This window comes from Desmodus rotundus, chromosome 3 (genome assembly GCF_022682495.2).
Source record: "Desmodus rotundus isolate HL8 chromosome 3, HLdesRot8A.1, whole genome shotgun sequence".
NCBI lineage: Eukaryota > Metazoa > Chordata > Mammalia > Chiroptera > Phyllostomidae > Desmodus > Desmodus rotundus.
Window position 1 is genome coordinate 197,003,986 of NC_071389.1, and position 121,896 is coordinate 197,125,881.

Genomic DNA, 121,896 nt, shown 5'->3' on the forward strand with positions numbered 1-121,896 from the left:
AAGGGATGTGGGCGGCATCGTCCTGGCCAATGCCTGTGGTCCCTGCATTGGCCAGTGGGACAGGTGAGAGGCATGTCTTTGGTAGGACAGTCCCTTGAGTATGGAGCCCCAGATGTTGAAGGGAGACATCATTGGGGCAGAGGGAAGAGACTTGAGCTTCAGGCAGAATTGGGAAGTTGGGCTGGGAAGAGAAGCAGGAGAGCCCTGCAGCAGTACTGAGCGGGCCACCTGGCCAAAGCCTCAGCCAGTGGGAGGAAGGCGAGGATACCTCACCCTAATGGACACTACAGGGGCTCTCTCAGCCATTCGAAGGGAGCGGTGGCCCAGGTCAGCACAGTCAGGCTGTGGTCTGGGCTCTGCCTCCACCTTACATGCGGTCTCGGGGAACCTCAGTGATCTGCAGGGTTCCTGTTCTGTCTGTGGGAGTCCCACAGTGGAGGCCCGTCTCGGGGTCTTTCTGTTACCCCTTCTCTAGAGAGCTAGGCAGAATGGGCCAGGTGATGAAGCCAGACATCCCTAACCCTGTCCTCTGACCTGGCAGAAAGGACATCAAGAAGGGGGAGAAGAACACAATCGTCACCTCCTACAACAGGAACTTCACGGGTCGCAACGACGCAAACCCAGAGACCCACGCCTTTGTCACATCCCCAGAGGTGAGATGGCCTAGCCAGGCCCTAGCCTGGGACTGCCTTGGGGGACCCTGCCCCTGGCCAGTTAGGGGAGGTAGGGGCACATGGGACGTGGGGCCAGGGCACCTGACCCACAGGCCTGCTCTGGGAGTGTTGGCATTGCAGGGCAAGGGGTTATGGGAGTAGAAACCAAGAGTCACTGGCCTTGCTGGCACCAAGCATCGTGCTCCCTGCATACCCCCTGCCTGGCCCCGACACGTCCCAGCCGCCAGAGGTGCTTGTTTAGTACAGTCCTGATCACAAACAGGAGCTTTGGAATTAGCACCTGAGACACATGCCAGCCCTGCCTCTACCCAGCCACGTGGGCTTGGCCAGGTCACTCTTTTCCGTGCCCCAGGACCCTGTCAGGAGTATGTGGGCAAGCACAGAAAGCCCTGGCACTACCTCCAAGCCATGCTGATTCCTTGTTTTGATGAACCTAGAGCGAGCCCAGTGCTCCGGGTACTTTTGGGGGTTCAGTCTCCGCCATTGTCGGCATACAGCCAGTCTTTCTTGACTTGATTTTTTTAAAAAGATTTTATTTATTTTAGAGAGGAGAAGGACAGGAAGGAGAGAGAGAGAGAGACATCATTGTGGTTGTCTCTCATGCACCCCCAACTGGGGACTGGGCCCACAACCCAGGCATGTGCCCTGACTGGGAATCGAACCGATGACCCTTTGGTTCGCAGGCCAGTGCTCAATCCACTGAAACATACCAGTCAGGGCTTGACTTAATTTTTTAAATGAGTGTTTCTGAAACACTTGTTTGCTAAAAACGAGTGACGAGATGGCCTTTCATGTTTCCAGTGTGCTTCCCATGTAAGGACATTCTCATCCCAGCAGTGTTTCTGTGCCAGTACCTCTCCCAGTCCAGGGTGGCACCCCTATAGGAGAGGAGAGTGTACCCAGCTATGCCGGCCCTGCCCTGCGGGGCGCCGAGGTCCAGGCCCCAGTAGGGTGTGGGCGAGGCCCAGTTGCCCTCAGTTAATGAGTCCTCCGCAGACTAGCTCCAGCCCCTGCGGAGAACTTGGAAATTTCCTGGGCTTCACTCTGATCTAGGCTTTGGCTAGGGTTAGGGCACGGGAGTGGTGTTCGGTGCTGACCAACAAACTGGTCACCTCCATTTCAGATTGTCACAGCCCTGGCCATCGCTGGCACCCTCAAGTTTAACCCAGAGACTGACTTCCTGACAGGCAAGGACGGCAAGAAGTTCAAGCTGGAGGCTCCGGATGCAGATGAGCTCCCCCGCACGGTGAGCATCTGGGCATCTTGGCCCTGCCCGTCTTAGACAGGCTTGGGTGACACCTTTTGTGAGAGCTACTTTCGCTTCGGGCATGGGGAGCTCGTTTTCTGCACTCGAGGGGACTGAGGATTCTGCCGTACTCAGCATGTCTCTGTCTCCCGTAGGAGTTTGACCCTGGGCAGGACACCTACCAACACCCTCCCAAGGACAGCAGTGGGCAGAGAGTGGATGTGAGCCCCACCAGCCAGCGCCTGCAGCTTCTTGAGCCTTTTGACAAATGGGATGGCAAAGACCTGGAGGACCTGCAGATCCTTATCAAGGTCAGGAACATGGGGACGAGGGAGAACAGCCCCCGCCTGCCAGGGCCCTCTTCCCAGGTCACCAGAGAGGCCACGAGACCACGTGCCCTCCTCTGGGCACAGGGGAAGGAGCAGGGATGGTTGGGGGGGGGGGCAGAGAGGGAGGTTTGGCTGTAGAGGAGCCAGGGCATCTGTAGCCCAGAGTCCCCTTCTTCATGGCCCCGTGCCAATTGCTGTCTGGGGCTCTCAGCTGTCCGGCTATAACTGGTTAGTGCCACCTCTAGTTGGTGTAGGCAGTGAATGCACCACAAGAAGGGCAAGAAAGGCACATGTGACCCAGCACAGCAGGTCCCCACCCCTTGGACTTGACCAAACAGTCCCCAGAAGCCATTGATTGCTGTTCCCGTAGTTGGGCATCAGCGGTGTGGCCTGTGTTTGGGCGCTGAGCTGACACAGCCTTTGCAATGTGGCCAAACATGCAGGCCATGAATCTCTGCTGTTGACTAAGGGGTCTCCAGGCAGTGGCACCACCAGTATTAAGCCCACATGGTAGATGAAACTGATCAGTGGCTTGCCAGGACCCAGACACACCCCTTTGCTCCACTTTCTGAGTCCAGCATGAAGATTGTAACTGGCCTTCTAGCCTGGGTGTCTCTTACTGGGGGCTGAGGCCCCAAGGGTGAGTGAGCAGATGTATCTGTCCACTCAGTCTCACCACTGCCCCCTTTGAGTGTGCCCTTCCCTGGAGCTCTTACTCCCATGGCCTTTGAGAGGAGTGTGATGGCCTTGCCTGGGTCCTGGCTCTTGGCCTGCTGCCTGCCTCTGGAGGGATTCTCCCCTCAGCCCCCAGTCAAGGGCCACGGCCCAACCTCTGTCCTCTCTGCCCACCCATCCAAGGTCAAAGGGAAGTGTACCACTGACCACATCTCAGCTGCTGGCCCCTGGCTTAAGTTCCGCGGCCACCTGGACAACATCTCCAACAACCTGCTCATTGGTGCCATCAATATCGAAAACGGCAAGGCCAACTCCGTGCGCAATGCCATCACCCAGGAGTTCGGTCCTGTCCCCGACACTGCCCGCTATTACAAGGTGGGTCCCACTCAGCAGAGACAGGGGTGGGGTCCTCTGGTACCTCTTGGTGGCTGGGTGGGGCACAGTAGGTGGTCCAGGGAAGGGGTGCTCTCCACCCAGGAGCCCACATCTGAAGCTCTGCACTTGAACGATGGCCAGTGCCGTGGAGCAGTCAGCTCTACTGTATACCCGCTGCTCTGGGTTCTGTGCCCTCCCTGGGGCCCTCCACCCCAGCCAGCCTCGTGCTGAGCACCGATGGGGGCGTTGCACCTTCCCTTGCCCACGACAGACAGGGCCCATGTCTCATCACCTCTGTGTGCTCAGGGCCTTGTTTGGACCTGATTCACCTCTGCCTTCACCTGTCCTTGGGGAGCAGGTGACGAGGGGACTCTGCAGCCCCTTGTCCTATGAACCTCAGGAAGCCCAGGAGCACAGGCCCTCCTCCCTCATACCTCACCCCTCCCATGCCTGACAGAAACAAGGCATCCAGTGGGTGGTGATTGGAGATGAGAACTATGGCGAGGGCTCAAGCCGGGAGCACGCAGCACTGGAGCCCCGCCACCTCGGGGGTCGGGCCATCATTACCAAGAGCTTCGCCAGGATCCACGGTGAGCTGGAGCCCCAGCCCAGCCCCATCCGCTCTCCTCACCGGCATCCCAAGGTCACCAAGCCTGCTAGTGGCTGAGCTCGACCAGGGCCCAGGCTTTGCTGGCTGCTCCTGTCTTCCACACACACCACGCTCCACCTCTTCAGACTTGTGCTGAGTCTGACTCCCGTAGCTTCCTGTCTCTGGAAAGCACCAATCTTCCTTCCAAACTTGTGACCTAAATAGTGGAAATCCAGGGCTCACAGTCAAAGGGGTTTTTCCTGCTGGTGAACATCTATCAGGAAGGCTTCACAGAGACACGAGCACCCCCGCATGCTGGTGCGGGGCCCTAGCCCCAGGTCTGTCCTGAGTGGTAGGTCTAGGATGTGTCCAGAGCCCTAACTGAGCCTAAGAAAGGAAGCTCTCCAGCTGGTTAGGTTCTGCCAGGGAGCGAGGGCTGCCCACCGTGGCCTGATGTGCCTCTGCCTTCCAGAAACCAACCTGAAGAAGCAGGGCCTGCTGCCCCTCACCTTCGCCGACCCAGCTGACTACAACAAGATTCACCCCGTGGACAAGCTGACCATCCAAGGCCTGAAGGACTTTGCCCCTGGCAAGGTCAGGGGGCCAGGGAAGGAGGGCAGGCTGGCCATGCCATCTCCCCAAGGGCCCTCCTGATGGGGGAGTACAGGGGACAGCCACCTTGCTTCCCCTTCTACACCCCACCTCACCTGCACCTCTTCCCATGAGCCTTTGTTTCAGCTGGAAGGGCCCTTAAAATTCTCCATGCAGCCCCCCAGAGAGGGAGGAAGGTGCCTTCCCAGAGGGTGGAGCCAGCTCAGGCCCTCCTACTGTGCACTCATTAGCCCAGGCTTGGCACTGAGAGGCCAAGAGCTCATGCTCAGCAGGACGCACTTGGCCTCAGGAGTTATATTGTTCAGGTCTTACCGCTGCCACTTGGGCCCAGATCTGGCCTAGAACTTGGTTCATCTGCTGGCCCCCAAGGCCCCAGATGTGGTGCCCTGCCTTCCTGACCCTCGAGCAGAACCCAGGGCCATGTTGCTAAGGGCCACTCCACCCACACCTGCCTCCTCTCTTGCAGCCCCTGAAATGTATCATCAAGCACCCCAACGGGACCCAGGAGACCATCCTCCTGAACCACACCTTCAACGAGACCCAGATCGAGTGGTTCCGCGCCGGCAGTGCGCTCAACAGAATGAAGGAGCTGCAGCAGCAGTAAGGTCCCACCGGGCCACCATGGCCTGCCCACCACAGTCCACCCTGCTCCTCGGACTCAGCTCTGGTGGCACAAGTGCAGTTCGGCATGTCATCAGAACCACACCTGATCCGACCCGGCCGTGGCTCCCTGCACTGAGATGGTGTGGCCAGGTGTCCTGTCCTCCCCGCCCTCAGCCCACAGAGTGACCTGTGGTTGCAGGGTTGTTAATCTGCCTTCCTGTTCTCAATTGGTTCAGATCTTGAACCAACTCTATTTATTTTTGATGACAAGACTCCCATCTAAAGTTTTTCCCCTGTCTGATCATTTCACTGGTGGCCGAAGGATTTTAAAGAACCTTTTGGTCTTGCAAGGAAAAATAAGAATCCACATTCAGCAGCTGCTCCTGTGTGAGTGGTGGTGGCATTGTCACCTCCAGGGTTCACAGGGGTCTTTTCACAGGAGTCAGTGGAGGCCCTTGATGACCACAGTGCAGCAGGACCCAACGCTGCAGTAGAGATGTGTGCTGGCAGGCTCCCCACTTTGCAGCCCCTCTCCCTGCCCTAGCCCACTTCTGCCTGCAGGGCAGCCTCCCCTCCCTCCATCCCATCGTGCGCCTGGGGCTGGGCCCAGGTGGAGCACCTCAGGGGAGGTCCTTCCCCTCCTGTGCAGCTAAAGCTAGGCCCTGATGCTGCTTTGCCGGAACTGCTGTACCGCTGCTTCCCTTTCCCCCAGCATCCGGTCTTCCAAACTCAAGTAGGCACAGCTGCCATCTTCCACACAGGCCACCCTGTCCAAGGTCACAGCTAGTCCACGATGCTCACTGCCTCCTGGCATTACCCACACCTCCATGCTCCCATGCCAAGTGTGTGCCAAAAAGGCCAGGACAGGGGGCCCCTTCACCAAGACAAGACTTAACTATAAAACCAGTGTCCTGGTCCTGGCAGAACTGAGCAAAAGGGCCAGAGGAGCCTGGCAGAGCCATTCTGGTGAACAAACAATGGGGTGCTTGTCCTCCTATCAGGCTCTGGGGGTCCGTGGCAGACGCACAGGGTGCTCCTGATGTGGCCGTGATCTGAGAGTGACAGCTGTCCTCAGGCTTCCTACTCTGAGAGAGAGACAGCTGGTCATTTGCCCTTACCATGGGCCAGCAGAGCCCACAGCGTCCCCTTTCCATATGCTGGTGGGAAGGAAGGTGGTCCTTTACCCTCAGGCTCTTCCATGGCTCCAGGCAGCCACCCTAGGCCAGCCTCTCGCTCCCTGTATCACCTCAGGGAGCCATCAAGCTCAACCAGCCCAAACCCTGGCCTGAGGCAGCCTTGATCTCCCAGCCCCCAAGTTCTGCTACATGTAGGGGACCATCTGCACAAGTGATTTGAAGAGAGGAAGGACATGCTGTCCCAGCTGTGGCAACTCAATGACCTTAGGTCAGGGCGACAGCCAGGGAGACTGGTGGCTCCTCAATGGATGTTGCCATGGTTTATTAAATGTCTTTGCTGTCACTGAGAGCAGGACTTCCAGGAAGAGGAATTAAGGCCTGGGTGGCAGGGGAGGGGACAAGCTGGCAGGGCACTCCTGGCCCCGCCCTGCATCTCCACACTGCACAGACTCAGTTCTTTGGCATCTGTAAGGCTGCCGTGTTGTTCAGGTCCCTTAGACAGGGCTGGAGTGGGGTCATCAGATGTGGGCTGGTCCACTGTCAAGCCCCAGGGCTAGCTGCTAGTCCACCAGGAGAGGAGGCCCAGGCCCGGCTCGCTAATGGATCCCTGCCAGGAGGAGAGAGAACAGGCGATTTCATCTACCTTCAGGGCTTGAGCCAACTGGGACAGGAGGCAGAAGGGGCCCTTTGTTGGGGTACCTGGCAGGCCCAATGCTCACAGCTGGCACAGGTGAGCACACAGACTCCCCTCTCCTGCCCCAGCTTCTCCTGAGGCCTCTAAGGAAAATGCTGGTTTATTAAGGACAAGGCCCCTGGACTCAAGGCCTCGGGGTCAGGTCCCCTTCCTTGTCCCCATGCCTGTCCAAACCTGGGCACCTACAGGCCAGTCATGAGCATGCCCTCCTGAGCCCCCTGTGGTCTTCCAGAAAAGCCCAGCCGCCAAATACATGGGGAGGGGATGCCCTGGGCCACCTGGATTCCCAGCAAAGACAGCTTTCCCAAAACATAACCCAGGGTCCACATTTCACCAGAAACCTTACTAGGAGGCCCCCAAAACCCCACTTTTGCCATGTGTCACTGTCTCAGTTTGTGAAAATAAAAGGCAAACCGAACCCAAGTCAGATCTGGCTGGGGAGCAGCCCTGAGGGTCACCCTCCCTGCAGCCTCATCCTTCTTGGGGCTTTGCCTCCTGTCCGCTGAACCACCTCACCTCGAGGATTGCTGCCCAGGGCGCGGTGACTGCCTAAGCCCACACACGCACTTGTACCCTGACCTGCTGGGAGAGGGGGTTCTAGGACCAGGACCCAAGTCACCACACCAGGAAGCAGCTCCCCCACCACCCCCGCAGCGGGGTTCCGCCACCACATGGTCCCCGGGGTCTCAGCAGCACGTCAGGATGTCTCACCACAAGCGTGTATGGGGCCTCCTTCTTTGGCAGCTCCTCACTGGTGGAGGCGGCCTCGGCGGAGCTGGGCCCGCTGGGGGACGTGTCCACAAAGCTCTCATCCACCACCCGGAAGCGGACCTCCTCCCCGATGTCCATGTACAGGTCGTGGGCGCCTTCCTCCGTCTCGTACTCCCACACCCACATCTGCTCTGCCTCATCGCTGGGTGGGGCCCAGGTCAAGGCAACTACAACTATCAAACCATGGGGGAGCTCCTGAGGGTTGGGGTTTCCTCCCCCAGCACCTACCCTCCCTTTGGCTGGGAAGTCACAGGGAAAGCAGGCCCACGTGCCAGGTCCAGGCCCCCCAGAAAGAAGCAAGAGCTGCTGGGGGCCGGGACATGGGCTGGGAACACGGGCCCCTGCCAAGCACCCACAGGCTTCCTCAGGTCATAAAAACAGAAAGGAGGCTCAAGAGTGGAGCTCAAGTTCGCTTGTCAAGATGGAAATGACCACGGCCTGTTGCTGCCTGGGGTCCCCTCCCTGCCCGGTCTGACTCTGCCTGAGGGTCCTCTCAGAGGCCAACTGCCAAGTGCAGAACCAGCTCTACCATCTGCCAGCTGTGACCTGGGGTCAGGCCCAACCTCTCAGTGGCTCAGGGTCCCTCTATATAAAACAGTGACTGTGGCAAGGCCCACCCTCGCCAGGGTGTGGCGAGGAGGAAAAACACAGAAAGTGCTTCCAGTCGGTCCTCCCACGTTCGCTAAAGCTAGCCTGCTTCTGTGCACCATGCAATTCCACATCCCTTTCCATCCGCACCTCGTGACACTGACTGGCAGTGCAAGGACTTCCCAGAGTTCAAGGGGTTGGTGGGGGGATGGAAGGTGACGTGCCTGAGGGCCCACGGCTGGCAAGAGGACCAGCAGAGGTGGGGTCAGGTTTTCTGACAAATTCTGGACTCACACAGACCTTGGCCCTGGTGCTGCACAGGCCCAGCCAGGGCTGTGTGTGGGACAAGCAAGGTAGCCCCTGGTCACCCTACAGAGCCCACACTGAGAAGCCACGCTGCCCTCCGGTGGCAGCCCGGGGTCCTGCCTCTCCTGTGCCCGGTCCTGCAGTGGGCACCCGTGGGTACAGTCATGACAGGATGGGGTCCCTCCCAGTGAGCAGTCTCAGTGAGGATGCGCAGAGACAGACAACTTAAGTGTAGCATGCGAAGGGCTGGGACAAGGACAATGGGGAAGACGAATAGAGGGCACCAACCCCACCCAGGACCCTTACAGCCAAGCCCTCAAATGCTTGATCCTACTTCCATTTGCAGTTCAGGGAGGAGGGAAGGGGAGCCAGCTGGGCAAAGCTCTTGAGGGAAGTCACCTTTGAGATGATTCCTGCAGGGACAACCAAAGCAAAGGGGACAGGAAGTGAACAGCACCCTGCCTACAGTGTACAACCTACACACCACCGGGCCACACCGCCCAGACAGAGGACAGGCGCGTGGACACCATGGGCAGTGTGGGAAACCCAGGCAGGGCGTACACAGAGGCCAGCAGCATCAGATCACAGGACCCAAGGCCACCCCCCGGGGGGGAGGACCAGCCTTCAGAGTGGCCCGAGCCCCCCTGCAACCGACTCTAACCTTGGGAGGATACAACTTGGCGGGCTGCTGCAGCGATTCTGGGGGGATGAGAATGTCATCGAAAAACCCTAGGGAGACTGGAAGAAAGTGGCAGCATGGGACCAGGGCTCACAGTGGACAGTTCAACATCGAGGGGTCTGGATACTCAAGAGGCAAGCCCCTTACCACATGCTGCCCAGGGGGCAGATGTCACCACGGAAACCTGGGTCTCACCCCACCCTCAGAGTCCCACATGGGCCTCTGCCTGCGCCACTCACACACCCTGAGCAGCCACCCAAAACCAGAGGTGGACACCACACACAGCATGGACTAGTGGGTGCTCAGGTCCCTGAGTCACCTTGACCAGTTCCAGGGTCCACCCTGACGTTTGGCCTCATGGTGAAGCCTCACAGCCTGCCGAGGTCCTTACTGTTACAGGAACGCAAGAGGGGGCTGTGTGTTCTCGCTGACAAGCTTTTCTGACACCACGGGGACATTCTGCTTCTGTATCTGACTGCTCCCCTGACCACGTGGTCCAGCACAGAAGCTAAAGGGAGGCCGGCTGGCCTGGCCACAGCCCCAGCCACAGGCCCCACTGTGCTCCCAGGTTTGGTCTGAGGAGTCAGGGCCATTACCGTGCACGCCCTCGGGGCTGCATCCTTTGATCTTCCCAATCAGAATCTCGTCCAGGAACGGATGGAACACCACATAGCGAAAATGGACTGGAAACAAAGAAAGCACGCCAGTGATGAGCAAGCACGCGAGGAACGGCTGCTTCCACCAGGGCAGTGCTCACTTGCCAGCACACTGACCCAGAGGGCCTGTTGCTGCTCCAGGAGCCTGCCCGGCAGTCTCCATGGAGCCCCTCTGTGGGCCCAGACACGGCAGTGGAGCCAGAGGGGACTTCACGCCGTTCCCTGCAAGGCCGCAGCTTGGCCCTCATGAGATGCCAGCAGCAAGGCCCCAGAACTGGGCTGGCTCCCAAATCCATCACATAAGTCACAACCGAGCCCAAATTCTGGGCAATCAATGACCCCAAAGTCACTTCCAATCTTCCTCCAGGCTCTCTCCTTTAAATTCTAGAAAGGGCAGCAGCACCTGGCAAAGGCTCCCACTGACCAGTGCAGTTTGCCCCAGGCATAGCTCTGACCTGGAAAGCAATGCTAAAAATGCCCTGACATTAAGGGGGACAGAGTTGCTCACCTAGCAAAAATGTTTCTGCAGCCCTGGCTGGTGTGGCTCAGTGGATTGAGTGCCAACCTGCAAACCAAAGGGTTGCTGGTTCGATTCCCAGTCAGGGCACATGCCTGGCTTTTGGACCAGGTCAGGCCCCCAGTAGGGAGCACATGAGAGGCAACCACACATTGATGTTTTTCTCCCTATCTCCTTTCCTTCCCCTCTCTCTAAAAATAAATGATAAAAATATTTTTAAAAAAATGCTTCTGTGGGCTCTCGGGCCCTGCCCTAGGTGGCCCCCACTTGCTGGACTCCATGGAAAATATCAGGGGAGGTCTCTGCCCACATCACAGACTCCGACCCCAGGGCCTGGTAGAAGTCATCACCTTGTCACTCCTGCCCGTTGCTTAAAGCGCTGCGGTGGGGAGGGAGGTCCACCACTTGCCTGGGAACCACCAGGGCTAGAGTGACGCTGCCCCCTGCTGGTCATTGAGTGACTATCTCGGTGTAACCATGTCAGCTGTCATGCCACTACCGCAGAGAGAGACTGGATCACCTGCTCACAGTCACCCTGTGTGCTGTTCAGCCCTGTTTGGCCACAAGGAGATGCGGAGTCTTCCTGGACCACCAGACAGGGCCGTGGGGCTGAATCTGCCTTCCTCAGACAGGCTTACTCCCCACACAGGCTTCTGACACCGGCACCCTCAGCCGCCTGGTCCGCCAAGGGACAGCAGGCCCACGTGGCCCCCAGCACCCTGCCAGGCTGCCGCCTCGTGACTCCGCCGGGCAGGGAGCTAAGGGGAGAGGAGAGCCATCTCAGCCATCCTGAAGATGGCAGGTCCTCATCTGACCTCATGGAGAGCAAGCAGACAAGGGCAGCCAAGGGTCACCCACCCAAGGGACGGAAAGTCCCTGTCCCCCACATGACACAACTTCAGCTCAGTGTAACAAACCCCCACAGAGCCTCTACCAAGTCTGTGCCAGGCCGGCTTCGGCACTGGACTCCCGAGGAGGGGGCAGGACGATAGGGCCCTGTGCCCGGGTGCACCTGTCCGGAGCACCCACGGCACATCCAGAAGCACACGGCGAGCCACCCAGGGCACGATAGGAGGCTGGTGAACACAATGGTCTCTCCGTGCGACGCGATGGTGCTCCACCTCAGAGGAAGAAGTGCTGGCATGCGCTCCAACTCGGAGGACATCGCGCTACGTGATGGAAACCACTTACTATGGCCACTGAGTGTGTGACTCTCCCTCTGTGACATGTCCAGGATAGGCAGACCCAGAACAGAAGTAGATTAGTGACTGCTAGGGGCTGAGCGAACTAAATGGATACAGTGTTTCTTTGGGGTGATGAGAATGTTCTGGAATTAGCGGGGACAGTTGCAGAGCTCTGTGAATACAGTAAAAGGGTAAACGTTAAAAGTTTGCTTTAAAAGGGTGAACTTTGTGGTACGTGAATTGTATGTCAGTTAAAAAACAAAAAGGAGGCCACAGACCAGCTAGAGGGCCAGCGAGGACGGGGCTGTGTGGGGCTGTGTGGGGTTCTGGGGTGCTCAGCGTGCAGAGGGGAAGTGTGGAAAGTTGAGAAGGACCGCTAAGAGTAGGAAGACCTGTTCTCAGTTGTGGGCTTGGGTAACATTTGTTCGGGAGAGGAGGGCTGCCTCAGGACGACCAAGTTTCTACAAAGGACAAATGCCACAGGAGTCCGCTTCCGTGAGGTTCCCAGGAGCCAAATGCATGGATAGAAAGTTGGGTGGAGGCTGCTGGGGCCGGGGAGTGGGGGTCAAGGAGTTGTGTAGTGGGCAGTTTCTGTTCGCAATGACAAAGAAGCTCTGGAGCTGGGTGATGATACTGCACTTAACATCACCGAACTGCACACTTAAAACTGGTTAAAGTGGTAAGTTTCATGTTATATATGTTTTATCCCAACTTCAAATAAAAAAGGACAAAGCAAACGGCAGGCACGAAGACAACAGGCTGCTGGGGAGCCCCGAACAGGCCCCAGTCCAGCCTGGGTAGGGTGTCGGAGCAGGTCAAGAGGGCTTCCCGGGGCGTCCACGTGTTCCCAGGGACGTGGGGCTGGTGCCAAGCAAAACCCTAAGTGACAAGACAGAAGGCTGGCCAATCGGCCACTGCCACAAATCACAACGGCGGACATCTTGTGAGTGCTTCCTCTGTGCCAAAGGCCACGCGGGTTTTCCCATCTACTCTTCGCACTCATTTTAGGAGATGGGTAGCATTACTACTATTATTATTATATTAGTTTTCTGGACGTGGAACCCCAGTCTCAGAGCGGTAAAGCGATCTGGCCTGGGCAGAAGCAGAAGGAACAGAAACTGGCAAATGAACCTTCAAAGCAAAGGCAGAGCCGCGGCGCTGAGCCCTCCGTCGGCACATTCTCAGCCACCGCCCTGGGACAGGGTGGGACATGAGGGACGGTGGCCAACCAGGGATTCAGCACAGAAGCAGGGCAATTAATCCCCACCAAAAATCAACAACCCACCCTGCACGGTACTCAACGGGCCACGAGGAGCCTTATAGCTGCCAGTGTTAACCCCATTTCACTGATGAGGAAACCGAGGCTGAGAGAGGTAGTTACTTGCCCAAGGTCTCCACTCAGGGGGCCAGAGCCAGAATTCAAATCCAGGCCTATGAGGGGCCCAGCCCAGTGCTCTACTCCTCACACCTCACCCCCAACAAAACGTGGGACCAAGTGACTGGAGGGATGATGAGGAAAACCAAGTAAAAACTCATACCCGGTGGCAGTGGCAGAAACGACTGAATGAGTGGAGAGGATTTTTTCAAATTTAACTTTTTTCCCCCAGTTTTTCCTGAAGTTCTGGTGCCTCTTATTACTTGTCCCCTGGACAACCAAGGCCCCACCCAAATGCAGAAACCGGGCTCATCTGGACAGCACCCTTCTCTGTAGACAGAGGCTCCGTTGTGTTCTCCTGCTATTGAAACTGCTCCGACTCCCTTCAAACAGCGGAGCACAGGGGCATCTTAAGAGCTAATGAAGCCTCTACATCCCCGGACACGGACGCCAGGCAGCCTCTGGCACGTTCTGACATGTTTCACATCTCTGCGCCTGAGCCAGGGGGCTGAGCAGCATGGACGAGGGCAGGGCTCCTCAAAGGTGGCCCCGTGTGAGAACCACCTGGTCCCTGGTGAGAACAGTCTGCGGGCTTCACCACCAGACACTGTGATTCTGCAGGCCTGGGGCAGACATGGCAGGTCTCTCGCGCAGACTCCCACTATCCCCGAACCACCTAAATGGCCCCCTTGCCCTCTGCTTCTGATTTGGCTGGGTCCAGGCAGGAGAGTGAAGAATGGCGCACTCCCTCAGGGAGAGCTCTTCTCAAGGGGACGCTTCCTCTGCATCTCCCTCCTTCCCCCCCAGGTCTGGTGGCCATCCCTCCCACCCCTAGTGCATACCCCTTGGCAATGGGACAGCATGGAGAGGTGGAGCCTACTTCTCCATCCCCAGAAGCTTCCTTCAGCCATGTGACTTGCTTTGGCCAATGGGATAATAAGCAGGGTCTCTCAGCAAAGTCTAGCCTACTGAAAGGTGAGACCACATAGATCAGAGATATCAATGTTTCTCTGTAACGTCGGTGTTTCTCTTCCTCTCTTTCTCCCTCCTTTCCCTTCTAAGAATAAATAAACAAAATCTTAACCCACAGATTTGGGGGAGAAAAGTTCGCTATGTACCCCGGTCATGTCCTAAGAGCATTCCACGCATTAACACAGTCATCCTCGCAACAGCCCTGTAACAGCAAAACTATTGTCAACTGCCTTTTACGGGGCGGGGCGGGGGGGGGCGGGCCACCAGGCACGGAGACTCACAGTGAAGAAGTGGCAGAGCTGGGGTTTGAACCCAGAGGCCACACTGTCAGCTATTGCGTTCTAGTACCCCTCGAAATCCCTCATCCCCAACCAGCCTTCCCCTGGAGGGGCAGCTGCGCTCCCCCTGCTCTCCACACTTTTGACCTCTCCAAGGGTCGGTCTTAAGCTGTCCATCCTGCTCCCTCCCTCTGCCCTGCCACCACCCCAGACTGACCAGCCTGAGGGCCAGGCACAGAGCGGGGCTCAGGAGTAGGTGAGACCAAGGGGGCACAGACACAGAGCCGCAATCTCAGGGCTGGAGAGGGCCTGTCCACCTCCCATTTCTTTCTTTCTAAAAAATTTTTATTTAATGACTTTAGAGAGTGAGGAAGGAGGGAAAGAGAGATAGAAACTGATTGGCTGTCCCACTTACTTATGCATTCACTGGTTGATTCTTATATGTGCCCTGACCAGGGAGTGAACCTGCAACCTTGGCGTCTTGGGATCACGCTCTAACCAACGGAGCTACCAGGCCAGGGCCCCCTCCCATCTCATATAGGTGAGGAAACTGAGGCCCAGGAAGAAGATTCTGCCCTTCGTCACCCGGTCAGTTCCTGGCAGAGTTGGGACTGGGCCCCAGGTTCCCCAACGCCCTGACCAGGACTCTCACCACTGAAAACTATGCCTCAAAAGTCCGATGCCCCAGGAGGAGAGGGCACCCACCTTTGGTGTGCGACGCGCCATCCCCAGGAAACACGTAGGAGTCCTCCAGCTTGGTGATGTCGAACAGACAGATGCAGAGTCCCACGTTGTACACGACCTATGTGCGACAGCGTACACACACACGGTGACCCCGAGGCCCAGCTCCCAGGCAGTCTCACTTGAGACCTACCACCTCAGGGCAGGTCGGATCACCCCACTTCATGGCGGGAAATGAGTTGGGGGCACTGCCTAAAGGAACCACAGGTGAAGAACCTCGGAAGAGGCAGAGCTCTGGAAGGAACAGGGCCTTTGATGACAAGGCAAATCCAGGTTACAATGCCAGCTCTGCTACTCACTGTGTGACCTCCAAGGTCACCTCTCTGAGCCTCAGCTTCCCCATCTGCAAAAATGGACATACCAGGCCACAGGGTTGTTAAATAGAGAGAGAATGGATGGATGGGAAGCTGCTATCCCAGTACCTGGCTCACATACTAGAAAAAAAAAAAAAAAAAACAGGGAAAGAGCATGATTATTACCAGTAAGGATCAGTGGTAGGGGAACCCCTGGTTAAACCTACACTTTCCAAGGACCCCAGGTCCATCCTAGAGCTCACAGCTCAGTGAACATCAGAACCATAAGTAATCTCCCTTCTGCTCACAGTCTCAGACACACAGACGTGGTCACAGGGACTGAGGCTGGCAGGGTGACACATGGCCAAAGTCCCAACACTGGGCAGAGAACCCCATGGTGCTCCAAAAAATTGGCCGCTTGCTGGGTGTCTGCTAATCTGCCACTAGTGTCATCACCGCCCAATTAGAGACCTTGTAGGACTGTTCAAGGATCAGCAAGAAACTCAGAGATCTCGGAGTCCTGGCCGGACCTCACGGTGGTGAGGCAAAGTCCAGCACAAGCTCTGTGCCCTTTGCTGGACGCTGGACCTCTCTGTGTGGTCTCCTCTCAAATGACTCAGTGATTCAAACACAGAAAGACTTGTCTCAACAGGTCACTGAAGGACCCATGCCACAAAGGGACTACATTCCTTTCTGGGACTTTGTACATCTTCTCCCTCCATGAGGTCACACTTCATCCCCCTGCAGACTCCCTGGCTCTCTACAGCACAGAGTAACCAGAGCCCCTCTACCAAGGCTCCATGAGTGCTCTCCACCGCCACCGACTACCCAGATCTGCACACCCCCTTCTGCAAGGTCGGCCTCTATGGACGGGATTTGCCTCCTGTCAAAAGCCAGCCAATCTTCCCCTTGCTGGCTCCTCCCCACCTATCACCTCCTGCTGTTGCAAGGATGCAGACTAATACCCCATGAAGTCCTGCAGGCCCTGGGTGGCCTGGCCCCTGCCACCTTATCGGCCTGCCAGGCCATACCAGCCTCCTCCAGGCCATAAAGGTGCAATATTCTCTCCAAAGGCCACAGGACCTTTGCTAATGCTGTGTCCTCTGCCTGCACAGCCCAGCCCCTCCCACTATGAAAAACTAATACCCCAACTAGCTCCCCCTGGCCCTCACAAAGCAGCTTGTGTCCTTCATTGTAGGTGAAATTCCTTTCTTCCACAGGCTTGTGAACACCTGTCCTTCAAAGCCTTTACCTCAACTTGTCATCACACTCAACTGTGGGGGCCTCTCATTCATATCTGCTTTTCCCAGCACGCTACTCAGGAAACCTTCTGTGTCCTTCATTCAATCCACAGACCATTATGGGACATCTACTCTGTGCCTGGGCAAGGGTCCTGCCCTCATGGAGAGGGAAAGAGAAAAACAGTAACCCGGGAAACCAGTAAGAAAATAGAGAATGGCAAGTGAAGTGCTGAGAGGGAAAGAGTGATATGACACAGAATGACTGAGGAGGGAGGGTCACTACAGAAAAGGCGGTGGAAGACCTCTGGCGGTCTGGCACCAGGCACAAAGGCCTGGCACACAGACGGCACACATGCATTTTTCCTGCAGGAATGAATGGATAGGCCTCCTGCCCTTCTGTCTTCACAGAAACAATGCCTGGTGGGACAGCAATGATTGTTTCTACTTTACAAATGGGAACTGCGGCTCAGCGTCGGTAAATGCTCACCTAAGACTGCAAAGCAATTTGGAAGTGTGGAATCTAGCCCTGCGCAGTTACAAGGGCTCTTCTCAAACCCTGAGTCCCTTTTGATTCCCTCCAGCATCCTTGTGGGATACAGGTTACCACATTCAGGTGAGGAAACCAAGTTCTGAGATAATCTACTTGCCCAAGGCCAAGGCTTAGCATGGCCATGGCCAGGCCTGCACCATGCGGGTGGGCAGTGCTGGGCCCTGCGTGCCAAGGCTTCCCGCCACCCCCTGGGCCCATGGGGTACCTTGTTGGCCAACTTCTTATTCAGCTCCTCGGCAATGGAGTCGTTGAGCTTCCGCTCAAACTGCCACGGAGGTATCCGCACAGTGTCCACCATCTCCACCAAGACGAACATCCTGGCCTGCGCTGGGGGCTCTGGGAATGGGAGGGTCAGTCACGCACCGGGGACTGAAGCTGTAAGGATCCCCGGGCTCCCCTCGTCCCCTCCCAATAGCTGAGACAACCCTCTGGCCGTCAGTGGGGCTGCGCGGTGAGGCCTACGTACCCCGTGAGGGGCAGGTTCCGCTAGTGCAAAGGGAGGAAACTGAGGCTCAGAGCGAGAATATCTCAGTCCGGTGTGAAGTGAGCACGCCCGCGCCTCGTGAACCAGCCCGCCGCCCCCAAGCCACACGCAGCCGCCACGCACCACGCACCCACACACAGCCGAAGGTCTCAAGACGTGGGTGTGGGCGAGATTCCGAATCCTATCGCTTCCGGAGAACCGACCAATGAGAAGACTCTGCCCGCCCCACTTCGTAGGAAGCTGCCTACTGGTTCCTTTGCGAACAGGGTGAGGCGGGGCCTGCATGGGGCGGGGCGGGGCCTGGATGGCCTTCCCCCTGGCGGAGTTGTCAACCCTCAGAAGACGCTTTCTAGTTGCTAGGCAACCTGGCCTCTGACATGCTGTCCTTGCTGCTTTCAGGCTGCCCTCTGCGCCCGCCTCAGCCAGAGTGATCCCTTCAAAACGCAAACACAGTATAGTACTTAGACCCTTCAGTATTCTGGACACGGGAGAACTGACTGGAAATGGACAGGCAGGACCTTTATGGGGTGATAGAAATGTCACAGATGTATACAATTCTCAAAATTCATGGAACTCAACACTTAGGATCTTTGCATTTATAGTAGGCAGAGTACATCTCAGTTAGAAAGTGGTAATAAGTTGTGACAAATAAACCACTTCAGTAGCTTCCCACCAGACTAATAAAGTCCAAAACTTTTTAAAAAGATTTAATTTATTCGTTATTTAAGAGAGGGGAAGGGAGGGAGAAAGAGAGGGAGAGAATCATCAATGTGTGGTTGTCTCTCACGTGCCCCCTATTGGGGACCTGGCCTGCAACCCAGGCATGTGCCCTGACTGGGAATAGAACTGGTGACCTCCCGGTTTGCAGGCTGGCACTCAATTCACTGAGCTGCACCAGCCAGGGCATAAAGTCCAAAACCTTTCTGATAGCTCACAAGGCCCTGCAGGATCTTGCCCCATACCCACACTTCCACATTCTCTGCCCTCCCTCACCCCCACCAGTCTCATTCATCTTGATATGATAGCTACTGTGGGCTTGGGCTAAGAGAATTTGGTAACTTGTCCAAGACCAGGGGCCACTAAGTCTAAGTCTACACTGCCTCTAAAAGCTGGTGGGGTGTGAAAATATACTGAAGTGGGTTTTAACAATAATTTGGGAACTTAAAAAGAGCCTTGGGGTAGGTGACAGAGGACTCAAAAATGGATGATGCTTTAATTTGCTGATTTTACACATAGATCCTTCTATGAGACTGGCTGCAGTGGTACTGAATTTGACTTTCCCTGCATCCATATTTTTATTTATAGATCTGTCTGCCTTTCCTAGGATTTGAGTTACTGGAAGACAGGGGAAAATGCTACTTCTGCTTTTTATTCCCTTAATCCCCTAACATCTTTCCTAGAGGCATTCAGTAAAAGTGCTCAGGAAATTATATTCTTTCTCTCAAATTTTCCTTCTTCATTCTATTCCCACAGCTACTGTCCTGGCTCAGACCTCTGCACTGTTCCCCTGGAGCTTAGCCATTTATCCAGCTCCAGGCCTCAGTCTCTCCTGCAAGCAACTGCCTCTGCCACAAAAGCCTTTCCTCCCTCATGAATACCCATTGCCCACACAGAAAAGTCTGGATTGAACTCAGCCTTCCTCTCCAACCTCATCTCCCTTCTGTTCTACAGGCCCTGGGAGCCTCCAGCCCTGAGGGTGGAACAAGCCCTTTCATAGCCCTGCCTCCACCCCTTCTTTACCTGGAAAACGCCTATTCATATCCATTAGAACGCAATGCAATGCCCTTCTCATTCATTCATTCTTTTCAGCATGCTGTGTGTCTGGCTGTTGGAGATATGGTGCAATAGAACTAGGCCCCTGGATTCAACTCAGAGGGGTTGGAGAGAGGACAGAGTGAGAGAGAAGTTGATGCTTTCAGAAAACCAAAAGTGTTTCAGCTGTTATGTAGAGGAGATGGGAACTGGTGGGACTATAGACCTAAACGTGATCCAGAGCACAGGGCTTATAGTTATAATACTCATGACCTTTTTTGATTTTGAGAGTATGTTTATTAAAGCTGGGGACAGTGAAACAAGGAAGGGCTTAGGATAGAAGGAGCAACAAGAGAACCTCGGTGGGGCTTCTTTGGCTCTCTAGACATGTTATAGGAAAGAAATGAGCTTAGGCGGGCTGCTTTGGCTCACTGGAAAGTCAGAGAAAAGGGGGCCTTGGAGTTGGGTTCATGGGGTTAGCCCAGAACAAGTTCCTTCCACCTGTTGCTCCCCTGGTTGCAAGTCTCCTGGGGACCCTCAGGGTTTACGGTTTGCACACCTGGGAGGGGAGTGGGCCTCATTAACTTAATCCTCGAAGCAGCTATAACAGGTAGGGGCAATTATTATTATTATCCAATGTATCTCATTATCATTTATCATTCTTGTTTGTCATTAAAGTATCTTCAGTTTTGCCTCATCAGAGAGGTTTAGCGGGTCCCTCAAGGTCTCACAACTGATAAGTTGCAGAGCTGGGATTTAGGCCCCAGAGCCCACTGTCCTAAGCACTGGGCTATTTCTCCAGGACATTAGTCTTAGGACAGCAAAGGGAAGCCTTAGAAGGTTAGAACAAGGAAATGACACAGTGACACATCAGCTGGATGGACAGTGGATGGGAAGGGGCTGGCGTGGAGACAAGACCAGGGAGGAAGTTACTGGGTGACTCCTTTAAGAGAAGGCCCCTGGCAGGGGTTGGTAGCCCCACAGAGTGAAGTTGGGCAGAGTCCAGAGATCTTCAGGGGGTGGTGTCAGGATAGGGTGGATGACCTGAGATCGGAAGTGGGAGGGGCCAATCCCTGAAGGCTTTAGTCACTAGCTGGGTGGTGGGCCTTTCACAGAGATGGGAAAGTGGAGGAGGGCCAGGTGGTGGTGGGGAGTTGGGGGGGAGTTGGGGAATGGGGCCAGCATTGCAGAGTTCAGTGTTTTGGGTTCCCAGGCTTCTTTTATGGTGTTCAGCTCACAGGATTGTCACAGTCATTCGTTGGCACGTTTGGTTTCCTCATTAGCGAAAACCAGGGACTAGGCTTCTTTATTCTCTGTGTCATTCATGGAAGACTGGAGGTGGCTTACAAAACACACAAAGACTTGGTCTGCAAGCTCCTGGGTGGCAGAGGACTTCTCTGTCATGTCCTTCACATCCTTTGGGCCTCGGCCTGTGCCTGGCACATGGTCAAGGCTTGTAAATATGCGGTATTTGCATGAACAAAAGGGTGGCAAAATAGTCGCTGAGAGTGTAGGAGTTAGGGAGAAATAAGGGTTGGAGACTAATCCAGGAGGCAGAGGAGAGCCAAGTGCAGGGTTGAGGGCGTGGAGTTCCCACTGCAGCAAGCTGGCTGAGCTGTCACGGGGAAGCCGATGAACCTGCCAGCACCTCGGTTGCTTCTCTATAAAGTAGAGATAATAATAGACCCGACCTCAAATGACTGTCCACCACTGAGGGGCTGGGTAACAACACATACAGTATTCCCTGGAATGGAATAATACGAAGCCACAAACAAGGATGAGAATGGCCCTGACTGGTGTAGCTCAGTGGGTTGGGCATCATCCTGCAAACCAAAAGGGTGCCAGGGCCCTGGGTAGGGATGTGTGAGAGACAACCAATCAATGTTTCACTCACACCCCTCTCTCTAAAAATAAATAAAATCTTCTTTTAAAAAAGGATGAGCCGTGGCTGGTGTGGCTCAGTTGGATGAAGCACTGGCCTGGGCCGGTTCGGTTCCTAGTCCAGGCCCATGCCTGGGTTGCGGGCCAGGTCCCCAGTAGGGGGCTTGCGATAGGCAACCACACATTGATGTTTCTCTCCCTCTCTTTCTCCCTCCCTTCCCCTCTCTCTAAAAAATAAATAAAATCTTAAAAAAAACATGAAAACAAAACAAAAAGAAAAACCCTCTCGGCCCCTGTTCCCTCCACCTACCACCCTATTTTCGGCTCCCTTTGCCAGCAAGACTGCTTTGAAGGAGACGTCAGTGCTTGCTGGTCCCAAATCTTCTCTTCCCGTCCTCTCTTCAGCCTGCCCCAGTCAGGTGAGGGCCATGCCTCTCAACCCAAACTGCTCTCTCAGGCTCACTAATGGCCTCCACGTTGCCATAGCCTGTGGTAATTCTCAGTTCTCATTGGCAGCATTGGTCCCAGCTGATCACTCCCTCCTCTTTCACACACTCTTTCCACCTGGCTTCCAGGACTCCAGGCCCCCCCACCGCATACACTCTTCTCCGCACCTGGGAACATGGGCAGGCAGCCTCAGGCCTGCTTTTTGGGGGTCTGTACTCCTGCCTGATGAGCCCTTGGGGCTGGGCCACTTTCAGCAGCATCCACCGACAGCTGGCTCCTGTGTCCATCTCTGGCCCACCCTCTCCCTGAGCACCAGATTCAAACATCCTGCGTGCTCCAAATCCCCCTTTCTCAACTCAAGCTTAACCTGGGCCAGAACGGAACTGCTGGTCGCCCCCACCCCAAACCTGCTTCCATCACAGTCTTCCCACCCTGGACAGCGACTGCTCTGGCTGCTCGGGCCAAACCTGGGAGTCGTCCTTGACTCCTCTGGGTCTCTCACACCCTGTGAACCTTGAGGAAATCCTCTTGTTTCTACCTCCAAGACGCATCCAGATTCCAAGCCCTCCCTAACACTTCCATGGCTACTCGTGGGTCCCAACCACCCTTCCCCCTCCCCCCTCCCCTGGGCCTTTGTAGCAGCCTCCCCTGGTGTCCTATCCTCCTCTCCCTGTCCCTCACAGTCTACGCTCAACACAGATGCCAGAGACACACTGTCATAATAATGCTCAGAAATGCTCTGTCCTCCCCTCCGGAACCTGAAAGGCTCCGTCTCACTCGGGGATGAGCCTTTACAGCCCTGGGGTCCTGCACCTCATTACCCCTCTGCCCGATGGCTCTTCTGCCTCCGCACTCAGGGCATCTGTCTGGTGCTGTTCCCTCCCCCCAGAACATCCTTCCTCTCACCGCCCTCTCGTCTTCATCCCTCACCTCCTCCAAGTCCTTGCTTTAATGTCACCTCGCTGTCGTTTTCCCTGACACATATACCCCCTTTTTAAATTGCAAACCAGCCCGCTCTCCCTTCCCTGCTTGCCTACTTAATAGTTTTCTGTAGCGTTTATTGCCTCTGCCATATGGCATAGGTGCTTCTTAGGTTGTTTTATTGCCTCTCCCTCTTGCCTGTGAGTGCCCTGAACACAGGGGTTTTGTCTGTTTCGTTCACTGCTGATCCCCCAGTGCCAGGTACACAGTAAGCCCAGGACAAATATTTCTTGGATGATTAAACGAAAGGATGACAAGAAAAGATTAGCCTTGAGAGAGTCATGGTCCCGTAAACTTGCTGGCAGGAGAAGAATCTGGCTCTGGACTTTCTAGCAATCAAAGCAAAGAGAAAAACATTTCAATTACAAGTGGAAACTAACCAGGTGTCCTTGATTCTGGACCCTGGGAGAACTCTCTCCAGGCTCGCGAGGAGTGCGGGCTCTGGGGGGCGTAAGGATGCCCTGGGTGGTGTCTGGACAGGCACAAGAACCATTCTCATTCAAGCACTTTTAAAATGACCCCTCCATGGGGGGCAAAGACACAGCTGAAGTGCCATTGGGAACGGTGATTCTGGAAGGGACCTACACAAGGTGTCCCAGTAAGTTGCTCTCTGTGAGCCAAAACAAAAGGCAGAAAGTCAACAGGCATTTGTTGGGGCTGCTGTGCCTGAGGCTGCCCCCTGCTCTGGGGGAGCGGGGACGGGGGCAATAGAAAACGGGGAACAAACAGATGCAGGAGGTCATTTCAGGCATTGCTATCAAGAAAGGTCACACAGATAATGTGATAGCGTGTGACCGGGGACTGACACTTTAGTCAGGGAGGTTCAGAGACAGCCTCGCTCAGAAGGTGAGGATGGAGGTGAGCCCTAGGTGTTGAGAAGGTGGAGGCGCACAGCCCGGGGTGTTCAGGAATGTGTGTGTGTGTGTGTGTACATTTATGTCTGATGGAGCCCTGGCTCATAGCCCATCCCAGCCCTGCATCAGCGGGGGGTCAGCCTGGCTGCTCCAGCCCCAGGTCCTCAGGGCAGAATGCAGGAGGGGCCCAGGCCGGGGACCCCTCCGTGCTCCCTCATTTTTCTGCCCACATGGATCATTACCCTAGACAGGGCTGCCAGGCTGCCAGCGTCACTAGAGACAGAAGCATGTCATTTCTCCCTATCTCATTTCAGATGAGGAGCCTGCCTCTCACTAGGTCCCTCGAACCCTGCACAGAATGGTCCCTGCTCTTCTCTCCTTCCTGCTGTAGCCACATCAGTGACTTTAAGTTCCTTGAATACGCAGAGTTCTTTCCTGCCTCTGAGGGGAGTTCACCCATGCTGTTCCCTCCTTAGGAAACACTTTTCCCTGCTTTTTACAAGGCTGGATCCTTGTCATTTTGGGGGTTTAGCTTATAGGATCCCTTGTCAGAGTGCTTGTCTCTATTTCAGCAGCTAGATTTGGCCCTACTACTCTCCTTGGTATCAAATTCATTGTCCTCAAATTTGTGATTATACATTTGTTTGCTGGTTGTACTTGGTGCTGTCCCTTCCTAGATGAGACAGTTTTGTAAACTCAGGGAAGGTGTTTGCCTTATTCACTGCGGTATTTGAGCCTAGACCATCTGTCTAGGTACATAGTAGGTAGTCAAAAAATATTTGTCACGTGTATAAACAAAATGGACGGATCATGTGATCAGAGCTGCAGAAAAAGATCTCTAGCAAAAGGGCAGTAGTGAGGTCGGAGAAAGGGACTGGAGGACAGTGAGGGAAGAAGGAAGGACCAGTCTGATTTACTAGACAGGGTGGAGGAGATGGGCATCCAAGGACCTCAGAAGGCATTTCAAAGACAGTGTGGTGTAGCAAAGAATAATAGTGCAATTATTCTTTAAATGGAAGCCAGAATTCCTGAGTTTCAATCCCAACTCCATTACCAGCTGTGTGACACTAGGCAAGTTTCTTAACCTCTCTGTGCCTGAGTTGCTACATTTGTCAAGTGGCACCCATTAGGGATATATATACTTTAAATGGTTATGGGGATCAAGGTCGTGGTTGTTCAGGACTGGCCCCCGTTGGTGGGCTGACAGTCAGTAATGGAGTGGGAATTATAATTCAGGTGGAGGGAATAGGATTCAAGGCCTGCTCAGCTCTGACCCACATCTTTAGCTTCTCCAAGATGAGGGAGGCTTTCAAGGAGACGAGCTTTTGAATTCTCAGCTTTTCACAAAAATAGCCTCTAAGGCAGAGCCCCTGGTTTGAAGCAGACAATTTCTTTGTTACTCACTGCATGTGGGTGGGTGGGTTGTGCCACGGGCTGCTCATTTCCTGAATGAACAGCTGTGCCCTCTCCTCGCTGTCGAGAATATCACAACACTACTTCAAACCTCGGCCCAGCCTCCTCCATTCACTGTTCCGGCTGCCTGGCAGCCCTGCACATGTTCACCAGCTGGCGGGGAGGAGCCTTGGAGAAAAAAAGCTGGACAGGGAGGGAGGGTCGGGCCAGGCCCTTGCCCAGCCCTTGGCCTCATTCACAGCGCACCAGGCCTCTGGGCCACACCAGCCTCCTTCTTCTTCCTCTGGCACACACGGAAGCTCGTGCCCATCTGAGGGCCCTTCTGACCCACCACCCCCTTCCCATGATGTCTTCTCTCTGGATTCTGACAAAGCTGGCTCCTCTGGCCAGCTGGGGCTCAGCTTAAACATCATTATCTTGGAGAAGTCCTCCCTGACCACACCTCTCTGCCGGCCCCTCATTTGTAATCCACCCACAGCCCAAGGCCAATGCTGCACCGACTCAGGAGCCATGCTGAGAGGAACCAGCCACATGGAGATTCCAGCCCAGGTCCTGAGGGGTTCTCACTGGCCAAGCCTGGGCCAGGGGTCCTGTGGACCAAGAGAGTGGAGAGGGGAGTCCCCAGGCAAACACAGAGAGGCAGTTCCCAGAAGGGACAGTGGGTGGTGGGCAGCGAGAATCACAGGGGTCCTCCGTGGCCAGGACGGCCCAGTCTGGAGCCTGGGGCTCAGGCTGCTGCTCTGCCATAGTCCCTTCTGAGCTCTGTGACTCCAGGGAGCTCCATTATCCCTCCCAGCCTGTTTCCTCATCCAGGTAAACCTCACAGACTTATTATAAGAAGCAGATGAGATGATGAAAACTATTATTATCTTTGGAAGAGAGGAAGGAAAAGAAGGAAAAAAATTAAAAGGGGAAGATTCTTCTGGGCAGGTTCTCTGAGGGGTGACATGGAGGAGTCAGAGCTGTGGGCCTCGGGCAACTGCCAGTGGCGAGCATCCTGCCTCTCTCTTTCTCTCTCTCTTTCTCTCTCTCTCTCTCTCTCTCTCTCTCTCTCTCTCTCTCTCTCTCTCTCTCTCGTAGCATCAGGAACCCAGACTGTGTGAGCTGGATCTGGGAGGTTCTGGAACCACAGGGTATGCGGGAGCGTTGGATGTCCTGGGATCAAACACCACTCTAACTGGGTAGTGAATGCAGGCAAATCCCGCCTCCCATCTGAGCCTGTTTCCGCACCAGTAGACAGGGGCCACAGTAATAAAGTGCTGGGCTGTGTGAGCTTGAAACGAGGGCAAACCAGGTGGCCTGACAAGTGGGACGCCCTTGGTGCACCTTACTAGCTATTTTTATTCACCTTTGGTATTTCTCATGGCTGTTTCCCTGTTAAATCCCCCCCTTTTAATTTTAATAAGACTTCTTTTGACAGTACCAGGCTGCCTCAGTAGTAGTAAGGGTATACGAGGGAAAGGCTTCCTTCTTTCCCCTCTGAGGCTAAGGAGAAGGGGCGGGACGATGGAGGAGAAACTCCTTTGTAGATGCTTCCTCCACATGGTCCCAGGCTTATATTGGGCTTTTGTGCTTATTGCACTTGAACTCCAACAGCCCTCTCTTCCCTACTCTACAGATGAGGTTGTGGAGGGTCAGAGTCATAAGAGAATTGCCCAAGGTCACACAGCTTAAAGTGCTGGGCTGAGATTCACACCCGGGGCTTGTCTGCTGCGGAAACCCAGCACTCTCCAGGAGGGGCGGAGAGAGACTCCCAGGCTGTGTGTGTAGCAAGCCTATCACTCCATTAGGGTCCTCTTCACTTCAAGACAAATATCTCAAGGGCCTCCCGAGAAAGAGGTGAGTTCTTACGGCTTGCCAACGTTCATTCACTCACAAGGATCTCAGAGCCAAGCGAGGGGAAGACGTGAGCACAGTGTCGGTGCTAATGGAAAGCAGGGGACGCTCTGAAGGTCCAGAGGGTAGAGGGAAGTATGAGAGTCCTTGGGGACCCGGCCCCACCCTCCCCACCCCCACCCTCGTCTGGAGCACCCTCTGGGGGGCGCTTTCTGCTGTGGCCTCCACCCTCCCAAACTCAGCCCCACCCCGCAGCCCCCCAGCATGCACACTCACAGGTATACTCATGCTCGCTCGCCACCCCATTTGCTCTCTAATTGGCAGGAATGCAAGCTGCCCCCAGCTCTTCCTCCCCAGCATTCCTCAGCAGTTACTCCCACCTGGCAGGGCAAATTATACCCTGGCCTGGCAATAAAAGCCACCTTCCAAAAAAAGAAGCTTTAGGGCCCTGAGAGACGCAGCTAACTCTCCCCCCACAGCCTGCTCCTGACTCGGGAGGTGGTGTCTGGGCCTCGTGTGCCTTTAAGCAGGGAGTACAAATTCCCACCCCAGCCCCTCCCTCCTGCTCTGTCTGACGTCAGGAGGAAGGCGTGTGTGAGTGAGTGAGGGGCTGAGGTGCCGCATGCTCACACACACACACACACACACACACAGAGGCACGCGCTCATACACACAACACATCTTTCAGACTCATCCCCTGTGCCGGCTCCAAGCACCCGGGAGCGGTGGAGTGCTGAAGCCGGCTCCCTGACTTCAGCCGCCAGAGAGAGGTAAGGGGCTGGAGGGGGGCTGAGGCCACACTAGCTCTAGAAACTGGTTTGGCAGGGGCAAAGGAGGGAGGTACAAAATGGGGGTGGGTGCTGGGAAGGTGGGTACCTCCCCCGGGGCTGGACCAGTCCCATCCAGTTTACAGAGGGGGTGTGGGAGAGTATGTAGAGGAGCCCACCCTGCCTGTACCCCTCCCTCCCTCTCCCTGGTCCCCAAGGGAAGCTGAGGCTGTGTGGCTCCCTGTGAGACAGCGTGTGTCTGCGTGTATGTGTCTGGGACTCGTGTCTGGCTCAAGAAGCAGAGCGAACAGGCACCTGCCAAGCCGCAGCCTCCTGTGTGGGAACAAGGCGGAGAGAAATGGCTGGAGAAACAATCTGAGTAATCCTGTTCCTACCAGATGTTGAAAGTAAAGTGCAGGAGGGGACATAATGGGCCTTGTGTCCCCAGGAATTTGGGGCTGTGGCGGTGGGGGGGTGGGGGGAGGGGATGGGCAGTCTGGAGCCGACAGTTGGATTGGGAGCAGCTGTCCTATCCTGGCTCTGTGTTTTCCCTATGTGATGGGGTTAATTATGATGATTGGCTTGGAGAAGGAGCTCTATGCTATTATTTTCACCTTGGAGCCACCCCACCTGTCCCTTTTGCCTCTCCTGAGGCCACCCCTCTCCCCTGCTCTGACTGGGGAGAGCAGAGCAGAGCTGAGTGCTCAGTGTGGAGACTCTGGCTGGGGTGCAGCCCCTGGAAGGCAGGGGTGATAAGCCAGAGGCTTCTAGGCCCCCAGTGGTAGGATGCAGGGATTGGGGCGCCTCAGCTGGCGCCAAGTCCCTGAGTAGCCTGACCCTGGCACAAGGAGTCCAGGCAGAGATAAGGGGCCATGATACTGGCAGCCACAACGGAGACAGCAGGTTCTTGCCAGGCTGCCAGCCTGCAGCCTCTTCCCAAGAAGAGGGGAGGGGGATGCAGAGTGAGAACAATAATAAACACAGAGTGTGAACTGCTGCATCCGCTGCGAGGGGGGAGGGGAGGCGGAAGTGCGCCCCAGTGGGGGGTGGGCAACCTCTGGGAGCCTGTCATCGGGCCAGCCTGGCTCTGCTCCAGTATAGGCCTTTCTTTGGGAAGGGGTTGTTTCCAGCCCCCTGGGGAATGGGGAGCCAGTTCCCCAAATCAGACTCCATCCCAGAGGTCTCTGGGTCCTCCACATTCTGGAGGTTTCCTCCTCCCAGCCTCCCTTCTACCATTTCCTTCAAGTCTTTTCCTAAAACGTCTATGTTCCCATACCTGCCCCGCCCCTCTGGGTTTGTCTGGCCCACCCTCCGAAAGAAGGACGGATGGAGGCAGGAACGCACGCTGGCCTGGGAGAAGCCAGAGGGCGGGTCCAGGCCTGGAGACAGTGGGCCGTGTTCAGGGGTGGCCACTGGTCACAGAGTGCGTCTCGCTTGCGAGCACCTGGGGCCCCACACAGCTAGTGGGTAGGGAGGGGACACCTGGAGGCTAGTCTGGAGTAGATTCCCAAGAGTGGCACCAGCAGAGGGCGCTCAGGGCTCAGCTGAGCTGGTCACAACCAGGAAGGGTCCAGAGCCTGGTGGAAAGGGGGCTTGGGACAGTTGGGACCTTTGTCCATGCAAGATAGGGAGCAGCGAGATGAGGGGGTATGAAAGGCAGCATGGGGATCTTCATCTGCACCCCAAACCAGTAAAATGATGGTCACCGGGATGAGAGGCAGGATGCGCTGGAAAGGTCAAGGGCTTTGGGGTCATGCTGATGGGAGTTCAAGCCCAGCCACTTTACACGTTACTTTGACCAGTCTGTTCCTTTCTCTAAAGGGACTCTGAGTGGGAAAGTGAATTACCCAGGGTCCCATCGCCTGGCAGAGCCGAGATATGAGCGTGGCTCTCCATGTACCCATCCTGGCATCCCTGCCCCCACTGATGCCAAGAATGCCCGAAGGCCTAATCCCAGCAGCCCCCCAGGCAGCATGGGCATGAGACAAGGACCAGAAATAAAGTGTCTCAATTAAACTTAAGTATTGGCTGGGGCAGCCCCCCCCCCCCACCCTTCCCCCAACACCGTGAAGGGGGAAAGAACCAGGCTTAATTAGGTCACCTCCAGCTGCTGGAGCAGCTTTGGCCCTGAGGTATTTTAAGGAGTGTCTGGGAAGCAGGGTGGGGGAGGGGCCAGGGAAGTGCCAGCCTCTGCCTGGTGGTCCTGAGACTGTTCCCTCCCTTCCTGGGGCTCACCATGGACAGGACCTCAACGTTCAGAAAGCCCTTCCACTATCATCCTGTGTCCCTTGTCCTTCCCGTTTTTAGGCCACCATATCCTTCCTCCCCTGTCTGCTTCTCCGCGCTGGGGTCTTGGGCTGGCATGCTTTTTTGGGGGGAGCTGTTTTTAAGCAGAGTTGGCGGGTGACTCACCCAAGGTCATGATCTGACTCAGCGCAAAGCCAGGAATAGAGCCCAAGCCCTGAGTCCCCAGTTCTTCCACACCCCAGCCCTCCCTTCTCCAGGGACTTGCTGGCCCTCCCCCAGCCTTCCAGCGGGAGTTGAATCTACACCCCCGGGCCAGTTTCCGGGTTGTGGAAGCGCTGGCCCTGACTGGCTGGGTGACCCCAGCGAGCCTCTTCATCTCTCTGAGCCTCAGTTTACTCTTCTGAAGAGTGGGGGTAATCATGTGGCTGTCACACAGTGCTGCAGTGAAAACTGAGGAAATGGGGCAAAGGGCCTGGCACCCCACTTGGCACACGGTTGATAATCAGTAGTGTTGGAGTAGCCGTGACCTGTCCTGTCAGACTTCCCGCACCAGGCTCCAGTCCTGTCTGGGCGGGGCTGCCTCCTGGTGCCCGGCACTCAGCGCTCCTTCACTTATGCCCGTATGTTTGGTGACTTCAGAGGACAGTTGGACGGACCCTCATTAGTCATCTTGACCAATGGCGACTTGTGTAGCTGTGGGAGCTGGGTCAGGTGCTTGTCCCAGGTCACTGGGCACCCGGCACCCGGCACCGGGAGGTTAAGCCGGCTTGCTTCTCCGGATCTGCCCCGAAGGAGAGCTTATTCACGTGGTCAAGAGAGGACTCTGACAGCCATTTCCTGTCCTGTCCTTTTGGAGGAGCTGAGAATTGGAGGAGCCCCAGCACCAGGGCCATGGTCACCTGCTGACAGGGCTGAGTCACTGTCCCATGGTCCCATAAAGCTGGCTGGATCACAGGGGCCTCCCTCAGGTTATCTCCCAACAGCTCTGATGTTTTGTTTTTGCCTCCCTGGGAGCTTTCATCTGCAGAATCACGGCCAGCTGGGGTTAGGCCTTCACACAGGCAAATGAGGAGGGGCTTGGCTGGGAGCCAAAACACGTGTCCAGGGAGCTGCCCCCTCACAGGTGGGCCCACTCACAGCTCCCTGGCTCCGGCCACAACCAGGACAGGGTGCTCCGATTAGCCATATTTGACAAATGAGAAATCTGAGGCTCAGAAGGAGGGGTGGGGTCACTCTGCACTGTAGAGCCAGGGACAGCTGGTGCCTGAGCTGTCCCCCCCCTGCTCAGACTGCCGGTTCTGAAGGGCATTATTCCCGGCAGGACATGCCCCCAGACCCGCACACCGGGGCCTTTGGGAGCTGGATTTTGGGTCTGAGTTGAAACAAATGTTCTACAGACACATTTGTTTCTCTGCTCTCAGAGGAGTTTATTTGCCTCTTTAGTTTCTCAGGGAAAGTTCTGTTTCTCAGGGAAAGTTTTTGGGAAAACTCCGGCATCATCTTGGCTGAACTAGGAACAGAATCTGTCCCCACAGGAAGAGCACTGGGTGCCTGCAGACAAAGCTGGGCTCTCTCACTTACCCTCTCTGAGCCTCAGCTTCCTCATCTATAAAATGGAGACAATTCCAATTTTAAGCTTTCAGGGCAACGGGGAGGTTGAAAAACGAGAAATCATCTCCGAAAAGGCTCTGCAGATGTATGGCATTACGACAATAAAAGCTCGTCTTCACTCGCCCCTTTCCGCAGCAACACTGTGGAGAAAGGACCTGACCTGGAAGCTCTCTCTGCATCCCTTCTCCCTGGTGTCCTAGGCTGCTGGGCATGGTGCAGCTCTTTCAAGTCCAGGGCTCTGGCCCAGAGAGGGAAAGACTCTGTCCCAGGTCACAGAACAAGTCAGTAACAATGCAGGGCCTGAACCCAGGAACCCTGACTTCCCACTCTGGGCTGCAGAGTCAGATTGCCCAGGTTTGAGTCCTTGCTCAGACAATTGCTGTGTGACCTTGTGTGAGTGACTTAGCCTCTCTGATCCTCAGTTTTCTCTTTACAAGATGGAATAATAATAACACCAGCTTCAAAGGGCTCTTGCAGAAATTTAATAGAAGGAGAAGCTGTGACAGATGGGGCAGGGATCTAGTGGATAGGCGTGTCCCTGGGGAGGCAAGGAAGAGGAGATAAGGGTGGGCTTGGCTTAGCTCAGCTGGGTCTCTCCTTCCCCCTCCACCCTCCTTCCCTCCTTGCCCAATTTAGCAGCCTTGTCTGGGAGGAGCAACCTCTTACCCAGCACCTACTTGGTGCTTCCCACATTCCATCCCATTTCTAGGATGGTCTAGGAGCTCTCCGAGGAGGGAGTCTTGTGATCCCAGTTTCTGGGAGAGGAAAGAGATGGGCGGAGGGCCCAGAGCAGCTCCGCTGTGGAGGCTGCCTCATCTGCCCCTCCTGCCCAAAGGCAGACTCCCTGCTTTTTCCCAAGGCCACCACCCCTCACCCCCAGGGGAGAATGTGGTGGGGGAGCAGCCTCAGCCAATCCTGTGGGGGCCGGATGCTGCTGGCCCATTTTGGGGAACCCACTGATGGGAGGGGAAAGAAGAGGGCTGCTCTTCAAGGCTAACCCTGGATAATCACTGAATTTTTCCCCTTCTCACCGCCTGGGAGCCATGCTCCCTTGGCCTTGGCTTGGGAGGCCTGGCTGGCCAGTGCCTGGCCCAGCTCAGCTGCATCTCCCTGGTAACCAGTGTGAGCTGCCTCTGCCCCTCCCCCATCTCCTTCGCTCCCCTCCACCCCCCAGGACCTCCCTGCACTGGCTGTCACCACCAAGCACAGTATCAGGCCTGGAAAAACCGTGCAGTGGGCAGGGCCTCCCTGCTCCCTGCAGAGAGGAAGGCAGAGCTTCTGTCCCCACCACCTGCCACCTTCGCTCCAGTGAGGTAGGGGACACCCAGCCTGGCATCTGGTGCTTTCCTGGTTGGCATCTTATTGCTGCCCGTCTTCCTTTTTGGTAACAGCTTTGCTGAGATATAATTCACATGCCATGTAATCCACCTGCCTAATGAAGGTGGACAAGTCCGTGGTTTGGGGTACATTCACAGAGTTGTGTACATCAATTTTGGAACATTTTCATCACCCCCGAAAGAAACTCTGTGTGCATTAGAAGTCACTCCCCATTTTGCCTTCCTCCAGGCCCTAGTAAACACTAATCTGCTTGCTTTCTCTGCGGATTTGCTTATTCTCATCACTTCTCATGAATGGAATCAGGCACTCCATGGTCGCTTGTGACTGGCTTCTTCCCCTGGCATGACGGCCTCAAGGTTCCTCTGTGTCAAGCCTGTGTCAGGACTTCCTTCCGTTTTCTGGCCGGATAACATTCTGCTGCACAGCTGCAGTACGTTTCGCCTGTCCATCCACCCGCCGAGGGGCCTTTGGCTCCGTGCGCTGGCTGTACGCAAGGATACTGCCGTGAACACTCAAGTACAAGTGTTTGTGTGAAGCCTTCTTTTCCTGATGCTTCAGTTTTCTTGTCTCTAAAATGGGGACAAATATGCCAAACCTAGTCCACTCCTGCCTCCTGGAGTAGGCTCTGAGAGAAAGACTTGGCCTCAGCCTGAGGGGGTTATGGGGGCCATGAGGGACTGTGGGGGCCCATGACAATGACTATGGGGGCCATGAGGGGCAATTCTCCACCCCTCTAGCTCTGCTGGCTGGAGGAGGGGGATACCTGGGTAGGGCGGAGGCAGTCTTACCTGCATCCCCAGGGCTGGCAGAGCTGCTCATCATCTTGAAACACCCTCAGAAACACCCAATTTGCTGTGTAATCTTTACAGCGGCTGGGAATCCTGCTCCAGGGATGGGGGTGGAACAAGTGACTCCTTGCTCTTCCAGCCCTACCTTGGGGTGTCTGGGGGGCTCCTTGGGCTCTCTAGACTCCCGGGAAGCCTTAAACTCCTCTCTGGAAACTCTAGGCTTGAGGGTGGGGCAATGTGGAGGCCAGAAATAGACTTGCAGCTCAGGGATTCTCCTCTGACTCCAGAGCCTCTGGGTGAGGGGTTGGGGGAGCAAAGGAAGGGGAGTGAGAAGGTGGAGAACCCATCACCCTGACTCCTACATGACTATGGACTCTAGGAGGGTTTTTTACATCCCTAGGCTCAGCCAAGCCCCCCGATATCCTGTGAGGGGTGAAGCGGGGTTTATCAGTTCCTTTGTGCAGAGAAGCCCTGCCCTTGCTCCCCAAGGTCATAGCTAATCCACAGCCAAGCTGGAACTCTTCCGTCCAGATGTCCTGCCGGCCCCGCGTGGCAGGCTGCCGACCCAGGCTCAGTCCACAGCCTGGCTCGGTGCACTGAGTTCTTCTCCCCAGGTGCCACAGCAGCGCCTCTTGGGGTCCATGGCTCCCCAACCCCTCTGGGGAGGGAGGGTGGGGAAACTACCATATTTTGCCATGTATAATGCACACGTTTTTACTCAAATTCTTGAGGGAAAAATAGGGATGTGCATTTTACATGGGTACAAATGATTATATGCCATGGGTTTAATAATCCCGGGCATAATGCGCACAAACACCTGGGTGCACATTGCGCGGCCAAATACGGTCTGTTCGCCTCCTCAGTAGAGGAAGGAAGACACAGGATGAATTTTTTCAAGGCTATCTACACATTGAGCTGTTGACCTGGGAATTTCTGTTGGTTTGCACTGATAATAGCAATTTATTGGGTATCTACAAGATGCCAGATGCTGTCACACACACTAAGTCATTGAATCCTCAGCAACCTTGCGAGGTAAGTGTTCTCAGTCTCATTTTAGAGAGGAGGGAATGGGGCTAAGGAAAAACTACCAACTTTCCAAGAGCGCACCACGTCTTTGCCCTGTTCTAAGCATGTAGAAAGTCACTCAGCCCTCACACCAACCTCTCCGTGAAGTTAGAACCAACACTATCCCCATGTTACAGAACAGGAAACTGAGTCAAAGTTTGAGTGTTGACCATGGTCCCAGAACCCCTAGGCAGAGAAGCCACGATGCAAACCCAGGCCCTCTGGGCCCACGGTCCACACACCCACCCACCCACCACGTTGGAACAGAGGTCGCCAAGTTACGAATGACCAAGCTGAGGTTCAGACCCAGATCTGTGGATTCGAAACTGCGGACACTTGGGCCAGGCTGTGTTCCTGACTGTTGTCAGCCGCCTCACCCATCCCACCTCCCTGGCTCCCGGAGTTGGTGAATCGAACGTGAAGCAGGAAGGACTTTGAGGCCTGTCTTCCTCGGTGCAGACCGCCGTAACAAAATGCCACAGACAGGGCCTTAAACACCAGACATTCCGTCTTACAGTTCTAAGGCTAGAAGTCCGAGCTCACGGTGCCAGCATGGTGGGGCTGGCATCTGCTCATTTGCAGGTGGCCCTCTTCTCGCTGTGTCTTCACAGGCCAGGGAGAGAGGAAGCAAGCTCTCCAAGGTCTCTTCTAGGGACACTAACCCTGTCATGGGGCCTCACCCTCCTGACCTCATCTAAACCTAGCTGTCTGCCACAGACCCCATCTCTAATACTACTGCACCGGGGGTAGGACTTCCACATGCGAATTTTAGAGGAATACAGTTCCACCTATAGCAAGGCTCTGTTTTGTCTTTCTGGTGAGGACACTGAGTCAGAGAAGGGCCTTGAGTGGCCTGATGTTGCTGTGGGAGGAGTGGCAGGCAGGCCCGGCCCTCCAGGCTGGTGCTCAGTGTCCAGAAGTTGCCCATCCTGGACCACACTCACCTCTTCCTCTCTTTCCTTCTAGACGGAGCCTGCAGCTGGAGAGGCCTCCGAGCAGGGCCAGGCCGGGCCCTGCCCGCAAGGACACCCAAGCCCTTCACCGGCCCCTGTGCCCGGGAGCCCACCAGGCTCTCCCTCTGGCTCCACCATGACTTCGGAGCCCACATCGTCCCCAGTTGTGCCCCCACTCCACTCCCCAAAGTCTCCAGTCTGGCCCACCTTCCCCTTCCACCGGGAGGGCAGCAGGGTCTGGGAGAGGGGCAGTGTCTCATCTCGGGACCTGCCCAGTCCCTTGCCCACCAAACGGACCAGGACGTATTCTGCGTGAGTAGCTGCCCCTCGCTCAGGCTTCAGCCCCATCCTTCTCCGGCCCCTGTCATTCTTTCCCAAGGACAGGAGAACTGTGTGTGAACTTTTCAGTAACTGCTGGGGTTCATTCATTCCCTCGTTCCCTCATTCATTCATTCCACAAAGATTTACTGAGCTCCTGGCCAGGTGCTTCAGTGATAAATTCTACAAAGTCTCAGCCCATGAGTTGCACACAGTTCCGAGGGAATTCGTCCACCATTCACTGCCTCCAGCAGGGGTGGGAGCGAGGGCCTGGGGTGGGAGCGAGGGCCTGGCGTTAGGCATTAGAGACGGTGATGTCTCAGCTGGGTTTGGAAGATATATCAGGAGAAGCACAAAGTTGGAAGATGGAACAGCCTGGGCAAAAATGGAGGCATGGGGTTGACCTTTGGAGTGGGATGGGCCTTTGGGGACAGTCATTGGGTGGGGTCAGAAGGGGAGGGGATTGTCAGATCCACAGGGAAGTTGGCTTGGCTTGGCCGAAGGAGTTTTTTGATGGCAAGTGCTGAGTGTCACTTGTGTCCAAGCCGAGGCCAGGCACAGAGCAGGTGTCTAATAAACAATCAAAAGCACTCACCTTCCCCTCCCCTTCTCCTTCCCCCAGGCCCTTTACCTGTGCCTTTCCCTCTCAAAGCTCCCAGAGCCCTTCTTTTGCTTCTGTAACTTGTTTCCTGAGTCCACGCTGCCCAATTGGCTCACTTCTGCTACCTCTGTAACTTTCTAAATAAACTTTCTCTTATAATTTGAAACATACATACATAAATAAATGAGGGAGAATGAATGAGTGGCAGATGAGTGAATAGGGTACCACTGCTGCAGGGGAGAGTGAGGAGGGGGAGTGCTGTGCAGTGAGGGGCACTGGCTGGGAGTCAGGGGACCCACTTGCTGAGTGCCCTGGGAGAGCCAGCTCCCTGCTCCGGGCCCCAGTCTCCTGTTCTGTCAGTGCAAGGAGCCAACTGAATGCAGTTTCTGGCCTGGGGAGGGTTTCCTGAGGTGGGCTCCCCAAGCAGGACCCAGGCGGGCTGTGGGGGTCTGGGTGGAGGGTGTCCCTAGGCCACAGCTGCAATTCCCCTGCTCTATCTTTAGGACAGCCCGCGCCTCTGCCGGCCCCGTGTTCAAGGGCGTTTGCAAGCAGTTCTCCCGCTCACAAGGCCACGGCTTCATTACCCCTGAGAACGGATCCGAGGACATCTTTGTGCACGTGTCAGAGTGAGTCCTGACCCCACCCCTATCTCAGTGGTCCCTCCCATATCCTCCTCCTCCTTGGCTGCAGCGTCCTCTAGCAGGGCCTCTGAAATGCCTCCCCAGGTCTCTCCCCCTACAGCTGAGGTCTGTGCCCCCCACCCCCACCCCCGGCATCCTTCTCCTCTGCTCAGGGGCTGGGTACACAGTGGAAGGAGGAGGAGGGCTGGAGTGCACGGCAGGAGGGGGCCACCTAGCACCCCCACAGCTCTAGGAACCACTAGCAGAGCCCTGGGATCCTGTCTCAGTCTCAGGGGCTTGGGAGGACGGGGCCAGCCCTGGGCCCTTCTGCCTGGAAGGGGCCTTTAGGCAGGCAGGCTAGGAGGGGACAGGCCTGTGTCCTAACCCTAATGCTAGGCATGACCTGGGCAGGACACAGATTCTCTGCAGCTTCAGGGACCTCCCTGCGCCCTTTCTCATAATCCCCAAACAACACAGAGGAAAGGACAGTTTATGCTTCCTCTTTTACAGGGTAGAGGGCTGAGGTTCTGAGAGGGAGGCTAGGCCGCCCTTAGGCCAGGCTGCAGGGAGTGTCCACGGAGGGGGCCTGCTGTGGGGCTGATGACCCTTTCCTGCCTCCAGCATCGAGGGGGAGTACGTCCCCGTGGAGGGCGACGAGGTGACCTTCAAGATGTGCCCCATCCCACCTAAGAACCAGAAGTTCCAGGCTGTGGAGGTGGTGCTCACCCAGCTGGTCCCCCACACTCCCCACGAGACGTGGTCCGGCCAGGTCGTGGGTTCCTAGGCTGGGCGGGGAGTCCCCCAGGGTGGACAGGCGGCAGCCGGTTCCCTGCCCCACTGCACTGGCTGACTCCGTCCTCCGGGCGGCCTCGGTGTGCACGTCTGTCTGTCTGTCTGTCTGTCTGTCTATGCTTATGGCCGTGAGTGTGTGCCTCCATCCAGCCCTGTGACCTGTGACTGTTATGTGAGCTGGACCGAGGGGGCAGCCACCAGACCTGCCTTCTCTTCTTGCCCACTCTCTCTCCTTCCTCCCTTCCTCTGCATTGGCACAGCACCTCTCACCCCCTGCCCACCGTCCACATGCCCACAGGGGGCACCCCTGGGCCCTGCCTCTGCCTGAGGCCCTGGCCCAGGGGCCAGGTCTGCTTGTGCTATCCCACCTCCCCCTGGGCCGGGGTCTCCCACAGTGGACTGGACCCCACCCTCAGAAGCCAGGCCGACAAGCACTTTGGGGGCCTCCCAGCCTGTGGCAAGGAAAGAGGGTGAAAGGTGGAGGCATGCAGGCCCTCTTCGGCATCGCAGCCCGGCCTTCCTCCCACTCTCAGCACACAATGGAGGTGGGAGAGGGGGCGAAGGCATTTGGGGCCTGTCCCTTCTCCTCAGCCTGGCAATGGCTCCGTGAACCCCAAACTGAGGTCGCATCTTCTCCCCTGGGCCACGCTGAGTCGGCTGCCTCAGCTTCCCCAGGAGCATGGGTCTGCTGGGGGTGGGGACGTGTCTCCCCGAGCCTGGATTGAGGCCTCTCCTTTGTCCTGCTCACAAGCCCCACCGATGCTCAGCCCGTGCTCCACACGATGGCTGCTGAGGACCTGGCACTGGATGGACACAGGTCCCCTCAGGCAGGGCCAGGCGGGGCACCCACAAGGATGGCCCTCAGCCTGGGAGGCCACTAACCCTGCAAACCCTTGCTGGTCCCTCTTCCCAAAGCGGTGGGACGGTGGCTTCCACCGGCCCCCAACAAGCCAGTGATGAAGTCATGGTCTCTATGCTGTCCAGCCCTTCAGGTGTGTGTGGTGTGCATGTGCGCGCTCACTCTCGGGTGGGGTCGGCCTGGCCTGGGAGGCCGGGAAGGAGGGCTTCCCTCCACACCCATCCCTGTCCAGAGCACATGACCTCATTCAGATTGAAACGGGGCTTAGGGGGGGGCTGCAGGACAGTGACCCTGAGGAGGCGTAGTCTGTGTGTAATTGGGGCTCAAACGCCCAAGATGTGGGGACGACGACTGCCTAGGACCCCCAGCTCTGAAGACGCCAAGGCTGTAGGGTAGAGATCAGCTGGGATGTACATCCCCATCCTCAATCCCCACCAGGGTCTGGGAGCCCCAAGCTGCCGAGATGTGCTGGCCAGCCCCCCAAAACAGAATGGCCCAGCCTGACACCGGCTCTGAGCTGGGGCTGCGCTGGCAAGGCCCGAGGCCTCTCCCCTGAGAATAAGGACTCCCTGGCCTCCTTGGTAGGTTTACTGGTGCACACTAAGCCCTGGAAGCCCCCGGGACCCCCCTCCTGTGAGTAGACCCCCTTTTTGAGGAACTGGCAAGGAGGCAGGATGTGGGGACATCAGCCCTGGGGCCACCTTGGGTGACAGAGGAGCAGCAGTACTCCCGTCACCTCAGCCCCGCAGTGTCTAGTCACAAACCCTTCTGAGCCCCCAGGCCACCCGGACCCCCCGCCCCAACACTGGCAATAAACCCTCAACTGTGACTCAGCCTGGCCCAGAGCTGCCTGTGTGTCTGGTCCCCGGGGGAGGGGCTGGGGGCACCCCAAACCACCCTCCTTCACTGGATCAAAGACTTCCTGTGTCACCTGTGCCCGCTTCCTCATCTGCGAAGAGGTGGCTATGACGGCATCTGTGACTGGCACCACTTGTCCATTCAGATGGAACTGACGCCATACCTTGTCCTGGGAACTTTAATATTTGTGATAAAGTTCTAGTAAATACACACCCTCCCCACCGCCTTGCACCCCATCTGGGGCAGGAAGGCAGGGGGGGCTCTGTCTTGTACCAACACTCACGCACGCCTCCGTCCAGTGCAGACAGAAATGTGTTCCGTTCAGAAGTACAAGCAGCAGCTGGAGCCAGGGCTGCTGGGGTGGAGGACGGAGCCAGTCCCACCAGGAGCTGACCACTAGGGACAGTCCGCACAGACCCTGGCCCCATCAAGGTGGGCCTTGCAGCAGGCAGTGAGGCAGGCGTCCTGGGCTGGAGGAGGAGGGGCCTGGCACCCACCCAGCACCAGGGCCAGGGGTGCTCCCTCGGCCTGGGTGGAGGTCTCTGGGAGTTGCGGTCACGCCTCATGGGCTGTCTCTGGGAAGAAGATCTCACGACATCGCTGCACTGTGTCCTGAGGGGAGACCACGCTGTGGCCCACAGTCCGGGGGTCGGCATAAATCTCAAAGTCGTTCCCACCCTGCGCACAGAGAAGACAGAGAAGGTGGCGCCTGGACAAGGCTCCTGGGGTTGGGGACCAGCACCCACCCCGACACGGGGTGTCCTCCCACACTGGCTCCTGCAGAGCTGCCCCTCTGGATGTCCCTTCAGAACATTCAGAAAGCCGTCCTCTGCCCTTACCAGGTCTGCCCTGACTTGTTATGTGACATGGGGCAAGTGTCCAGCCAGCTCTGGGCCCCAGCCTTCCAATCTGTGTAATGGGCTAGTGAGTGCGGGCTGTCCTCTGGGAGTCCCCCAAGAGGTCTGTTCTGTCAGCCTGTGTCCTGGCCTTGACCTGGGGGATGACATGGAGTGGGAAGGACCTGGGCTGAGCCACACTCACGGGGCTGGTCTCGTTCCCGAAGAAATGGATGGTGTCGAAGCTGTCCTGGCCCAGGCTGTCCAGGCAGTAGCGTTTGTCCCAGCCCTCGGGGAAGACGTCAAAGCTGATCATGCCTCCTGCAGGGGCGGGGCGGACAAAGCCAGCAGAGGGATGGCTTGCAGGTGAGCCTGCGTGAGGCCCTTCGTTCTTTATTTCATTCAACCACCCTGAGTGCCTCCTGAGGCCCAGGTGCAGGGCATGGGACGGACTTGGGGTCCTTGTGACAGTTTTGATCCAGGTGAGTCAGTGGGGTGGCAGCGGGTAGTGGGGAGCTCTAGCCAACATGGTCAGGGGAGACCTTTCTGAGGAGGTGACCCTGAGCTGAGATGTAAGCCAGCACAGTGGTGGCTGGGGAACAAGTACAGTCCTCATGGGAGGTAGGGGTGTGGAGTGTGACAGGTCTGTTCTTCTGTAAGGGCCCCTCTGGCCACTGTGGGGATGGGTCGAAGGGGAGGAGGCAGTGAGAGGCCAGCCACAGCCTGGGCTGAGGCTGTTGGTAGGGGTCAGATTCCAGATGGATTCCGAACAGAGGGCTCCGGGACTTGCTAGCAGACTGGACTTGGGAAGGGGTGAGGGAGAAAACTCAAAGGAGATGCTTGTTTTTGCCTTGAGCAACTGGGTGAGGGGGTGCTGACTGGGTTTAGGTGCAGAGGAGTGGGAGGTGGTAACCCATAGGGTCCCTGGCTGTTTGGGCTGAACCTGCCCCTACTCTGCCTGGGGGAGGAGGTGGGGTTGGAGTGCAGCGAGGCTCCAGGGTGGGTGGACGTACCTCGGGAGAACCTCAGCCCTTTGCCGGCAAACTCAGTTTTCAGAGCTTCCACAAACTTCTCCCGGATCCTCTCCTTCTGCAGGAGGGAAGAAAGCAGACCAGGGCTGAGCGCCTCTGTGAGCCAGGCCTTGTGCTGGGCACACAGCTGTGAACTCACTAAGTCGCCCAGGTGGATACATGACCCCCTCTTGACCTATGGGAGACCGACTCAGAGAGGGCCTGTACGTGTTCAAGGTCACCCAGCCTCAGTGGCAGAGCCAGGGCCTGAACCCAGGTCTGTGACTGAACTCAGTGCTACATCTCACCACTGGGGACACAGGGGAGTACTCTGAAGGACACTCTAGAATAGAGGCTAAAGGAGGAAGGTTGAAGGGAAAGGGCAGTCTGAGCCCCAAGTCACAAAGCCCACCTCAGGGCGGGGCTCTGCCCAGTTCAACAAAGTGAACCATGGCTGACAGCAGAGGGGAGTGTAAGGAGCAGAGAGCACGTGAAGGCCTGTGAATAAGTGGCAGTGGGCGCTCAGAGAGAGGTCAGCAGGATGCCGGGCACGAACACAGCACCAATGTTCATTTGCTGAGCGCCCCTGGGTGCAGTGAACTGGCCTGGGCTGGGGGAGCCAGCAGTGCCCAGGAAGCCCCAGCCCCCAGCCCTGGGGCAGCACATGTACAAATGTGCAGTCAGGGGACTTGCACTCACCAGCCAGAGGTTCCCCAGCCCAGCCCTGCTGGGACCACAGAAGGGGACCGCCATGCTGAGGCTGGAGGGGCGGCTGTGCTAATGGGAGCCAGCACCACAGGAGCGGTCAGCTCCCTCAGCCCAGGCTCTCTGTGGCTGAGGGATGGAGGTGGGCTGTCCCCACGGGACCCAAGCAGCTCGGCAGGATGATCAGCCCACGGGTAGCCTGGAGGCCTGGTTTGGAGAGTTAGGACACATCCTGGGGGACCAAAAGCCACCAGGGATTTCAGAGCACAGGAGTGGAGTGCCTCATACTGTGCTTTCGGCAGTCAAAGCCTTGGGTGGCACGAAAGCAGAAAGGGAGGCAGGTGATGGCCAGCGGTTTGGAGCCTAGAAGTGGTCCAGGGAGCACATGAGCTGTAAGGCCTGCTATGACCCAGGTTCCAGGGGTAGCTACTGTGCTTCTTGACTGTGTGACCACGGGCAAGTCACCTAACGGGTATGAATGAATGTTCCCAAACGGTTCCAGGGGCTGTACCTCTGTCTCTGGAGAACCAGCCCCATGTGTCAAGTCTAGCCTCAGCAGGGACTAGCACTCTGGCCTCAGTGTGACCTCTGGCCTCAGTAACCTCGTCCAAGGGAGGGGACTACTTGTCCTTGGGGTCCGAGGTACCGAAGGAGAGCAGAGCATTTATTTGCATCGGATCTGCCCGGTGCAGGGCACGCAGGAGGCCCAGCGTCCCATGTCCTGCTGCAGCACCAGGAGCAGGTAAACAAGAGCCAGAGAGATGAGAGGAGACCCTCCTCGGGGTTGTGGGGAGAGTGAGTGTTGCCAGACCTCCATCCTGCCCAGTCCTCGTTACACCCTACAAGGAGGGAACTGTGATCACCCCCACTTTAAAGATGAGAAAACATGCCCTAGCTGGTGTTGGTTGAGCGTCAACCTGTGAACCGAAAGGTCGCTGGTCTGATTCCCGGTCAGGGCACATGCCTGGGTTTTGGGCCAGGTCCTGGGTTGGGGGCATGCAAAGCAACCGATAGATGTTTCTCTTTCTCCCTCCCATCCCCTCTCTCTGAAAAATAAAATCTTAAAAAAAAAAAAGAAAAAGATGAGAAAACAGAGGCACACAGTAGTGAAGTCACTTTTCCAGGTGACTGACTCATCAAGTAGAAAGTGGAGCTGGGACTGGAACCTGCGTGGCCGAAGAAGGGGTCATGTGTGTGGGAGGGGCTGTCTGCCAATGGTCAATCTTAACTACTCCAACAGGAAAGTCTCCCTGCCCGTGGGGCATTGTCTACCCCAAGTCTCTGGACAGAGAGTTGGGGTGGGGTTCACTGAACTGGGAGGTCTCACTGAGAGTCCCACCCACCCTCAGGGAAACTTGTCTCAAGTTCAAATCTTTGCTCTGCAACCAATTCCCTATGTGACCCTGAATAAGTCACTTGCCCTCTCTGGACCTCAGTTTCCTCATTCATAAAATGGGGATAATACCACCTATTTCATTCGTGTTTCTTGAGCCCTTGCTATGTGCCAGGCATGTGCTGGGCACAGGGGATTCGGCAGTGAACAGCACAGAAATCCTGGCCCTGAAGGAGCGTACAGCTTTGGTGGGGGCCAGACAACAGCCAAGGTTTAAAAAGCAGGTGATCCAGTGTTGAGAGGGTGGTGAGGGCTGCTTGGGAAGAAATCAAACAGAGGACTTGGAGGTGCAAGGGGACGCAATGTTAAATGTCATGCTCGGGAAAGGCCCCACTGAGCAGGTGACATCTGAGCAGACGTGAGGGACGTGAAAGGACGAGCTGTGTCTGAGGGCACAGCCCTGGAGCAGGAGACTGCCTGCTGACTTACAGTCAGCAAAGGGGGCGTGGCCAGGGTAGAGGGCAGAAGGGGGACGGCAGACTTCAGGTCAGAGAGAGGACAGGGACAGGCCAGCGTGAAAAGGCTCGGATGGATGGGCTGGCTCCATCCCTGGAAGGAAGAGGGGGTGAGGATGACAAGCAAAATGCAAGTCAAGATTTAGCGGGGGAGGCACACAAAGGACCTTGGTAAGTCCTACGCACAGGTGCAGACAGAAGGCCGAACAGGTGGGCCTGAGCCAGGCAGACCCTCAGGACACGATGGGAGGACACTGGGACATTGTCCGGTTGGTAAGGGGGGCTAGGGAGGACTGTGAACAGAGAGGAGACAGGACAAATGTGCTTTACGAGGTTCTCAATGGCACTGCTGGAGAGCAGACTCGTTTTATGGTGTGTGGGGAGCAGGGCGCCAGGGGAGACACAGGTGAGCAGATCTGAGACCAACTCCAGAGGCTGAATCAACAGGAATGCTCGCTGGACCCTGTGTGGCTGGGAAGGTGTGGAGGATGCCCGAGGTGTGAGTTTATGTAAGTAGGTGGCTGGTGGTGTGGGTCATCAGAGGAGGCAGGCCAGCAGTGTGGGAAGGACGCACATGTGCCTACAGCCAGGGCACTCGGTAGGTGTCCAAAAGGGTATCGGTTCTATCAGAACACCCCACTCCCAACCCATTTCACTGGTGAGAAAATAGAGGCTCAGAGAGGTTGAGTAACTGAGGTCCTACAGCCTAAGGCGGCACCTTGTCCAGTTCAGAGAACTCGATTCGCTCCTCCAGGGTGCAGCTCCGGCCGATGGGCGAGATGTTCAGCATGCCATTCCGAAACTCAATGAAAGTTCCACTGGTGGTGATGGGGGTGGGAGGGAGGGTGGGAATCAGAGAGAAGGAGACAAAGGCCCTGAATTCAATCCAGCCCCATCTGGACTGCACAGGGGACAAGAATCCACCCGTCAGTAAGTCAGGGCTGGAGCACCTGCAGGTCCCACCAGAAACCCGCCCTTTCCTCCTCAGGCCCAGAACTGGGGAGGTGGGGCTGGACACAGGCTGGGCAGGGTCTCACCGCTTCTTGGGCAGTCTGAGCAGGGCCATGTAGCGGAGGCAGAAGTTGATCAAGTCCTGCAGCAGTTCCTCCCCAAGGTGGTTCTGGATGGTCTGGGCAAGGAACACAGGGGCAGGATTGAGTGGGGCAGGCATGGTGCCCCTCCCCACACCCAGGTCAGAGGGCTCCATGGACTGCCTCATTCACTATGGAAAAGTGTCCTTGGGCTTAGGGCGGCACTGACCTGCTTGGAGAGCAGTCGTCCATGCTTATACTGCACTGTCCCGTTCTCGGCAAACACATAATCAAACTTCTCAATGACTTCAGGGACATGCAGAGGCCAGGGGAGAAAGAGAAAGCATGAGACCAGGTGTCCAGAGCCAAGGAGACGAGAAGGGACTGGAATGCGCAGGAGTGGGGAGGCAACAGGGAACACAGCCGGAGGCTGTTGCACGGTCCAGGTGGGAGGCGATCAGTGGTGGGGCCGTGGAGATGGACACATGGGCACATAGGGAGATATTTTTGGACTTGCTGATGAAGAAGGAGGTGGGGGAAAGGGAAACTCAAGGAGGTTTCTGGTTTGAGGAGCTGGAGTATCTGCCTGAGCTAAGATCAGGAACTTGGCTGAGAACAGGGGTTCTGGGTCCAAACACTTCCTGGGTGACTTCAGAATCCTCCTCTATAAAATGGATAATCATGTACACCCTGAAGCACAGTTGTGAGAATTAAATGAAAGGAAGTTAACACATGGTCATTTTCAAGAAATGGTAGCCATTATTGGTTATGCCCATTTTAAAGGTGAGGAAATTGAGATTCAGCAGAGAGAACTAAGAATGTAAACTACGTAAGGGCAGGGTTCTGCTTTTGTTCCCTGCTGTTTCTTCAAGAAACAATGTCTGGCTCTGGCTGGTGTGGCTTAGTGGGTTGATCCCACGACTGCAAACCAAAAGGTCACAGGTTCGATTCCCAGTCAGGACACATGCCTGGGTTGCAGGCCAGGCCCCCAGTTGGGGGCGTGCAAGAGACAACCGATCAACATCTCTCACACCAATGTTTCTCTCCCTCTCTTCCTCCCTTCTCCTCTCTCTAAGGTGCTCACTAAGTGGTTGCTGAAACAGTGAGGGAAACATCTGGCTGTTTCCTCTACTTCCTTTGCCCCACAGAAGCAGGGCTAGGTCTCTGAAGGCACATTGATCCAGGGATCTCCCCAACTCCCCACTCCCGCCCCCAATTCAACTGTGGAGCTGGCTCTGGCCAGCTCCTCCTACCTTCATCCCCCTCTCCCAGCTGCTCAGCAATCTTAGAGTAGTCAGAGCCGCCCACCACACCGATCTGTACCCTACTTCGCAGCTTCTGCAGGAAGGCAGCCACCTCAGGGTCAATCTTCTGCAGCGGGGCAGAGAAGTAAAGGATGCTGGCTGTCAGCACGTCTGGGGCCTCCACTCAGCCCTCCCTCAGTGCTCAAAATCCAGGGAGCGCATGTTCCACCTGGATCTGAGGCAGTTCAAGGTTTAGGACACAGATCATAAAAAATCAGATGCACTTGGGCCCTGGCTGGTGTGGCTCAGTGGATTGAACACTGACCTGCAAACCAAAGGATCACTGGTTTGAGTCCCAGTCAGAGCACATACCTGGGTTGCAGACCAGGTCCAGAGTAGGGGGCGTGTGAGAGGCAACCACATGTTGATGTTTCTCTCTCTCTCCCTCCCTTCCCCTCTTTCTAAAAGTAAATAAATAAAATCTTTAAATGTCCCTCAATAGCAGGATGACCTTGAGCAAATGGCTTTGCCTTTCTTTGCCTTCTTTGTCCAATCTATAAAATGGGGATCACAGTAGCAACACCTGCAGGGGGTCCCTGCTAGGAAGTGCTTAGAAATGACCAATTAACTGGTGACCGATTACATGAAAAGATTCCCCACCCAGGAAGTGTAAACTAACATGGAGTTATAATCCATGTTTTCAAACATTCAGATATTCAAAGCTGACAATATCAAGAGTGGACCACGATATGGGGGGGTGGGGGCACTCTCAAGTGCTGCTGGCGAGAGTGCAAACTGGCCGTTCTGGAGGGTAATTTGGCAAAGTCCACTAAAACTTAAAATGCACGTGTCCTGTCACCCAGCATTTCCACTCCTCGTGCCCATGTGGAGACAGAGGTTCACAGGGGTTTATAGTAGCGGAAAACTTCAAACGGCTTCCATGCTCATTAATCAGAAAACGGCACATACCCGCTCTGACATATTATACTGTGGTTACACAGAATAAGTTGGGCCTGTACTTCCAACACGGGAGAGTCCTCAGACATGCTAATTGTCAAAAACAAGTTGCAGGAAGACACACACAGTATGATGTACGATACCACTTATTTTTTTAAAAGCCTCATAAAACAATGCTTAATGTTTCCTCTGGGCAAACAGAGATCCAGATAAAAGTCTGGAAGGAAGCCACACAACAGGCAACCAGGTTACCCTGGGGAGGGGATTGGACCCTGACACAGTAAGAGGACAATTAGCCTTCTCTGTTGTTTTCATTGATTACAACAGAATGCATTTTTAATGATACAAGTATTTATAAATTATACTTGCATCATTTAAAAATTAACTTTTGCCCTGACTGGTGTGGCTCAGTGGGTTGAGCATCATCCCAAAAACCCAAGGGTTGCAGGTTTGATTCCTGGTCATAGCACATGCCTGGGTTGCGGTCCCCAGCTGTGGGCATTCAAGAGGCAACTAATTGATGTTTCTCTTGCACAGCGATGTTTCTCTCCCTCTCTTTCTCCGCCCCTTCCCCTCTTTCTAAATAAAATCTTAAAAAAATTAACTTTCAGAAAGTAGTAAGGACAGGGCCTGGCAATAACATTGGTGGGCAGCATTAACAACACTGTTCTCGTACAGGCTGTTGGGTCAGAGAAGCAGAGTCAGAGGAAAGGGGCTGTTCTTAGACCCTGCAACTCTCCGTTCACTGTCTGCTCTCTCCCATCCCAGAGGACTGGGGAGCTGCCGGAGGGCAGGAAGGCCTGATTCCTCCATGTGCCCCTAGGGCCCAATCCAGAGCACTCCCACAGGGAAGAGGATGGGGCATGCAGGACCTAAGAGTGGAGGCCAAGACCTGTGTTTCCATCAGACTCTGCCCTGTAACCCAGCCCTACTGGCTCCCCATTCTAGATCCTTCAGTTGGTCCATGTGGCCCCAGACTGGAGGCTGGAGTACACTCAGGGCAGGCAAGAAAGAGGCCTGTTTATCCAAGCATCCAGCCAGTGAGGAGGGGTCTGGTGGCTCATCCAGGGCGAATCCAAAGGGAGAAAAACAGGGTGTGCAGCAGAGGTTGGAGGATCCACGGGGTGGGATGTCTTTAGAACTGCACTCCCAGCTAACCAGTACCACAATATCCCCATTGTGACCAGGTTAGGCCTGAGAACTCTCACCTCCAGGTGGGCAGAGCCCACAGTCAACCCAAAAGGTATAGTAAGCTCTCCCTCCTTCCCTCCACGGCTGGGGTGGGAAGTGGGAGAGGGGCTTGAGGAAGTAAACCCAGGCCCAGGCTTGCAAAGGGCAGATGGGATGGTTCTGAAATCCCCTTACCCCCACCAGATGGCGACCCTGACACTTGGGTTGGCTCCAAGCCCCATCTGAAACCCAGGTTCAGACGCCAGCTTCCGGCTACCGGTGCATCCTAGGACTGAACTGCGGTGAGCCCCAGCTGGGGATACGGGGGTCTCCGGGAGGCAAACGTTGGCATAGGGAAGCCTGGCAGAGGGTTAGGGAGGGAAGCTAGGCCCTCCCTCGCAGCCTCCTCCTTCCAGAATCGACACAGCCCGGACGCTCGTGGGTTGTGACGTGTGCGCCCGGGTGTCCGTCATTCCTAGCGGCTGTCAAGGGTGTCAGGGACCGAGTACGGCTGCATCCCACACTCGGCCTCTGAGGTCGGGGTCACGCCGCTGCAGGCCCCACATTCGGCCTCCGGGTATCTGCGTGACAGTCCTGATCCGAGCTTCCGAAGGTCGGGGCCCTACCTGGCGAGCCGGCGTGAGGGTTCCGTCCACGTCAAATAGACAGAGCACTCTCTCCTTCCTGCGGGCGCCCTCAGTGGTCACAGCCATGGCTGCAGCTCCGCGCTCCCGGCAGAGTCGAGGGCTGTGGTCGCCCCGGCTGTGCCGCAGGCGGGCTAGATAGGGCGGGGCTGGGAGGGGCGGGGCCCGCAGTCAGTCGGGGTAGCGCCAAACTCGAAAGGGGCGTTCCAGGGAGTGGTCTCGGCGGGAGGTGGAGGCCCGGACGGGGGGTATGGGCGCGGCCTGAGCCAACCGGTATGGCTGATTTTGGTTGCACAAGGCAGAGATGGGACGTGAAATGGGGCGGGGCAGAGCCCGGCACAGTCGGACTGTTCCAACCCACACGGAGGCGGGGCCTGGGCCCGGAGAGGAGTGAGGGATAGAACCCGGAAGAGAGGGGTTGTGCCAGAGCGGGGCGGTAGATGGATGATTTGGATTGCTTCTGGCGGTGGAGGGGCTGGACGGGGGCGGGGCCTTGAGGCCGCAGTGCTGGGCCGCGCGGGGCGGGGCGAAGGCGGGATTGTCTCAATTCCCTGCGCCCGCCTTAAATCACTCTATGACTCCCCCCTGGCTGCTAATGCCTTTGCCCTAAAAATCTTAACATTGAAATCTGATGGCCTTTGCTCAGGCTCCGGACTTTGCCAGATGGCCTTACCCTCTCTTCTCCTGCTGTCATTCTGTCTACTCCATAAGGCTCAGCGCACGGCCCACCTCCTTCAAGAAGCCTTCCTGGATCTCTCTTTCACAACTATTTAATCATCGCGTTGACCCTGGGGTCAGTTCTAGGTTGTCTTCCCAGCTCCACTACTATGTGACTTAGAGCAAGTAATTTCACTTCTCTGAAGCTTTGTTCGTCTATCTGAAGAATGGGAAGAACACCTACATTGTAGGGTTGCTTTGCACATTTTACACAAAAGAAATATTTGTGTAAAAGAGCCCGCAGAACACCTGGCACACAGCAGGCTCACACCAAAGGAGAATTTGTATAGATGTGCTTGATACTGTTACAGATTAAACAGCCATGGCCTGTCAAAATCTAAAAAGTTTGCAAACCTTTTGCGCCAGCAGTTCAACTTCTAGAAAATAAGAAAAGGAAAAAAAGGGGGGGATTAATTCAATTAACTATGATTCATCTATAAGATGAAGTCAGAAAAATCCGTGTTGTAGAATATTTATTTTTAAGATTTTATTTATTTATTTTTAGAGAGGGGAAAGGAGGGAAAGAGGGAAACATCAATGTGTGGCTGGGTCTCGAGCTCCCCCTACCGGGGACCTGGCCCGGAATCCAGGCATGTGCCCTGGCTGGGAATCAAACCGGCGACCCTTTGCTTCACAGGCCAGTGCTCAATCCACTGAGCCACACCATCCAGGGCTGTGTTGTAGAATATTTAATATGGAAAAATTATGACCTCATTTTTGTAGTAGAAAAGTAGCAGGCTATCTCTGGGTGTTAGTATCATCATGAAATTCAAGGATATTTCCCCCCTTGGAAATGTGTTGACTGCAGCTTCCTCTTCTCCAGGGCTTTCTGTTTCTCCCTTCTCACACACTCCAGAGCCAAAGGCCTGCCTCCACATCCCTCTGTCCTCCCAGGGGTTGCCCTTCAGCTTGAGGCTGTGCCTGGGAAGGGATTTTTGCCGCACTTGCCTTCCTTGCCCTGATTCCAGTGATCAACTAAGGCAGTTTGGTCATGTAGAGACACACTCCTCCACACGCCTGTGAGTGACACCATGTGCACCATGTTTTTGATGGGCTGCTTGCTTTTCTGTTTTGGTAGCTGCCCTGAGGAGACCACTGGTGTCGGAGTCCAGGAAACTGCAGTTTGATCCCTTCTAACAATAGGGGTTGAACAGATTACCTTCCCTCACTGGGCCTGTTTCTTCCTCTGTATAATGGGGACATAATTCCCACCTGTTAGGACTATAGAAAGTGAGATAGTAAAAACTGGTATTTGTTGATCCCTGATCATGTGCCAGTCATCATACTTGACCACACATCTTCATTTACTCTCACAGCAGCTCTGGAAGGTATTATTGTCTCCACTTGATGAAGGAAAAGGAAAGGGATGTGCCCAAGGCCACACAGAGCACCTAGCAGGCTGACAGGGCTAAGACCAGGCCTCAGGAACAAAATTTAAGCAGGCACAAAAAAGCTCAGTAATCAAGATAGTGTTTTAACGTAATGTGCTTTTTTTTGTCTTTGTTTTCTTTTTAGATTTTGTTTATTTATTTTAGAGAGGGGAAGGGAGGGAAGAAGAGAAACATCAATAAGTGGTTGCCTCTCACATGCCCCCCTACTGGGGACCTGGCCCGCAACCCAGGCATGTGCCCCAGACTGGAAATTGAACCTGTGACCCTTTGGTTCGCAGGGCGGCACTTAATCCACTGAGCCACACCAGCCAGGGTTAATGTAATGTTTTGTTTTGTTTTGTTTTTAAAGATTTTTATTTATTTATTGAGAGAGGGAAAGGAGGGAGAAGGAGAGGGAAAGAAACATCCATGTGTGGTTGCCTCTCGCATGCCCCCTGCTGGGAACACCTGGCCGGCAACCCAGACATGTGCCCCGACAGGGAACAGAACCCTTGACCCTTCGGTTCGCAGGCTGGCACCCAGTCCACTGAGCCACACCAGCCAGGGAATGTAATGTTTTTGAAAAATAAAATGCAAGAAAACTGGTGATGGGCATTGACCTATGTGGCTTAGCAGGCTGAGAGTCCTGCAAAGCAAAAGTGGAACCAGAAAAGCCGCTTCCTGTCACTACCAAAACCAATAAGCAGAGACAGGGATCTAATCTTTATGGGCGATCTGAGAAGACAGCAGGTTATGTACCCTAACAGACTGTCTTACATTCCATTTTAAACCGACCCTTTTTTAAAGAAGAAGAAAAGCGTAGGTAAGAGGTTTGGAATTCAGGGAGAAATTTAATCAGATAAAAAGCTGCGTCATTCTTTCATCTATGTCCTGGGCGGTGGTCAGGAGGTGGTAGTACTTGCCTTGCAATACAATGGCTCAGATACCATCTTGACCTCTTGCAGTCCTCCTGAGGCACAAAGGTGGAACTGTTTATGGTCTCACAGAGTCAAGGCAGGTCATACCTTCAGTTTCTGGAACAATTGTTTTTTACATGCATGGATTACTAAGCTTATTGACTATTACCTAGAACTAAAATTTTCCATTCCTCGAGTTCCCCCATCAAAAGCTCGCCAGTTTCATTCCTGGTCAGAGTACATGCCCAGGTTGCAGTTTTGGTCCCTGTGAGGCACGTAGGAGAAACAACCAGTTGATCGATGTTTCTCTCTCACATCAATGTTTCTCCCTCTGTTTCTCCTTCCCCTCCCCTGTCTCTAAAAATAAATAAATAAATAAAATCTTTAAAAAAATGTGTGATATACAAAATATCAAAAAAATTTAAAAGACAGGCCCCCGCTGGTATGGCTCAGTGGATTGAGTGCCGACCTTCGAACCAAAGGATCTCTGGTTCAATTCCCAGTCAGGGCACATGCCTGGATTGTGAGCCAGGTCCCCGGTAGGGGGCACACAAGAGGCAACCACACATTAATGTTTCTCTCCCTCTTTCTCCCTTCCTTCCCCTCTCTCTAAAAATAAATAAATAAAAATTTTAAAAAATATTCTGTAACCATAAAACAAATTTAAAACACAGAATCAATAATCATGCTGAGAAGCCGTACTGAAGTCAGAGACAAAAGGAAAAATCTTTTTTTCCAGGCCCTGAAGCAAAATTCGGTTCATTGGTGAGACAAATGTATTGTGCCAGACATTGTTGTGAGTCCAGAGAACACTATAGGAAAACAAGAAGCTTTTGTTTTCTGTTGGATGCAGACAGAAAGCAGAAGCATCTCCACAGGAGAGAAGACAACTCTTTCCCTTGTACTTCCTGCTCCAGTGAGATCTTGGTCTTTAAGACTCCAGCCACTGGCAGCTCTAAAACCCCTTCCCAGGGCTCACCTGTGGGTGGAGCTATAACTGGCCAGATTAGTCTCTAACATCTCACAGCTGACACCTATTCTATTGCTTACGAATTCCTAAGGAGGTGGTTAAATGCAAATGCCTGGGCTCCACCCGGTACTGGAATCCGGAAGCTGTAGGATGGGGCCCATAGGGCAGGACAAGTGTTTGTCTCCCATGGATTGTGTCCACCTTTTCAGAGAAGAGCAACGATAAGCTCCCAATAATAGCACACCTATGCTTTAGACCTGTAGTGACCCAGTTTCTTCACAAATACCTTTCATGGTCTCTCCCTAATGTCTCACTACAACCAATTTCAGTGAGGTGGATGGACACTGAAACCGAGAGAGGGGAGTGAACTGTCCTGAGACACAGACCCAGGAAAATCAGATGGGGTGGCTCTTATGGCCACCAGTATGTCCCTTTAAGAGGGAGACTCATCCCTAGCAACCGGTGTTCAGATGTGGCCCAGGGGAGGCCCCAGGGAAAGCGAGGAGCAGGACCAAGGAAACTGGGACTGAGATGCCTGGCCAGAAGTGTGTTTCCAGAGCACCAAAGGAAGCCAGGCTTGAAGGCAGGGGGCCCAAGACCCCATCTGGGCAGGATCCTGCTCAGGAAGGAAGACTGGGCTCCTCTGGGCCAGGCAGTTGGCTAAGGTTTGAAGGTTAGTGACTTCCATGTTTGCTTTGGGTGAGTACAGAGCTCACACTTTGGGCGTTTCATTTACTTTCGCTAGAATCCTCTGAGGTGAGTACCCTTATACTTAATTTCCAGATATAGTTACTGACACCAGAGAGGTGAAGTGGCTTTCCCAGGTCACACTGAACAGTCAGGATTCACACTCAGTTCCAGTCCCCTAAGCCCATGCTTTTCCTTGGCCCCTTGGTGGAAGGCCTAGTGTCAGCTGTTACTGAATGAATATAGGGGTGTTGACCCTCTTTTCCTCTAGCTCAAGTATGACCTTCTGAAGGTGGGTCGTCCCAGCCCTATGCAGTTAGACTGATAATTCCTGGGGCTGCCCCTCCCAGCCAGATGACCTTGGGCAGGTCCCTCCCACCCTCTGAGCCTGCTCCTCATTGCTAAATGGGCCCGCCACTATGGCTTGTCTAGGCTGTTAGGAAGATGAGGGTGCAGGGGAGATGTGCTTAGACTGGTCACTAGAGGCTCTGCAGAGAGCAGGTCAGGGCTGTTGCTGGTTTTAGTTCCATCTTGGTGCTGAGCAGTGGGTGGTTGGGGAGACTGTGGGTGTTGGCTGTTTTTCCTTCATTTTCCAAAATGCCTGCAGAGCTTACATTGTTTTTACAATAAACAAGTGTGTTACATTTCAACAAGCTTCAGTGTGCCTGTTTAGAGGTGGTTTGGGGAGTGGTGGAAACTGTTGCTTGGCACAGGCCCCCTTGGGGCTCCCTTGGGGCTCCCTTGGGATTCGCTCAGCCAAAGCCAGTGGAGACAGAAATAGTCCCAGCACCGCCCCACCTGGGGGTGAAGAGCAGGAACAGCAGCCTTTTGACACCTGGGGTTAGTGATGTCTGTCTCAGACCTGAGTCTCAAGGACTGTGAGGCCTTGGGCAAGTCACTCCTCACCTCTCATACCCAGGGCAGGGAGTCCCTTTAAGAGGGACCTTAGAGACTATCTGATCCATAGTTTTCATTCTACAGAAGAATAAATTGAGGCCCAGTGAAGGGAAAGCCTTAATCAAGGTATCTGAGGTAGAGGCTCAATCCAGGCCCATCAAAATGCAGGTCCTGGATTTTTTATGACCCACCCCTCCCCCTCAATGTGGGCCTACGAGGACTGAACTGGAGGACAGATTCACTCCAAGACGGCAGCTCTGCGCCAGGTCCTGTGCTGGGTGCTCAGGGGATCACAGCCAGGCTCTGCCCCAGCTGGCGGAAGTGTTTGGGGAGGCACCGGCAGGAGGAAAGGAGCAACTGTGGGTGGGTAGAGGTCAGGAAGGCTTTGCAGAGGAAGTGCTGGTGCTGGGCCTTTACCACCAGGTAAAGGGTTGCTCTGAGGATAGGCGGTGCGGGTGGGAGTGAGGGTGGGGTGGTTTGGGAAGGGTAGGAATCCTGCTCCAGCCAATAGTAAATTGAAGCCAGATATGGAAACCACCTGCAGTGATAGGAGCCTGCTCTTAGAGCAGGGTGTGGGGATTGGACAAGTCCGGGGACAAGTTCGAGAAGGGCCTCGACAAATGTGTTGCCCCAAGGGCTCTTTGGGGGCCAGCGAAGTGTAGAAGTGTGTGGGGAGCACAGCATGCTCATGTGACCTGCAGTACCCGAGGCCCCCCGAGTTTGGGGGTGAGCTGGGCCGTGTGGGTTCCATAGCGCCATCTGGTGTTCATCTCTCTCACTGCAGCGTGATGTTGCTGGGGAAACAGTGGGTGGGAGATCTCTGCAAGGAACTTCAGGTTCCTGGTCAACCTTGTAGACCAGGGGTTCAGTCCCCTTCCAAAGCAACCAGGCTCCGTGGCCAAGGGTTCACGATCAGGAATACACCAGACCCCTACTGGGTTCTTTGCCTGCCCTCGGGCCAGAGCCCCAGTGTGAGTGAGCCTGAGGACGCAGAGGTCTCACAGTGCAACCTGCCAGCCTGGGCAGTCGCCTTCCTACTTATTACACCATCTCACCATCCTCTGCCGTCCTGCTTCCATGCACACATCTGTGATGAGCAGCCCACTCTTACCTTGCTGGAGCCTCACTACATGTTGCGAGGACAAAGCCAGGTACCACACAGCTCGTCTACTGTGTGTGACTTCAAATCCACAGGAACTTCTGTAAAGATGTTCACAAGATTCTCTCTTTCAGGATGATGGAATTTTAGGTGACTTTCCCTCTCACCTCTGTGCTGTTATTGGTTGCTTATATTTTCTAAATAAATATATAAAATCTTTATACTTATATAACCAAAAACTTACTTTCATTTTGGAAAAAACAAATTAGGAAATCTAAGCACACTCCAAATCAGAGTTGCAGTAGCCCAGCAAAAGCTCATGGAAGCAGGGCAGTGGCTGGCAGTGGCTCTGTAGTCCCTGTAGCTTTTTTTTTTTAAGATTACATATATTTTTAGAGGGAAAGGGAGAAAGAGAGCGAGAGAAACATCGATGTGCGAGAGAAACACCAATCAGTTGCCCCACACACATCCCCAACTGCGGACCTGGCCTGTAACCCAGGCATGCGCCCCTACCAGGAACCGAACCAGGGACCCTTTGGTTTGGGGGACGATGCCCAACCCACTGAGCCACACCAGTCAGGGCTCCCTGTAGCTCTTGCTTTCACATGTTTCTGTTGTCTTCTGTTCCTCCCAGGGGGCAGGAACCAAACTAATTTCCAAGGCTTCTTCACAGCTCCAGGCACATAGCAACACACAGTACACCTCACCTGCGGCCTGACAACTGCAGTACCCCCACCCTGGGGCCCCTACTGCCCCCTGCCCCAGACCGTTCTTGGTATAGCAACTGATCATGTCACTGTTTGACCTACAAGGCCCTGCACCATCTGGCTCATGCGCCTCTCCAGCCTCTCCCCCCCACTCCATTCCCCATTGCTCTGGTGTTCCAGCCACTCTGGCCTCCCTTAGTGCCTCTGATGTTCCTTCCACTTTCTGCTCCCTGTGCCTGGAATGCTCTTTCCTCAGATCTGGGCTTTGTTAGATCAGATTAGATATCACTTTGCCACACAAGGCTTCCCCAACTCCTTACATGCCCCCCCCGCCACCGAAGCTCCCCCGCTATGCTGCCACCTGGTTTTATTTCTTCCCAAGCACTATCACCACCTGAGATGACCACGTGTATACCGTTTTGTCTCCCAGCCTTCCCAGACATAATCCCTGCCCAGCAGGGCCTTGTCTGACCCCTAGCACAGGGGCCAGCGCTGCTTCGCACACGGGCTGCTCCTGGGGAAATGTTTGTGGGGTTGAGTGAACTTATTCCATACAGACTTGCCAAATCTAAGGGTAAAGTGTGTTTTCTGCCATTTCCCCCAGAAGCAGGCAGTGAATGTCTATAGTACCTTGTCTTAAAAACTGTCCTCAGGAGAGAGGATTGGCTGGGGCCTCTGTGTGGAGCTGGAACCGTCAGCAGGTGGCAGGTGAATGAACTCTCCTGGCAGTGTGACATTCACTGAGCACCTAATCTGTGCCAGGCGCTGGGCAAAGCACCTCACAGTGACTCTCTTCAAAACCGCAGGTGAGAGTCCCATTCAAATGCCCTGTCTTAGAGATGAGACAGACAGGCCCAGAAGCGGCAAAGTTAGGACTTAGGCCGAGGAAGGATCAGGGCAGACACTTTTAAGGACTCCTGTCTCTGCACGCATCAGCTCTTGGGAAGCAAGTATCAGTCAAAGCCACCTGTCCTGTATCCAATGAGGTTCTGTCTCCTCTATCTGGAGACAGAACCTCATTTTATTCTTAAACTAGCATACTGGAAAGACACAGTGCTTCAGTGGGGTGGTGGTGAGAACATGACCTTGATGCAGGGGCGCAGCCACCTGTCACCTGGATAACTCTTTCCCATCTGTGAATGGGAACAGTACCCACATCTCCAATCCATTGTGTGAAAACACCCAGCACAATCCGGGCTCACTCAAAGCGGGGTGACTGAACCTGCAGATATCTGCAGTCAAGCTGGGGTGTCTGGTTGTAGCGGGGGGCATTTGGAGAGCTGTTATTCATCCCAACACTTGTTCAGTGAGATAACAAGGTGGGGAAAAGATCCTTGGGGCTGAACTGAAACCAGAAGTGAATACTTCTTGGTGAGGTCAGACATCCCGATGGACCTCCTAGAGGTCCTCACAGATGTTGGGGCCAGCAGACCAGGCTTTTGAGTCTTAGTCAACCAGCAGCTGTGAGGTGACCTTGGGCAAGTAGTATTCTTTTCAGGGCCTGTCTCTATCTTTATAAACCAATGGTGAGTGTCAACCACTCTTTGCTGCTATCTCCACTTCTTATCTGTAAGGTTTAAGACCAAGCAGAGGCAGCATATCGAGACTCAGCAAAGTCAAGCTCAGAGGCAAACAGATCGCAAAGCCAGGGCTGCTTCGTGTTGGGCGTACACCCAGAACTTCAAGCATGACACAAAAGCAGCAGGCAGAAGTGTTTATTGCATTAGAAAAAACATCAAAGAAAACCAGCAAACACCTCCATATTAAACAGTTATTAGTTTGACTTCAAGGGCAAAAGAGAATCTCAAAGGTACAAGCTTTATTTCTGGGAGGGGGTGCTGGTCTCGTTCCTCTTCCTTCCCTGTTCCTTTAAACCACTAGACCTCTATGGAGTGTCTGCTGCGCACTACAATTAAACACACGGCTCGCTCGTCACTCTGCTTGCCCATGCACGCCCATGTGGAGCTAGATGGACACCGTGAACATGCTCCCGAGGTGCTGGGAGACAGAGAAATGCAAAGATGGGTTGGGGGCGGGGAGCGCTGAGCCTGCGTCTGTACTTCCAGAGTTAGTGCTGCTGGGCCTTGGGTGGCACAGTGGGGGAGAGCTTGCTTTCCTGCAGGGCTCTGAGTTTACTGATCCCTGTTTCCCCCCTGGGACACAGGCACTGGCACAAATGGCTGTTGGACATGAGAGGGACCTTCCATGAACCAAGTGACTCAAAGTCTCTCAGTGGAGCCAATTCTCAGTACCGCCCTGGGTCTGGAGGTGACTGTTGGGAGGGACGAACCCCACCCTCTGGCTAGAGCTCTGTGCCGAGAGGTCTGGAGCAAGAGCCTGTTAGAGAGGGAGGCCTGGGCAAGGCAAGCTGGAAAAGGCATGGACAATATACTGCTTTACTGGGACATAACCAGCCTGAAACCCATTCTCCACGGTCCATTCCACCAGTCGGTCAACGTCAAACAGGGTTCCCTGCCAGTTCCTGCTCTAATGTATCATCGCTCTAATGTAGCATTCTGGCAAATCAGTGGGTCCTGATTAGAAGTAAACTGCTCATTAGTCTGGCCTCCAATCTTAAAAGTTCCAAAACGTTACTTGACATCACAGCTGGTCATCGTGCACGTGCCCCTAGTCAGGTCACAGGCAAACAGTAAGGCAGAGGAACATCTCTTCCTCTGGCTGAGACCCTGATGATGCCAACTGCTACAGCTGACAGCGCAGACAGGAGGAGAGGCGGCCGGGGTGAGCAGCAGCTTTTGGAGAGGAAAGGCACCTGCTGCAGGCCAAACCCCAGGAAAGACAACATAATTCAAGTCTGAGAAGTGGCAGGAGGAGTGGCAAGAGGGGCCCGAGAATGCCAGAGCTGGGACGCAGGTACCTGGCAGCTCTGAGGCCTCTCCCCACCTCACTTCCCCAAAAGCTAACTTAAGGGGAGACTCAAGTGAAGAAAAGGAATCTGAAAGCTACTCTAGATAAGAAACTTCCAGATTGTTCCCTGCCTGTAAGCTCTTAACAGCAGCTTGTAAGGAAAATGCCCACGCACACCACGCCTCCTTAAAGTCAGAATGACAACGGAAACAGCACGTGTCTTCAAAGCACATTTAGGATAATGTAAAAATTCCTACCAACAACAACTCTAAATTTTCTTGCCATCTTGATTGCGCATTATTGTTCTTTCTGCATCAGGGATCTCCTCCTGGAGCAGGGAGTCATTTCCCCTTGGTGACTAGGTGCAGACTGCATGCTGGTCTGAGGGGGTGGGTCCAGTGCCTGCATATGACCTACATTATCACTTGCAGACAAAACGCGGGTCTCTGCAGCTCCAGCCCAGCCCTTCATTAATTACGACAGGTCAGCTCTGCTGAGGAAGAGCAGCCTGTGGGCAAGCAAGGCAGGTTCTCTAAAACTGATGTCAGAGGGTTGGCAATCAGTCTAGGAGGAAGGAGGAGTGGCTTTATCCTGTGTTCCACGCCTGACACTGGCTGTCACTCTCCCTCAATTTGCGGCTTCTGGCTGCTCCAGCTCTGGCCCCGTGGCCTTCCTGGGGTACAGGAGGGAAGGTGACACAGGTTGTGGCTAAAGAGTTCACTTAGGTTGGGTGAGTCATCCTCAGACGGGTTCCACGTGCACCAACTCCTTTGGTTCGTTTAGCACTAGAGAGCAACTGCTTCCAGGTCATAGCTGTTGTAATACTCACCTGGGTAGAGCATGGGTGTTCTCTGGAAAGAGGTCCTAGGTTGGGGCTCCCCCAAACTGTGATTCCACTTTCTGCGTTAACAAACCCACTCCCTTTCTCGAGCGTGGAGGACGCTTAGGAAGCAGGGTCACAAGTGAACTCACAGACAAGGCAGCCTTAATAAATTAGTATAATACTATTAGAAGGGATGGCGTTTTGTTCTGTTTCTTAGCAGCATTGTCCTACACGCAGCCTGATGATCTCCTTCCCTGGGAAATTTAAAAAGCTGTCCCCTGGTTGTTAGCTCTGATGTAAAATTATAAAATAGAAATCTGGTAGGGTTTGTTTTGTTTAAAAAGAAAAAGCCCTGGCGAGACAGGGCGGTCCGTGCAGTCCTGTTAGCTCTGGCCATTGGGTCGGCCCACGGTGCTACCCCCAGGAGGCTGGATCTGGATGGAGTCCAGGAGGGGCCGCAGGGCCTGTCCGAAGGGGCTGCGGAGGAAACAGACACAGGAGCTGTGGTGGGCTCTGGGTCACAGGCTGCCGCAGCCAGCACCATCACGCTGGGAAGGGCTCCGTTACCCCATTCCATTTTCCCACCTATTTCCCATGTAGTTTTTCATGGCTGGAGGGGTGGGGAATCTCTAAATAGCCTGCTCCACATTTTGACTCCTGAAGTCCCCTCCTCAATAGATGCTACTACTCGCTGCCTTTGCTTCTAGATCCTCGTTAGCTGTGGCTTGAACAGGCTGACTACATACAGGAACTAGAGCTTCCTGTACTTTCTGTACTTGCATCTTGAATTCTCATGGTACGAGAAGATAAAAATAAAGTGTAATGAGGAAGCTGAGTTTAATGAAAAGAAAAGGACATGAAAAAGGTGAAGTCAGGAGTGAAATTCCTCCAGGAACTGAGGTCTGCTAGGGAAACAGGGAAGAGTCGGGGAAAATGACAAACGCAGGTTGTCAGAAGGGCGCTGCTCTGTGCAGGGCTCCCTGTTTGTTCAAAGGAGCTCAGATGGAAGAAATACTGCACTGTATCTCAGAGATTCTCCAGGATTACTTCACCCTTAAAACAGGTTGCCCGCAACACATCTCGGTTACTGGGGTTTGTTTCCTTCTGTGGATACTGCCATTTTTGAAAATCATCCCCAAGCTCAAGGGAATGAAATATTCCAAAACATAAACAGGTGAAACTGAGAAAAGTAACTTTAATTCAGACAAGCTCAGGGACTCCACCCAACTAATAATAACAGCAAGAATATTCCAGCTACTAAAGTTTGCTCTGGGCCCCATATCCTAGATCCTTTAGTAAGGCGGTGGGGTTTAACACGCCCGCCAAGGCAGGCAGGTGGGGCCAGGGCTGGGAGACGGGCTTTCCTCACCAACTTGACACAACAGCCTCGCTTCCTATGAGAGTGTTTCCTGAGCGTTCCTACCTGGGGTGGAACAGCTCACCCTGCCGGGCTTGCTAAACCTGCCAGCGTCCCTGTTGGACAGGGCCCCAGCTCAGGAGAAACTGAGTCAGAGCCAGCAAACGGACATGGTCCTGGCGTGGGCAGAGGCTGCTTGAACGTGGTCAATAGCAAAGGCTGGGAGGGGTATGATGGCTTTGGGTGGGTGTGTCCTTTTATTTATGATTCCTTATTTGTTGATTTTAGAAAGAGAGGTGTGTTGGGGTAGAGAGGGAAAGAGACAGAGGGAGAGAAACATAGATTTGTTGTCCTACTTGCTTATGCACTCATGGGTCAATTCTTGTATGTGCCCTGACTACGAATCAAACCCGCAACCCTGGCAGGCCAGAGCAAAAAACCCTGTGTTTTAGGCAGGCACTCCCGGGGAGTGGCGTGCTTCGTGTGCAGCGGGAAAGACTGCACAAGTGGGTTTCCAAGTTCTGTGACTGCACTCAGGCCTGGTAGAGGGGTCAGCTCCAAGTAGGGTGAAGGTAACATAGGTGAGCATCGCTGAGTAGAGGAAGCAGTGGCCCTCCACGTTCGAAGCTGCCTTTATGACAGGGCCCACCCTGCTTGGGGTGAGTCTGCTGACACCAGGGGAGGGCAGATGTGGGCAGAGAAGTAACACTGACTAGGAAGGGGGGGCGTTGTTTCAAAGGCAGGAACAGACACAGAGGCTACTTACGTGGAGAGAACTTCAGAGGGAAGGTCAGTGATGTAAGAAGGGATCTTCCGCCCGGTCAGGAACTGGGCCACTTCGTTGCTAAAGGTGTTACAGTTGTGTTCAAAGAGGTTGTAGGCCTCGCCTCTGTACATTGTGAGAAAGGTTTGGAGAACAGTCATGAGACAGCCAGCCAGCAAGTGTAGGGAATAAGTCACACCAGGTGATGGAAGGGTGAGCCCTTGAGGGCTGTGATTTCCCTTCTCTCCAAAGGACTGCTCGACTTGCCTCTCTGGACCATTGAAAACAGATATCAAAGGGAAGGATGAAATATAAACATGAGGCTCCTCTACAATTTCAGGAGAATCTTTACATTCACAAAAGCAGAGCTCTAAGGTTTGAGTTTAGCACTTACTGACTAAAGCTTCTTTAAGAGAAAAATCTGCTCAAGTTTGTATTGTATCCCAACCCCTCTAAAAACCCTGTTTTGTTTTTAAAGATTTTATTTATTTTAGAGAGAGGTGAAGGGAGGGAGAAAGAAAGGGAGAGAAACATCAGTGTGTGGTTACCTCTCACACGGCCCCCACTGGGGACCTGGCCAGCAACCCAGGCATGTGCCCTGACTGGGAATCAAACCAGTAACCTTTTGGTTCACAGCCCGTGCTCAATCCACTGAGCTACACCAGCCAGGGCCAAACTCTGTTTTTGATTTTCATGACAAAATACTTGGCAAGTGTGGGTGGAGAGCAGTGTTTGCTAAAATAGCAGCATCTGATTTTCATCAGAAAGAATCAATAGTCCATCCTTCCCTCGAAGTTTCAGCAGTAGGTCTGCTGGGGAGGAACATCAGCCTCCAAGCAATGCTGAGCTCTTCTGTGGGACAACAACTGCCTTCTCTTCATATTTATTTAGCACGTGCTGGGCCAGAGCTTGAGCCGAGTGCCCTGGGGGCTATGACCTGGTGGCTGCCCTCTGGGGGCTGACTCGTTACCTAGTAGGGGAGACAGACACAACTTACCACCACCCGTCTCCACTCACCGGAACTGGGACTCCCCCAGGGAGGACAGGTACTCCAGAAAGATTTCTTCTGTGACTTCTGTGTTCCCCACATCAACCACAGAGTCTGGGGGCCCAAGCAATGTCCCTCCCTAAAAGAGCCAACCGAAAGTAAGTCATTAAATTACCATTTCCATAGAATTTTTTAATGTGGCTTTCCATGGAAGGCCACAAATGCTCTGTTCCAACACCTTTACCTTTCAGAGCATCCGGGGCAGATGAAGAGTGTTATTTCCTATTTGCACCAGGGCTACAGTGGCTTGCAGGGGTGCCCGACCTTTTGGTGTCTCTGCATCCCACTGGAAGAAGAGTTGTCTTGGGCCACAAATTAAATACATCGTGACATGTAGTCACAAAAAAATCTCATAATGTTTTAAGTAAATTTACGATTTTGTGTTGGGCCACATTCACAGCCATCCTGGGCCACATGCAGCCCACGGGCTGGACACCCCTGGTTAGAGCTTCCTGGAGACTTTCGCCAGTGCTAGAAGTTGGGCTTCTAGTTTCTGGTGGGCTCTGGGAAGCTGAGTCTCACGCAGGTCAGGCTCCCGATGCTGTCCACTCATTCAGTTGATAAAAAGACAGGCATCCAAAACCTGAAGTCTCCCTTTGTCCCCAGCATGCCTGATCACGAGGGTGGAATGGCATGTCTGGAAACATTCCCACTTGACAGGCAACCTTTCTGTGCCTGTATTCAGAGGGTAGGCAGTCAGTGTTCCTAATGACACACTAGACATCCTTTGAACACTGGGCAAATGTGAAGGACTGTGAGGAATCTCACAGGTTGGCCAGCATTCCACAATTCAGTTCTTCTGTGATCTGTGAGGATAATCTAACCATTGTAAGAGGGCTCCCCAGGCAAAGGGTTAATGGCCCCTGGAAGGCCTACAGAAAGCCCTCGGCCATGGGTTAACAGACTGCCCTAGCAGACCAAGGGAGAGACTGAGGCCCAGTGGTGACACCAGCCAAGGGGGAAGCAGCAGGGTCACTGGGGAGGACAGAACTGGGAATGAGCTGGGAAAAAGGGAGAGTGCTCCGGAGCAGGGCTCCCTGCAAAGACCACGAATTTATGCAATAGCTAAGGAGCACCGACTATGTCTTTGACATTGTCTCAGGCACTGGGGAAGGCATGGTGGGCAGGGCAGTCACAGTAGCCAGAGAAAAATTATCTGAGTTACAAGACTAAAAAGTCACTACTTGACACCCCCCCATTATTCACTTATATAACATATATTTATTGAGAACTTACTGTGTGCCAGGCCTTATGCTAGGCACCGGGGGTATGAGGTGGACGAGATTCTTGCCCTTGGGGAAGGCAGACAAAAATAATCCCATAAACCAATGTATGATTAAGAGTTGCAGTAAAGATCTTGCTGGAAAATTATAGGATGCTGTCAGTACACATGACAGGGGACCATCCCAGTCAGAAGGGCCAGGGAAGGCTTGCCTGAGAAAGTGACAGTGAGTTCAAATCTGAAGGATGGAGAGGCATAACAAGCTGAGGGATGAGGCAGGTGGAGTGAAGTCAGAGGGCAGGTTTGAGTGTCTGAGGTGTGTTCAAGGGGTGGGAAGAGAAACGGGCAGGCAAGGGCGTGACTGGAAAACAGGCCATCCAGAGACCAGGACCAGAGACTGAGTCCAGCTAGGGCCTTGCAGGTCATGCTGAGCTTTCTGGTTTTTATTTCAAGAGCAGCAGGGAGAATTCTGACTTAGGCAGGGGAATGCCATGATGAGATTTTCATTTTGAAATGGTCACGTTGCCTCCCGTGGGAGAAGTGACTGACAAAGGAGAGCAGACACTTTGCTGTGGTCCAGGCTAGCCACAAGCATGGCCTGGATTAAGGGGAAAGCGCTGGAGAAATGGGGAAAGGTGAGGCGAGATAGCTTGATTTAAGACACATTTACAAGGTGGCGCTGACTGGGCTTAGTGAAGGGTTCCTTATAGAAGGCGCGCGACTGGTGAGAAGAAACCAAGAATGACTTCCCCTCTGTACATATCAAGATGAACGGCTGTGTGTCCTTTGTCTGAGTGCCTCTGGTGACAATCCTTAGATAGCTCAGACGGACACATTGTGGAAAATGGCATGGGCTTTAGTCAAAGACCTGTCAGAACTAGTGCCATTTACCTGGCCGTGTGACTTTGGGCAACTCACCTTACCTCTCAGAGCCCTCATATGCAGCTTCATACTGACTGAGTGCATACTATGAGCCAGGCACTGAGCTGGTCATGGGGACAGAAAAGTGAGACACAGTCTCGGCTTATCAGGAGCTTACACACAGCTCCTTGTACGTAAGGAACAGCCCATTTCACCATAACATGCTCAGTGTGACACAGAGGGACCCAAAAGTGCCATGGGAATAGAGTTGAGTGACTGGCTGGAGGGTCTGGGAAGGGTTTTCTTGAGCTGAGTAGGTATGAGAACTATGTCACAGGCCCACATGTACTGGGCTGGAAGCCAGAACACGTACATAGAGGTCAAGTCCCTGGTCTCTTGGAACCCCCAGGAACCGGAGGCTGCAGGACAGGGCGTGGGGAAGACTCACCGGGGGACAGCTGGAGATACCACCACTGCCGAAGAAGAACTCATCCTTGTGTACAACTATGGAGGTGTGCCTGCAATGCAGAGGAGAGGCAGCATGAGCCAGAGAACGCCAAACCACCCTGAGAAAGAGCAATCACCACCCTGCAGTGAGAATCATTTCTGCCCAAGGATATGACTGTGGTCAACAGCCTTATAAAACAAACCAAGCAAAGGCAAGATCAAGAACATGGATTACAGTTTCTCAGCTTTGGGCTATTGACATTTGGGGCTGTGCTGTGTGGTACAGGATGTTTGGCAGCATCCTGGTCTCCACCCGCCAAGCCAGGAGCACCGCTACTCCCCTCCGTCGTGACAACCAAACGTGTCTCCAGACATTGTCAAATGTCTCAGAACTGTCCCTGGCTGGGAACCACTGCTGTAGATCATGTGAGCAGAGGGGAGTCCCTAGAGATTCACCCTGATTTTGACAAATCAATTTCCAAAATAAAGAGCAAGGTGAGTCCCCAGGCTTTTTAAACTAACAGGAACAGTGCATCTGGAGCAAGCTGATGCAAGAGCAATGATGCAAAAAGTGTGGACCTGGTTTCAGGTGAAGGTGTTCATATTATTTGGTTCAAGTTAAACAAAGCAAAAGGTTATTCTGGTCAATCCAATGTCAGCATGGGAGTCAAGACTGAATGCCGACCTATAGTTTCCTTATAAATGGAACTGAGAGCTCAGTCACCATCCTGTCTGACAGGGACGAGTTTGTAGTGAGAGACCAAAGTAGAAGCGTTTTAACACGGGCATGTGTGGCCCCGGGCCTTCTGCAGTTAGAAACCTTGGTTGGGGTGGGCAGCACATCCCTCTGCCTTTCTTGAGGACAGGGTTTCTCAGTCTCAGCCCCACTGCCACTGCTGGCTGAAGGAAGTCTTTGCTGCGGAGGGCTGCCTGTGCCTTGCCGGATGTTTACAGCAGCATCCCTGGCCTCCTCCCACCCACCAGAAACTTCTCTGGAACCTGACAAATGTCCTGGGGAGGGGGGGGGGCAAAATAATCCCTGGCTGAGAACCCTGCATTACAACTTGAAGATTTGTGATACAGACAGCCAGGTTTCAAGCTGGAAGCCACAAACTGGAACCTGCAATGCCTGGGTACAGCTTTGTTTCATAAACCAGTCACTGTAAGGCGTCCCACCCAACTTACCAGATGCCTTCCAGTTGTTTCCCTGTGGAGAAAAGAAGAGATTTAGCCACTGGGACCAGACTGAAGGCCTCCCAGCCTGAGTAAATTCAGAACATCACTCAAACCCAGAGGAACCCGCTGTAAATCTCTTGAGGGACTTTCTAGGAATGCATTTCTCCTCCAATAAGGTCCTGAGGTCGAGACACAGGTATGTTGTGTTCAGTAAGTTGAAAAGTGATCAGAATCCATCAGAATGCAAGATAAAAACACTGTTAGATGTACTCCAATTTTACGTCCGCTTTTCTTTCCCCTATGGGGTCAGTTCAACTTTACCTTTCTAATATGTCTCATCTATGCAGACTGTAGTAGAATAATAGTATAGAAAAGCTATTATCCACTTCTTCACTGAGCATATGTGGGATAAAATCCTTCAGAAAGGAGAGCAAAACTTTACTGATGCCATCCACTTAAATAGTCAATGCAGTTGTATTCTGTAACTCTATATGTCAGAAACGATGTCAGGTGTGAAAATGTGAATATAAAGAGATCACTGCCCTTGCCTTTAAGGAGCCCAAAGTTAAAGGGAAGGAGAGACACACAGAACTAACTAAAGCATGGTGCTGGCTTTATAATATGATAAAAAATAAGGTGCTACCTGTAACAAAGATAAAGAACGACCTTCATAAGCTGCAATTCACCTTGTGAACAAAGAGGGGCAGGATGGATGTTTCTGCCAGGGGGAGCAGCATGCAAATGCACGACCGTCTTGCAGGGTAGAGCAAAGGGTGCAGTGATGGTGACAACAGGACAAGTGGGCAGCAAGGGTGCCAGCAAAGGAGGATGAGCCTGCACTGAAGGCCGTCCCACACGGTGGGGGTGCTGAAGGTTGTTAGGCAGCAGAGTGCCTTGATCAGATCCGTGTTTTTACAAGATACGGTAACTGTGGCCATGACCGGTGTGGCTCAGTTGGCTATGTGTAGTCCCGTAAAGCAAAAGGCCACTGGTTCAGTTCCCTCTCAGGGCACGTGCCTGGGTTCTGGGTTTGGTTCTGATCGGGGCACGTACGAGAGGCAAGTGACCAATGATTTCCACATCGATGTTGTTCTCCCTCTCTTTCTCTCTCCCTTCCACACCCCTAAAAATCAGTAAACATTAAAAAGAGATAACTCTAGGTACAGAAGATGAATTGCACAGAGGAGAGTGAGGACAGCAGACTGGGGTGAGGTCTGTGCAGTAGCCCAGGGGAGCAGCACTGCACCGCAGTGCTGAGGATGAGAAGGAGGGGCAGTGAGAAACGTGAGCACCTGATCAACACATGCCCTCACCTTTGGTTATAACTTCACGTTAATTGTTTACTGATTGCTAAATGCTACTTTCAGTACTTGCCCTGTGACTTTCTAAAGGATGAAACTCCAAGCACTGTGTGGAAGGAGTGGTGACATGCTTGTGCTTCTTCTCCCTTTGCATTACACAACTATGGGATTGACCCAGGAAATAAATGGAATATATTTCTGGTCCCTTTAAGAAAACTTTTTAAATGGGATAGAAAACATGGCTCCTCAGGAGAACCTACTGATGGCTCAGCAGAGTGTCATCAGTAGCAGTTAAGAGAACAATAGGTTCATCCCTGGCTGGTGTGGCTCAGTGGATTGAGTGCTGGCCTGCGAGCCAACGGGTCGCTAGTTCGATTCCCAGTCAGGGCACATGCCTGGGCTGCGGGCTGGGTCCCTGGTGGAGGTGTGCAGGAGGCAACCACACATTGATATTTCTCTCCCTCTCTCCTTCCCTTGTCCTCTCTCTGAAAATAAATAAATAAATAAATAAAAAAGAGAGAGAACAATAGGTTCAGATCCTGGCTTCTCCTGGTACTAGTGGTGGATCTTGGGCAAGTTTACTCAACCACTCTGAGGCTCAGTTTCTTCAATATAGAGCTGTTGGGGCCAGTAATGATAACGCATAAAAGCATCCCAGCTGTGGTACAGAGTTTGGTAAATGTAGACTATTATTAGGTGTAACGCCCTCCTTGGGGAAAGGGGTTAAAACCTCCAAAAGAGAAATGAAATCTGACATCAGGATTGGTGGGTGAGATCTAACAACAGATTCATCAATGAATTCGTATGAAACGCTGTATCTATTTTACACATAAACATTTCATTCTTTGCTGTTGGTGTTGTAAGGCTAAATGAAATAACAAAGGAAAACAGATGTAGCAGAATTCTTCTGCCTCTCTTCCAGCTCCAGATCTACTGCTCTGGCCTACAAGATCACAAATGGAAAGAGGGGTTCTGGCCTGGGGTTTCTGGGGTAGCCCCCAGAAACTGGGGGATACACTCTGCCCTTATCCAAGTTGAGCTAAATTCCAGAGGTGGATGAGAAACAGCCTGGAGCGTCAGAAACAGACTCTCCAAAGGGGAGAGGCAAGCCATTTCGGACAAGCATCTTCAAATACTGGCTTACTGGGCTATAAGATAAATTGGCTTAGATTCTCATCTTTTCTAGCTGACTCTAGAAGACAGGTAAGCCTCTTCCTTCCTGTTTACTATGTGTAAAATGGGGAGATGAACATTGTGTTTTATTTTATTTTAAATATTTTATTTATTTTTAAAGAGAGGGGAAGGGAGGGAGAGAAACATCTATGTGTGGTTGGTTGTCACGTGCCCCCAACTGGGGACCTGGCCCACAACCCAGGCATGTGCCCTGACTAGGAATTGAACTTGCGACCCTTTGGTTCACAGTCCGGCACTCAATCCACTGGGCTATACCAGCCAGGGCTAACATTGTTTTAAATAGAGCTGATGGCCCTGGCCGGCGTGGCTCAGTTGGTTGGAGCATAGTCCTGTAACCGAAAGGCTGTGGCTTTGATTCTCACTCAGGGCATGCGCCTAGGTTGTGGAATTGATCCCCAGTCTGGGCATGGATGACCCCTGGTTCTGGTGCACAAGGGAGGCAACCAATCAATGCTTCTCTCTCTCCCACCCTCTCTCTCTAAAAGCGATGAAAAAATGCCCTCGGGTGAGGATAAAAAAAATAATAAATAGGGCTGATGTGCTCTTCCAGACTGCCATTTATAAAATAGCCTGTTGTCTAAATGGCAGCAATTTTGTTGTTTTATTTCCTTGAAGACATGTAATAATGCAGTGAAATTTGACAGATTAGGGATACCGCTTTCTTTTGCCTGTTCCTTCTCTCATTCACTTTGGGAGGAGCACTACACTCATAAAACATAGTGTAGTGAGTAAGAATACAGGTTCAGGTGTGGACAGGCCAGGCCCGAATCCTACCAGTCCTCTCAGTGAACTAATGTTTACTGAGTGACTACTGTATTTCAGGCACTATTCTTGGCACTAGGGGTGTATCAGTAAACAAAGGAGACAAAATCTTCATGGCACTTATAAGGTGGGGGGAGGGGACAGTTAATAAATAATAATAAACATGCTATCATAATATGTTAGCAATAATAAGTGATATAGAAAAATTAAGAACAGGATAAGGGAGATTGGGAGTTTCAGGCATGGCTAGGATGGGACTCTTTGAGAAGGTGACACTTGAGAAAAGATCTGAAGGAGAGAAGGGAAGGAGCCATGCAGATGTGAGACAGGCCAGGTGTATCCGAGGGACCTTAAGAAGGCCAGGGTGGCTAGAGTGGGTGGGTGAGGAGAAAAGTAGGACATGAGCAGAGGTAATAGAGGACCAGATCACATAGAACCGTGTAGAAGTTGAGGACTCTTCTAAGCCTGACTGTCCAATATGGCAGCCACTGACCCCATTTTAATTTACATTAAAATGTAAATTAAAAGAATAAGCTCTGCTCCTCAGCTGCACTCCATACTTCCAGTTCACAACAGCCACATGTGGCTAGTGGCTACTGATAGGGCAGTATAGATGTAGAGCATTTCCATCGCTGCGGAAAGTGCTACTGAACAATGCTGTTTAAAGGTTAGTTTCCTATTCTGTTAAAAAAACTCCCATAATAATAGTGTCCACTTCATAACATTTCCAATATTAAAAGAGATGACGCATGAAATATGACCAGCACAGTGCCTGGCATATAACACACATCTAAGAAAGGCTAGTTCATTTCCTTCAGGCTTTATTTATTTATTTATTTATTTAAAGATTTTATTTATTTAGAGAGGGGAAGGGAGGGAGAAAGAGAGGCAGAGAAACATCAATGTGCGGTTGCCTCTCATGTGCCCCTTGTTGGGGACCTGACCTGAAGCCCACCCATGTTCCCTGACTGGGAATTGAACCGCCGACCCTTTGATTTACATGTGACCCTGTGGTTTACAGGCCAGAACTCAATCCACCAAGCCACACCAGCCAGGGCTCTTTTAGGCTTTAGAATTTGAAAGTTTTATGGCTGTCCATAGTACCTTGGTATCAAAACTACCTATTTTTGTGTCTTTCTCCCCCATTGGACTACAAGTGGCTCAAAGACAAGGGCAGTTTCTTATGCATCTTAGTAATTCCAGGACCAAGCAAAGTACCTGGAACACAGATGCTGCGTGCCCATCTGCTGAGATGAAGTATTCTGTTTCATTAGCTCCGTTGGTTGACATACAGTGGTATTGAGGCCAAAGTTCTTAACCCCAATCTTAGTTGCCCTGGCCTGTTATTCATATGACTTTGCAACTTTGGCATACTGCACTCTGAGTCTGCTATTGTCCTCTTAGATGCCCATGCTCAGTGACCTAGAAAGAGAGCTGGAGATGCACCTATTCTAACCCAGCCCTACTAAACGAATGGAGTTTTGGAAAGGGGTCTCAGAGACCATCCTGTCAGTTATTTTATACCTGAAAAACAATTCAAAAGTTGCAAGATACAAATTCTGCTTTATTCTCTTGATAGTTTCTGTACTGCTCACTAAATGTGTCTGGAAGCTGAACATGATGCTTCTTCCTTACTCAATTACATCAAGGGACACTCAAGGTCTCACCCACTCAGAGAATGGTGATAGGGACTATAGAAAATAGATCCAAGCACGTGGATTGAGCGGATTCACATCTTAATTTAAAGTGCTTCAACCCTGTCTGGTGTGGCTCAGTGGATTAAGCACTGGCCTGTAAACTGAAAAGTTGCTGGTTCGATTCCCAGTCAGGGCACATGCTTAGGTTGTGGGCTAGGTCCCAGGTTGGGGTGTGTGAGAGGTAACTGAACGATCTTTCTCTTCCTCTCTTTCTCCCTCTCTTCTACTTTCGAGGTTAAGAAAAAAAAAAAGAGTGAGGGCCACGGTTTCCTGCACAGGGTGATAGGCAATGGAAAGCTGAACTAGATTGATTCTTAAATGTCTCTAGCTAGACTGGGGTGGGAGTTGGTGAGTAGGAGGTGGCAGTTTGAGCCTGAATTAGGGCACAAGGCCATTCTGAGACAATGAATTAGGCTCAGTGGGTATTAGCACATTATAGAAACAGATTATTTTCCCACTAGGATTTCCTCAGTTAGCTGGAGATCAGGTGGGTCAGATGGCTGCCTGTCTCCAAGCTTGTTAGCAAATCCAATGCACTGATTTTGAGGTCTATGAAATACGCACATGAAAACAAACAAAAGATCAGCCTTGTTTTCCATCATGAATAACAAAAAAGTGAGGTCCGCATTAGCCTTCCACTGACTGTAAGAGTAAATCGAGTATATAAAAGCCACAGAGAAAATAATCCCTCCACTTCCTCATCCATTAAGATAGTCGGAGCTCGTGCAGATAGGCACACATGCTGGTGCTAAATAAATGTCTGTGAATGAGTGTAAGGTGGATGACGGTGATGGAGCTCCCGGGGCGGGGCCTCTGTGCAGGCAGCGTTAGCTCATCTGTACAAATCAAATGTAGTCCCAGCTCACCTCACAGATTCCTCCCCCAGCGGCAAAGTGTTTTTAACTAAAAATGTTTTAATCTGAAGGTTGGCTCAGTTATTTGCCAGATTACCAGCAATGTGAAAGGGTTAATGTTAACCTAGAAAATCAGCTTAGTCTTCTCTGGGACCCCGTGGATATTGAATCTAGGTGGGGAAAAGTAAAAGGATTCGTATATCACATAAGTGGGTCACTGTGCCAATATTGTAAAAAAAAATCCTATTGGCAGGGGTCTTGCCCTTTAGGCAGAGAAAGCTTATCACAAAATCAAAATGCATTACAGTGCTGAACACTGAGAAGGTACTTTAATCCTCAAAAAAAAATGTAGATTTCAAACTGTTGTACCTAATATTCTAATTCGCTAAGATTTCTTGGAGTCAGTACAGGATCCTTTCCTAGCATAAAATAACTGATGTGTGAGTTCTTTTCCTCAGTACTGAGAGGGTTACCCCTTGATTATTGCCTGTTCTTATCAGTCAGGCCCTGTAGCAATGCTCTGAGGTAGGTGTGCTACATCCCACCATTCACTCAGCTTGTATTTACTGAATGCAAAGCATTGCTAGACTCTGGGGATGCAATCGAGAGTTCATCCCCCAATGGAGCTTCCAGTCCAGTTGGGGCAGGTGTGGACAGAGATGAGAAGACAAGAAATTATAAAATAGAATGATGAATGCTATTGAAGGAGAGCAGAAGATGTTATCAGCATGTAACAGGAATGCATGACCAAGATTGCTGGAGGGGGTTCAGGGAAAATTTCCTGGAGGAAGTGACATTTTAGTTTAGACCTGAGTAGAAGTTAGCCAGGCCAAGAGATGAGGAGAGGCAGTGTCCCTGGCAGGAGGCACAACCTTTAAAAAGCCTGGAGGTAAAGAAATTACTGGCCAGGTTCAGCCTGGTAGGGTGCACAGCAGCCCTTCTCCATTGGGGTTCTGCAAGAGAATCAAGCCCTAATGTCCCTTGGTAGCTATTGGGGGAATGAGAAAAGTCACTCAGATCATTTTCCCTAGGGCTTAATTTTCTTGAGAAAGGATCCTGTCAGTACCTGGAGACAGGTGAGGGTAGAAAGAAAAGCAGGAGCTGGATCACAAAGGGCCTTGTAAGCCACATCAGTTTTCATTTTGCCATAAAGAAATTGCATGATCACTAAATTAATTCATTAGCTGGATATAGAACAGCTCGCACAATGAACAATACACATCTAAAACAAAGCACAATAGATGGCATTAAAACATTAAAAAAACCCTCAGCTTCAAATAAATTCTACTTAATTGTCAAGTCTCAATCATTCGCACATTTATTGAGCACTAGCTCTGACTGGCTGTTGGGGATACACAGAGGAACGAGACAGAATCTCTGTCCTCCAGAAGCTCAAGGTTTTTGCCGAAGTGTTTCTGATACATTCCGCTCACTATGGTCTCTCCCTTCTTCTCCTTCTTCTTCTTAATCCTAACTCCAGGATATATTTATTGATTTTAGAGAGAGAGAGAGGAAGGAATTGAGAAATAATAATTGGTTGCATGCTTTGACTAGGGATGGAACCCACATGTACAAAAAACAATCAGCAAATATAAAGGTAGCTCTTACTACAACTTAAAGAAAATCCAAACCCCCTGCACTTATCTCTATACTTTAGCATAGAAAGAGGTCAAGAAATTTAAAGAGCAGTCGAAAGTATTAAGAGGAAGAATGGAATGGCAATTATAATAGCTAATTATCTTAGGTGAATGGTGACTATGAAAAAAAGTGGTACAACCAGGCTGTCTGCTAAATTAGAACAATAAGGTAGTTTTTGGATCATTTTCCTGGTGATCAAGGGACTGCGCACCAGGAATACCTTCATGGGAAGCATTAGGACACAGGGTAAAACAGTGGAGTCTACATTGTTTTGGAGGAGAAGAGAACTGGGCTTTATAACCAGTCCAATCATGACTTCAATAGAGGTAGGTGGGGTTTTATCATGAGGAACTGCCATAATAAGAATAAGAGGGAACTGCTGATGAGGTCACACTAATTTAGTTTGGGAAAATTAAGGCTAAGAGGGGTGATCATGAACCTATGATTGTAAATGGCACATACACATTGAGCCCAGATTTTTATCTCATCCAAACTTGAAACACTTGGCCAAGGATGCCTTTATAAGCATGAACAAGGCACCTACTTTGCATCAATTGTAAGGGAACACCTTACACAGCAGAGGTGGTATGGCAAAATGACTGAGAACATGAGTTCTGGAAGTCAGACTGTCTTTGTTCATCACCCAGCTCTACCTCGACTAAAAATTAAAGGTAACAACAGAGCCCATGTCACAAAATTGTGGTGAGCATTATAACACATGCAAAGTTCTCAGAAAAAAAAAAGTCTGGCACATGGTAAGCTCTCAATAGATGCTAGCTACTAATATGCTCATAGGAGTCATTGAAAAATCAGGAAACAAACTGATTTTTTAAAGGTTCAAATATATTTAGGAATGGGAATGATTATTAACAGAATTGGGTTAGTGAGGTCTGGATGGGATGAACCAATAAAGCAATGCCCATTTTTCTTAAGTTTTCAACTCTAGAAAGTAACAGCTATTAGGTTGATAACTCTGTCTTAATTGCTTTTGCAAAAGGCATAAAGGCAATATGGAAAAAAGGTGGAGAGAAGGGAGAATTAGATTTGGCTACTTCTTCCTCATCTTTAAATTCTCAACTTAAAAGTCACTACTCCTGGTAACCCTTATTTAAAGTAGGTCTCGTTACTTTCTTTCTCAGCAACCAGTTTGCTTCCTGTACAGCCCAGCACTTATCATGTCTTACCATTACTTTACGTGCTTATTTATTTTTAAAGATTTATTTATGATTAGAGAGAGGGGACAGGAGGGAAAAAGGAGGAGAAACATCATGTGAGACAGAAACATTGATCGGTTGCTTCCTGTAAGTTCCTGGAAAAGGACTGAACCCTCAGCCTAGGTATGTGCCCTGACCAGGGATTGAACTGGCGACCTTTCACTTTGTGGGACGATGCCCAACCAACAGAGCCACACCAGTCAGGGCTGCTTATTTATTTTTAATGTCCTGCACACTATGTAGCTCTGTGATGGCACAGAGTACCTTTGTTCATTATATCATCTTTAGTTAAGCTTAACACATGGTCGGCACATAGTAAGCACTCGATATGAATCATGAATCACAAAATAATGATCTGTAAGACCTGTTTCAGCTAAAATCAATATACCTATTAAGTAATAGAACAACAACAAAAAACACCCAGTGTAAAGGGGGAGGCTTTTATTTTTGGATCTAGGAAACATTTAATGCTTCACTGTGATAAAACCAACCAAATGGCTCCATTCCAAGAAGTTTCATTAGAACATAACTGATGAAATCTCAGTAACCAGCACCTTCCCCAAACAGTGACTTCGTAAGTTTTGCTCTCAGATTTGCCTTACTAATTTTAACAGTGCAGGCCCAACTTCTGTCCAATAACAGATCAGCTACACAGAATTTTCTGAGGAGCTTTTTAAAAATACAGATTTTTGGACCAAAATTCCAGAAAAGTCTTATTTAGTACTTATGTACTGAGGCTGTAGAATCCATATATTTAAAACTTTGCTTATTTTGAATAGATAATACATGTATGTACTATACAATTCTCCTGTCTTTTAGCTTCAAGTTCACTTTAAAAAAATATTTTATTTATTTATTTTTAGAGAGAGGAGAAGAGAGGGAGAAAGAGGAGAGAAACATCCATGTGTGAGAGAGACATCTCACACGCCCCCAACTGGGGACCTGGCCTCTAACCCAGGCATGGGCTCTGACCTTTGGATATGCAGGATGATGCCCAACCCACCAAACCACACCAGTCAAGGGCAAGTTCAGTTTTCTATAAGCTATCACTGTTACCATTTCTTTTGTATTCTTCCAGGTAATTATTTGCCTAAGCAAGTATGTACATATCCTTTGCTTTAAAGACACACTTGCGTATTTAATGAACTGTTCTAATTTTGTTTTTCCTATACCCATTTCACAATGTATGTTGAAGATGAAAGTGTCTTTGTATTTTTCACAAGCACCCTAGGTAGTTCTGAGGTAAAGCTGAATATAGAAACCACTTATTGGCCCAGGGTTAAGAGGTTAAAATGCAACTCACTATATAGCACATTAGAAACTCAAGGATATTGAAGAGATGCCCTCAAAAGTAGCCTTGCTTAGTTGACCTCTGCCCTCTTATGCACATGAATCAAAACATTCTCTAATGTCTCCACAAGCCAGGAAAAACCAGTCACTCAAATGGATGTTGCCAAAGTTGTTTGATTTTCAGCTCCTGGAATCCTTTCCTGCCCAGTATCACCTGAAATCACAAATCTGACAATCACTATGTTACTTACACAAGGCATTTGGTATCTGGATTATAATGGTGTTTGATCCTGGTGGTTAAGTAGTTTAATGGAGCACAATTTAGTAATCCTTACGGACAAACAATCCTCTCCGAGAACTGCAACAGCAACACCACATTGTCAGGCCGAACTTGGTGAATTCTCGAGTTCGGGGTCCAGGAGACCTGACTTCAACTCTATACAGGGACTAGGGCTGGGTCCCTGTGCAGTTCTAGCTTTCTCCTCCCTCCTACCCTAGCGACTGCAGAAAGAGCTTCCTTTTGGCACGGAGGGTAGGCTCTCCGAGGGCCACCCGCGAATCTTCTCCGCAGTGTCCCTTTCACCACGAGGCGCACCACGCGGCAGGCATCCTCACCTCCGCGCCGTGGAAGGAGCTAGAGGGCTCGCCAAGCGAGGTACGGAACCCCGGGCCCAGTGCCGGCTTACCCCACCTCCCAGCTGAACGGGCTCTGAAGGGATAAGGGAGGGCGCGATTCCTCTCATCTTCCCTTCCTCCAGTATTCAAATGGGAAAGTGGGGCGTAGGGGGCCCAAATCTCAGACCCCTCCCTTCTTTACCCGGGCTTTTCTCCATCCTCTGAGCCCCACGTCTCCGAGCCTCGGCCCAGGCCTCCCCACCTCCGCCGGCACTCCCGGCCCTCCTTCCTGCCCACCCCCAGACCCCTCACCCAGCATGATGGGGCTGAGCCGCCGGGCCAGGCCCTTGGACAGGTCGTACACGTAGAGCTTCACGGGATAGAGATTCGGTGGCTCCATCGGGACCGTGGCGGCAGCGGCCACAAAGTCCCTCTGGCACCCGGCAGCGGCTTGGACCTTCCCGTACCCGACCGGGATGGGGAACGAAAGGAGCGTGGGGGAACCGAGTCTAGGCCCGGCCTGAGGGGCGGTGGAGAGGCCGCCCTGAGCTGCTCGCGCCCACACGCCCGCCCGCCTGGGGCAACGACTACTGTGAGGTGACAGAGCCAGGGCCAGCAGGGTCCGAGCGGAAGACAGGCGGGGGCGGGGACGCACTTTCACGCATGTGCGCACCATCCAGGAGGGCGGCGAGGGGCGGGGTTTCGCAGGAGGGGGCGGAGCTTTCGCAGAGAGGGTGGTATTGGGCTGGTTGTGGGAGTGGGTGTGTCGGTGTGACGGGAAAAGTGCGCGTTTTGCGTGATGACGTAGGGCGTTGACTAGGAGAGAGAACTGGAACCCCCGCGTGCGAGGCATCCCACTTTCAGCCCGATTTGATCTTTTCCCTACGCGGGAGGTAGGCCGAAACCGTGTGGGGCGTGTGTGTTGCTGGCCGGTGCGGGCTGGCCTGACCCTGCTTCGCCCACTCAGTCTGGAGCGTCCCCCTAACCTCGCTGCAGGGCCCCCTCGGTCAGGAGTGTGCGGCCCAAGGGTAGAGACAGCCTCTGGTTCCCCTTTCCTCCTGGGACAGGCCACACCCGTCCTTGGTTACCACACTGGGCGGGGCCGCCTGAGGAGTTGAGGGAGATTTCGGGGCGGGATGGGGACAAATAGGTCCGCTAAAGGACGAAGTATCTGGAGCGGGAATCCCTCAAGTCCAGATGGTGCCGAAGGTGGAACGGACCTCTGTATCGATTAGACCGGCCACCCTGGGCCACCCACCACAGGTCCTGGAGCGTCTTTAAGAGACAGCTGAGGTCGGGCTGCTGGCTTGATCTCCATGCTCATTTATCTCTGGGTCTCAAATTACCGCCTCCAGGCGGCAGGATCCAGCATGCCCCTTGCTCGTGACTCACCGCCCTAAGGACAGGCCTCAAAGGAGTAGATGTTTTTAGATTCAGATTTGTTTGTTACTGATCTTAACTTTCTTTCACTTAGCGAGCAGTCACCAACATGTCAGAGTGGGAGTCTTATTACAAAAACGAGGGCGATGAAGAAGAAGAACAAGAGGAGGGCCTTGAAGCAGGTGGTCGGTGACTAACTGTACTGTTCTGTGTGTGGAAAACATTCCCTGCCTGTCTTTGCGGGTTGTCCTTGGCTGTCTAAGGGCCCACCCTTCTCTCCCCAGAGGACCTCGAATACCTTTTTCCCTTTGAACTTTACACAGTTACTGTAAGCTTTTTAATTCATGTTGTACTCTAGCCTTTGGGACATTCTAGCCTTAAACTTTTGCTAGACACTGGTAGATTGCTACCTGTGGAGTTCCAATAAATGATCCCGAACAGTGGTATCTTTTGTCACCTTAGATGGCACAGGTAAGCCTCTTCCTCACTCAGAAAAGTAGTTTTACTCATTTTAGGACCTTAGTATAAAAATACCTTCACCTACCAATAATTGCAGCCACCAAAGAGTAAACCTTAGCAACAGTCCCAAGTGTCATTCCCTCACCATAACCTCCATGTGGGGAGTATATGTTCAGCCAACACAGTAACACACAGACAAAGAGAGAGAAATAAGGGCTTAGAGGTACTCTAAATACTGGTTAATTTAAGCCCTGGGTAGAAAACTTTGAATTGTTTTTATTAAAATGGATAAACATATAGGAAATACTGAAAATAGAGGAAGCTTACAGTGATCTATATAATCTGCCACCCTAACACAATTTCATTCTGCATGTTTCCTAACTACATATATCTGTTTTTCTTTGTATCTGATTTTTTTTGTATAGTGGTAATTGTAGTATATATATGTACACTTAGAATTTTAATTTATACCAGTCTTCTAACAAAAGGAATTTTAAACACATACATAATTTTATGTTCTGCCTTTTTTCCTTATTTATCATAGATACATCTTTTTCCTATATAAGTACATAAATATAATCTTTATAACTCATTTTAAATTTATTATAATTTATTCATTCTACTTCCTGTTGGATATATTTTTAAATTTTTAATTGACTTTAGAGAAAGGGAGAAACATTGATTTGTTGTTCCACTTATTTATGCATTCATTGATTGATTCTTGTATGTACCCTGAGTGGGGATCAAACCCACAACCTTCATATCAGGACAATGCTCTAACCAACTGAGCTACCCAGCCAGAGTCATCAATATGTTATTTTCAATTTCTTACTTTATTTTATTATTATTTTTTTAGATTTATTTATTTTTGGAGAGGAGGGAAGGAGGGAGAAAAAGAGGGAGAGAGACATTGATGGGAGAGAGAAACATCAGTTGGTTGCCTCATATGCACCCCAGCTGGGAACTGATCCTGCAACCTAGACCTGTGCTCTGACTGGTATGAATGGCAGCCTTTCACTTTGCCGAACAACGCCCAACCAACTGAGCCACAGCAGTCAGGGCATCAGTTTCTTACTTTAATAAACAACATTGTGAAAAGTTTTGTATAAGGATTTTTCCATATCTTTCTTAAGATAGATTTTTTAAGCCATAGGATTCCCTGGGTCAAGATACAATTTTGTTTAAGGCTTTTGACACATATGGCTATATTGTTTTAATAAAAGGTAGGTAATTAAATTTGTTTTATTAAGCAGCAGTATCAAAAAGGGAGACAACCAGCCCTGGCTGGTGTGCCTTGGGGGATTGAGCCTTGGCCTGTGAACCAAAAGGTCACTGGTTCAATTCCCAGTCAGGGCACATGCCTGGATTGTGGGTATGTTTCTCTCCCTCTCTTTCTCCCTTCTTCCCCTCTCTCTAAAAGTAAATAAATAAAATCTTAAAAAAAATCATTATACAACAAAGGAAGACAACTGGATATGAAAAATACAATACATCACTCATGATGTAGTCATGCCAAGATAAGAAAACCTGAATCTGATGAAGCTTCTCTGGGTCCTTAGTAGGAAGAACAAAGGACTCTGTTTATCACACCAAAAGGATGCCCGCAGCAAAATCCAGAAGATGGGAAAGTGCACATGGCACAATATCCTGGTTCTTCAACAAGTAAACTTGTTTTGAAACACAAAAGATGGAGAGGGTTATCTATAGATTAAAAGACTTGAAAAACATTTAAAAAAAATCAAAACTAGTGTTGCCCTGGCTGATGTGGCTTCGTTGGAGCGTTGTCCCATAGACTGAAAGGTCACCAGTTCAATTTCCAGTCATGGCACATGCCTAGGTTTCGGGTTTGGTCCCCAGTTGGGGCAAGTGGGAGAGGCAACAGATAGATGTCTCTCACATCAGTGTTTCTCTCCTTTTTCTCCCTCTCTTCCCCTCTGTAATCAAAAAGCATGTCCTTGGGTAAGGATAAAAAACAAAGTGTTTAGTAGTGTTCACTTGGTTGAGAAAACTATTTTAAAAAAAGGAAGTGAAGTCAGGATAGTGGTTACTCTTGGGAGGAGGGTGAGCATTATAATTGGGAGAAGGTGCATGGAGGGGAATTCTGGGGTGACTGGCAAGATTTAACGTGGGTGGTGGTTGTAAGGGTGTTCACCTTATAATTCATCAGGTTATAGTTTTGCTTAATGGGCTTTTCTCTATTTTATTAAAAATAATAAACATAAATATGAACGCAAGGGCAGAGATTTTCTTCCATTTTTTTCCCATGTAGGAGAATATACATATTCAGGAAGAGATAGTTTGATATTTTTGGTTGATGCTTCTAAAGCCATGTTTATTAAATCAGAGGATGAAGATGAATCGACTCCTTTTGACATAAGCATCCAGGTAAGATTACCTTTTTATTTAACACAAGCAAACAAAAACCCCGACGTATTAATGCCACTTTAAAAAGTATGGACTCTGAAAATTTTGTTTGTGAGTGATAAATGGTGGTTAGCCTCCTGGGATGGCTGTCTTAACTTACAGCTGAAGAAGAGTAGCAGTGGTGGAGAGCAGGCCCATTTTATTCTGAGTTTGAACTCTGGACCCTAGGAATATATTGCTCCCACCCTCAGCATTTGCCTTGGTAGTGGAAGTGGGCTGCTCCTGCTATAGACATGGGAGTGCAGAGGAAGAAAGGAAGTTCCAGCAATTATTGTTTGGAAATGAATTCTCTTGTAAGTAATAGTTGGAAGTTGGGTGTTATCTGTGATTGAAAAAGGTTATTACAACCGAATGAAAAAAAAAAAAAAACAATTTAAAAATGGGCACAGGGTTTGAATATACATGTCTTTAAAGATATACAAATTGGCCAACGAGCACAGGATATTCTCAACATCTTTAGTCATCAGAGAAAAGCAAATCAAACCACAATGAGGTATCATACCCGCTAGGATGGCTATAATTTTTTTAAAAAAGGACAATAAGAAGGATGTAGAACAATTGGAAACCTCATACATTGCTGGTGGGAATGTGAAATGGATCAGCTGCTACAGAAAAAGAGTTTGGCAGTTCCTCAGAGTTCAACATAGAATTACCATCTGCATTACTCCTCCCGGGTATACACCCAGCAGAATAAAAATCAGCTACTCATAACCTGATTCTGCCACTTATAAACTGTCTGATGTTATGTCCTGGCTGGCATGGCTTAGTGGATTGAGCGCTGGACTGCGAAGCAAAGGGTCACCGGTTCGATTCCCAGTCACGGGCACATGCCTGGGTTGCAGGCCAGGTCCCCAGTAGGGGGCACATGAGAGGCAACCACACATTGAAGTTTCCCTCCCTCTCTTTCTCCCTTCCTTCCCATCTCTCTAAAAATAAATAAAATCTTAAGGAAAAAAAAACCTGTCTGATGTTAGAAGGGTAGTTCAACCTCTTGTTTTCTTACTTGTAAAATGGAGAGAAGAATTTGCCCATCAGGTTACTCTGAGGATTAAATAGTTTAGTTTTTTAAATTGAGGTGTAATTCACATAGCAAAATTAACCATTTTAAAGTGTACAGTTCAGAGGTATTTAGTCATTCACAGTGTTGTGTAAATACCACCTCTTGTCTCATTACAAAACATTTTGAATGAATAAACAATGTTTATACCTACAGTTGGAATATTACTCAGACATAAAAAGAAATGAAGTACTGATACATGCCACACAGTGAATGAACCTTGAAAGCAATATATTGAGTGAAAGAAGCCAGACAAGTGGTCACATGTGATTACATTTATATGAAATATAGAATTGATAATGCATAGAGAATGCAGGTTGGTGGTTCCTAGGGGCAAGGGAGAGAGAGGTATGGGGAGCTATTGCTTAATGGGTATGGGGTTTGCTTTTAGGATGGGGAAAATATTTTGGAACTAGATAAAAGTGGTTGTTAAATAACATTGTGTATTTATCAAATACCACTGAATTGTCTTTTTTTAAGTACATTTTATTGATTATGCTATTACAGTTGTCCCATTTTTTTTCTTGCCTTTATCCCCCTCTGCCCTGCATTCTCCTCCCTCCAACATTCCGCCTCCCTCTCATCCCTTAGTTCATGTCTGTGGGTTGTACATGTAAGTTCTTTGGCTTCTTCATTTCTTATACTATTCTTAACCTCACCCTCTCTATTTTGTACCTACCATTTATGCTTCTTATTCCCTGTACCTTTTCCTCCATTCTTCCCTCTCCCCGCTGATAACCCTCCATGGGATCTCCATTTCTGTTATTCTGTTCCCCTTCTAATTGTTTGCTTAGGTTTTTTTTGTTGTTGTTGTTTTAGGTTCAGTTGTTGATTGTTGTGAGTTTGTTGTCATTTTACTGTCCATATTTTGATTATCTTCTTTTTCTTAGATAAGTCCCTTTAACATTTCATAATAATAAGGGCTTGGTGATGATGAACTCCTTTAACTTGACCTGATCTGGGAAACACTTTATCGGCCCTTCCATTCTAAATGATAGCTTTGCTGGACAGTCATCTTGAATGTAGGTCCTTGCCTTTCATGACTTGGAATACTTCTTTCCAGCCCTTTCTTGCCTGTAAGGCTTCTTTTGAGAAATCATCTGATAGTCTAGTGGTAACTCCTTTGTAGGTAACTCTCTCCTTTTCTCTTGTTGCTTTTAAGATTCTATCCTTATCTTTAATCTTGGGTAATGTAATTATGATGTGCCTTGGTGTGTTCCTCCTTGGGTCCAGCTTCTTTGAGACTCTCTGAATTTCCTGAACTTGGAAGTCTATTTCCTTTGCCAGATTGGGGAAGTTCTCCTTCATTATTTGTTCAAATAAGTTTTCAATTTCTTACTCTTCCTCTTTTCCTTCTGGCACCCCTATGACTTGGATATTGGAACGTTTAAAGTTGTCCCAGAGGTTCCTAAGCTTCTCCTCATTTTTTTGAATCTTGTTTCTTCATTTTGTTCCGGTTGAATGTTTAGTTCTTCCTTCTGCTCCAGTTTGTTGATTTGAGTCCCATTTCCTTCCCTTCACTGTTGGTTCCCTGTATATTTTTCTTTATTTCACTTTGTATAACCTTCACTTTTTCCTTTAGTTTGTGATCATATTCAACCATTTCTGAGCATCTTGATTACCAGTGTTTTGAACTCTGCATGTGATAGGTTGGCTATCTCTTTATCACTTAGTTCTATTTTTGGAGTTTTGATCTGTCCTTTCTTGTGGGCCATATTTCTTTGTGTTGGTGCACTTGTTTCATTGTAAGAGGCGGAGCCTTAGGTATTCACCATTGCGGGGCAACCCTCTACACTGTGGCACTGTATGTGGGGGAGGGGTCTGAGAGGGAACAGTGCTGATTGCTTGGCTCTCTCCCCGATTTCAGTTACTTCCCTTGCTTCCCACAAGTGCATTGTGCCCTTTCAGGTGCTGATTCCTTGGTGGGTGGGCTTTTGTGTCATCTAGGACCCTGTGGGCCCTTCCAACGGACTCTCCTGTGAGACTGGGAGTTTATCCCACGACCGCAACCCCCATAGATTTTTATAGCCAGAGGTTTTAAGGGTTTAGTTTCCCACGCTGGAACCCTGGGTTATACTGTCTATCTCACTCCCCAGTTGTTCCTGCCAGCTTATCCTCATGTGAATGGGAATCCCGGTCCACCAGCTGCCACCTCACCTGCCCATTCCACCAGCCGCCACCTTCTTGCATGTCCTCCTGCCCTGGCTTCCCATGTCTGCCCCTCCTACTAGTCTGGATGAATGTTTTTTTCACTCCTTGGTTGTTGGACTTTCATACAGTTCAATTTTCTGGCAGTTCTGGTTGTTATGTATTTTTAAATTTGTTGTTATCCTTCTTTTGGTTGTGCGAGGAAGCAAAACATATCTACCTACACCTCCATCTTGGCTGGAACCTGAATTGTGTATTTATTTATTTTTATTATTGATTTTAGAGAGAGAGGAAGTGGGGAGAGAGAAAGTCATCGACTTTTTCTTCCACTTATTTATGCATTCAGTGGTTAACTCTTTTATGCGCTCTGACCAGGGATTAAACCCACAACCTTGGTGTATCAGGACGATGCTCTAACCAACTGAGCTAACTGGGCCAAGGCTGAATTGTTTACTTTGAAATGATTAATTTTGTGTTGTGAATTTCACCTCAATTAAGAGGATCACTATTTCTTTATACAGAAGAATTTCTAAAGATTTATTGTGTATGTCAGGTATCCTATTTTTATTATTTTAAAGATTTTATTTATTTTTAGAGAGATGGGAAGGGAGGGAGAAGGAGAGGGAGGAAGACAGGGAGAGAAACATCGATGTGTGAGAATCGTTGACCAGTTGTCTCTCCCACATCCCCAACTGGGGACCTGGCCCGCAACCCAGGTGTGTTCCCTGACTGGGAATTGACCTGGGAATTGACCCTTTGGTTCACAGGCCAGCCCTCAATCCACTGAGCCACACCAGCCAGGGCAGGTCTCTTATTTTTAGAGGTTGGAACCAAACAAGTGTCTCATGCTTTAATTTGTATATAGACAGTTCTTGTAGTTGGCAAATGAGAATATCTTGCCTCTAAAAACTGAATTAATAAGAACAGTCCTTTACCTTAAAACAGTGGTTTTCCAACTTTAACGTATAAGAGTCACCAGCAGAGACTTGGTAATACAGACTGCAGAGCTTTTCCCCAGATTCTGCAGGTCTAGAGCTGGGACCAAGAATTTGCATTTCCAGAACTTCCAGCCAACATGGAGGCATAGGTAGACACACTGTGCCTTCTCGCACAACCAAAAGGACAACAACAATTTAAAAACAAAAATAACCAGAATTGACAGAAAATGTAACTGTATGGAAGTCTGACAACCAAGGAGATAAAGAAGACACATTCATCCAGACCGGTAGGAGAGGCAGAGATGGGCAGCTGGGCAGAGAGGACTCATGGCAAGGTGGTGGCTAGAGGACTGGGGTGGGCAATACGGCAGTAGGCGGACCCAGCAAGGTGGTGGATTGTGGAGCAGGGTGGGCAAGGCAGCAGCTGGCGTACCAGCAGCCGACCCTGCAATGCAGTCTCAGGGCGGGGAAAGAAAGCCTCAAACCACTAACTGAAAACACCTGTGAGGGATGAGGCAGCAGCAGCAGAAACTCCCAGCCTCACAGGAGAGTTCACTGGAGAGACCCACAGGGTCCTAGAATGTACACAAGCCCACCCACCCGGGAATCAGCACCAGAATTTGACTGTGGACCCAATTTGATTGTGGGTAGCGGGGGGAATGACTGAAGACCGGCAGAGAGCAGAGCAAGTGCCATTGTTCCCTCTTGGATCCCTCCCCCACATACAGCATCACAGAGCAGAGTCGTGGGTTGCCCCGCCCTGGGGAATACCTAAGGCTCCGCCCCTTTATGTAACAGGCATGTGGAGACCAAAAAATGGCCCAAATGAAAACACAGATCAAAGTTCCAGAAAAAATACAACTAAGCAATAAAGAGATAGCCAGCCTATCAGATGCACAGTTCAAAACACTGGTAATCAAGATGCTCACAAAATTGGTTGGATTTGGTTGCAAATTAGATGAAAAAAGAAGGCTACGTTAAGTGAAACAAAGGAAAATCTACAGGAAACCAATAGTGATGGGAAGGAAACTGGAACTCAGATCAAAGGTGTGGACCAAAAGGAAGAAAGAAATACCCCACCAGAAAAGAATGAAGAAACAAGAATTCGAAAAAATGAGGAGAAGCTTAGGAACCTCCAGGACATCTTTAAATGTTCCAACATCTGAATTATAGGAGTACCAGACGGATAAGAGGAAGAGCAACAAATTGAAAACTTACTTGAACAAGCAATGAAGGAGAACTTCCCCAATCTGCCAAAGGAAATAGACTTCCAGGAAGTCCAGGAAGCTCAGAGAGTCCCAAGGAAGCTGGACCCAAGGAGGAACACACCAAGGCACATCATAATTACATTACCCAAGATTAAAGATAAGGAGAGAATCTTAAAAGCAGGAAGAGAAAAGGACACAGTTACCTACAAAGGGGTTCCCATAAGACTGTCAGCTGATTTCTCAAAAGAAACCTTACAGGCAAGAAGGGGCTGGAAAGAAATATTCCAAGTCATGAAAGGCAAGGACCTACATTCAAGATGACTGTCCAGCAAAGCTATCATTTAGAATGGAAGGGCCGATAAAGTGTTTCCCAGATCAGGTCAAGTTAAAGGAGTTCATCATCACCAAGCCCTTATTATTATGAAATGCTAAAGGGATTTATCTAAGAAAAAGAAGATAAAAAATATGAACAGAAAAATGACATCAACCCCGCAGTTATTAACAACCACACCTAAAACAAAACAAAAGCAAAGTAAGCAAACAGCTAGAACAGGAACAGAACCACAGAAATGGAGATCCCATGGAGGGTTATCAACAGGGGAGTGGGAGGGGAGGAGGGGGGGAAGGTACAGAGAATAAGTAGCATAGATGATAGGTAGAAAATAGACAGGGAGAGGGTAAGAATAATGTAGGAAACATAGAAGCCAAAGAACTTATATGTATGACCCATGGACATGAACTATAGGGGAGAATGTGGGTGGGAGGGGGTGTGCAGGGCGGAGGGGAGTGAAGGGGGGAAATGGGACAACTCTAATAGCATGATCAATAAAATATATTTAAAAAAAAAAGAATTTGCATTTCCTGCAAGTTCCCCAGTGATTTTGATGTTGCTGGTTTGAGATCACTCTGGAAGGAGCACTGCTTTAACCTTTTTAGGATTGTGGACCTCTCTTTACAATGTGTTGAAAGCTATCTACCCTCTCCCCAAAACAGTTGTACTTGTAGTTTCAAAGTATTCCTGGAACCCTTGATGTCTAAAGTACCCACAAGAAAATGTAGTATTATGTAGTAAATAAGTGAAACATTCACAGATGAGATAATGTATTTATTGAGAAGCCATGAAAAAGAATTTGTTTAAATTATGTTTTAGTTTTCCTTTGTGTGTGTTTTTATTCTTGGAATCTAGAAGAAGGCTTCACCAATTTCTTGTAAATATTTATAGATTGATCCAAAACCAGATTGAAAAAACATAGAATACTTGCCATGCAGATTATTGTCAATGAGTAAAATACTGTAAATTCTGCATTTAATGAGAGAATTGCTACGGGGAAAGGCTGGTTAGAGGCTCAGGCAGGACATGGAGGGGTCACCACGGTTGGTTTATTCCTCAGCTTTGCAGATTCAGAAACTGAGTTTGTCAGTGTCTCCAGTTTTGAATAGGCTGCCAAGACTGACCAACTCTTAAATGAGACATTAATTTACTGGATGCTGACATTAATTTAAATACATAGCTAACCTTTCCTGGAATACTGATGTCTTTAATTGTGTAATTAGATAAGTTTTATTTCAAAAGATGTTGTCATAGACTTATTTTCAGGTCACATATACTTATTGTTAGCTTAACCCTTTTTTAAAAATCCTCATCTGAGGATATATTTATTGACTTTAGAGAGAGAGGAAAAGAGAGAGGTTGAGAGAGAGAGAGAAACATCAATCAGTTGTCTCCCGTTGCATCCCGACCAGGGATCAAACTGCAGCCAGAACCCACAGCCTTTTGGTGTACAGATGACGCTCCAACCAACTGAGCCGCCTAGCCAGGCCGGTTTAAACCTTTTATACGCGTAATTATTTCATAGATGTAAATTCTGTTTCTTAGTATCAAGCTGCGTGAGGAAAGATCAAATGGCCTGTCCAAACCTAGCCAACTAAGTGACATCAGTGAGACTCATATTCAGGTTTTCTGATTCCATTACTGGGCTTTTCCCGTGGAGTAGAGTTTCCTCCCAGAGTACATGCATGTTTTTAATTTTCTGACTTCATAGTAAGGACTACTTATACTTCTATTATGTACTTACCACACTCTGCTTTTTGTTACAGTATAGTATATATGCCCATCACTCTCACTGATTTATGAATTTCCTGAAGGTAGAAGTCATACCTTATTCTAATGCCATGTACACATTCAACAAGTATATATCAAGCACCTATTATGTGCCAGGCACTTGGAGAGTTTAAGTTCAGTGGTAAGTAGTTAAACATTAATTGAATTCTTGTTCTTATTTTTCCAGTGTATCCAGAGTGTGTACACCAGTAAAATCATAAGCAGTGATCGAGATCTCTTGGCAGTGGTGTTCTATGGCACTGAGAAGGACAAAAACTCAGTGAATTTCAAAAATATTTATGTCTTACAAGAGTTGGATAATCCAGGTCAGTAGCATTCTAAGATTAACGTTTTTGGGGTTTTTTGAAGATCTTATTTATTTAGTTTTAGAGAGAGGGGTAGGGAGAGAGAAAGTGAGAGAGGGGTAGGGAGAGAGAAAGTGAGGGAGGGAGACATCAATGTGTAGAGAAACATTGATCAGTTGCCTCTCACACACCCCAAACTGGGGGACCTGGCCTACAACCCAGGCATGTGCCCTGACCGGGAATCGAACTGGCAACCTTTCACTTTGTAGGTCGATGCTAAAGCAACTGAGCCATGCTGGTCAGGGCTAAGATTATCTTTTCCCTTAAATGAGAATGTTATGGCTCTGAACAGAGATGAGACGGGAGCAGATGACACCTTGACTAAGAGTATGCTTCCTGCACTAGGGGGTTCTTACCAGGATGTGGACTTTGGCTGTAGGGGTTGAACAGCCCTGGGGTGAGGACAGGACCTTAGGCTCTTCTGTTGCCCTTGTAAAGGCGTCCACTGCCACTGCTCTGACTTTTCTGCCCATTTGACTCCCTGTCTCTGATCAGGTGCTAAACGAGTGTTAGAGCTTGCGCAGTTTAAGGGACGGCAGGGGCAGGAACATTTCCAAGACCGAATTGGCTGTGGATGTGACTACTCACTAAGTGAAGTACTGTGGGTCTGCGCCAACCTCTTTAGCGATGTCCAGGTCAAGATGAGCCACAAGAGGATCATGCTATTCACCAATGAAGATGACCCCCATGGCAATGACAATGCCAAAGCCAGTCGGGCCCGGACCAAAGCTGGGGATCTCCGTGACACAGGTTGGCATTTTCTCTCTTATTTTAAATTGGTACTTAATGTTATTGCTTCTTTATAGTTGATGTCAAACATTTGCTTTTCAGTATTCAGAGCAAAATGAAAGAATAAAGTGAAGCCAGAGGAGACACCTGTGTAACATTCCCAGTGAAAATGGCCAGGCCGTTAGTAGTCTGAAGGGCTGTCCTAGAGCGAGATTTTCTTGGTTTTAATGCTACTGTGAATGGTGGTTATTTGAATATGTTATCTGAAGTCATTATAGTAGCTGATTCCCCTAGCCATTTTCTCTAATTCCTGAAATGTTTCTTTTTTAATTTTGTTATTCAATTACAGTTGTATGCCTTTTCTCCCCATCCCTCCACCCCACCCCATAATTCCTGAAATGTTAATAATCAGTGTAGTTCTTCGGAAGTTTAAAGAAGCATGTTTGAGCTTAACTGAAAAAAAAATTATTGCTGAAAATTGTTTCCCCTCACTTTTATCTGTCTTCGTCCCAGGTATCTTTCTTGACTTGATGCACCTGAAGAAACTTGGGGGCTTTGACACATCCTTGTTCTACAGAGATATCATCAGCGTAGCAGAGGGTGAGGACCTACAGGTCCACTTTCAGGAATCGAGCAAGCTAGAAGACCTGCTGAGGAGGGTCCGTGCCAAGGAGACCAAGAAGCGTGCGCTTATCAGGTGGGCACCGAGCCTGGGCCAACTGCCCACAAGTCTCCTAACTGATCGGAAACAGTGTATGGCCCTGGCCAGGTAGCTGGTTGGAGCGTCGTACTGATAGGCCAGGCTTGCAGGTTCAATCCCTAGTCAGGACACATACAAGAATCAACCAATTGATGCATAAATGTATGGAGCAACACATTGATGTTTCTCTCTCTAAAACGAATACATTGGGGGGAAAAAAAAAACCCCACAACAACAACAAAAAGGAAATACAGGAAAAACCCCCACCAGTGCACGACTCTGACCGGCCTGGCTACCTGACTCTGGGCTGTGCCTCTACTTCACTGTGCTCGTCTAAAAGACTTGCTGGATTTCAGAATAGCACCAGTTATGTGCTTCTCTTCCCTGGAAAGAGCTGGTATATTTCTTCAGAATAACACAGCCCCCCACTTTCTGGGGGCAAACAGTTGTGGTCTAACAGTATCCTCAGTTGCACTCACTAGTTTATTGTCTGATTGCTTCTCTATAAATTGGGGATAACAGTAGTACCTGGTATAGAGCAAAAACTCCATGAGTGTTAGTTATTATCATTGTTGCCAAAATCGTATTATTCTGATTGCTTATAAGCCCGAGTGCGATAGGAACCAGATCGTTAGATTTATCTTCTTTAGGAGAGCTTTGGCATTGGGGTCCTAAGGGTCCTCAATGTTCCTTCCTAAAGAGCGTCAGGTTTGCATTTTAGACTATTTCCTCAGCACAGGGGGGTGTGACATCTGGTGGGTTTTGAGCAGTTTTCAAGAGACGCCTGGTACTCTGCTAGAAGACCCGTGACACTATTATTGTAAGGAAACCACGGCCCAGCTCACTGCCACGGTTGTCGTGTTGTCATTGCCTGCCTTTTCCCTTTGGAACTGTTACTCTTTCCTCAGACAGGCACCCTGTTACCTCTTCTCCCTTCCTGAAATGGTGACATGCTGTTCCTGTGACAATGTGGAAATCTACACATTTTGGTGTGGGTGGCAGGGAGCCTAAAATTGAGGCAGATTGCTTGGATTCTAGTTATGGCCTCTCTGCTGTGTGGCCTGAGGTAAGGCATGTAACTTCTCTGAGCCTCAGTAAAATGGGAGCAAAACTGATAGCTCCTTACAGGACTGCTGTGATGCTTAAATGGGATAAAGTCAGCACAGTGTTGGCACATAGTAGTTATTTATAAATGTTAGCTATTCTTACTATTCTGTGGAAGAGTCATTATAGGCTACTTGATATGAGTAATAATACAATGTACTGTTTGAGAACTAATAATGCCTTAGGCCGAAGACCTAGAAAATTATTGTAGTTATTCTTGCTATAATCAAATAATAAATTTACTTTATTGCATGGTTATTGTGTGCCAGGCACTGCCCTAAATTCTTTGTGAACATATTAACTTATTTAATCTGTAATGACAACCCTTTCAAGTAGGTTGAAACCTACCCATTAATAACATTAAAGACATTTCAAATGAAGTTAAACACATCAAGCAACTTGTTTTGCACTGTGGGCTTCTGCATCTTCCCTGGCAGGTTGCGACATACACCATGATGTTATAAACTGTGATGCTATACTGTAACTTTAGGTTGATTTAGACTTATGACATTTTTAAGGTCAAAAGTTACCTTAGTTTATAAATCTGAACATTTAAGACTGGGTAGAAGGAGTATTGGATTTGCTGTTTTGGGTTAGAAATAGAACCAAGGTCACTTGAAGCCTGAGGTCAAAGTGGACTACATTGGCCAGTGCTTTTCTCCAGGATACAGCAATTTTTTTGAATTACTTTCGAAGACTGTGCAGTTTTTAATTGGTTACATTTATTCTCAGCTCTCCTTCAGCAGCCTTTAGACAACTGAGTTTAACTGAGTCAGCCAGAACAATTTAAAATGGGAAGCCACCAGATGGTTGGTGGTGTTAGTAATGCCATCTGTTACTAGTACTCACCTGGGGACCACATCCTGCAATATCCGATTGATCTGGAGACATACTAGGTGCTTGTTCCAGGAGCCAATAGTTCTAGGTAGTGCTCTGTCTTCAAGCAGTGTTCTTTCCACTCTGTGAACCAATATACCTTTGAACAGGGTAGATAGTCTAGGAACCAGAGTGGCCCCAAGAATCTAGGTAGTAAGAACTAATGACAGTGTCTTCAGGATGCCACTGTCAGAAAGCATCCCTTTGACCATGCCCTTCCTTGGTCACTGCTTAGGACCCAGACTCCAAAGAGAATAGGTCTGATGGCTTGAGCCTGGATCAGATATGCCCACCTCTTGGCCAGGGAAGAGCATAGCACCTTCATCAGTACTCCCCAGACTGCAGCGGTAGAAGGGTGATTCCCACAAAAAAATTGGGGTTTTTGTTGTGAAAGGAAGGGGGAAGGGATACTAGGCAGGCAGAAACAACAGGTAATCAGTACAGCACTTACATGGGTATTATGATGATTAAGTGAGTGAATAGCTGTAAAAGGATTGGAATAGTGTTGGGCTCAATTTAAAAAATCATTATTTTTATTACAGTATTTTCCTTGTTATAATTTTACATAGTATATTCTGGAGCTAATTTTTGTGGTGTAGACCCTGACATACTATTACAGCAAACTCCATTATATTATTAAAATGAATTAAATGGATACTCTAAAAGCTCATTTAGGGTTGTAAGAGAGAATGAAACAAATTAAGGCTTGGGTGCCATTAAGGAATTTTAGATAGGGAAGTATAACCATTCAGGCTATGCTTTTTTATTTTTCTCTCCTCCAGGTTGAAATTTAAGCTCAGCAAAGATATAGCACTCTCTGTCAGCATTTATAATACAATCCAGAAGGCTGTCAAATCTCCTCCAATCAGGCTTTATCGGGAAACAAATGAACCAGTGAAAACCAAGACGCGGACATTTAATGTAAATACAGGAAGTTTGCTTCTGCCCAGCGACACCAAGAGGTCTCGGGTAAGCCTGCCTACTTATTGAATTTCGTCCCATTGAAGGGTTAACAGGGAGGGGAGACTTTTATCAGCCTAACCAGGTAACTTTCATATGCGCATCTTTCTAGCCAAGCTGTTCAAACTTTGGAACTATGGCATCTAGACCAGTGGCACCCTGAGAGCTGAAAAAGTAGATAGAGCCAGTGTTTCAAAGAGATGTCAGTGAAACTTCAGCCCCTGATCACTCAGCACAGGCTGCTCTGTGTCTTACAGTCTCATTGCTTGCTCAGGTACAACAGCAGAAAGTGCTTAGAGTTAACCAGACGAGGAGCTAGGGAAAGTGTGTTAGGTGTCAAGTGCAATTTTTCTTTTTAGGGAGGAAATGTTTTTGTTTGGTCAAACTAACTAGATTTTTCTTGTGATTTAAAATAATACACATATGCCTTTCTTAATCTGAAGGACCAACTTTGAATGTAGAACATTATCTTTCCCCATCCTCTCACCTTTATTCAGTCTGAGGAATGGTTTGATATCTGAAATTAAAATCAAATGAATCATTCTTCCTTTTTGTTTATGCAAAGTATGGGAGAAGATCGAAGTGTGTGAGGTGTTTTTTGGAGCACAAATTTCAAGCCACAGTGTTCTGCCCTGCTTTCTGAAAGAGAGGAGAACAGAAGTTTCCTTTTTCATTTTGGAAGTAATTAGTTTTCCATGTTGGTTTAAAATAGGAAGCTTTTCTAGTCCCTGAGTTTCTTTCTCTTTTCTTTTTTCTTTCTCTTTTTTAAAAGATTTTATTCATTTACTTTTAGAGAAAGGGGAAGGGAGGGAGAAAGAGAGGGAGAGAAACATCAATGTGTATATTGATCGGTTGCTCCCTGCACACCCCCAACTAGAGACCTGGCCCACAACCCAGGCATGTGCCCTGACTAGTCATTAAACCGGCGACCTTTCGGTTAGCAGGCTGGTGCTCAATCCACTGAGCCACATCAGCCAGGGCACTGAGTTTGTTTCTGATTCAATGTCCCTAAAGAAATCGAGGGTTCTGTTTGTCATAAAACCCCAGTTTCACTAATCGCATATCTAGGATCGCAAGGCAAACATTGAAGTTTGAACATAGTACTTCCGGTGTATGTGCATCTGCCTCCCACACTAACCTAGACCCAGCACACTCCCTGACACAGGTCCTCTCAATAAATAGGTGTGGGCTTTTCTTTCTTTTTTTCCTTCTTTTAAAAATAGATGTGGTTTGAGCATTCTTCGTGTGTCAGGGATGAGCGCTCCATACATGTAAGTGAGGGAAGGCACAAATGCTTGAAGAGCATGGTCTTTGGTACCAGACAGATCTGGGTTTACAGCCCAAATCAGTTGTATAACCTGGAACAAGTTACCAACCATTGAGCCTCAGTTCACTTATCTTAAAACAGTTTTTAACATCTACCACCAACTACTGTTACAGAAGGTACATTGGATGACAGGTGTGAAGGGCCTGCTGGGCACTCAGTAAATGTTAATTTCTGGTGGTAGGGGGACGATGGCCCTAGTGAGCCATACTCCTGCTCCTCAGAAGAAAGCAGGTTATGACTCGCTATTGTCACATGGCAGCCATTTTGCATCTCTGGCAGCCTGTCTGTGTGGCCCCTCCTTGTTCCCTGCCTTTAGATCTATGGGGGGAGTCACATCGTACTAGAGAAAGAGGAGACGGAACAGCTGAAACGGTTTGATGAGCCAGGTTTGGTTCTCATCGGTTTCAAGCCCCTGATAATGCTGAAGAAGCACCATTATGTGAGGCCTGGCCTGTTCGTGTACCCCGAGGAGTCCCTGGTGAATGGTGAGTGGCACAGACCGAGGAAAATGAATGAGCAGCACAGAAGGCAACTTGCTGAGCAGCATTTCCTGAATAGGTGCTGCTTGGAAACTATATTGGGTGTGTTACTGGGGTATATTGAGAGTGTTTCATGCTCGAATAAAGTTTAAAAAGGTGGGGCTGAACCTAGTGAAAGAGATTTCTTTAGAACCTTATAATACACTGGTATGCATTATGAATGTCCAGGAGGGGATATGGAAATTAGTATTTTAAAAACTTACTTCTATGGAATTCTTTATTTGAGGCATCAGATGGTTTGAAAACAAAACAAAACAAAAATCTTCTTCCCTAGTTGGTGATTAAAGATGATATGAGCTCAGCCATTGAGTGTTTTTGCTGTTCAGACCTACATTGTGCTAATGAACCTCCCTGATCTGACCTGATTGGTTTTCACTACAATCGAGGCTTGTGTGATTAGCCTAAAGATGGTAAAAGTGAGCTGCCATTAATAATTCACGCTCCTAAATTGAGTATTTGAGACATCCAGTCACTTACTCCTTTCCACACTTCTGTTGCCCCCACTTTCCCCTCAGCTCTGGGTCATCACCCCATTCTACTGAAGTATCGTAAGCCCTTTTAAAGAATGGAAGAAAAACTGTAGGCTTATAACGTGGGCTAAGAGGGAAGAAAGGAGAAGACACTGTAGGATGTAGTCCCCTCGGATGTTTGTTTTCCAGGGAGCTCCACCCTGTTCACTGCTCTCCTCACCAAGTGTCTGGAGAAGGAGGTCATGGCGGTGTGCAGATACACCTCCCGCCAGAACATTCCCCCTTATTTTGTGGCCTTGATGCCACAGGAAGAGGAGCTGGATGACCAGAGAATTCAGGTGACTCCCCCAGGTATGTGAAAGATATTTTCAGTGTTCCTGAACTTTGCTTAGGCTTTGGAATCACTCATGGGATTCCAACTCAGACCTGCGGTACCAGAGTCTCCAGGAATGGGGCCTGGGAAGTGTGTTGTGACGTTTCGCAGGCGAGTGTGATGCACAGTGTGCGGCCGCAGGGGAGAGAGCTGCACGAGGCGTGCGTGTTTGAGGGTTGACTGCTCAATGGACTGTTTGCAGGTTACTGATGCAAGTTCATGGGGTCTCACTGCTGATGCCTGTCTTTACTAAAAGCCATTGCTTGGCACCCTTGTCATGCTTAGTGTTCCGTTTATCTCCTGTATGCACCAGGGCACTGAGCTATAGTGGAAAGACATGGATTTTGAAGTTAGACTTTACCTTATGCTATGTATCTGGACGCTTACTTCCTTTTGTTTTAGGGCCACCTCTGCCACTCATTAGCTGGCCATTTTGGGCAAATAATTTAACCTTTTTATTTATACTCCTTATCTGCAAAGATGAGAATTCTGGAACACCTTTGTCTCAAGGTTGTTTCACATTTGAAATACACTAATAAACATACAAGTGCCTAGCACAGAGTAGCCTATGGATGATGGTCTTCCTTTTTCTCTAACCATGCTAATAAATATTAACTTTATAAGGTAACTCTTTGAACATATTTTATTTCTAAGCCTGGTCATCCCAATGCTCAGGAATAGCTTTGTATATCAGTTTTAAGCTATTACCACTCAACTCCAAATTCACCCTTCAGTGCCCTGAGGCTGAGACTCCCCAGACCCAGTTTCTCGAAGAGCAGGTGCTGGGGGAGACTGCAGGGCAGAGGAGAGCGAGGGGCCTTGCTCCTCCCTCTTGCTCTGTGCTGTCAGTATTGCCTGCAAGGGCCCTTCAAGGGCAGCAGCAGCAGCTGGTTCCAGTCTCCAGATTTTTCAGTCTTTAGAATGAGCCCACGACTGCAACAAGTTCAACTTGAGTGCTCTCACGCCTTTCAGTGTGTGGTGGAGGGTGGGAAACAAAGGGGGGCTCAGAGGAGGGCCTGATGGAGCTGGGACTTGGTCTTCCTGGGAGTAGGTGCTGTCCCGCTGGCCCTGGTGTATCAAAAAAGCTTGAGGTGGAACCAGCAGCTGCTACCAGGTGAAGAGCCAGGGCTGGAGCAGCAGTGACAGGAACAGGAAGTATATGGAGAGGAGTGTCCCTCCCTTGGGGTGGTCCTCTGGAGGGATTCTCTTAGGCAGATGCAGCATCATAGGACCTAGAAGGGTGGATTCGGGGCTGAGGGACAAAGGACAGCTCAATCACTGAAACCTTTTGTTAAGTCAAATCTCAGAAATCTTATCTCCCTTCTTCAGGCTTCCATCTTATCTTCTTGCCCTATGCTGATGATAAGCGGAAGGTGCCCTTTACTGAAAAAATCATGGCAAACCCAGAGCAGGTAGACAAGATGAAGGCTATTGTTCAGAAGCTCCGCTTCAAATACAGGTGAGTAGGGGGTCAATCACAGGCTTCCTTCTGGAACTGCCTCCTAAGTTGAAACTCTCGTTGGAAATTCAAGTTAAGCATAGACCAAGAGAATGAGATTTTACTCTTTGCAGTTAACTGATAGATTATTATTTTTTAAAAGCAATCTAGAGACTGGAAGCTCTTACTATGCAGGATGGGGCAAAAATAGATTTATAGTTGTGAGTACTATGCAAAACACAGAGTTTATTATTGTATTATTTTCCATACAAGCAACTGTAAACCTACTTTTGCCCCAGCCTGTATTGAAGACTGGAATTGTGCTGAATGCTTACAGCTGGTTGACCTGTTGTGTTGTGCTCAGAAAGCCAGGTTAGTTGAGCAAGTTCAAAAAAGCAGCATTGAGGAGAGGATTCTTAGTTGGCCTTTTCCTTAATTTATTCACACAATGAGTAAAAGTAAGTAAATCCAATGTAAATTGTCACAGGATTAAAGTATGATGATATATTTCAAGGCATTCCCTTTCATGTACATATAGACCATCTCTCAGAATCTGCATAGTGTAACGGACACCAAACATATTTTTTCCACATTTCTCCTTTGTCTTTAGACTACTTCCCTATCTCTGCCGACCTCTGGGCAAATACCTTCCCCTCCAAACGTGGTCCTTTATTGGGAAGTGGAAGCATTATTAAGATTCTATCCTGTGCCAGGCACTGTTCTAGATACAATTTTTTTTTTTAAGACTTTACTGTATTTTTCAGAGAGAAGGGAAGGGAGGGAGAAAGAGAGGGAAAGAAATATCATGGTGTAGTTGCCTCCCATGCGCCCCTCCACCGGGGGCCTGGCCTGCAACCCAGGCATGTGCCCTGACCGGGAATCAAACCAGTGACCCCTGGTTCGCAGGCCAGCACTCAGTCCACTGAGCCACACCAGCCAGGTCTAGATACAATTCTAACATTATCTCATTTATTCTGCATAAAAACCCTGAAAGATAGATTTCATGACCATCTTACAGATGAAGAAAAAGGCTTTGTAGAGTGAGGCAACTTGTGCAGACTCATCCGGATGGAAAGAGCTAGATCTTTCTGACTCTAGATTCTTTCTCTTTTTACTCCCATGCTGCAACTGAATACGGGAAGAAAGAGTCCTCAGGTCTATTACCTCCTCATCTTTGACCACCTCTCCTTTGTCTTTTCTCTGTACTTACATAGTCGTGCCTCCTCCATTTCTGTCTCTGCCCAGAGCTTCCAGTGACAGACAGGAGGGCAGCTCTTGTTTGCTTTTAAATTAGCTTTTGGACCTGTAGCACCAGACAATAAATTGAAAAATTGGAGAAAGGGAGGTTGATTCAAAAGACAAGATTCCCAGCTCTTCATTTGGGGCATTTTTCTCAGCTGATCTTGGATCTGGGCCGAGTTGGGTTTATTCAATTTTATTATTTTTTTAATGCTTATGTTTTTATTTTGAAAATTTATTTACGTTAACCATTATTATTGTTTTAACAGAAGTGACAGCTTTGAGAACCCAGTGCTGCAGCAACACTTCAGGAACCTGGAGGCCTTGGCTTTGGATTTGACAGAGCCCGAGCAAGCAGTAGACGTGACATGTAAGAAGGCTGTGCCTGAGCTGAGAAGTTCCTGTCATGGGAGCCGTTCTTACTGATCTCACTTTGGACAGTCGTGTGCATGCATTTCCTAGCACCCTCTCAACACTTACCCTCGTTGTCCAGCCCCTCTGTGTCTCAGCGGTTTTCTAGACTAGCGTAGCCTACCTGGGAACAGATTCGGCTAGTCCCACAGTGAGAGGAGGAGGGGAAAGTGCCAGGCTCTGAGGCCTGCCTCTGAGCTAGGCCGCCCGTGGTAAACTTTTAAGAAACAAAACCTACGCCATTTATTGAATAGTTTCTGCCTGAGGAAGAACGATCAACTTCCCCGAAAGTCTTTCCTGACCCGCACCCCACCCCAGCTTCCCCTGTGCGCTGTACAGTCCCTTCATTCCTGGCATTGCTCTGCTGTAGTGCATCGATGCTTTGACCACCTCCTTACCCTGACTCAACTGTAAGCCTCGCGAGGGCACACTTGTTTGCATCCCCAGAATCCAGCCCAGTTCTCCACTCTACCACTTCCCAGCTATTTGACCTCAGGCAAGTCATTATCCTGTTTTCCTTCTTTGTAAAAAGAGACAAATTTACCTACTCCAGAGGTTAACAAAGCATTTAGAAGGGTGTCTGGCTATCATATGTGCTCACTAAGTGCAGATGTTAGAAGGTACTTGGTAAATGTCAGACGGACTTTGTTGATGTTTTCACGGCCAGGTCAGCTGTCTCCTTGTGAACCCCTTTGTCTCCAACCTTCCCCAGTCCTGTTAGGTGCTTCCCAGAAGCCAGGGTTTGTGACTCACCAGGCCACTTTTCCCATGTTGTGATTTTCTAGTGCCTAAGGTTAAAGAAATGGATCAAAGACTGGGTTCCCTTGTGGATGAGTTTAAGGAGCTTGTCTACCCCCCGGATTACAGTCCTGAGAGAAAAGTTCCCAGGCAAAAAAGAGGTGAGAGCTGGGTGTGGGTATCTCTGGGCTCTTTTGAAACCTTTTCTTTATGGTCCTATCACAGAGTGTAATGCCCCTTCCAAAATTTCTATACAAGCCTACCTATTTAAATACACAAACACATATTTCAGCATAAGTGGAATCGTATGCATGTTGTGTGTAGGTCATTTTGTTACTCACCTGTGTATGTTAGAGAGTTAGTTATATCCACAGTTACATATCTACCTTATTTGTGCTAGTTTGTTCGACCAGACCTTTATTGACGGATATACTGCAGGGAACATGGGCCACCGTTGTGTACTAGTGGGAGCAGATCCATAGGATAAATTCTTTGCACTGGAGGGAATTGCTGGGTCAAGGTGTAAACATTTAAAGTTCTGATAAGAATTGCCAGTTTGCCTCTGAAAAAGTGATACAGTTTATATCCTAACTAAGAAGGGATGGGTGCATTTCTCTACACTCTCACCAATCCTGGACTTTATTTACTATTTTTAAAAAAATTTTCACAAAAAATATTAAAAGGAAAATTATATTCTGTTTTGGTTTACAATTTTCCACTTATGAGTGAAATATAGTTTTCTTGAACTTCTTTTTTTCTGTGAACTTCCAGTTTTTGGCCTTAACTTTTTTTTTTCTATTGGACTGTCCTTTTTCTTAAAGATTTTTATTTTATTTTTTATTTTTAGAGTGAGGGGAAGGGAAGGAGATAGAGAGGAAAAGAAAACATCCATGTAAGAAAGAAACACCGACCGCTTGTCCCACTAGGGGCCTGGCCTGCAACCAGGCATGTGTCCTGACTGGGAGTCGAGCTGGTGACCTTTCAGTTTGCAGGCCTGTGCTCAACCCACTGAGCCACACCAGCCAGGGCTGTCATTTTTCTTATCACTGGATCCAAAGTACTATACCATGCGTGACACACAGTTTTCTGGACAGCCCATTGTGAGTTCCTCACCACTTGGGAATAGTTCCTAGGTTGTAATCCTTTTGGTTACCTTTGTTCAGGTAAAGCCAAATTTGGGCCTTGCCTAAAAGACCAATGAGGGCAGTGGAGCTGTGTGAGGGAAGGTGTGGCTGTGGTACTTTGTCCTTTTTGCATGTGAAGTGCCTTTAGCATCCTTTGTGAACATGGCTTGTCATACTTGTGTGTGCTCTACAACTGTACTTTTTTTTTCACCTTTTAAAACTTTTTAAAACTTTTAAGCCTTTGATTTTAGAGAGAGAGAGAGAGAGAGGAAGGGTGAGAGCAAGAGAGAAACATCGATTTGTTGTTCCACTTATTTTTGCATTCATTGGTTGATTTTTGTATATGTCCTGACCAGGGATCGAACCCGCAACCTTGGTATATTAGGGTGACACTCTAACCGACTGAGCTACCTGGCCAGGACATGATGTACTTGTGTATCTCACTCAGCCTGCACGTTCTTATCACCTAGCATGGTACCTTGGCACTTACCTGGTGCTCTGTAAATGCTTTAGAAAGGCAGGAGGGAAGGAATGAATTACTTGCTCATATAGAGTACACAACAGTTTCAGGTAAACTGATAGGACTCAGACTACTCTTAACTCCCTCCTGGGTTGATAGTTTTGATTTTATGCTTAAATGAAGCTGCCTTATCAAGACACCTATCTTTCCCTGATGTTTTAAGTGGGTATCACAGCTTTATGGAAAATGGCTGACCGTAGCCCAGATCTTATGAGGGCCCTGTGCAGTGTAGCTGGGATGCTGCTCACTGGTAGCATTTCCAATCACTCCCTCCTGACCTTTCCCCCCAGATGATGGAGGTTCTGGAAGCAAAAGACCCAAGTTGGATTTGTCCGAAGAGGAACTGAAGGTCCATGTCAGCAAGGGCACGCTGGGTAAGCTCACTGTGCCCATGCTGAAGGAAGCCTGCAGGGTGTACGGACTGAAGGGTGGCACGAGGAAGCAGGAGCTGCTAGATGCACTCACCAAGCACTTCCAGAAGTACTGACCAGAGAGCAGACACCCAGCCATCCTTCCACCCGGTAGCCAGGCTGCCTGGTTTTGTTCTCATCAAGTTAAAATGTGTTCCTCCTGAGCCAGGAAGAGTCTGCCTGATAGAAGCCAGAACTTCATTAGACTTTCTGTTGCCATGGGGACATCATAGTTCTCCCACTCTGCAGTGCCTTATTCTATTGTCTGAATAAAGAGCCCTAATTTTGTACTATCTACTGTTCTTTAATGTGAAAGAAAGACGTGTCTGCCTCGAATACAAATATCACTTGCTATTGGCTATTAGCTTAATTTTCTCTCCCACTTGGAACACAAATCATCACAATGTGGTGACAAAATGGACGGGAGAATGTGATGAATAAGGACAGATAAACATACTTCAGGAGTGACAAGCCCAATCAAGATCCTGACTTCACACCTGTTTTCCTTTGTGTCATATTAAGATCCAAAGATCAGATTTCAGAAGCAGTAAGAATGTAACATTTCTAATACTGGTACCATTTGCTTATGAGTAAATAGCACCTCCTCATGTTGCATTCCTCTTAGTGTGGCATTCAAGTATATGAAGGTACATGGTTTCTATTGCCATGAGAATTTGGGTTCCAGTGTAAGTGAAATCAGTTATTTTTCACAGGAGCTGTAGCAAGTTCCAGAAGAGAGGTGCTTGTGTTAGAAGGGGAAGAGGAGGCAAGTGTCTTTCCCTCTGTGTTCCTCCCCCCATCCCTTCTCCATCCTCCCTGTCCCTCTCCTGCTCTTTCTGCTACTGCTTTTGAAAAATTCGCTTGAGATAAGGAAGGAAAACAACTGGAAGGGTTTGTGTCTTCTAAGGGTGTTTGAGATTCAGGGTTTTTAGAGATTCCGGGTCCTGTGTCTTTCAGGGCTAGAATGAGCATCTCATGAGACTGTAGGAGGGGTCAAATTACTCTTGTAAGAGATTATCAGTTTTGAGTTCTTTGCCCTGATGTTTATAAAGTGGTTCTTTTTGGCCCTGGCTGCTGTGGCTCAGTGAATTGATTGCCACCTGCGAACCAAAAGGTGGCCAGTTTGGTTCCCAGTCAGGGCACATGCCTGGGTTGTGGGCCTAGTCCCCAGTCAGGGTGTGCGAGAGGCAACCAATCGATGTTCTCTCCCATATCAGTGTTTCTCTCCCTTTGTTTCTCCCTCTCCTCTCTAAAACTAAATACAATCTTTTAAAAAATAATGAAGTTGTTTTTCACTTGGTTTAGCCTTTTATTTGGAAAGGAGACGTATATTCTTGTCTAGATTTTTTTTTTTGAAATACATTTTATTTCCTCATTTTTTTGGATTCTTGTTTCTTCATTCTTTTCTGGTTGAATGTTTCTTTCTTCCTTCTGGTCCACATCGTTGATTTGAATCCCGGTTTCCTTCCTGTTACTGTTGGTTCCTTGTATATATCCTTCATTTCACTTAGCGTAGCCTTCATTTTTTCATCTAATTTGTGACCAAATTCAACCAATTCTGTGAGCATCCTGATTACCAGTGTTTTGAATGTGCATGATAGGTTGGCTATCTCTTCATTGCTTAGTTGTATTTTTTTCTGGAGCTTTGAACTGTTCTTTCATTTGCGCCTTTTTTTTTGGTCTCAGCGTGCCTGTTATGTAGTAAGGGGTGGAGCCTCAGGTGTTGCTGCTCTGTGATGCTCTATGTGGGGGAGGGGTCTGAGAGGGAACCGTGCGCTTGCTCTGCTCTGTTCCCTTGCTCTGCTCTCTGCTGGTTTTCAGTCACTTCCCCTGCTACCCACAAGCAAATTGGACCTTTCTGATGCTGATTCCCAGGTGGGTGGTTTTGTGTACATTCTAGGACCCTGTGGGTCTCTCCAGTGAACTTTCCTATGAGGCTGGGAGTTTCTGCTGCTGCCACCGCCTCAACCCCCACAGGTGTTTTCAATCAGAGGTTTGAGGCTTTATTTCCTCGCTGGAACCCTGGGTTGCATGGTCTGTCTCGCTTCCCAGTTGTTCCTCCCAGTTTATCTGCACCCAAATGTAGAACTGCCCAGTCTGCAATCTGCCGCCTGGCAGAGTCTGCCAGCTGTCATCTTGCCTGGAGTTCTCTCTGTCTGGCTGCCCGTCTCTGCCCCTCTTACTGGTCTGGATGAATGTTTCTTAACTCCTTGGATGTCGGACTTCCATACAATTCGATTTTGTCAGTTCTGGTTGGTTTTTGTTTTTAAATCTGTTGTTGTCCTTCTTTTGGTTGTGGGAGGAGGCACAGTGTGTCTACCTACACCTCCATCTTGGCCAGAAGTCTCTCTTGTTTGGATTTCTTATATGGGGAAAGGGAAGATAATTCTCTAATTAGAAGAGATGCTGGGGGTGCTGGGTGGAGTGGGGCAAAGGGGAAAAATTGGGAAAACTGTAATAGCATAAAATATATTTTAAAATTATTTTATTGTTCAATTACAGTTGTCTACAGCACAAAACATTTTTGAAAAAGATGGTTTATTAATCCAATAAAAAGTTGAAAATACCTTTAAATTAAAAAAGATGCTGTGAGTATACAGCAGGGTAATGCAAAACCATTTAACAGAGTAAGCGCTCATTCATGTTGAGAAATGAGACCATCCCTCCTCTATGAACATGCTTGGAAACCGGGTTCTAGTTGGGGTTACTACCAGGACAGGTTAGACTCAGGCTAGTCAGAGTGGGAAGGTGAGAATGAGTACCGGCAGTGGGCCTTTGTTTTCACCCATGGATTTCCTGCTAGCCAGGGGGAGCCCCAGGCTGAGTGCCAGGTTTCTGTGCATCCCTGAGGGACCTCATGCCAGTCTAGGCCCCTCTCCTCTGCTCTGTTTACAAAATGGAGAGAATGAGAGCTCAAGGGTCAAACAACAAACACTTCTCCATAATGATAGCAGAAAATTACCACAGGAGGTCTGTGACAAACAGCAGTTGTGTGAGCTGTGGCTTGCCTTCTCTGCTGTTGAGCTGCCCACGGGAGAAACATCATGTCCAGACTTCAGCTACTGTAAGCTCGCAAGTCAGATTTAGTAAATTTGTGTCTTGACTCCGTCACGTACATACAAGTGACTGTGGGAAATGGACCTGGCATTTTCAAACTTCCGTTTCCTCATATTTATAAGGGGGTACAAGATGAAGGCAGAAGCAATGTCTTTTTAAAAAAATATATATTTTATTATGCCATTACAGTTGTCCCATTTCTCCCCCTTCACTCCCCTCCACCCTGCACACCCCCTTCCTCCCACATTCCCCGCCTTTAGTTCATGTCCATGGGTCATACATATAAGTTCTTTGGCTTCTACATTTCCTACACTATTCTTACCCTCCCCCTGTCTATTTTCTACCTATCATCTATGCTACTTATTCTCTGTACCTTCCCCCCCTCCTCCCCTCCCATTCCCCTGTTGATAACCCTCCATGTGATCTCCATTTCTGTGGTTCTGTTCCTGTTCTAGCTGTTTGCTTACTTTGCTTTTGTTTCTGTTTTAGGTGTGGTTGTTAGTAACTGAGTTTGCCGTCATTTTTACTGTTCATATTTTTTTATCTTTTTTCTTAGATAAATCCCTTCAACATTCCATAATAATAAGGGCTTCGTGATGATGAACTCCTTTAACTTGACCTGATCTGGGAAGCACTCTATCTGCCCTCCCATTCTAAATGAAAGCTTTACTGGATAGAGCAATCTTGGATGTAGGTCCTTGTCTTTCATGACTTGGAATACTTCTTTCCAGTCCCTTCTTGCCTGTAAGGTCTCCTTTGAGAAATCAGCTGACAGTCTTATGGGAACTCCTTTGTAGGTAACTGTCTCCTTTTCTCTTGCTGCTTGTAAGATTCTCTCCTTATTTTTAATCTTGGGTAATGGAATTATGATGTGCCTTGGTGTGTTCCTCCTTGGGTCCAGCTTCCTTGGGACTCTCTGAGCTTCCTGGACTTCCTGGAAGTCTATTTCCTTTGCCAGATTGGGGAAGTTCTCCTTCATTACTTGTTCAAATAAGTTTTCAATTTCTTGTTCTTCCTCTTCTCCTTCTGGCACCCCTATGATTCTGATGTTGGAACATTTAAAGCTGTCCTGGAGGTTCCTAAGCCTCTCCTCATTTTTTTGAATTCTTGTTTCTTCATTCTTTTCTGGTTGAATGTTTCTTTCTTCCTTCTGGTCCACATCGTTGATTTGAATCCCGGTTTCCTTCCTGTTACTGTTGGTTCCTTGTACATATCCTTCATTTCACTTAGCGTAGCTTTCATTTTTTCATCTAATTTGTGACCAAATTCAACCAATTCTGTGAGCATCCTGATTACCAGTGTTTTGAACTGTGCATCTGATAGGTTAGCTATCTCTTCATTGCTTAGTTGTATTTTTTTCTGGAGCTTTGATCTGTTCTTTCATTTGGGCCTTTTTTTTTTTTTTGGTCTCAGCGTGCCTGTTATGTAGTAAGGGGTGGAGCCTCAGGTGTTCACCAGGGCAGGGCAACCCATGTTGGTGCTCTGTGACGCTGTATGTGGGGGAGGGGTCTGAGAGGGAACAGTGCCGTTTGCCCCGCTCTCTGCTGGTTTTTAGTCACTTCCCCTGCTACCCACAAGCAAAGTGGGCCCTTCTGGTGCTGATTCCCAGGTGGGTGGTTTTGTGTACATTCTAGGACCCTGTGGGTCTCTCCAACAAACTCTCCTGTGAGGAGTTTCTGCTGCTGCCGCCTCAACCCCCACATGTTTTCAGTCAGTGGTTTGAGGCTTTATTTCCCCTCGCTGGAACTCTGGGTTGCTTGGTCTGTCTTGCTCCCCCTTTGTTCCTCCTGGTTTATCTGCATCGGAATGTGGGACCACCCAGTCCACAAGCCGCCACCTCTTGGAATCAGCCAGCCACTGCCTTGCTGGGAGTCCTCTCTGACCGGCTGTCCGTCTCTGCTGGTCTGGATGACTGTTTCTTTATCTCCTTGGTTTTGGACTTCCATACAGTTTGATTTTCTGTCAGTTTTGGTTGTTTTTTGTTTTTAAATTGCTGTTGTCCTTTTGGTTGCGCGAGAAGGCACAGTGTGTCTGTCTATGCGTCCATCTTGGCCAGAAGTTCCAGAAGCAACGTCTTTTTATGGAACCTTGGACATCTCACGTCATTCCTCAGTACTCTGAGTCCCACTGAGTGGCGATGGGTGGAGACTGTGCAGGCATGAACTGTACAAGGTGAGGATCATTGGGGGCCATCTGGGAGCTAGCTGCAACAGAGCATCATGGAGATTTTTTAAAATTTTTTTCCATTCCTTCAGAAAATAATTGCATTCACCTACCTCTGCCCCACTGTAACATGTATCTGCTAATGCCAGAGATACATATCTGATTTTTCAAAACGTAACTTAGCTGACACTAAAAAGAGGATACCCAGGGACATTAAATGGCTTGAACAAACCCTCCCTCCCTCCCTTAAAACATCAATTGGGGATTTAAGATAATCAAAATGCATTATTTAGTACTTAACAATAGAACAAATGAATAATCTCTCTCACGAGGTCATTATCATAAATGTAAAAGTATTCCTCAATCATAGGTCCTCCTGAAAAAATGGTTTCAGGAAACTTACTCTAAAATAGAAGGTCCTGTCACTATAGAGTGTTCCAGAAACTAAGTAGGAAACACTGAGCAAAGATAAAACATGGTGGAGAAGACACAGGACAGGCAGTGGAGACCATTAGAGCTACAGGGCTTTTGTAAGGTGATTGCAAATTGACACCCTGCACTCTGAAGGCTTGCAGTGTAGCTATGGGCACTGAGCCAACACTCCAGAGTAGGCTGGGCACCAGGAGCCCCTGCCCCACCCCATTTCTTAGGGCTCTACCCACTAGAGCCCTAACTCTAGTGTTAGTTTAGGTGGAGGTTGGACTTATTTCCCTGGGCCCCCAAATTATTTCTCTTTTAGGGTATGACTATACAGACATATACGATAAAAGTACAAGAACTATCCCAACTCTACCATCCACAAACATGAAACTGCTGGGGTGGGACTGGGGGACGGTGTATAAACAGTGGAGTGAGCTGGGGGAAAGGACCACCCTGCAGGCACAGAACGGGCCTTAGCAGGCCTGGGTGGTTCCCAGGTCCCCCAACATGCTTTTTGCTGGAGTGGGTACACAGGCCAAGCTGGCGGAGAGGAAACCCAATACAATGTGGTCTCATTAATCTGACCATTCAGGACCATTATTTGTTCTTCAAAGCTAATGTCTCAAGCTAAGGTAGCAGGCTCTCACAGTACACTTCTCAGATAAAAAATGTAGGCGAGGCTGGTGAGGTGGCAGTGGCTTCAGGCACCAATACCACTGCCCCCCACCCCCACTGGTATGTTTCAGGGGCTACTAGGAGCCCTACTTCTGCAACAATGATTCTTAACTAGGGGCGACTTTACCAGCAGGGAACATATGTCAATGTCTGGAGGGAGGGCTTAGGGCTGCCATGACATCTAGTGGGTAAAGGCCAGGGATGCTGCTCTACCTTCCACAACATTCAGGCAGCCCCTACCACATGGATTATCCAGCCCAGAAGGTCAGATAGTGCCATGGGGAGAAATCCTGCTCTGGAGTGATAGCAGCACCTCAATGATGAAGTCTGCACAAGGCATTTTGAACTGCCAGAGATCATCGCGTGGTGATGGTTTTTGCACAGCTTCTTTGTGGAAAGTTGGGAAGCTAACACCATTCTACTAATGAGCAGTTCTCCATTCAAGTAGTAGCTGGATCCCTGCCAAGAATCACACTTTTTCTTCACACTGGAATACGAATATATTTCTTTACTGGGACTCATGAGAATGACACATTAGCACTGTCCTTCTGATGTGATAAAGATACATACATCTAACCCACATCATGGCAGGAAACAGGGGTGAGGACTCTCAGAGCAGGTACCAAGTGTCCACTGAAGAACTCTCCACCAAAAAGAGGATGTTTCCTTGAATCCCATCATCTATGCTGTAGCTTCCAGGCCCCCAAGACTTGCCCAGAATCCTTCATTCCAGCACCAGTTGATGCTATTTTCTCTTGTCATTCCAGACTACTTTAAGACCCAGGTCAACCGCCCCATGTCTCACCAGCACAGGCCACTTCTGGAATTTAGCAACACACGTCTTTTTGGTATGCTGTTGTCCTGCCATGTTTAGGGGCACAGCTGGGAGTTGGGGGTGGGGGGAGACCCACATAACATCGTATTATCAAAAGCAAACAGTAGGGGTACATTAGCAGTTGACATTTGGGCTTCCTCCCCAAATGACACATGGTCCCCTGGAGCGCAGAGGAAACCCCTAGACCATTTATTAAATGCACATGGAATGACTCCATATGCCAGGCACGAGGGAAAACCAAGCGGGTGGCGTTTACTTCACCACGCCCCCGACACAGAAGCAAGTCAGTGCCTGAGAGCTGGAACCAGACCTCCATCCTGGCTCGTCCCTGCCTCTGGACTGTGTCACCACTCTGCTCCCACCTGTTCGGGGCCTTAATTCATTTTTCAAGAGAAGATGTCAGAGAGGTGAAAGGGGAGGTTTAGGGCAGGAGTGGGGTGACAACCTGTAAGACAAGAAGAGTAATACAAAAGTGTAAAAACTAGATTTACTAGAACAATATTTTATAACAATGGCAGGTAGCTGGAAATACTACGTGTGAACACAGACAATATGATACACGACCCCGGGGGGAGGAGTCAGCGGGAGAGCATGGAGGGAGCCACGGGTTTAGACTAAGAGCCTTTCAATGGACTGCTGAATGGACTGGATCTGCTGCTTCAGCTGTGAGCCTTCTTTGATGGTGACAGAACATGCGATGACAGGCCTGGAGACGCCACAGGCCCGCCCCAGCGCCTGCTTGGAGCGCACGAACACGTAGGGCACGTTCTTGTCTTCACACAGCAGCGGGAGGTGCAGGATGATCTCCAGGGGCTCGGCGTCGGCGGCCATCACGATGAACTCAGAGATGCCTCTGTTGAGGGTTTTGGTGGCTGTGGACAGAAGGACATGAGGCCAAAAGGTGATGTGGGGTTGGGGCAGGGAAGTCGTAATGACATAATGACATAATGTCAATTTCTGAGGAAAAGAAATACAGGTGAAAGAAAGCAGGCACGAGCAATTCTCTGTCTCTGTGTCCCATAGCAGCCTTGGAAAGTGATGGGGGGTTCAATCACCAACTGGCTGCCGCAATGCCTTTCTGAAACCCCCATCAAAGCCCTCAGCTCTGTCAGCACGCCCTGTATCAGACAGACCCCTTCTCTCCTCTCCCCTGTACCCCCTGTCCAGGTCACAGCCGTCTCTTGCCTGGCTGACTGGGACAGCTTGCACACAACTCCACCGGCACAAAGCAGTGCACTGTAGCACTTCTCAGGCGCTGAGACCTGCAAGGGTCTTACCATCCCAACCTGCTACAACCGACACGATGAGCACACACCACATGCCTCTCACCAAGGATACGCGGCACCACACAGCATCGTTCAAACACCCATTCCTGATTGCGTATCTCTGCGGCCCGATGCTAGCCCACGGACTGCACTCTGCGTTACTGGGGGGAACGTGCCAAGGGCACAGGCCCGAGAGCAACACTGCCCAAACTCAAATTCTGGCTTTCCTTTTCCTTAGAAGGTACATGTGACAGACAAAAGGTTAACAACTGGTGGATCTAAAAATATTCTCAGTCCATTAACCTTTAGCATCTAATGCCAAAATGCTGCTCTCGTGTCCTCCCACAGGTCTCAATTGAGTACCCAGCCCCCTTTCCATACTGTAGATCTAGACCAGGGCCTCCAGAGACAGGTGACTTTGACATCTGCCCCGAACACTCCGGCTACCTTACCCTCATTGGCTCCTTTCCGAAGTTGCTTGTAGTTACATGACTGCTGAACGAGATCCAAGAGTTTTTTGGTGAGGTGGGCATCTGCGAGAGGGTAGGCCTTCGGATTTACATCAGCCTCAGTCTGTGGGGCGGAAACAAGGCATCAGTGGAATGGAACCAGAACTTGCCCCAGACAAGTCACAACATGGTCAACAATTGAGGCACGATGGTCAGCTTCCCAGCTCCCTCACCCCCAAACACACACTTAACAAATGACACTGGCCGGCACACCCCCAACTTAGAGAAACTGAATCAGGATTTTAAAAAGGCTAGTAATTACATAATCTAATAATGCATAAAAAAATGTAGATACAATAATGTATACTTTTTAACTTGCCTCTCTTTAGCCAAATGCCAAATAAGACCATAGCAAATGGATTGAAAATGGGTTCCCATGGCTCAGCATCCATGAGTCACATGGGGGTAATCTTCAAATTTGGATTTCCAGACTCCATTCTAGGTTTACTGAATTAAAATTAAGGTATAATTTATAGAAATGCAACACAAAGTTTCCCCTCTCCATTCCTCATTCAATATTTGAATTTCCCTTGTCCTCAGTTAGAACCCTTGTTTCCAAAATAGCAAAATATTTTCTCATTTATTCAACTCTACAATAACATACAAAATGACTTCAAAATGGCTGTAACAATATTGCCTCAACCAACAACAAGCTCACCAAGGTCAAAATTGCTTTCTGTTATTAGAATATATCTGCCTAAAGCCACCCAGTCAGAGTATTACATTCAGAAGTTATTTAAATTAAAATTTTTCCGTGTTGTTATCAATTTGATATACAAGTAAGATTTCTTTGTATTCAAGCCTGTTTTTTAAAAAGCATTCTTTTAAACTTTATTTTTCAAATATACAAGACATCTGATGTTTCCAAAGTCAAAGCTGTGCTAGTGAACCAACAGTGTTCTGAGAACTGGTATTAGTAAAACATCTATCCCGCCTTTCCTGTACAGCCCGTACCACTGTGTGACCAAGCACCAGATGAGAAGTTTCTCTCATATCATTATCTCCTAATAAAGAACGATACAGTTAAACATAGCCACCTGATAGCCTATATTAATTAACCAATCCAGAAATAAATTAATTAATGGATCCAGACAGGGATTAACAGGTACTGACACTACAGAAGACAACAGGTGCTTATCACCCCCTCTCGAAGAACAAAACATCTATGATCAAGTAGTCTTAGGGGAAAAAAACAAAAAAATCTGATCTAGACTTTGATTCTAATACTAGATATTTAATATTGAGGAATTATTAAACTTTGGAGTGTTATAGTGGCATTGCGGCTGTTAAATGTTTATTTTATAGATATATACCTTAATACCTATGGATAAAATGTATGTCATTAGAATCTGCTTCAAAATAACCCATGCAGGGAACAAACTGGATAGGATCCACCCTATACTATTCCTTCCAAGTTTCGAGTTTAACAATTTTCATTAATTTCTCATTAGTTTTCCCTGTGATTCTTTTTACAAATATATTTATATCACATATATAACCCAATGCAGCCCCCATGTCACCATCGCATGCACCCTGTGGTTTGCCAGTGGCAGTGTGGTCCAACCCTGGGTTTGGGACTGGACCTCGCAGGCAGCACGTAGCACCACCAACTGTAGATAGGCAGTTGACCTGTGAGTGATGGCCAGGTGAGAACTCTCACAATTGCATCTGCTTTGGTGGTCTCTTGAGACTGAAATGACACCAAAATGACCCACCTCTGGAGAAGCAGGAAGTAACACAGGAATGATGCTGGGGGAAGTGACATCAAGGGCAGATTTCACCAAGACACCTGGTCCTTAACACATGGCACTGGGTGAATCTGTTATGACCCTGCCTGTGTGATGGGGAATTAGGTGAGGGCTAGAGGAGTTCCCTTGAGAAGTGGGTAAGAAAGTCTCCTCATTATCTGTCTGCTCTTCTCCATACACATTAGAATTAGCTTTTCAAGGTCCATAAAAAAGCCTGTTGGGACAATCTGTCTTAATTCATAGATTTGATGCAATACTAATTCTGGTAAACCACCTTTAGGATGCAGAACCTGCCAAACCATTATAATATATATACTAACACTTTAATGCTTTCAAATAAAGCTTTATTATTTCTCCAAAACACTTAATATCTTTCAGACTTACTCCTAGATAATTCAGGCTAAAAAAATTCACTGTATTTCCTAGTGTGCTAAGGATTTTTTCTTTTACAAATGAATTGGTGAAATATATCAGGGGTTTTTTTTGTATGACTCAGGTAAATAAGACTTTTCTTCTTTAATTTTTAGTTTTCTCAATGTTAAACCAATTTTGCATTCTGAAGATAACACCAACTTAAATAAGATTTTATTTTAGGACTTCCAGCCAAGATGGAGGTGTACGTAGACACACTGTGCCTCCTCGAACAACCAAAAGGACAACAACAATTTAAAAACAAAAAAACAACCAGAACTGACAGAAAATTAAACTGTATGGAAGTCCCACAACGAAGGAGATAAAGAAGACACATTCATCCCAACTGGTAGGAGAGGCAGAGACAGGCAGCCAGGTGGAGAGGACTCTCGCAAGGTGGCGGATTGTGGAGTGGACTGGACGACAGACTACACAACCCAGAGTTCCAGGGCTGGGAAATGAAGTCTCAAAACCTCTGACTGAAAACACCTGTGGGTGTTGAGGCGGCAGCAGCAGAAACTCCCAGCCTCACAGGAGAGTTTGTTGGAGAGACCCAAAGGGGCCTAGAACATACACAAACCCAACAACTCGGGAAGCAGCACCAGAAGAGCCCAATTTGATTGTGGGTAGCAGGGGGAGTGACTGAAAACCTGCAAAGAGCAGAGCAAGCACCATTGCTCCATATCGGACCCCTCCCCCACGTACAGCATCACAGCTCTGGTGAACACCTAAGTCTCCGCCCCTTTACGTAATAGGCGCACCAAGACAAAAAAAAAAAGGCCCAAATGAAAGAATACCAATAGTGGCGGGAAGGAAACCAGGATTCAGATCAATGATGTGGACCAGAAGGAAGAAAGAAACATCCAACCAGAAAAGAATGAAGAAACAAGAATTCAAAAAAATGAGGAGAGGCTTAGGAACCTCCAGGACAGCTTTAAATGTTCCAACATCAGAATCATAGGGGTGCCAGAAGGAGAAGAGGAAGAGCAAGAAATTGAAAACTTACTTGAACAAGCAATGAAGGAGAACTTCCCCAATCTGGCAAAGGAAATAGACTTCCAGGAAGTCCAGGAAGCTCAGAGTCCCAAGGAAGCTGGACCCAAGGAGGAACACACCAAGAAACATCATAATTCCATTACCCAAGATTAAAGATAAGGAGAGAATCTTACAAGCAGCAAGAGAAAAGGAGACAGTTACCTACAAAGGAGTTCCCATAAGACTGTCAGCTGATTTCTCAAAGGAGACCTTACAGGCAAGAAGGGACTGGAAAGAAGTATTCCAAGTCATGAAAGACAAGGACCTACATCCAAGATTACTGTATCCAGCAAAGCTATCATTTAGAATGGAAGGGAAGATAAAGTGCTTCTCAGATAAGGTCAAGTTAAAGGAGTTCATCATCACCAAGCCCTTATTATATGACATGTTAAAGGGATTTATCTAAGAAAAAGAATATAAAAAATATGAACAGTAAAAATGAAGGCAAACTCACAGTTACTAACAACCACACCTAAAACAAAAACAAAAACAAAGTAAGCAAACAACTAGAACAGGAACAGAACCACAGAAATGGAGATCACATGGAGGGTTATCAACAGGGGAGTGGGAGGGGAGGAGGGGGGGAAGGTACAGAGAATAAGTAGCATAAATGATAGGTAGAAAATAGACAGGGGGAGGGTAAGAATAGTATAGGAAAGGTAGAAGCCAAAGAACTTATATGTATGACCCATGGACATGAACTAAAGGGGGGGAATGTGAGAGGGAGAGGGTGTGCAGGATGGAGTGGAGTGAAGGGGGGGAATGGGACAACTGTAATAGCATAATCAATAAAATATATTAAAAATAAAAAACAACAACAAAAGATTTTATTTTATATCCATTGGCTAATGGACATAAGGTTTCTTTGGGGATAATAAAGATGCTCTAAAATTCAATACAGTGATGATCACACAACTCCATAAATGTATGAAAACCACTGAATCACATACTTTAAACAAATTAACTTTGTGGTATGTAAATTATCTCAATAAAGCTATACAATAAACGAGGTCTAGACTTCCAGGGGCTTTTGGTGTCTCTGGGCCACACATTAAATATACTGCAACATGCAATTATAAAAAAAATCTCATAATGTTTTAAGTAAATTTACAATTTTGTGTTGGGTCGCATTCATCGTCCTCCTTAGCCACATGTAGCCCGTGGGCTGGACAGCCCTGGTAGAGTTTTTTCCAGGTTAAAAAATTTTAGCTCAGTTTATTATTCAAGTTTTTAAAAATTTCTACTTGAATTGGTTTTGATAATTATATTTTTTTCAGTCATTTGTTTATGTAGTCTAAAATTCTATGTTTTGGTATAATGGGACTAAAAGGTAATGTAAAATAAGTACAATAAAGATTAAATTAAAAAGCAAATAAGATAAAAAATAAAACCGATTATAGGTATCAAATTGTGCTTAATATCCTTTCTTTCTAATGTCTGCAGATTATGTCTCCTTCATACTGTTACTCATGTATGCCTTTATGCTTATTTTCTTGACTAATTTCACTAAATGGGCTTCAAAGAATTGTCTTCTGATTTTGTCCACCCTATAATATTAGCATCTATTTTCTATTTCAGTAATTTCTGCTTCCTTTGGGGTTATTTGCCCTTTTGTGCTTTTCTTATCTGTTTAGTTCTTTTCCCCCAACACAAGCATTTTAGGTACCAAATAATACTTTAGGTACCAAAAAATACTTTAGGTACCATGGTATTCTACATGCCCTGGTATCTAGTATTTTCATTATTGTTCAGTTCTGTTTTCAAATTTCCATTCCACTTTATTTGGCCCAGAGTTATTTACATCTTCTTTCCAAACACTTTGTTACTGATTCCTAATTTATTTGCATTTGGTTGGGAGAACGTGGTCTGTATTATTAATAGTCTTTTAAAATCTGTTGAACTTGCTTTATGATCTGGTTCCTTGCTTGAGAAGTGTCTCCTATACATGCCAGGTGCAATATTTACTACACTTACTATGACCAGTTAATCAAGTTTACTCAGTGCTGTTCAAATCTCTATTTCCATACTGATGTTTTTGTCTTCATAATCTGACGATTATACACTTAAATGCTGTATGACTGCTTATTGTCTATTTCTTTTTGTAATTATGTAATTTTCATATTTGTCCTGTATTTTTGGGCCACTCTATCTTTACAGATCATTTCTTCCTGAGGTTTACATAGACTACACTACACTTGTTTAATTGGCATATCTTTTCCATTCTTTTTACTTCAAACTGTCTCAACTGGAGCATTCAGTACCTTTTTATATTTACCTAAGTACTAACCTGGTAAATTAGGTAAACATTGAGTTCAAATCTTTTTGTGCCTTATATTGGCCCCACGTTATTTCTTTTTCTTTTTTTTCTTCCTTTGGGTTATTATTTTTTCTTCACTATTTTCCCCTCTGCGAGTTTGGAGTTATGTATCTTTATCCTTTTGGTGTCTACCTGAGAAATCACATTTGTCCTTAACCTACCAAAATCTAATTCTCACTAACAATTATCACCCTCCTAACCAGTAAAGGACCCAACACTTGAATGCCAATCACTCCTCCAAGTTACTTCTTAAGAATATCAGATATTTCCACTGTGGCTTCCAACAACCCATCTCTGGAAGTAAGTATTCTCAAGTCTGAATAAACATCAAGAGCAAAAAAGGGTAGGACTTCAGGTGCCCAAACAACCATCAAAGAAGAATCTTATTGTTTTAATATCAGACTACGACAACAACAGAAGGCCGGCTCAACTTTATAACCAAACTATCTATCTTACAAATAGCAACTGAAATTCCTTACTGTATTTATCTATCTTTTAACTTTTTAAAGGATTAACTAAAGGAGTGAAGAAAATCATAACACTGGCTAACTTTACCTCTAGCTCCAACAGTTTGGTCTCCTGTATACCAGACATCCCCAAACTGCAAGGTTTTGATTGAACAAATACTGTGACCACTCATTCCATACCAAGTATTATTAGGTCTAGGTGTTTATTGTGCAATATCTCATTTAATTCAATCCGCACAACACTGAAAAGTATGCAGTGTATTTCCCGTTTGACATCATTATCCCGTTTGACAGTTGAGGGAAATTTCTCTTATGTTCAACCTGCTACCATCGATTCCAAAACTTCACCGAACTGCGTTAAGACAAGCACTGGTTTAGAAGCTTCAAGTTCTAGGATCAGCCGAGCAGTATGAGGCAGGTGGGAAGGGGTTGGGAAAGTGAGGGAGGATAAGGTACCCACCTGGATCCAAGCTCTATGGGAAGGATTAAACCTCATTATGTAAGTGGAAGTACTTTGCAAACCCTTCCGTCCTTAATAAGTGCCAACCCAAACTAGCTACCAGACTACACAATTTGATTAAAAGTTGGAGACCACCAACAGTTCGGAGGGGCCACACATGGTTCACCATACCAAGATCTCTGATTTCTGAGACTGCCACCTCGCAGGAGGAGCCTTTGCTGTACACCAGGCCCCGTCGGGCTCGAGAATCCCCCACGTTCCCCACACCTCCCAATGTCAAAGGCTCCTTTAGGTCCCCGGCACGTGTAACTCGCGGCGAGCACTGGGCGCAGATCCATGGAGATCTCCCTCTCCTCAACATCAGCAAAGGGAAGTGGGGTAGGAGAGACTGATCCTAATTCAGGGTTCCACACCATTCTCTAGAGATCCCTGTCCCCTAAATTAAAAATGTGGAGTCAAGTATTCTCATCCAACTTTCTATCCTCATCCACGTGGGTTGGTCTCTTTACCCCAGGTCGGACCATACCCGCCTAGGCTCACCAGAGGCCTTCGGCTGCATGCGCAGACTCCCGCACCCTCGCCCGGATCACAATAATTGGGACCCTAAGACTTCCGGAGCTGTAACCTCCAGCGGGGCTGTTGGGACCAAGCAGCTGCCGGAGTTCAGACGCCCGGCCCGGAGGCCGACGCTACGCAGCTGCCTGAACTATAAGTCTCAGGCTAGCGGTCAGACGGAGCGGATTTTAAGACCCTTCAGGCTAGTGAGTGAACCGAACTCCTAGTCTCCCGCTTCCCGGCCCTTGGGCCGGGGGAATGCACTCACCATAGCTGCGGTTCCGCGGTCTCACCTCACCTTAAGAAGCGCGGAAGCCGTCAGAGGAGTAGCTCCGCTCTGCCGTAAAGTCGCACGCAGGAAGTAGAAATGGCCGTGCTTGAGGCAGGAAGCGGAAGTGAAGTCACTGAGAGTGGGCGGGCCTCGCCAGCTAAGGAGCTACTGGGAGGGAGCGCGGGGAGTGGACTCAGTGCTGAGCGAGAGTTCATTTTGCTGTTATTATCTTCATTATACTATATATTATTGGCAGAAACGAGTTGAACATTTTTAAAAAACACCAAAAGAGTTTCAGTGGTGTTACTATACCATTGTCAGCGTATGTTTCAGCACATTCTTGTATTCAAAATCTTTTTGACACGTCACTAGTGAAGGAAAAGTATGGAGGTAATGACAGGTAATCCTAAATGTTTTCCTTCATATTCAGATATCGTTGTTAAGATCTCTTATGGGGAGTGGAGTCTACCAGAAATGGAATCAATTGAGTAGGGAATTCAGGAAGGAGCAGGTTTGGGGATGGGAGTTGAGTTCCTATTGTAACAGGGTGCAGCCAAGATGGGGGCCCCAAATAGGGATTTGTAATTGGGTCCAGAACTCAAGGTGTCCAGGAAATATTAGAAAAAAATATATAGGATGCCCTCACCCCCACAAGCCTGAGCTGGGGGAAGGGACACATGGAGCAGGGCCATTCAGAGCTGTTTTGTACAGCAACAGCTGTGCAGCTAACCTCTGGCATGGTCATTTAACAAATCTGTAACCTTTAACTGGTTTCGTAGATATGTTAAATTGCTGTGGCCATGCTTTGAGCCAGGGAGATGGGAGTGACTTCCACCCAAGATATAACTGGGGCTCTGGCTGGTGTGGCTCAGTGGATTGAGTGCCAGCCTATGAACCAAGATATAACTAGGAAGCAAGTCCCCCTGGTTGCAGTGCCTCGGTGAGAGCTTGGGGAAGATTGGTTCCATGCCATGGGGTCACACCTGCCCAGATTTACTATGGCAGCCCAGTAAAGCTGGAAGAATATGGGAATCTGGCAGGTGTAACTGATTGTAGGAGGAGTCAGAAATGGGGCTGTGGAGGAAGACTGGTGCTGGGATTTAAACCCAGGCGTGGCAGCTATACCAGGGAGAGGAGCATGTGGCTTTGGTGGAGAAGGGAGAGAGACTAACGCTGCTTTGGCAGAGTGGGGACCCAGTGGTGGCAACACAGCTGATGATGCTGGGGGTCTGAATCACTGACTTCTATTTCTTTTCCTGAGATATGGTACCCTAGCCTGGGCAGAGGGAGAAGGAAGGACTGTGTGCATCTGTGGGTATTCTAAAGGACTTTAGTATTTTAATGAAGACATTAAGTCATTACTCTAAGTCTGTATAACTTTTAAATAAATAATTCCTTTCCTTTTCACCAATCTCTGGCATCGAGAGACATCTTTCCTCTAGCAGCGGGCAAGGCGAACCTAGTAGGTGGGAAGGACCCCCAGAGAGAAAGGGGAGGTCCTTTTGGTAATAGTATATTGTTCATCCCCCACCCCTCCCACTGGGTCTATTCTGTAACACTATCAGGTTGAGTTTGGAGATCTCGTAGGACACCCATTTTCTTCTGGACAGCATACTGTTCTCACTATGTTTTGCCAACTCCCCATTATTTAAGGCTAAACTCATGCCTCCCCACTTTCAAGAGGATCTGTCTGATTCTCATAGCCCTTTCTCATCTCTCTCCAACATAATACCAGGCATATTTTGGGACCCATTTGGATCTAGCCAAAACTAGACCATTAAAGCCTTTGGAAGACTTCCACTTAATTCCTTTGGAAACCTAGAGGTAGAGAACTGGAAGGACCCTTAGGAATTATGCAGCCCAGCCCTTTCATTTTAAAGATACTGAGACCCAGAGAGCGGAAGCTGCTCACCCAACATCACAGAGTGAAGAAGTGGTGGAGCCAGAACTGAACCTTGGCGCTTTTGGCTATTGGCCTGGGTTATTTCCATTGAATCTGGTTGCTCCACCTGAGGTGAGTTGTGGCACTGGGCAACTGGATGGGTTTGAATTGGTTCCAGGACTTTACATTTACTACATCAAAAATATCCCCATCAAACTTCACCTCACGCAAATCATTCATTACTCTCAAAGAACAAAATCTGCCTTCAAATTAAGAAACGTCTATAGATGTCTCCTATGTAAGAGCAGAACCTGTGATTTTGACTTTGTTCCTCACCTCTCTTAGGTCCTCTTTCTTGCTGCTAAATTAATTGGACTTATCATCCACCACTGTTGGGGGAATGAAACCTTATTATTCCAATTTAGGACACAAATAGATGTGTCCTTATCATTTGCTTTTTGTTGTCTTTTATAACAATTTCTGATTGTTGTTTGGCATACCTGGCACGTTGGACAATCATATCCCAGACCTCTTCAGTAATGGCTGATAGGGACTTGATGGTTTTATGACCAAGAGTAATGAGACAGTATACTTTACCTAATTAATTATATTTCCCACCTGTATAATTACTTAATTTCCATAGTCTTTCAGAGCTGGCCCACCTTTTTGTATCTTGCTGTTTCCCTTGCTAGTAATAAACGTTGACATATGATCAGGATTAACCTGTCTCAGGAATTTGTCTTTTACCATCCTCCTGTGCTTAAAAACCTAAATCCTCGCCATGGCTTATTAGCTCCCTTTTCAGTAGTCCCTGCCTCACCTCCGCGTTACAGCCCCACCCAGCTTCTTTTTCTACCCTAAGCACACCCCAATCTCTCCAACCCCTTTCATCACCTTCTGTTGGGAATGATATGCTCCACTGTTCTGCCTGGCTAACTCCTATTCATCACCTCTTCAGTGGAACCTCCCTGATGACCCAGACCAGGTAATTGCCCTTATTAATGACCCACAAGCCCCTTGTACTTGCCCTTTGTAGCACTCGTTGACCTCATCTTTATTCAGTGCCCACCTGTTTCCAACCACAGAGTGCTGTGAGAACAGGGCTTGTAGCTGCCTTGGACACAGTGAGTACCTATCTTCTGGCACAATGCCTGGCCCAAAGGGAGTCCCTGTTTCACTTAGGGATTTTTGGAGGCACGCAACCAAAAAGGAATTCGGGAAAAGATTCTGTGGTGGAGCCCAGAGGTTCAAGGGGGGCTGATAACGACAGCAGGACCTGTCCTGCAGTCTCGCTCCACTG

The 121,896-nt window shown here is 49.5% G+C and overlaps 7 protein-coding genes across 20 annotated transcripts in view; 3 read left to right on the top strand and 4 right to left on the bottom strand.

The window, feature by feature from the left end:
• ACO2 (aconitase 2) overlaps positions 1–5,392 on the top strand; it is a 42,964-nt gene extending 37,572 nt beyond the window's left edge. The window contains exons 11-18 of the mRNA XM_024579064.3: positions 1–63; positions 542–653; positions 1,798–1,920; positions 2,076–2,231; positions 3,108–3,299; positions 3,757–3,889; positions 4,361–4,482; positions 4,967–5,392. The exon at positions 1–63 is cut by the window's left edge and continues 11 nt beyond it. Of these exons, the coding sequence (XP_024434832.1) occupies positions 1–63; positions 542–653; positions 1,798–1,920; positions 2,076–2,231; positions 3,108–3,299; positions 3,757–3,889; positions 4,361–4,482; positions 4,967–5,104 (1,039 nt within the window). The 3' untranslated portion in view covers positions 5,105–5,392. The remainder of the gene's footprint in view (positions 64–541; positions 654–1,797; positions 1,921–2,075; positions 2,232–3,107; positions 3,300–3,756; positions 3,890–4,360; positions 4,483–4,966) is intronic.
• A 1,152-nt stretch (positions 5,393–6,544) lies between these two features.
• Positions 6,545–17,778, bottom strand: POLR3H (RNA polymerase III subunit H). Of its 2 annotated transcripts, none has more exons than XM_024579066.3 (7): positions 17,699–17,778; positions 17,290–17,420; positions 14,965–15,061; positions 9,874–9,960; positions 9,273–9,336; positions 7,645–7,846; positions 6,545–6,846 (listed from the first exon to the last, which is right to left on the bottom strand). In XM_024579066.3, the coding sequence occupies exons 2-7, from the start codon at positions 17,398–17,400 to the stop codon at positions 6,793–6,795; spliced, it is 615 nt and encodes a 204-aa protein (XP_024434834.1). In that variant the 5' UTR covers positions 17,401–17,420; positions 17,699–17,778; the 3' UTR covers positions 6,545–6,792. The 2 variants fall into 2 exon arrangements, with proteins under 2 accessions (XP_024434834.1, XP_045042962.1); XM_045187027.2 differs by having other exon boundaries at positions 17,692–17,729.
• A 9,539-nt stretch (positions 17,779–27,317) lies between these two features.
• CSDC2 (cold shock domain containing C2) lies at positions 27,318–39,520 on the top strand. Of its 2 annotated transcripts, XM_045187029.2 has the most exons (5): positions 27,341–27,502; positions 32,532–32,670; positions 35,515–35,813; positions 36,924–37,046; positions 37,662–39,520. In XM_045187029.2, the coding sequence occupies exons 3-5, from the start codon at positions 35,638–35,640 to the stop codon at positions 37,822–37,824; spliced, it is 462 nt and encodes a 153-aa protein (XP_045042964.2). In that variant the 5' UTR covers positions 27,341–27,502; positions 32,532–32,670; positions 35,515–35,637; the 3' UTR covers positions 37,825–39,520. The 2 variants fall into 2 exon arrangements, with proteins under 2 accessions (XP_024435141.2, XP_045042964.2); XM_024579373.4 differs by lacking the exon at positions 32,532–32,670 and having other exon boundaries at positions 27,318–27,502.
• Positions 39,521–39,711: 191 nt separating this feature from the next.
• PMM1 (phosphomannomutase 1) lies at positions 39,712–49,162 on the bottom strand. Of its 3 annotated transcripts, none has more exons than XM_053919629.2 (8): positions 48,977–49,162; positions 46,233–46,350; positions 45,209–45,285; positions 44,986–45,077; positions 44,667–44,844; positions 41,399–41,474; positions 40,591–40,706; positions 39,712–40,161 (listed from the first exon to the last, which is right to left on the bottom strand). In XM_053919629.2, exons 1-8 carry the CDS (start codon positions 49,061–49,063, stop codon positions 40,105–40,107), a joined length of 801 nt encoding a protein of 266 aa, XP_053775604.1. In that variant the 5' UTR covers positions 49,064–49,162; the 3' UTR covers positions 39,712–40,104. The 3 variants fall into 3 exon arrangements, with proteins under 3 accessions (XP_053775604.1, XP_053775605.1, XP_053775603.1); XM_053919630.2 differs by having other exon boundaries at positions 39,712–40,227; positions 44,667–44,766; positions 48,977–49,150; XM_053919628.2 differs by having other exon boundaries at positions 39,712–40,227; positions 48,977–49,145.
• Positions 49,163–53,484: 4,322 nt separating this feature from the next.
• XRCC6 (X-ray repair cross complementing 6) lies at positions 53,485–114,907 on the top strand. 10 transcript variants are annotated; one of them, XM_045186795.2, is made up of 16 exons: positions 53,559–53,641; positions 69,147–69,427; positions 76,447–76,605; positions 77,372–77,528; positions 78,963–79,053; positions 81,597–81,712; positions 89,391–89,529; positions 90,064–90,318; positions 90,811–90,994; positions 93,760–93,946; positions 95,581–95,749; positions 96,463–96,624; positions 97,976–98,105; positions 99,593–99,693; positions 100,520–100,633; positions 102,407–102,819. In XM_045186795.2, the coding sequence occupies exons 3-16, from the start codon at positions 76,544–76,546 to the stop codon at positions 102,601–102,603; spliced, it is 2,064 nt and encodes a 687-aa protein (XP_045042730.2). In that variant the 5' UTR covers positions 53,559–53,641; positions 69,147–69,427; positions 76,447–76,543; the 3' UTR covers positions 102,604–102,819. The 10 variants fall into 10 exon arrangements, with proteins under 10 accessions (XP_053775601.1, XP_045042730.2, XP_045042733.2 ...); XM_053919625.2 differs by lacking the exon at positions 69,147–69,427 and having other exon boundaries at positions 53,584–53,641; XM_053919624.2 differs by lacking the exons at positions 53,559–53,641; positions 69,147–69,427; positions 102,407–102,819 and adding an exon at positions 113,793–114,907.
• Positions 58,059–78,133, bottom strand: DESI1 (desumoylating isopeptidase 1). The gene is made up of 6 exons (XM_024579486.4): positions 77,801–78,133; positions 66,933–66,954; positions 65,749–65,818; positions 63,187–63,296; positions 62,173–62,295; positions 58,059–60,526 (listed from the first exon to the last, which is right to left on the bottom strand). The coding sequence occupies exons 1-6, from the start codon at positions 77,886–77,888 to the stop codon at positions 60,433–60,435; spliced, it is 507 nt and encodes a 168-aa protein (XP_024435254.1). The 5' UTR covers positions 77,889–78,133; the 3' UTR covers positions 58,059–60,432.
• Positions 110,150–118,827, bottom strand: SNU13 (small nuclear ribonucleoprotein 13). The gene is made up of 3 exons (XM_024579244.3): positions 118,712–118,827; positions 111,394–111,514; positions 110,150–110,548 (listed from the first exon to the last, which is right to left on the bottom strand). Exons 1-3 carry the CDS (start codon positions 118,712–118,714, stop codon positions 110,286–110,288), a joined length of 387 nt encoding a protein of 128 aa, XP_024435012.1. The 5' UTR covers positions 118,715–118,827; the 3' UTR covers positions 110,150–110,285.
• Positions 118,828–121,896: the final 3,069 nt, after the last annotated feature.

Coding starts and splice junctions, on each gene's coding strand:
- POLR3H (XM_024579066.3), bottom strand. CDS start 17,400: ATGTTCGTCTTGGTGGAGATGGTGGACACTGTGCGGATACCTCCGTGG. Junction 9,961..14,964: donor TGGCGCGTCGCACACCAAAG/GTGGGTGCCCTC, acceptor CTTTGTTTCCAG/TCCATTTTCGCTATGTGGTG. Junction 9,337..9,873: donor CAGCCCCGAGGGCGTGCACG/GTAATGGCCCTG, acceptor ACTTTCTTCCAG/TCTCCCTAGGGTTTTTCGAT.
- CSDC2 (XM_024579373.4), top strand. CDS start 35,638: ATGACTTCGGAGCCCACATCGTCCCCAGTTGTGCCCCCACTCCACTCC. Junction 35,814..36,923: donor CGGACCAGGACGTATTCTGC/GTGAGTAGCTGC, acceptor CTCTATCTTTAG/GACAGCCCGCGCCTCTGCCG. Junction 37,047..37,661: donor ATCTTTGTGCACGTGTCAGA/GTGAGTCCTGAC, acceptor TCCTGCCTCCAG/CATCGAGGGGGAGTACGTCC.
- PMM1 (XM_053919628.2), bottom strand. CDS start 49,063: ATGGCTGTGACCACTGAGGGCGCCCGCAGGAAGGAGAGAGTGCTCTGT. Junction 45,286..46,232: donor GCTGGGAGAGGGGGATGAAG/GTAGGAGGAGCT, acceptor ATGTCCCTGAAG/TCATTGAGAAGTTTGATTAT. Junction 44,845..44,985: donor CTCAGACTGCCCAAGAAGCG/GTGAGACCCTGC, acceptor TGTGCAGTCCAG/ATGGGGCTGGATTGAATTCA.
- XRCC6 (XM_045186795.2), top strand. CDS start 76,544: ATGGGCTCTGACCTTTGGATATGCAGGATGATGCCCAACCCACCAAAC. Junction 79,054..81,596: donor GGAGGGCCTTGAAGCAGGTG/GTCGGTGACTAA, acceptor TTTCCCATGTAG/GAGAATATACATATTCAGGA. Junction 93,947..95,580: donor GCGACACCAAGAGGTCTCGG/GTAAGCCTGCCT, acceptor CCCTGCCTTTAG/ATCTATGGGGGGAGTCACAT.
- DESI1 (XM_024579486.4), bottom strand. CDS start 77,888: ATGGAGCCACCGAATCTCTATCCCGTGAAGCTCTACGTGTACGACCTG. Junction 66,955..77,800: donor GCTCAGCCCCATCATGCTGG/GTGAGGGGTCTG, acceptor TTTTCTCCACAG/GGAAACAACTGGAAGGCATC. Junction 63,297..65,748: donor GTATCTCCAGCTGTCCCCCG/GTGAGTCTTCCC, acceptor TGGCTCTTTTAG/GGAGGGACATTGCTTGGGCC.
- SNU13 (XM_024579244.3), bottom strand. Junction 110,549..111,393: donor TCGGAAAGGAGCCAATGAGG/GTAAGGTAGCCG, acceptor TTCTGTCCACAG/CCACCAAAACCCTCAACAGA.